Raw genomic sequence first — 142,297 nt, 5'->3', positions numbered from 1 at the left:
GGGCATAACTACAGAGGAACAAACTGAGTTTAGGGAGGGCTTTTTGAATGGAAGAAACTTGAGTAGTTTAAATGCGAATGGAAGGAACTGAGAAAGAGGCATGGATTAAAGATACAGGAAAGTGGGAAAACATTTGACGTAAGGTTCCAGAAGGTGAGACGGGGTCCACCACAGGGGGTATTAAGGCTTGATTTATAGCCTAAGTGAAAAAGATGAAATAATGGATAGTAGGTAGATTTAGGGACGAAAAGTTGAGGAAATTTCTGTCTGATGGTTTCCAAATTTTTGTGAAATAGAAGATGGAGTCATTGTCTGCAAGTGAGGGGCAGACTCCTGGGGCTAGGGACATGAAGAACACAGAGAAGCATCCGGAGGAACAGGGGAGATGAAAAATTGGCTAAAGGAGTGCCTGACTGACTCAACCATTAAGTGTCTGACTTCAGCTCAGGTCATGATCCCGGGTCCTAGGATGGAGCCCCACATTGGGCTCCTTGCTCTGCAGGAAGCCTGCTTCTCCCTCTCCCACTCCCCCTGCTTGGGGTGCCTCTCTCACTGTGTCTCTCTGTTGAATAAATAAATAAGATTTTTTTTAAATTTTATTTATTTGACAGACAGAGATCACAAATAGATAGGCAGGCAGAGAGAGAGAGAGGAGGAAGCAGGTTCCCCGCTGAGCAGAGAGCCCGATGTGGGACTCGATCCCAGAACCCTGAGATCATGACCTGAGCTGAAGGCAGAGGCTTAACCCACTGAGCCACCCAGGCGCCCAAGATCTTTTTAAAAAAAAAAAAAGAAAGAAAAGCTGGTTCAAGACATGCAGACCCCTTCTTGGAAGCATCAAGGGTCCAGCGGAGGGTGGCAGTCTTGAAGTTATGGTGGCTCCAACCTGTGTGGTGATGATGGTCTTTCTCCCGTCCCCCTCAGACTGAGACTGCAAGCCTGGAGGACCCAACTTCCACTCTCTTCCTTCTACTCTGCTTTTCTTCCTTCTTTCCTTGGCAGGTGGAGATGATGTATCATGTACTGGTTACCAACTGATTGCCTCTAAGTTCCAAATGCACCCTTCGAGGCCTGCTCTGTGAACATGGAGGTGCATCCTTCCTTTGCCAGCTAACGCAATATGAAACACTGTCAGTAGAGGATGCTAGAGAAACAGTGCAAGAGCAAGGGACTTTTTCTTTCTTTCTTTCTTTCTTTCTTTTTTTTTGGTCTGGTTCTGGTGTACTAATGTCCACAGGTAGAGAGCTTCCCAGCACCCGGTCCCAGCAGGGCACAGTGGTTAGCAGCACCTAACGGTCAGCACGTTTCCCCAGTACTCCAGTACCCCAGTACTTGAGTGGTTTTCTAGTGGAGCACCTCCAGTAAGATATCTCTTAATTAACAGTTTAACGTAGGACCCTGAAGGATAGGGACACATGTGTGGCTCAGTCAGGAGTCCGCCTTCTGTTCAGGTCATGATCCCAGGGTCCTGAGATCAAGCCCCACATCAGGCTCCTTGCTCAGTGGGAGCCTGCTTCTCCCTCTGCTTGTGCTCTCTCTCTCCAACAAATACACAAATAAAATCTTAAAAAAAAAAAAAAAAGACCCTGAAAGATAGATTTCCAGCAAATTCCAAAGGGCAAATTTCTAGCAACTCCACTACAATGACTTCTCTGCCTTCAATAATGCACAACTGTGCCTCCTCCAAAAGGTCTGGATCTCAGCCCTGGGGGGCAGAGGATCCCTCCCTTGAGCACTGTATATCAACACAGGGACAGAAGCTACTCCTGATATCTGCTACACTTACATTCTTTAAAGTTCTTTTTACTTTTTGCTAGCGAGTCTCTCATTACTCTGTTCCTGTTACAATACTTTTTTATATTAAACTTTACCTCTTCAACTTCTGTGTGGTTTATGTCTCCTGATTAGACCCTGACAGACACAGAACTGGTGTCAGGAGTCGGACGGGGTGATAGACCCACAAAGATTTGATGACGGGTTTGGTCATGCTTTCACTCTTGGGCAGTGCTGTTCTTTGTCAGTGGAAATTGGGATACAGGTAATTTATGACATGAAGTGACATGACAATTAATCAAGCTATCACTTGTTGTTTATTGTGGCGAAATGCCAACTGAAGCAAACGCCTTGGAGGCTAAGCGACTGTGGCACTTGACCTTTACGACAGTAATGACGACTAGGGAGACCATGGTGTGGAATGGATGCACTTGAGCACTTCCAGAGTGAAAAACAACAATCTCAAGTCTTTAACACTCAGCTTAAGTCATGGTCTTCGAACCCAAGAGTTGCCATGACAGCCTTGAAAGAATTCCTTATTTCTTGTATCTCTGGGGCTATTTTTGAAAATTGAATACAAATTTAAGTATGTGGGTTGCTGAATTACAACAAGAATTTACAGTCTCACCAAATGAAAGCAAAAAATTCCATGGGAATAAAAGTTGGGGCATCACTTGGTTCAAAATGGGATCCTAAAACTTGGAATAGGAACATATATTTGGACCCAGATGAAACTGCAAATCTTTCAAGGAACCTGAGAAGCCAAAGGTGAATTATACATTATTACTAATTTATTGTCTCTCAACTCAAAGTCATTCCTCATTGCCTGGTCTGTAGAAATAAAGATGGGCCCTTTAAATAGGTTTTCTTGGCCAGCTGTTATGATGTTCAGCTTTGTCAGTAGAGGGTGAAAGAAAAGACATTGCAAGAAGTTTTCCTTCTAGCTTCTGATCTGTTCCCATGGGCAGACTTCTATGACATGGGCAGTTTCTCTAGTATCCAGCTCCTGCCTCATGACTTCCATACCCTGGATGCTGATTCCACTCGGTCACAGAGGCTAGAAACCTGAGAGTCATGTGAAACTTCTCTCTTTCCCTTGCTGTCCTATATATTGATCATCAGGTCAGGCTGATTCTGTCTGCTGAATATTTCTCATCCTCTAATCCCTTTGTCCCGGTCCTCAGCCCCTCTCAATTCCCATTTCCACTGCTTCAGTTGGAACCTCACTTGGAGGATCTGGATATCTCCTAACCTAGAGCCTCTGCCTGTATTTTCTCCTCAGTTAATTCACTCTCCACAATTCGGACAGGGTGATTTTACTACAATAAAATCTGATCTCATCATCCCTTGGCTTAAATTCTTCAAATAGGGGCACCTGGGTGGCTCAGTGGGTTAAGCCGCTGCCTTCGGCTCAGGTCATGATCTCAGGGTCCCCGGATCGAGTCCCGCATCGGGCTCTCTGCTCAGCAGGGAGCCTGCTTCCCTCTCTATCTCTGCCTGCCTCTCTGTCTACTGTGATCTCTCTCTGTCAAATAAATAAATGAAATCTTAAAAAAAAATTCTTCAAATAGTTTCCCATTTTTCATAGCTGTGGTCTCTGTACTTCATTCCCGCACCTGCATCAGGAAAATGCTTTTGGCCATGCAACCACAATACACAAAATAAAAATTATTATAAATTCTTATATTTTCTTTTTATGCCCAATAGTTATTTTTGGAATCTTTCGGGGAGTGTTTGCCTACTTCAAATACAACTAATTAATAAAACAAAAGAACTGCTTAGCTTAACATACAAAGCCCTCATGATGACTCTTCTTTGACTAGGCTAAAGACTTAAGCCATCTTATTTACTTTTCTGTTGAAGTTGGAGACTTCTGTTTATGGTCCCATAGTCCTTTTTTCATATTTTTCCATAGTGGTTTTCATTTCTGGCAGCTTCAGAGTCTCCACCTCAGAAGATTTAGAGGCAGAAATTTGGTGGAGGTGGTTGGATTTGGAGGGAGTTGTGACTATCTGACTTGTCCCAAGTCCTGACTTAAATTATAGTGATTTATCCAGCATGACTTTAGTGAAGGAATATTGAAGACAATGAGGGTATTGAAGTTTCCTGACACCCACCCCTTGGCAAATCCCAAAGACTGGTTGCAGGGCTGTCAGGGTCTGTTAAAAGAAGACTCACCAGAAAGGAAGAAAACCACAGCACACATGTGTGGTTCAAGAGTAATGGGCCAAGATCAAGGGAAAAGTAATTCTAAGAGGCCTGCTCAGTCTGTTCCTCTCATCACCATCATCCTCCAGCCCACATTCATGTTAGACTTGTTGGAGAGTCAGACAGGACCAGGCCCTGCCACGAGAGCCATTTAGGATGTGTGGTGGGATGCCTCTCTAGGGTTTGGAACCAGGGAATTACCTGGTCTGCTTCACATTTCATAGGCCCCACTCTGGCTATCTTCTGGTAACTAGATTTAGAGGGACAGGTGGTTAGCTTTGTGTGAATATTGTGGCAGCAGTGCAGCCTCAGGTGGGCCATAACCCTGGCAGTCATTGCTACGGGGGCCCCAACAATGCCACAAGATATAATTAAATTTGTGCCACATTGAAGGAAGATCCATTGGATTAGCCAAGAACACATGTGACACATGCCCTGAGCAGATCAGGATTTTAGAGCGGATGGAGTTCCCACAAAACGAGTGGGCAGGACAAAACCAGTGACATTCTCCTAGGACCATGGCTGTGGTCTCATTTTTCATCTCCAGGCTAGCATTAACATGGCCTGGGAAGCATGGGTTACACCTTTATTGCTATTTGCCTTAGGAATTCACTTTTTGATTTGTATATATGTGAATGAATACACAATGAATATGTGAGTATATTATATGTATATATCATCACACAAATGTTCAATGTGAAAGAGATATTTGAATACCAAGAAATTGATAAACTTCCTTGGACTTTTGAAACCATTCTTAGAAAAAACACTAAAGAAGAAGAAAATATCATCAGTAATGAAAATGGACAGAGAGGACCATGAGTCAATAGTACTTTGCACTTCAACCATCTGCCAACAGAGCATCTCAAAGGGCTGGATATATCAGCATATCACACACTTCCACATAGATCAGAAGGCTGTGTCATTACTCCTTCTCTTAAGACTTAAGAATGACCCTTGTCAGGGTGAATTCAGCAGCAGCTCTTTCCCAAATCACGGAGATATTGAGTAACAGCATTGGTCAGGAAATGGGTATTGCATTTGACGTCTCTTGATAAGTTCCTGGTCTGGGCAGATGGAATACTGCAGAAATATGCGTGTGTGTGAACACTCGTGTGCACACAAGAGGGGGTGGGGGTAGGAAGTTGAGCTTGATAAAACCTGCAGAAGGCAGGCCAAGTAGGAAGACATTGGCTTTGGCATCAGGCAAGGTTCTGACTCTGTCTTTACTAACAGTGCTACTCTAGAAAATTCACAAATACTCATAGACCTCAGTTTCCTCTTCTGGGTAATGAATTTATAATTCCTACTTGATGAATTATATGTGGATTATATTAACCAATATGTGTAAAATATCTAGTATATAATAGGAGATGAGCAAATATTATTGTCTGTAACTTTCTTAATGATTCCTTAATTTAAAAAATTTTAGAATGACTATTATTTTTGTAAAAATAATTGGTATCTATATAATATTCAAGCCACATTCAAAGGTACAAAGAAGAAAGTAAGAAATCATGAAATTTCCTACCACCATTAAAAAAAAAACACCTGTTTTAGCATTATGTGATAATCATTTCATACCTTTTTCTGTGCAAATATGTAACTTAACAGGGAGATAGACAAAGAGATTAAAAATAACTTTATAGAGACTGAGCCTGGGTGGTTCAGTCATTTGAGCCTCAAGCCTTGCTTTCAGCTCAGTCATGATCTCAGGGTCATGAGATTAAGCCCAGAATCAGGCTCTAAGCTGATGCCTCTGATCCCTACCCCCAGCTCTCTCTCTCAAATAAATAAATAAAATCTTAAAAAAAAAACTTTACATATTTTACTTGTATTTTATTTTATTTTATTAAGATTTTATTTATTTATTTATTTGACAGACAGAGATCACAAGCAGGCAGAGAAGCAGGCAGAGAGAGGTTCGAAGCAGGCTCCTCGCTGAGCAGAGAGCCCGATGCGGGGCTCGATCCCAGGACCCTGAGATCATGACCTGAACTCAAGGCAGAGACTTTAACCCACTGAGCCACCCAGGTGCCCCCACATATTTTACATGTGTTTTAAATATATATGTTAACTTTAACTTTGCTTTACAGAAGCAAATGAAACTAATGATGGGGGATTTTCTGAATTTCAGATAAATGCTTATGCACAAATGAGATTTGTTTCTTCAAGATTCATTATATAAAAAAGATAATGAAGGTATGATGATTCTTTTTAATGTGCAGTTTCCATTTTAGCTCATATGTGCTTTATTTCCTGAGTTGGTGCATGTTTGAGAGCTTCTGTTTAACGATTTTATACTTGGATGACATCTTTATGAGTGGAATATTCTAGATTCCCTTCCTTTGAGCTATGACTCTAGTCTTCCTTCCAGCTATAACTTTAGTATCACCTGGAACTGGCTGTAGCTATGCATAGTTCTGGGGCTGGCTGAAGATTTTTCTCATGTGAAGGTCATGCTTTTCTGTCCAAAAGCCTGTGGAATGCTTTCTTTATCCTTGAAGTTCAATAGATTAGCCAGGATTGGCTCTGGGCCAGTCATTCTATATTAATTTTTCCAGGTATATGGTGTGCCCTTTGACTGCTGATTACATTCTTTTGTATCTCTGCAAACTTTTCCTGTTTCATTTTTTCATGTTCTCTACCTCAGGGCCACCAGTTAACAACCTGGATTCATTCATTCTTTCTTTCTTTCTCTCAAGATTGATTTTATTTATTTATTTGTTTGTTTATGTGAAACAGAGAGAGAGTGAGCACAAGCAGGGTGAGCAGCAGGCAGAGGGGAGGGGGAAGCAGCCTCCTGGCTGAGCAGGAAGCTGAGCCTGATAAGGGACTCAGATTCCAGGATCTTGGGATCATGACCTGAGCCAAAGGCAGATGCTTAACTGACTGAGCCACTCAGGCACCCTGGATTGTCTCTTTCTAATTTCCATAAATAAAAATCAATTTTTATTTTTATTTTTATTATTTTTAAGGATTTTATTTATTTATTTGACAGAGAGAGACAGCGAGAGAGGAAAACAAGCAAGGGGAGTGGGAGAGGGAGAAGCAGGCTCCTTACAGAGCAGGAGCCCGATGCGGGGCTCTATCCTGGGACCCTGGCATCACGACCTGAGCCAAAGGCAGACGTTTAATGACTGAGCCACCCAGGTACCCCTGATTTTTATTTTTATTAAAGATTTTACTTATCTGTTTGCCAGAAAGAGAAATCACAAGTAGGCAGAGAGGCAGGCAGAGAGAGAGAGGAGGAAGCAAGCTCCCTGTTGAACAGAGAGCCCGATGCGGGGCTCAATCCAGGACCCTGAGATCATGACCTGAGCCAAAGGCAGAGGCTTAACCCACTGAGCCACCCAGGTGCCCGCCCTGATTTTTATTTTTGACCATTTTGATTCTCTTCCTTGTCACTAATTGATTAGATTTTTAATGGTGGTACTTTGTCCTCTCTTTGTTTCCTTGGTTCTATAATCTTCCTTTCATCTCATTCTGTGTTGCTGTTTTCTTGTTCTTGTGCTCTTATTTTCTGATTCACCTGTAGCACAAAGCACTTGTAGGGACGTTTTCTTCTAATTTTGGACTGTGTTTTCTTTCCAAAGAAAACTGTGTTTTCTTTCTAACATTGTCCTAATTGTTGTAGCATCTCTAAGATTAGTCCTCTTGTCTGTCTACATCCTTTGGCTAGATGATTTCTTCTAACCTTTGACTTTGGATGCTGTGTATATGTTAACAACTGGCATATTTGTACCTTAAGAGTACACCTACCTCTTGAACTCAAATTAAATTTAAATAGAGTCCTTGCTATTGCCTCTTGTATATTGAGAATGCATCTTAAAGCCAAATGTCCTATAGAGAACTCTTGGTTTTCATCTCCTGCCTCCCATTCACTTGTTCTTCCCTCAGTGTTCTCCACCACAGTAAATGGCACCACCAATACTCATCCTGTTGTTCGAACCAAAGTCCATCCTTCTCATGACCCACATCCAACCCACTACCCGATCCTGATATTTCTACCTTTCAAATGTGACCTAGCATTCTGCATGTCTTTCATCTCCACCCCATTGTCATTTTTCCCCGGACACTGCACTGACAGTGCCTGGCCTCCCTTCCTCCACCGTTGCTCCCATACAATTTATTTTTCCACTCAGGAACCAGGATGTACTGGTTTTAAGCATGTCTGCAAATTCTTTGACACTCTGTCATCAAAAGGTGAAACCTAGTTCTTTTTCCCTTGAATGTGGACTTAGTCACATACCACTTCCAAGCTCAGGTCATAAAAGATGATATAGCTTCCGCCTGGCTCTCCTGGGACTGTTTGTCCTGCAACTCACTTGCCACTCCTTAAGAGAGCCCAGACCACATGGACAGGTTGCATAGACATGTTCTATCAGACAGCCCCACCTAAGGTCCCAGCCAAAAGCCCACCAGATACTTGAGCCAGGAAACCTTGAGATGACTCCGTCCACAGTCAATATTTACAGACAACTATATAAGAGACCTTGAGCAAGAGCCACCTAGTTGAGTCCAGTCAGCCCCCAGAATTGTGAGAATAATAATGAGTATTGCTGTTATTTTACACTACTAAGCTTAAAGTTGTTTGTTATAAAGCAATAGATAACCGATACACAGAGTGATTTTCAAATATAAATGATATTATGTCAGTCCTCCACTTGACAGCATTTAGTGGTTTAGAATCGAGTTTAAAATAAATAAAATAAATATAAAATAAAATAGCAAATCCTCGATCTGGTTCTGCTTGCCATCTCCTAACCCTTCCCTCTCGCTCTTTGTGCTCTGGCCACATGGGTTTCTTTTCTGCTCCTGTAAATACCAAGTGCTTTCTCTCCACAGGACCTTTGCACATGCTCTTCTTTGCATGAAATTAACATCCCATGCCATGGTTAGATCTTTCTCCTCTCTCATGCCTCAGCTCAAGCACAAGCTCTATGGAGTCTTTCTCATCCTGTCTAAAGAAGGAACTTATCCTCTTTCCCATCAATCACTCTCTTATTTCCCTCAGAACAGAGGGAACTAATCTCATTAAATCACATTAAAAAATTAGTTTGTTATTTATTTTCTAAACTTCATGTTCCTCTCCCCAGATTAGAACATAAGCACCATATGACAAGAGTTTCATCTTATTCCTTCTCAGAACCTAGCATAGTGGTTGGCATATAGTAAACATACAATAAATGTCTTTAGAATGAGTGAGTACTAGGGGAAGGAGATTTGGGGATCTGCCACCTTTATATGAGAATCTTACCTACCATTGAAACATTTCATCTGGTGTCATTTCCTACTATTGAATTTAAACTAATTAAAAGGGAATAATAACCTTTTTCCTTTTTGATAATTGGTAACTTTTCCTGGTTGTTATCAATTTCTTTCTTTCTTTATCAAGTGCAAGATTCCTTCTCCCAGAAGGTAGGGTAAATAAACAATAAGCACTAAAGATATAATGTGGGGTTAGGATACGATAAGTCTATGAAGAAAAATAAAGCAGGGCAAGGGAATAGAGAGTGAGGGGCCCTGTATAAACGGAAGGATTAGGAAAGATCTCTCAGGAGGTGAACTGAGCAAAGACTTGAATGAAGCGAGAAATGGAGTCACGTGAAGATCTGGGTCTTCCAGCACGGAGAACCGCAAGAGCCCAGTCCCTGAGAAAGGAGCCTGCCTGGCGTGTTTGAGGAATAGCAGGAAGACTAATGTGACCATATATTTGGCAGGATATGAGGACTGAGGGATAATGGGGGCCTGTCAGGAAGAGTTTCTGGACCCCTAATAAGGTCTTTGGTTTTTATTCTAAGAATATTGGAGATTGTTGGAGGGTTGAGTAACTAGTCATTGTTTTAAGAACATTCTACCTGCTTGTTGAGAAATTGGACATGGCGGGACGATAGAGGGAGAAGAACAATGGTGAAGAGCCACCCCATCAATTTCCTTTGATCATTCCAGGCCAAGTTTTGAGCAGGGCCTAAGAAAATATGACCCATCCCAAATCCTCTCATCTTCACATTCAGTGCCTGTGAAGGCCCAGTGGGGTCAGGCTCTGGAGGCTTCTTGGGAAATCATTGGCTTCTCAAATGAATGTATATATATTTTTTCCATTCAGATGATTTTTATTTAGTCTTTTTAAAAAAATTTTATTTCATTTTCTCAGTGTTCCAAGGTTCATCGTTTATGCACGACACCCAGTGCTCCATGCAATACGTGCCGTCCTTAATACCCACCACCAGGCTCACCCATCCCTTCACTCCCCTCCCTTTCAAAACCCCCAGTTTGTTTCTCAGAGTCCACAGTCTGTCACGCTTCATCTCCCCCTCTAATTTCCTCCAATTTCATTTTTCTTTTCCTTCTCCCAATATCCTCCATGTTATTCCTGATGCTCCACAAGTCAGTGGAACCATACGGTAATTGACTATCTCTGCTTGACTTATTTCATTCAGCATAATCTCCTCCAGTCCTGTCCATGTTGATGCAAAAGTTGGGTATTCATCCTTTCTGATGGAGGCGTAATACTCCATAGGTATAAGGACCATATCTTCCTTATCCATTCGTCCGTGGAAGGGCATCTTGGTTCTTTCTACAGTCTGGTGACTGTGGACATTGCTCCTATGAACATTGGGGTACAGATGGCCCTTCTTTTCACTGCATTTGAATCTTTGGGGTAAATACCCAGTAGCACAATCACAGGGTCATAGGGAAGCTCTATTTTCAATTTCTTCAGGAATCTCCACACTGTTTTCCAAAGCCGCTGCACCAACTTGCATTCCCACCAACAGTGTAAGAGGGTTCCCCTTTCTCCACATCCTCTCCAACACATGCTGTTTACTGTGTTGTTGATTTTGGCCATTCTAACTGGTGTAAGGTGGTATCTCAATGTGGTTTTGATTTGAATCTCCCTGATGGCTAGTGATGATGGACATTTTTTCATGTGTCTATTAGCCATTTGTATGTCTTCTTTGGAAAAGTGTCTCTTCATGTCTTTTGCCCATTTTTTGACATGATTATCTGTTTTTTGGTTGTTGAGTTTGAGGAGTTCTTTATAGATTTTGAATACCAGCCCTTTCTCTGTAGTGTCATTTGCTAATATCTTCTCCCATTCTGTGGGTTGCCTCTTTGTTTCGTGGACTGTTTCCTTTGCTGTGCAGAAGTTTTGATCTTGATGAAGTCCCAAAAGTTCATTTTTGCTTTTGTTTCCTTTGCCTTTGGAGACATGTCTTGAAAGAAGTTGCGTGGCTGATGTCGAAGAGATTACTGCCTATGTTCTCCTCTAGGATTTTGATAGATTCCTGCCTCACGTGGAGGTCTTTTATCCATTTCGAGTTTATCTTTGTGTATAGTGTAAGAGAATGGTTGAGTTTCATTCTCCCACATATAGCTGTCCAATTTTCCCAGCACTGTTTATAGACGAGATTGTCTTTTTTCCACAGGATATTTTTTCCTGCTTTGTCAAAGATTATTTGACGATAGAATTGCAGGTCCATATCTGGGCTCTACTCTGTTCTACTGCTCTATGTGTCTGTTTTTGTGCCAGTACCATGCTGTCTTGGTGACATACAGCTTTGTAGTAAAGCTTGAAATCAGGCAACATGATGTCCCCAGGTCTGTTTTTCTTTTTCAGCATTTCCTTAGCAATTCTTTTCTGGTTGCATACGAATTTTAGGACTGTTTGTTCCAGCACTTTGAAAAATGTCAGTGGAATTTTGATTGGGATGGCATTGAAAGTGTAGATTGCTCTGGGCAGTATAGACATTTTAACAATGTTTATCCTTCCGATCCATGAGCATGGAGTGGTCTTCCATCTTTTTGTGTCTTCTTTAGTTTCTTTCATGAGTGTTCTGTAGTTCCTCGAGTACAGATCCTTTACCTCTTTGGTTAGGGTTATTCCAAGGTATCTGATGGTTCTTGGTGTTATAGTAAATGGGATCAATTCTCTAATTTGCCTTTCTATATTTTCACTGTTCGTGTATAAGAAAGCAACTGGGGGCGCCTGGGTGGCTCAGTGGGTTAAAGCCTCTGCCTTCAGCTCAGGTTATGATCTCAGGGTCCTGGGATCGAGCTCCGCATCAGGCTCTCTGCTCAGAGAGGAGCCTGCTTTCCCCTTTCTCTCTGCCTGCCTCTCTGCCTACTTGTGATCTCTGTCTGTCAAACAAGTAAAATTTATTAAAAATTTTAAAAAAGAAAGAGAGCAACTGATTTCTGTACATTGATTTTGTATCCTGCCACATTGCTGAATTGCTGTATGAGTTCTAGTAGTTTGGGGGTGGAGTCTTTCAAACAAGACTATCTTCATTCATTCCTTTGATGCTGGAAACAATGGCCTGTCCTCAACACACATCCAACTGCAAACTGAGTGGAATGTGTTTTAGCTCAGGAGTGTATGTTGCTCAAGAGTTCACACAAAGAGAAATCATTGTTACAGGCTCCCAGGTGAAGTACATCAATTATGACTCAGAACTCCCCTTGGGCAGCTGTGGGTTTCTAAATAATGAGTGTTCCCCCAACACCTCTTTTCCCAAGTTTGTCAATGAAACCCACACTTTGAGAGGGAGAAAGAAATTGGAAAGAAAGAAGGACAAGAAACCGATCAGACTGATTTGTATGAACACTGAGTTCCTTAAAATTGTTTTCTTACTTTCTCTAACAACTTTTGATTGGACTTTTTCTCAGTTTCTTGGTTATGTGTTTTTTAGAAGTTTCCAAATGAAAAAAGTTTCCAATTAAAGTTTCCACTTTAATTGCCATTACTCTCAGTAGATTTGAACATTGAGTGTCTATTCTGTCACTGAATGAAGCGAATATTGTACACGTGGGAAACCATTTTTAAATTACTGGATTATAGAAAGGGAGGTACAAAGACTGGAGACAACGCAGAGGAGGGTGTCACTCTGGCTGCATCCCTCTGTTCCTGTCACCTCCTTAGGCTCCTATCCTCCGTGTCATCCCCCCCACCCCACCAAGGACCGCTCTCCCAGCATGCTTGTTATGTGGCCTAGTATGTACGGTAAGGAATTACCAAATGGGTACCCAAAAGGCATAATTCTTGGTTTCACAGAGTTCATTTTATGGAACTGGTCTACTCATAAAATCCACTAAGTGTGTGCATCATCTGAGGGCTTCTGAATATCGACACTAACTGCTAAACACAATGATGTTATGAGAATATTAAAACAAGCGTCATTTTGTAACTGTGAAGATAGGCAGCCAGGGTGAGTGAGTTGTCCGTAATCTGGCAGGAGTCTGTCACCCATCTGGAGAACACACAGCCCTCTGCAGGTGCGTGGTTAGAGCACCTAACCAGGGTGTCAGTCCACCTAACCGACTAGGTGCACGGTGGACCAGCTGCGCGGTGGCATGAATTCCTCCTCTGTCGCCTGCAAGCTCAGCGACTGATGCCGCGTGTCACACTGGCCATCTAACCTGGGGACCTGGGCCTGCTTTGGCTCTCCTTTCATGCTCCCCACGAGGTCTGCTTGCTCTCCAAGTCCTATTTGATGTACCCCAAGATCACCTCTCCCGTCTGCCTCCCCTGTCCTTCAGCCCATGGCCACTGTCTCAATCTCGCTATCATTTCTGGGCTAGAGCTCTCCTACTTAGTGTCTTTTAAACTCCTTCTAATCAAAGAGAGCTCTTTACAAAATAGCTACATTTAGACACTTAGTATTACCATGCTCTGCCTCGAAAGTGATCCACATAGCATTTCTGTATGTTTAGAATGTTTAAGCTTTCTAATTACCACATGATCCCAAAAGGACATGATCTGACTCCTAAACTCATTGAGTGGTATGCATTAAATATGCACAGCTTTTTATATGTCATTCACACCTCAACAAAGTGGGGCTAAAAAAAGACACACTTTAAAGAAAACAAACTATGTAGGCACCTTTTTCATTAACTTTAATCATCATTAATGTACTTCAACGGTGATCTCATCAGGCCATCATGAAACTGATCACTTGTAACTCATTGGGTTTTCTTAGACCCCAAAGCTATTGCTAACGTTTTTCACTATATCTAGAAGTGGAAAACCATTTTCTCTTTCCACTTCGCTTAAGTTGCTCCCCAGCTTATTTGGTTAAGCTTCATTCTGGTTCACCAGAACAGAGGCATCCCTGGAGTGAATGCTTGCATTGTCGGACTTTATTGTGTCCTATTTCTGTGGGGAAAATTCCAGAGGTGGTGGGGGACCAGGTTTTACTAGCTCACAGCTCTCCTTCCTAACTAAATACTTGAGGAACAGGCATGGATTTAAAGATATAAGAGATAAGCCAAAGTGGGCCTTGGAATCCTTTCCTGTGCTAATTATAGAATTGGAAGGGAGAGCAGAGAACCAAAAGCACGGGCTTTCCCCCCAGCTTTCTTGGGGATTTCTCCAGTTCTCACCCAAGACCATTTTCCTCTCCTTCATCTCCTTTCTTCCTTTCCCCTCCTTTTTGGTGTTCTGTGAACCAAAGAGACAAAATGTTGATCTTACTTCCATAGACAGTATTTTAATGGATGGGAGTCCAATAAACACTATTTATGATTAAAAAAAAAAAAAAAACCTGCTCAGCTTTCAGCATGTTGCTTTCTTCACACTCCGTGTTTTCCTTTCTTTATCTCTTAGCATCCAACTTCATGGAACACCTCTGGATACACCTTTCCTCCTTTGACTCTTGGGTCTTTTTAATGTGCTGTCTTGCATTTCTATGCTGTTTATTTTGCATTTGGAATGAAAAGCTAAGTTTCAGGGACACCCGGGTAACTCTGCTAGATGAACATCCAAGTGTTGGTTTTAGCTTAGGTCATGATCTTGAGGGTCCTGGGACCAAGGCTCGAGTCAGGCTCCACACCCAGTGCAGAGTCTGCTTGAGATTTTCTCTTTCCCTTTTCCTCTGCCCTTCCCCTGTGCTCTCTCTCTCTAAAACAGACAAATAAATCTTTTTTAAAAGAGAGTGAAGCATCTTGGGAAAATGCAGGATGCTTACTCTGAAATTAATAAATAAATAAATAAATAAATAAATAAATAAAAGGTAAATTTAATTTGGGTTGAGAGAAAGCAGATAGAAAAGCAGATGTTGCAACTGATGAATCACTAAACACTACCTCTGAAACTTAAAAAAAGAAAGGAAGAAAAGAAAGAAAAGCAGTTGAATTACTTCCATCTCCGCTAGCATAGACATGAAATACGTTTCCAGGTTTCTCCTTTGTCCCACCTGCTCCCTGACAGTCTGCCAGTTGTAAAGTCTCACCCACACGGAACCGTGCATGCTCTCCTCCAGTGTGAGTGCTTTCTTTACTTCATAAAGTAACTTTCACTCTTACTTGATGAGCCTGGTCTTTATTCACCTAACTGGGAAAAATACATGTGTTTTTCTGTCCCCTCAGGCCTCTGTGGAAGGAGTTTGGAGCCGCGCCAAGCCTTCCCAGCCTTTGCCTTCAATTGCACACGGAGTGGAGAGTCTCTTAGTCCAGGAGTCTGTGCTGCTCAAGAGTTTGCATAAGCACAACGTTGAGAAATAACTCTTGCTGGAGTGACTGCACAAGGCAAAGGACGAACTGTTCCTCCGGGATGGAGACATTACCAAGTTGGCTGTAGCTGTTCCACTGGAGCCCTAGTGGGAATAGCTTGTCTAAGTGTCAGTCTTCTCCCACTAGTTGGTGTGTTACTCAGCCTCTTTGGGACCCAACTTCCTCATCTTCAAAATTAGGGGTGAGACCACATGTTCCCTAAAATCTTTTCATCTTGGCTGTTTTATGAGTTAATTAGTGAGATTTGTTTTGCAATAAACACTCACCCAAAATAGTTCTGTGGTCCTCAATGTAGGCCTTATGTATGTTCCCATAATCTTGTAATCACCCAGAATAAGAGGGGTTATTCGAAGGAAAGTTCTTCCTTCTTTCCTCCCTCCCACCTCCTTTCCAACCTGACTTTATTGCTTTCTGAGAACCTTAATTGTCTTTTGAGACTAGAGTTGACATTTACAAATAGCCATTTGAGGTAGGTCTTGTAGATACGTGAGTGGTCAAGCCTGATGTCCCCACCTTGGCTACGGTAGTTTCCCAGACCGCACGCCGTGAACTCTCAAGCTCTCCCTGCCGGTCATGGGGCCACAGTTCACACTTCTTGCCAAATTCAGAATTCCATATGAAAAAATATTCCTAATGTCAAAGGATTAAAGCACTAGGGCCTTCTCTTTTGTTTGATCTGTTTATTTTCTTGGTTCTGGAATTTTTAACTGCTGACTTTGGTTTTGGTAATACTAGATACTCCTACTACTTTTTTCTTTAAAACATGCTGATTCATTCAGTTTCTTAGAGAGATCTTTTGTGTTTCATATGTCAAATTATGTAAACTAATGGTTGCAGAAATATTCTACGTTCCAGGTTACTTTAAAAATTAGACCCAAAAAAATTTTTTTTCAAAGTAAGGATCCATGCCCTGTATAGAGCCCAATGCAGGGCTTGAACTCACAATCCTCAGATCAAGACCTGAGCTGGACCAAGAGTGGACACCTCACTGTGGCCATCCAGGCACCCTGAGAACCAATCTTTACTTACAATTCACTTTTTAGCTTTCATCAAAGCAGTTGGCCATCACTGAAAGAGAATAAACACTTCTGAGCTTTCTACCATTCTCACCGGTTATAGGATGCCTTCATGGGCATGAATGAATGTTACAGGCAGGTGGTTCCTAGCCAGGTATAACAAGGATACCACTTCTAACCACATAACAAGGATACCACTTCTAACCACATCATTGTACAGATGTAGGATAAAAAGCTACTTGGCATGGAGCTGTATTAGGAATTCAGGCAGCACATGGATGGCTAGATCTAAGGGGCCTTTTCATTTCAGTCAGAAAATTCTACATTTCTATGATGCTGATCCCTTTCTTACCTTCTAGATATGTCTGTTGCAGGCAGCTGCCAATAAGGCTCCCAATAATCTTGCCTCTGGGTATTCACTCCTTCATATAATGCCTTCCTCTTGAGTGTGGGTTGGACCGGGTGACCTGCTTCTAAGAAAAGGAATACACGAAGCGATGGGATATCATTTCCATGACTCGGTTACAAAAGATTGGGACTTCCGTCTCACCAGCATGCTGTCACTCTTTCTGCTTCTCACTCTGATAAAACGAGTTGCCACATGGATGGCAAGGAACAGAGGGTAGCCTCTGGGCCGTCAGAGAATGGAGGCCCTTAGTCCAACAACCAGTGAGGAAGTGAACCTGCCAAAACCACGTAAGGGAGCTTTGAGGCAGATCCTTCCGCAGTCAAGCCTTCGGATAAGACTGCAGCCTTGGCTGACAACTAGATGCAGTCTTGTAAGAACCCGGAGAAAGAGGACTTAGCCAGGCTGTGGATTCCTGGAAGCATGACTCCTGGCTGAGAGAAAGTGTGAGATGATAAGTATTGTCATTTTAAGACACTGAAGAGTCTAAGGATGGGGGGTAATTTGTGCCGCAGTAAATAATCAACACATCACCCAAGATGGTCAAGAATCCTCACTCTCTTAACACTGTTTCCTCTTCCAGAACTCCTTCACATGTGTCAAGTGTTTCATTTACAGATTTAATTTTACTGAATTTGCTATTAAATGGGTTGGACTCAGTCCTTTCAAAGTCCCCCTCAACTGTAAATCTCAGAGTCAAATTCTTTGTTCCTCCCACCAAAAAATCACTCACCTTTTCACCCTCATGAAATAAGAAGGGTGAACTGGCCACAGTTGCAGGTATGAGACCATCTGGCTGTGCAGGGGCTGCTGCTGCGAGCTGATTCAAGAGCAGGGTGTGCCACCTGATCCCTGCAAGCTCCTTTCCCCTCTCCACTCTGGAGAAGCTCGGGGTCCGCACTGCCAGCCTCCCATCTGGGAGGGCTCTGACTCAAACACTTACTATTTGTTCCTATTGTGGCTCCTGTCTTGTAGCATTAGTTTATATATATATCTGTGATGCCTTTATTGCTTCTTTTGAAAGAGCATTTGAACTTATAGTAAAAGAGTGCCTGAATTCTCCCTTCTGTTCTTCTTTTGAGGGCATTGAGACAAAGACACGTTAAGTGGTGGCCAAACCCTGGACTTCCTTCCTTCAAATGGTAGGGCGTCCTTAACCCTGAACTAGCTTCATTGGCAAAAGAACTTTAGGCCTCCTAAGCTTAGGAAGGTGGTGCTCAGACAGACCCCATGCTAAGCATGGAGCCTGACTTGGGGCTTGAGGCTGGACCCCAAGACCCTGAGATCATGACCTGAGCTGAAATCAAGAGTTGGCCACTTAACTGACTGTGCCACCCAGGCACTCCAACTTGGGCTAATTTAAAAAGGAAAGGAACTTCTTATTAAAATGATATTAGATATTGGATAGTTTTCAACATTCCGGAATGGCCAGGGAAAACATAATGGGAAGCTCTGTAGATAGCAACAAATGTCCAGGCCCTATCTGGGAGCTATTATAATGAAGACACTGCTCTCCAGGATGGCCCGGCAGAACACCTGGCCTGTCCCCACTGACGCTAGAACCCTGTCACTGTCACCTCCAGGAGAAACTAGATGGAGATGCTGCCACGCATCTACCCTCCCTGACACGAGGCCTGTGGGTCTCCCTATACCTCACCCCCAGCAACGCTGGGGAAAGCAAGTGTCTGATGTTTTCCGCTCTTTCAGTGGGAGGTGAGCTCTGCCTCCTTAGGTGGGAGATTGCCCACTGTAGGAGCAGTTTAGATCCTGGGTACCTGCGAGAGAACCAGCCGTCCACGCAGTGAGACCAGACCCCCTGCCCCACTGGACACCCCAGCCTTCTCTGAGCCATGCGATACTTGGGCACCCAAGTGCATGGTGTGGACCCCAGGGCCCATAGGATCATGGGTGAGAACTGCCCCTTCAGCCTGAGCTGTGGCCCCTCATTCGCCAGGACAAAGTCGGACTCCTGTTGCTGTCTTCATGCCTCCTTACCTCCTCCAAAACACTTGCTGAAAATCTGCTCCTGGAGCAGCCATCTCAGCCACCCAGGCAACAACTCCTCCACCATCCTGGAAGTCAAGGAAAGCATGAAAACTTTTTCCTACATGGAGCATTTCCCCTGTTTTCTGAACAAGCAAGTGGACGAGGGGGTCCTCGCAGGTGTGACAGAGGGTAGAGGGAGGCAGAGCTTGTACTGAAATGTGTTCTGGGTCTGGGTCGAAATGGCTCTCTTCCTCCCAAGTTTCCATCTGCATCTACTGACGTACACAGGGGGACTCCGGGGAAAAATCAACTTCAGTTTTGCTCACAACTTAGACTATATAAATCTGTAGGAAGGGCTTGTTGGGACCAGTAGAAGCAGACTATGGAAACTATCAAATTCTTAATGGCACCGGTATGATAACCAGATGTTTAAATGGGTTCACGCTAAAGAGGAAAGAGCAGGTGGCCATGGGAAACAGACTTGCCTCTGATGTAAGAAACCATCATAGGACTGTTTCTGCTCCAGGGGAACAATCATGTCTGTCAGTTAAGAAGACAGTTTACTACTACCCATCAGTTTGGGGCCCAAATAATAGTGTCCCAGCCTCCACAAGTGAGCATGGTATCAAGGGAGAGTTGTTTGCTTATTTGATTCTGTGACTTGCTTTTCCTGGGCATTTGTGGCTGGGGGAATCAGCAGGTACCCTCAGGGATGGGGTGACAGCAGGAGACAGGCAGCAGGTCAACTCAGAGGTGACTCCTCTGTTGGGCTGCCTGCTAGAATTTGGGATTGGTGGCAATAATTATGCTGAGGCAGCAGCAAGCTGTGGGGTCTGCGCACGGGCATCTCTGCGAAGGTGTGGGGACCAGTGGCTGCAGGGTCTTAGCTCAGCCAGCATGCCACTAGCAATGGTGGAAGAGTTACAGACAGCGAAGGTGACTCAGGGAAAGAGGGGCCAGAGGCAGCTGTGTACTTGGCCTCAGAGAGGCACTTCTGAGGACCCATGGGGATCACGACCGCATGGTTCCTTGTTCAGTGCGTGATGACAGTAACGGTGATGATAACAACACACCAGAGTCTACTCTAAGCGCCTTCCACGGGTTTATTCACGTTGTTCTCACAACCCTATTTTTAAAAAAGATTTTATTTATTTATTTGAGAGAGAGAGAACATGTACAAGAGTGAGGAGGAGGGGGAGGGGGAGAGGGAGAAGCAAGCGGAGAGTCTGGCTGGGACTCCACCCCAGGACTCAGATCAGGACTGGAGCTGAAATCAAGAGTTGGTGGCTTAGCTGACTGAGCCACCCAGGGGCCCCCTCACAACCCTACTAAGTAGGTATTATTATCATCTTCCTTCTATGGCTCGGCCTCGGACAGGACATGTGGCAGATTGTGTTTTCCAAAGAATGGCCACAACCACACGTCCTAACGCACATGTTATTCTGCAGTGTGACTGAAAGATGGGGTCTGGGCCCCTCCACTGGCATTGGAGCAGACTTCTCAATCTCTTGTAGTCTAGAGAATGCCGCAGAAATGAGGCAATGTGACTTCCAAGGCTAGGTCAGAAAGGGGATGAACTTTCCACCTTGCTAAAGAAATACTTGTCCTGCAGCCTTGAGCTACCATGAGGCCACCATGCTGTGAGGAAGCTCAAACTAATCCACATGCAGTGACCACATGGAGAGGTCCCCAAACCACAGGAAGAAGGAGGAAGAGGTACCCAGCGAACCCAGCTGCTCCATTCCAAGCCCTGTCTGACTGCAGCCACATGAAGGACACTGAGCCAACCAAGCCCTTCTGAAAGTCGCAACCACAGAAACCATGAGAAATAATACACTGATCATTGTTGCTTTAAACCACCAAGTTTGGGGATAATTTATAATGCAGCAACAGATAAGTAACGACTTGCCCAAGGCTTATAGGTGGTAAGGCTGAAATTTGAACCATCAGTCTGGCGAACAAAAAGGTAACACATACATACACGAAAGCACTTTTTTTTTTTGAGATCTCCAGATACACCTGGGGAGGGAAACTGATTCTTGCATAACCATCTGGTGTTCAAAATTCACAAGACCCAGTTATAATTTTATTGTGACCGTATTTGTACCTACAAGTTGATGAGGCCTGAGATATTCAAATTACATGGGAAAGTCAGACCTTTTTCAGAAAAAAAAAGTATGCCTGGCTTCTCTCTAGCATGTGAACAGCAAGAGTCAAAACTGCTTCTCTGGGGCACCTGAGTGGCTCAGTTCGCTGGACACTGACTCTTAAGCTCAGGTCCTGTCTTGGGGTCATGGGATCTGTGCTCAGCAAACGAGTCTGGGGATTTTCTCTTTTCCTCTCCCTCCGCCCCTCCACTCACCCCTTCCTCTGCGTACTCGCTCACACCCGTGCTCATGACCTCTGTCTCTCAAATAAATAAATACACCTTTAAAAAAGTGCTTCTCAATGACTCACCCTAGAGGGGAAGGGCTGGTTGAAAATTGCAGATTCCCAAGTGTCACTTGAATCTCTGAATCTGCATCTCTTAGAGGTCCCTGGAATCTGGATTTTTAGCAACTCTCTTAAGCACCATTAGAATTTGAAAACAACTGCTCTGTGACCATTATTATTTAACCTAGAGAATATTCAAGGTAGGGCTTGTAAAACTGAGCTCCCCAGGGAAATCGTGCACTCACCAGCCCTTCCATCCATGTTGCTGTCTGAATTTGCCTGATCAGAAGGATCACCTGGAGGCTTGACAAAAGTTTACCTTCCTAATAAAAATGCGCCTTCCTGGGCTCCTGCTCTGCTGGGAATCAGGTATGAAGCAAAGCCCAGGAATCTGCATTTTACATTAGGTTGTTAAATGTTCTTTAAGGAACTACACAATCTGATGTGTTTCATGTAGTTACTGGAATACAGATCAGTTCAATTTGGGATAGCATTTACTCAATATGATAATCTTCGCCTTCAAATAGCAGCTTATTTTAGGCCATTGCTTTTGGAAAAACTTAAGTTCACGGAATGCTGCATTTTTCTTTTCTCTGTAGAGGCCAAGATTAAGGTAACAGTAGTCCACATTTGCTGAGCACATACTATATGCCTGGCATGGTGTATTTAACCCTCCTCCAACCTTCCGAGGCAGGTACTATCCCCATTTGACAGATGCAGATTCTGAGGCGGAGGGAGGCCCACCACCTTCCCGGGTGAACGCAAGTAGTGAAGAGGTAGAGACGCAACCTGCGCTCTTCACCGCCACAACCGGCCCCTCCGCCCTGCTCCAGACCGACGCCTCTGATGCCAGCCTGTGCCTTCGTTCATCGTGCTTTCGTGCAGTGCGTTTCTAGTATCGAAGAGGTTTATCTCGTGCTGTGTGCAACTCACGACCAAAAGGTTACGAGGAGGGGCCTCATTCCTTCTAAAACATATGTTCTATACCAGCAAGGAAAGATCACCAACAAAATTGCTAAACACAACAAAGCCTTTTGTTAATGATTTTTGAATTATTTATTCTGGGGCTTCCTGTGAATTACGGAGAAGTTCATCGAGTAACAAATAAACAAATGATAAAATTGCACAGGAGTTGGGTTTGCAGACAACTGCTTTCAACACATGGCCCCACTAGGAAGTCAGCATTGTGCAGGGGGTGGTTTATTTCGTGTTTTGCTTTAAACAGAAAGTACACACATAGATTAGCTCGAAAGTGTCCTTGTCTTCACAGAGTGAGGAAAGTGCACGCAGGAAAAGAAAGTGACAAGCAGGGACAGCCGGTGCGGCCGGCATATGGCTTCCTGCTGGCTGGGATATATGGACTGTGGGCAAACTACCTCACCTCTTTGGGAGGCGTATGAGCCACCTCAGTCTCAGAAATCCTCAGGGAGAAAACCCTCTAAAAACAGGGCTTGTGCACCGACCACCGTGCAGCCACACAGATTGAATATTCTTGGTGGTAGAATGTGGGAGAAGGCACAGACATTTAGGTAGCCCAGCAGGATGAAAAATGGTCTGGAAATGGCCGGGAAGAGCAAAAAGATGCCCCAACCTACCTCCTGCTGGGACTGTGGGGGAAACATTGATTAGGTCACAGCAGGTCTCCAGCGAGAGACCGGTCTGGCGAGAGTGAGAACCGGGGAACTGGACGCAGGAGTGTGTCTCAGTTACTGTTGTGGCACAGTGTATAACCCCAAGCCTCAGAGGCTTAAAAAACAATTTTTTTTTCCCCATGGTTCTGGGAGTTGACTGGATTCAGCACAGTGGTTTTCACTTGGGTTCCTCAGGCTGTTGCTATGGCTGGGGCTGGAGTTACCGCAAAGCTTTCTTCAGTCCCTGTCTGGTGACTGATGTCGGCTCTCGGCGAGACCTGGGGCTGTTGGCTGAGGGATCTAAACACAGCCTCTCTGTGCTGGCTTCCTCACGGCCCGGTGGCTGGGTTCGGACAGCTAACGCCCAAGACCATGAGGAAGGAGTATCACCTTTTATGATCTAGCTTCAGAAGGTACAGAGGGTCACTTCTGCCACGGTCACATGGCAGAAGTAACCCTCTTGGACTCACGGACCCTCTTGGACTCAAAGGCACACAGACACCCCTCTTACCCCGACAGGAGCAGGGTCCGCACCGCAGTGTAGAAGAGCCCATGGCCTGGGGGATCTCGTCGCCCCCATCTTAGAAAATGCAATGTGCCATAGACGGTGAGTACAAAATGCAGAGTATTGGATCGTAAGAATTCAGAGATCTGGCCATTCAAGAGGATTACAAGGGCCGCCCCCATGGGCAACTCCAGTGGAATGAAAGTAAAGGTCATCAGACATGAGGAAGATATGGGGCAATGAGTCAGGAACATTGCACGGCCGTCACGTGGACGCTGACATCCTCAGGAAAGCTGAGGACTTGAGAGAGGTGTGGGGAAGGCAGAGAGGGCAAACACGATTGTAAAAGCTGCAAGTTTTGCCTTTGGTTCTGGGGTGGTAAAAAAAGGAATCCCTGTGGGGAGGGCTTCTCTTTTATTTAGGAAAAGATATTGCTGTAGGCTATTGCTTGTGCAAAGATACTAATATTTAACATTTTTTAGAGTGCTCATTCATTCGTTCAAAATGTATTTGCTAGGTGCCTGCTCTGGCCAGGTCTGTTCTATTTTTTAATTTAATCAATTAATTTATTATTATTATTATTTTTAAAGATTGTGTTTATTTATTTGACAGAGAGAGAGCGAACACAAGAGGGGGAGCAGCAGGCAGAGGGAGAGCGGGAGGGAGAAGCAGGCTGCTTGCTAAGCTGGGAGCCTGACGCCAGGCTCGATCCCAGGACCCAGGGTAATTTTACTTATTTATTATTTTTTTTAAAGATTTTATTTACTTATTTTGAGAAAGAGTGATAGAGCAGGAGCAGGGCCGAGGGGCCAAGGGTGAGGGAGAAGCAGACTCCCCACTGAGCAGGGAGCCTGATCTCACAACCCTGAGATCTTGACCTGAGCCAAAATCAAGTGTCGGAAGGTTAGCCGGGGCCTCCCAGGGGCCCCTGGGCAGGTCTGGCCTAGATGCTGATCTAGATGTTGATACAGTAGTGAACAAAGCAGACAAGTATCTCTATCCCTGGGAGGTGCATATTTTAATGGAAGAGACACACATAAAGAGGTGGTTTTTTTCAAGGATAATGCCTATTGTGTTATATGATGGTAAATACTAAGGGAAAAAATCCAGATTCTCTCTGCATTTTAGATCACAGCCCGGGAGCTGAGAGCATGGGAGCCAGACGGCTAGAGCTCGCGTCTCCGTTCTGCAGCTTCATAGCTGTGCGCTGTTTGGCGTCTCTGAGCCTCAGTTTGCTAATCTGTAAACCATAGAAAACAATAGTTCTTACATCACCAGTTGTTGTCTGGATTAAATGAGTTAATACAGGTAAAGAATTTACAACAGGATGACAGGGACATGAGGCCTGGTGGGGGACGTCACAGGCTTCGGAGTTCCTACTGCCCCTTTGGGATCAAGCTTAGGCTATCCGTTAGGATTCCTGTGCAGGGGTTCGTGGGTCTTGGGAGGAAAGGCTCTCTGTGAAGACATATCAAAGGGTCCTCAGGCTGCCCCAGGCTAGTATCTGGGATGGCAGTGTGCAGATGAATTCTCAGCAGACTTCGGGATTTAACCCTGGGTTCAGCCTACTGCAAACCACACGAAAAGTATCTGCTTTTACCTTGACACAGGAACAGGACCTTGATACTCACCTTATGCAGATCTTAGGAAGCTTAAGTACACCATATCAAGAGACTGACACCGTGCCTAGCATTTAGATGTGTGCTCAGTGGATGGCCTCTTCTCCTGGTGGGTCCGCGGGTTGTGAACGTAGGACGTATACTGGCCCACTCCTCATCAGTATTTATAAACGAGCATTTCCTCTGTACTGGTAGTTATGAAATGATATCAGACTCCACTATCCCTTGAATGAGAAAATGATATGTCATTTACCTTGAGTGGTATTTTACTGAAGGGCCCTGGGAGACCTGGGCTTTCACAGAGTCTGCTGTAGAGAGATCTGGCCAGCTGCTTCCCAGACTGTCCTGCTGTATCCTTGCTGTGACCTTTCCCCAATCAAAAAATGTAGAGGATAGCATTCTAACTCAGCAAAGGAAGTCTGGGGTCATGAACAAGCTTATGGAAACATTTTTGGATTTCTGGTTCCGGCATGGTAGATTAAGCCAACACAGAAAATAAAAAAAATACGAATATAGAAATCTGGGATAAAATGTTTTTGGGAAGAAAAAAAGAAACTTTGCCTTAGAGCCAAGCTTGGCAGAAGAAAGGCACCTCTCCAGGTGTTGATGAAAGATAGACCTTAAAGCCAGCACAGGGAACGGATAGAGTTGGAGCTGCAGGGGCCCAGGGGGACGTGGCCATGGCTGCCGGCCCCGGAAACCAAGGCGATGGGCTAGAGCAGAGATCCCTGCCAGAGTGAACCTGGCCCTCCAATGAATGGGAGTGGGGGGGGGGTCTTGGGGAGCACAGAGTGGGGGGTTTCCTGAAGGAGGTGGCATTCAAGCTGGTCTCATGCATCCATTCTCCCATTCACTCAGTGCTGTGCCAGGCACTGCACCAGCCACTGGGAATACAAAAGACCCAGCCGCTGGCCTCACGCAGACAGACATTAAGTGAGCAATTACAGTGCAGAAGCTCTGTGCACACTTTTTAAACAGCTTTATTGAGATACGATTCAAATATGGTAAAATACTTTTTAAAGTGGTTTCAGTATATTCATATAGTTGTGCTTCTACACCACTATTAAGTTCCAGAACATTAAATGACCTCCAAAAGAAAGTCCATACCCATTAGCAGTCACTCCACATTTCCCGTTACCCCAGCCCCTGGTTACCACTAACTTGTTTCTCTCTCTAGCGGTCTGCCTATTCCGGACATCTCATTTAGAGGGACTCATACAACAGGTAGCCTTTTATGTCTACTCTCACCATGTTTTCAAGGCTCTTCTATGTTGTGAAGCATGTCAGTATTTAGCTCCTCCCTACGGCTGACCAGTAACATTCCTCTGTATACATACACCACATCTTCTTTATCCATTTGTCAGTTAATGGACGTTTTTGGCCATTAGGAATAATGCTCCTGTGAACACTCATGTGTAAATTTTTGTGTGGACACATGTTTTCAATTCTTTTAGATGCAAACCTAGAAGTGGAATTGCTGGGTCATATGGTAATTCTGTGTTTAACATTTTGAGGAATTGCCAAATTGTTTTCCAAGTGACTGCACCATTTTACATTCCCCACCAGCAATGTATGAAGTTTCCATCTGTGCATAAATTTTGATGTTTACATTCTTGAATTGGAAATCAACCTCCCAGAGTTGTGACCACTAGCAGAAGACCTTGGTTCCCTATTGAGAGGAAGAAAGGCTGATGAGCGGCTCTGTCCGTCTGGGAGCAGAGTGGCTTCTCTACAACAGGGGTTCTCCTCTGTGAGCCCCCAGCAGGGACAGCCTCCCCTAGCTTCTCCCACAATGTGAGCTCTGTGAGGCAAGGGCTGTTGTTTGTCTTCTCCACTATGGCTCCAACTTTTAAAGTTGTTCCTGCACATAGTAGGTGCTCAATAAATATTTGTGGAATAAATAAATGGATGAGCCTCCTGCTTTGTCTGCACAACCACCTCTTCCTCCTTCTGGGAATAGCAATTTTTTTCTTTAGGAGGACTGCTCCTTTGTAGACTCTCCTATGCGTGTGTGAGGCTGCCATCCCTAGCACTCTTTCTAGCTACAGGGCCCATAAGTGACCTAAGGCTGGTCAACCTGGAATTCTTCATCAGGACTTTAAAAAAATTGGGTTGAAGGGACGATAGGCAGTTCCTTTCTGGTAGGAGAAAATGGAGATGCAAGATGGAGGAATTATAGCGGTTACTTTTGCTTCTGAATACACAAAGCTGTCCTGAGAGGACAAAATGAACACACAAAGGTGGGAGATGGGCAGAGAGAGTCCTAATGGGTTTGAGTCCCTGGCCTGGTGAATAGGGTGTGTGTTACCAGAGTCCTCAGTACCACAGATTTTATCTATTTATTTGACGGAGAGATAGAACCAGAGAGCACAAGGTGGGAGGGATGACAGAGGAAGAGAGAGAAGCAGGCTCCTCACTGACCAGGGAACCCCATGCAGGGCTCAGTTCCAGGCCCCTTGGATCATGACCTGAGCAGAAGGCAGATGCCCAACTGACTGAGCCACCCAGGCGACCCAGAATCCTCACTAGTACAACAGAGGTGGGAAAGCCTTCTAGAAGAATTGGACAGGTAAGCTGTGAATAAGGAGGAGGTTGAAGTCTCCAAGTTGAGAGGTAGTGGAATGAATGTGCAGAATTCAAAGTCTCTTCTGTTGTTCAGCAAAAAACATCAGCAAGAGAGGGAAAAGGCAAGACAGTGTGGGAGAAGATGTCTGCAATACATGTATTGACAAAGGGTTTGTATCCAGAATATATAAAGAACTTCTATAATCCAATAAGACAGACAATCTGTACCACAAAGCATTGTTGAGGATTTAGAGTATGAGGAAATCTCATACATTGCTAGTGGGAGTTTAAATCGGTATAAGCACTTTGGAAAGCTGCTTGGTAGTATGGTGGACCTGGTGGTACACCACTCAGATCTCCCTTCAAGACAGCCAGCTGCAAGGGGCTGCCAGTCAGCCAGTAGCCTCCAGCTGCCATACCTTTGGGCCCACTCCAGTGTTCATGCTGAGGCCATGCCATTTCCAGGCTGCTCCCAGTCAGAACTGTGCATGGCAGACCTACTAGTTCCAGGCTGTCGTGCAGACAGCTCCTGTGACAGACACCTGTAGCCTGGGCCCCCTGTCAGCCTGGCTGAAATCGCAGAGCTTTCACAGTGGTCAGACCTGCACTGTGGTCTGGAGGTTCCCCATGTCCCCATGCTCCCTCTCTCCTTTATCCTTCCCAGACGTCGCCCCCTGTAAAGCTCTTGCCCATCCAGTTCCATCTGCTTTGTGGAAGACCTGAACCCACAGAGGGAATATCTGTCTATTCCCACTCCTGAATATGTTTCCCAATAGAAATGAGTGCTTATGTCCACCAAAAGACATTTATAGGATGTTCATAGCAACGTCATTCATAATAGCTAAAACGGATCAATGTCTGCCAAAAGTGAAGAGAACGGAGAGATAAAATTGTGGTTATGGCCGGGAATGAGACAGGGATATCCACCATTGTTATTTAACATAGTACTGGCAGTCTTAGCCTAAGCAATCAGACAACAAAAAGAAACAAAAGGCATCTAAATCAGCAAAGGAGAAGTCACACTTTCACTATCTGCAGATGACATGATGCTCTATGTAGAAAACCTGAAAGACTCCACCCAAAAATTGCTAGAACTAATACCTGAATTCAGCAAATTCGCAGGATACAAAATCAACATACAGAAATCTGTTGCATTTCTGTACACTAATAATGAAGCAGCAAAAAAAGGAATCAAGGAATCAGGATCAGTTCCATTTACAGTTGCACCAAAATAATAACATACCTAGGAATAAACCTAACCAAAGATGGTAAAAGAACTGTACCCTGAAAAGTTAGGAATGAAATTGAAGAAAACACAAAGACATTGGTAAAATGTCTATACTACCCAAAGCAATCTATACATTTGATGCAATTCCTGTTAAAATACCACCAGCATTTTTCACAGAGCTTGAACAAACAATCTAAAAATTTGTATGGAACCAAAAAAGACCCCAAATAGAGCAATCCTGAAAATGAAAAGAAAAGTAAGAAGCATCGCAGTTTCAGGCTTCAAGCTTTACTACAAAGCTGTCGTCATCAAGACAGCATGGTATTGGCATAAAAACAGACACATAGGTCAATGGAACAAAATAGAGAACCAGAAATGGACCCACGGCTATGTGGTCAACTAATCTTTGACAAAGCAGGGAGGAATATCCTATAGAAAAAAGACAGTCTCTTCAACAAATGGTTCTGGGAAAACTGGACAGCAACATACAGAAGAGTAAAACTGGGCCACTTTCTTACACCACACACAAAAATAAATTCAAAATGGATTAAATACCTAGATGTAAGGCCCGAATCTATAAAAATCCTAGAGGAAAACACAGATGGCAACCTCTTTGACCTCAGCTATAGCAACTTTTTACTAGACACATCTCTAGAGGCGAAGGAAACAAAAGCAAAAATGAACTATGGGGGGCGCCTGGGTGGCTCAGTGGTTTAAAGCCTCTGCCTTCGGCTCAGGAGGGTCCTGGGATCGAGCCCCGCATCGGGCTCTCTGCTTGGCAGTGAGCCTCCTTCCTCCTCTCTCTGCCTGCTTGTCTGCCTACTTGTGATCTCTGTCAAATAAATAAATAAAACCTTTAAAAAAATGAATTATGGGCACTTCATCAAGAAAGAAAACTTCTGCACAATGAAAGAAACAAACAAGACTAAAAGGCAGCCTCTGGGATGGGAGAAGGTATTCGCAAATGACAGATCTGAAAAAGGGTTAATATCCAAAATGTATAAAGAGTTTCTTAAACTCAACACCCCCAAAACAAATAATCCAGTCAAGAAATGGGCAGAAGACATGAATAGTTATTTTTTCCAAAGAAGACATCCAGATGGCCAACAGACACATGAAAAAATGCTCCATATCACTCGGCATCGGGGAAATACAAATCAAAACCACAATGAGATATCACCTCACACCAGTCAGAATGGCTAAAATTAACAAGTCAGGAAATGACAGATGCTGGCGTGGATGCGGAGAAAGGGGAACCCTCCTACACTGTTGGTGGGAATGCAAGCTGGTGCAGCCACTCTGGAAAACAGCATGGAGGTTCCTCAAAAAGTTGAAAATAGAGCTACCCTATGACCCAGCAACCCTATTACTAGATACTTATTCAAAGGATACAAAAATACTGATTCAAAGGGACCCATGCACCATGATGTTTACAGCCGTATTATCCCAACAGCCAAATTATGGGAAAAGCCCAAATGTTCATCAACTGATGAATGGATGAAGAAGGTGTGGTACACACACACACACACACACACACACACACAGAATGGAATATTATTCAATGATTAAGAGGAATGAAATCTTGCCATTTGCAATGATGTGGATGGAATTAGAGTGTGTTATACTGAGTTAGTCAGAGAAAGACACCATGTGATTTCACTCATTATGTGGAATTCAAGAAACAAAACAGATAAACATATGCGAAGGGGTAAGAAAAAAAAGGAGAGAAGGAAGCAAACCATATAAAACTCTTAACTACAGAGAACAAACTGTGGGTTGATGGAGGGAGGTGGGTAGGGGGATGGGCTGGGTGGGTGATGAGTATTGAGGGGACACTTGTTATCATGGGCACTGGGTGTTATACAAGTGATGAATCACTACATTCTATTCTTGAAACTATATGTCAACTAACTCGAATTTAATAAAAATTGAAACAAAAAATAAGATAAAAGTATAATAGTGGTTATGCATATAATGGATTATAACACAGCAATGAAAAGTAACAATTGCTGTGTAAAATAGCATGGATCAACCTTACAGACATAGTGATAAGTGCAAGAAGCCAGATGATCAATGGCTCTGTCAATATGGAAGGAGGGGGGTTGCAGGAGAATGGCTTCACTCGGATTTATGGAAACCACTAGAGAATTAGAGTGGTGATCTTTCGAGGACTGTGATTGGCAACCTTTAAGATAACTCCGGGTGACCCCTCTCCTGGTTTCCATGCTTTTGTGTAATCCCTTCCCTTTCAGTACAAACTGGACCCAGAGACTAGCTTCTTTTTTCCCCTCTGGCTTTATTGAGAAATAATTCTTATGGAGAGGTCCCAGTGGCTGGAACTAATGAAGGACCTGAGGGCTTGCAGTGGTGTTTGAGTGAGCCTGGAAGAGGCCTCCTGCCTTGAGATGCCTGGCCTGGCTGAGTTGAATGCAGCTTTGTAAGAGACCCTGAGCCAGAGGACCCAGCAGAATGACACCCACATCCCTGACCCACGGAAACTGTGAGAAAATAAGGGATTTTTGTTTTAAGCTGCTGAAGTTGGGGTAATCTGTTACCCAACAATAGATAATGCAAGGACATTGCTTCTTACTCAGAATCACTATATAAAGCTCCTGAAATCTCTCTGAGAGCTGCAACCAGGGAAAAGCTGGCCATCTCCAAGAATGGTGTGTTTCTTTCTTCTCAGAGACGGTGACAATCACACGTTTTGTTGTTGTTGTTTTTAAATCGTGACCATCAGGAAACTCAGAGCCAAATTTATGGTTGAATTTTAATAATTATGACCTGCTTATCTGTATTCTTACTCCCGGTGTTTCCTTTTATTCTGACTTGTCTTTTTCTTTGTCCTGGTTTTTCAGTTCATTTTTACATTTTTCTGTATCACATTAATTATGTTAAGCCATCTCAAGTTCACCTTACAGAGAAGCAAGGCATTATAAATAATTTTGTCTTCTCATAAATAATTTTTAAGAATATTTAGGTTTGGGGGCGCCTGGGTGGTTCAGTGGGTTAAAGCCTCTGCCTTCGGCTCGGGTCATGATCCCAGGGTCGTAGGATCGAGCCCTGCATCGGGCTCTCTGCTCAGTGGGGAGCCTGCTTCCTCCCTCTCTCTGCCTGCCTCTCTGCCTACTTGTGATCTATCTGTCAAATAAATAAATAAAAATCTTAAAAAAAAAAAAAAGAATATTTAAGTTTGCACCTGTTGAACGCGGAGGTGTTGGAGGTCGTGGTGGGGCGTATCCGGTAATGAGCTCTGGCGTTGCCAGGGTTAATTTGGATTGGGTCAAAAATATCAAATGATAATGACAAAAAAGGAAAATACGGTGGCAATTGATCACCATCCCCAGGGGAAGGGGCCAAGGGCTCACTTAGTCACACAGGGTGGTATTTTGGAAATTTATTATTCATCGCACCCAGGCCCCTAAGGCCCTCAGGCGCCGCCCCGCCCCTCCGTTCCCTTCCCCGCCCCTTACTCCCAGAGCCCCGCCCCGCCCCCGGCCACGCCCCTCCTCTCGGCGCCGCCCGCTGCGTGCGCCGCGCCGCCTCCGTCTCCGCCTGCCGGCCCGGCCTCCCGGCCCCGCCTGCCGGCCCCGCCTCCCGACGGTTGCGCGCTCCGCCCCCTCCCTCCGCGCCCGCGCGCGCCTTCCCCGCCCCGCCGGGCGCTCTCCTTTCGGGGCGGTTGGGCCGCGCGCCTGTGGGGGCGGGGCCCGGAGCAGGCGGGGGAACCAATGGGGCGCGGCGGCGGCGGCGGCGGTGGCGGCGGCGGCGGAGGCGGCGGCGGCGGCGGCGGCGGCGGCTGGGTCGGGCCCCGACGGGCGGCGGCGGCTGAGGTGGAGGCGGCGGGCGGCGGCGGCGGCGGCGAAGGCGGCGGCGGCGGGGGGAAGATGGCGGCGCCCGTCCTGCTGAGAGTGTCGGTGCCGCGGTGGGAGCGGGTGGCCCGGTATGCAGTGTGCGCCGCCGGGATCCTGCTCTCCATCTACGCCTACCACGTGGAGCGGGAGAAGGAGCGGGACCCCGAGCACCGGGCCCTCTGCGACCTGGGGCCCTGGGTGAAGTGCTCCGCCGCCCTTGCCTCCAGGTAGCCCGGCGCGGGGGAGCGGGGCCGGGAGCGGCCGCGCTGGCCGAGGGCGGAGGCTGGGGGCGGGGAGCGCGCGGCGGGAGCTCGGGCCTGGGGGCCGGCGGGGACCGGGCCGCGGAGGGACCGACGGCGCCGCGAGCGCGGCCGGGCGGGGGGAGGCGGCCGGCGGCCCCGGCCCGAGGGGCGGCCCGAGCGCAGGCCGCCGGGGCGGGGGCGGCGGGGCCGCGAGGCCGGCGGGGAGGGATGAGGTGGCAGAGCGCCGCGGGGAGGCCGGCGCGGACCGGGAGCGGCGGGCGGGCTGCGGCCGGGCGGGCCGGGGCTCGCGGGCTCGCCGCGGGCGGGGGGCGGCGGGCGCGACCGGTTTCCCGGGGGGCGCCGGGGGCGGGGCGGGGTGCGGGACCCCGCGCGGGGCGCCGCGAGGGCACCGGGCTCGGCGGGCGCCGGGGGCGGTGCGGCCCGCGCGGACTCGGGGCGCGCAGCCCCGGGCTCCCCGGCCCGGACAGGTGCTCCGCGGCCGGGCGCCTTTGTGCCCCGGCGCCGCGCACACCCGGGCTCCCGGACCCGGCCCTCGGCGCCGGCGGACGCCGCGTCCCGTGGGAGCCCCGGGTGCCCGAGACGGGTGCGGGGACGGTGCGGGGCGCGGGGCCGCCTCGCGCAGGTCGCCGGTGGCCGGGGCGCCCCGAGGAGACCGAGAGCGCGCGGCTCCCGCAGCGGGGTGGTTCGGGGCTCGCGGGCCGGGGCGCGTCTGCTGGACTCCGCGGCCCCGGCCGTCCTGGGCGAGGTACTTTGGGGAAAGAGGAATTCGCGTCCTAAAGCGGCTCCTCTTAAAGATGCGGGGGGGGGGGGGCGTTGACCGGGGCCGGAGCGGGGACGCGGCTTCGGAGCCGGAGGGCGACGGTTCTCACGCGCTGCTCCCCGCTGTGCCGCGTTTCTCGGCCGGAGCTGCTTCGGCCGCTCGCCCCCGACCTGCGGCTCGCTGCGTAGACAGTTTGTTTGGACCCGCACGTTGGGGACTGCGGGAGCGGGCCGGGCCTGGGCAGGTCGGGTGACGCTCTCGACAGTCTGTCCCTCGGCCCCAAGGCCAGACCCTGTTGCTGCCGCGCGAGGGGAGGCGGCGATCCTGCTGCAGGCGGCCCGGGTTTCAGTGCGGTGATACCGAGCCGCGGTGCGCGCCGGTGTCAGCCGCGCCCTGGGCTGAGTGTCCGAGCCTCGCCGTAGACCTCCCAGCCCAGCCTCCCTGCGAGACGCGCGGAGCCTCTGCTGGGGACACCTGCGTGCTGTGCACGTCCGGCTGGACTTGGAAGCGCCGGTACCCGAAGTTAGTTGTGCGGATGCGCGGTGAGAAGTGTAAGGTGAAAAGACTGTCCAGCAGTTGGGTTCAAGTAATCCTTTAAAAAAGGAAATAGAAATAGCTTGGGTACTAGATGAGTAAGGAATGTAGGCAGAATCATCACCAGTGTTAGAGTTGCGAACTCTGTGGTCCATAATAGGCTTCACTGGACCTCTTACCTTGGAGGCATGGAGGAGTGCTTTCTGTTACCCAGACTGTCGGGCTCCGGTTTTAAAGTCGATTTGCCTTTAAAAAGGAGTGTTTTTGAACCGTGCAATAAGTATAGACTATAAATATTTTCAGTTGCATATCCTCTAAGATCCAGGTTTTTGTGCTCTTTTAAACATTTCTAATAAAGTACCAGAAAATAATATAAATAACATCACGTAGAATATTAAAAGTGTATATAAGTATGTAAGACTAAGAGTACCTGGATGTCTTTATAGTTTTAAATGTGAATTTAGTATGTTGTGACAGGAACTAATGTTTAATTCTGTAGCTGTGTACATAAAATATTTTAAAATCGATGCTCTCTAAAGGAGGATAGGTAAGAAGTAAGACATGGGTAACGAGGAGTAAATAGCTTATTTGCTATAAACACAATATCATTATTTTCAAGAAACTTACTCAGTTTGATCAGCCTGTTTATAAACTACTTGCCAAGCTCCATGTATGTATATACCATATACATGTTTATGTGTGTGTTTATATACGAATATATTTACTGGAGCTACAGAAATTTGGAAATTAACATGGCTTGAGTCTGATTTACAGACCATTTTTTTCCTCTAAGTTGGTAGGATAAACATCATTAAAAGTTTTTATTTTGTCCGACTGGCTTTAAATAAAATCAGATTAGTGGAGACCTCAAGTAATTCTTTTTATTTGACTTAAGTATTGATTGCTACTTAGCACAAGTATTAAAAAATGTGACTATCATAAGAAAAGAAAGCCTGAGCCCAGGTTAGAGTGAGTAGAATTGCAGAGGAAGGACCAGGAAAGTTACCCAATTAACAGAATCCTGAGGAAAGTCCACTACCAGAACCCGTTGTTAACTCATGTGACTTTGGGTTGCTAAAACGCACTTTATTCTCATTTCTCAATCCTTAAGTATCTTGATCCAAATAGAATAGAGATGAAAGAGAGAATTTTGAGGGTGGTGCGTGTGCGTGTGTGTGTGTGTGTGTGTGTGTGAAGTCCTCTAGTATTTTGGGAGGCATCATTGTCTAAGGGAGCAGTTCCCAGACTTTGGATTTCTTTTTTCTTTTTTTTAGATAATTTATTTAATCTCTGCACCCAGTGTGGCTCTTGAACTCACAACCCTGAGATCAGGAGTTGCATGCTTCACTGACTGAACCAGCCATGTGCGCCCCCCCTCCCCCAGACTTTGGATTTCAAAAGAAATGATTACCCCCACCCCATATTGGGAGGGTGCAATGGAGTTGCCAAATTTATTTATTTTTATTTATTTATTTTTGCCAGGTATAGCCAATGAAAACAGCAACAGTAACCCACATCACTAGCTGCTTTCATTTATAAAAAGGATATTTTAACTCAAATGATTTGAGAGGCCAGAATTTCAAAATAAAAGACTTTAAATCAAATCATTTAGCTTTATTAAAAGGTTTGCTTTCTTCTCGTTATTTTTCCTCCTTTTTATATAAATCAGTAAATAGTCTGTTGCAAACCTTCACCCGCCTCCCAGCCAACATTAACCCCTGTTCCGTGCAGCGCTCAGAACCATGGATTCTGGGTGGGTGCCTAATCTGCTACTTTTAGACTGTGGCCTCAAGCTAGTCACTTATCTTTGTGGATCTTCGGTTGTTTCTTGGGTTAAACTGGGCTCTTAAAACCTGCTTTGCCAGGTGAGTGGTGGGATTAATGATGATGTAAGGATGGACCTGGATGATACCTGGAATAAATTATATACTCAGAGCTGTTATCATTGATCGGAGGTGTTACCTTTTTTTGCGGTGTCTGATAATAAACATCCTTAAGTAGTATGTTTTTTTAGGTATAGTCATTTATGTATTTTAGATGTAAATTATTTTAGTGTACTTTATTGCTCCTCCAAGCTGTAGTATACAGACTTAAAGTGCATTTAAAACAATCTCAGAAGTGTGGCGAGAGAAACAATATAATATGCAGAATATTCTTTTTTTCCCCCTAGAATATTCTTTATAGGTATTTTCTGCAAGTTATGTTAGACCCCTTTCTACAAGGGTTCTTATGTTAAGAATAGTACAAGTGACCTTTAAAGATGAATGTAGGCTTGGGGGGCACCTGGGGTGGCTCAGTCATTAAGCATCCTCCTTCTGCTCAAGTCATGATCCCAGGGTCCTGGGATTGAGTGAACCATTGGGCTCCCAGCTCAGCGGGAAACCTGCTTCTCCCTCTCCCACTCCTCCTGCTTGTATTCCCTCTCTCGCTGTGTCTCTCTGTGTCAAATAAATAAATGAAATCTTTAAAAAAAAAGATGAATAGGCTTGACAGTTCTACAGTTTTAAAAACTGTAAAATGGTATTCGAAAACCATCAGTTCCTCAAAAAATTGCGTTCTTTTGCAAAATGTTGAACTAATACCTCTCTCACATCTTAAAAAAAGTAATAGTGCTGTCTACTTACTACTTTTGTTGAGGTGTTTTTTTTTTTTTTTTTTTTTAAGTAAGCTCTGCTGCTCAACATGGGGCTTGTACTCATGACCCTGAGATCAAGAGTCACATGCTGTATGGACTGAGCCGTCCAGGGACCCTGGAATCTTCCATTTTTAAAGTAGAACTAGAAATCTGTGCTACTCCTTTCTTTGTCCACCCAGACTCGGAGGTTAAACAGCTTGTCCAAGGTAACACAATTAGTAGCAGACTGGAAACCTGGTTTCTCGAGTACTTGTTTGGGGACCACCCCTGGACATTTCTTTCAGTTGAATTCTAGAGATAATGCATGGGTGTTTCACATTTGAAGATACTAAAGTGTACATGGTGAGTAGTCTCTTTCATACCCTTCACCCAGACACGCACTTCTCCCTCTCCATAGCAGCTGTGAAACTTTGCAGAGCCATTTTATGTACAAGCATAAATATGACCATATTATTCTTCCCATTTTTAAACATAAAATTATCATATTATGTATTCTGATCTATATCCTACTTTTTGCTAGCATTCGTTCCATCACATATTTTTAAGTGCTTATATTCGTATTTCATGCTATGTTAATACCTGTGAAAGAAAATTTGTTCTAGTAGTTAGTTTTGACTAATACGTAAAATAAAATATTGGTTCTTATGTTCTGTTGTTTCTTGGTATGGAAATTTCAGAAGCAGTAGGAACTTAGAGTATGAAAGAAGATATCACAATTGTAACTGGACTGCTGTGGTGTTAGAGAAAACTGTTAATACTTAAGATAATGCTTACTGTGTGCAAAGCAGTGTTTTATTTATTTATTTATTTTAAAAGATTTTATTTATTTATTAGACAGAGATCACAAGAAGGTAGAGAGGCAGGCAGAGAGAGCAGGGGGAAGCAGGCTCCCCACTGAGCAGAGAGTCCGACGCGGGGCTCGATTCCAGGACCCTGGGATCATGACCTGAGCCGAAGGCAAAGGCTTTAACCCACTGAGCCACCCAGGTACCCCCAAAGCAGTGTTTTAAATGCTTACTTACTTAATTCTCTTAACAGTCCTATGAGGTGCTTTTATCACCATTTTACAGATGAGAAAACTGAGGCACATGGAATGTAAGTGAAACTTGATATAGATAATACAGGGACAGAGGCTTGGTTCTAACCCAGGCTCTTTACTACTTTGAATTCCATTTAGATCTACTATTGATCGAGTGATGCCCATATCGGCCGAGTTTTTTAAAACTATGCAAACATTGGTGCCATTTTTTTAAGACCTCTGTTTGCCAAAAATTCTTAGAGTTTGCATTATAGCTTTTTCTTGTTTAGAGCAATTTGGCGGGGGAAGGCAAGGACACTACTATGAAGGCTTGGTATTCAAGAAATAAGTTTTTGGAGTGTTTGCCTTCTAAGCCTAAACTTGTGAAGATAAGGGATTTGTCACACCTAGTTAGTGAACAGGTATGCAGTGGGGTGAGCTATCAGGAATACGGAACAGAATTGCCAAGGGAAGGAAGATAAAGGGTATCTAGGCACCTGGGGTAGGGAGGAGAAAAAGTTAGTTTGAATTTGTACGAGGGTGGGGAAGCTCTTTCCGAGAGAGGTGTTGAGTCATGGATCTACTGTGCAAAGAATCTGGAGAATTGGGCCTGGGGTGTGGTGCCGGCTAAATCACCACCCGAAAGGAGGAATTTAAGAGGGATTCATTTCCTTGATGATTCCGAAGACTCCAGGGAACAGCATGAGGAAAGGCAGAAGTTGGTGGCCGTTTGGGGGGAATAACAAGTGATCATATTTGAATGTAACTCAGACCCACCTAGGTTGGAAAAGGACTGGAATCTAGAGCTTGTCCAGAAAAATGCAAAAGCAGGCATTCTTGTAAACCTCATGCTCTTGTAACTATGGACAAGACTTACAAGCACTGAGCTTTGGGTTTCTCTTCTATGTAGTATTTGTACTCAGTTGCACTGCACTGGTATTAGATTATCAGTTTTCAGAATTTGTTCCCCCAACTCCTAGTTGTGTGGCAGGGATTTCACAAGCATTTGACTCACATTTTAACGTGTTAAACTTTAAAACATTTATAAACATTTGTATATACTCAAATGCATACCATGATAAATTTTAACACAGTAGAGACCACTGATTTATACTGCCAGGTTGTCTCAAAGGAGTTATGCCAGGTGGAAAAAAGTGCCAGTCTTAAGTTGACATCCTGTATGATTGCATTTATATAGCATTTTTGAAATAACAAGATTATAGTAATTTATAGCCACCCAGGTACCTCCATAGGATATTACCTTTGAGGAGGTTTGGTGAAGTGTGCTAGGGGCCATCCTGTGCATTTTTTGCAAATTCCTGTGATTTATAGTTATTTTAAGATTAAAAAGTAAAAAGAGGGGTGCCGGGGTTGTTCAGTGGGTTAGGCCTCTGCTTTCGGCTCAGGGCATGACCCCAGGGTCCTGAGATTGAGCCCCCCCCCAATTGGGCTCTCTGCTCAGCGGGGAGCCTCCTTCCCAGGACACCCCCCCCCCCCCGCTGCTCTGCCTACTTGTGATCTCTTTCTGTCAAATAAATAAATAAAATCTTTTTTTTTTTTAAAGATTTTATTTATTTATTTGACAGAGAGAGATCACAAGCAGGCAGAGAGGCAGGCAGAGAGAGATGAAGGGAAGCAGGCCCCCTGCTGAGCAGAGAGCCCCATGCGGGACTTGATTCCAGGACCCCAAGATCATGACCTGAGCCGAAGGCAGTGGCTTAACCCACTGAGCCACCCAGGTGCCCCTAAATAAATAAAATCTTAAAAAAAAAAAATTAAAAAGTCAAAAAGGAAAAAAATCACTGTATTTAGAGTATTTGAGGGAAAATAGACAAAAGGAAAAAATTAAAATCACCCATAATGCCAATACTCAGGATAAAAATCCTTATAATAGAGTTTCTTTCTTTCTTTGTGTTTATACTTGAATTTTTAATTGATTAGGATTACAGCTTTATATTGGTATTTTAAAAATTCAGGTCAGTGCTTGTTTGTTTATCTAAAATGATATCAGCAAATTCACTACTGTAGAACTCTCATTGTATTACGCTATATGTGACTGCCTTGTGCATCATGTTCTAATGTCATGATTATTATATATTTTAAGATTTATTATTAGGGATTTAACTTAGAAATGTGCTTCTACATAGACTTGGGACAGGTATAATAAAGTCCTTAAATAGCATTAATGTGCTATTGAAAAAAACAACAAAACTCATCATTTGCAACTCTGTATCCGGTTGTGCTTGATGCTGCGCAATCAAAACAGAATAAGTCTGACTGCCCCAATCATCCGTAGTTTATAAAGTTTGTGTTGATCAGAAGACCTTTGTTGTAAATGTCATTGAGCTTTTAAAATACATTGATAGAGTGAAATATAGCTTAAATCTGTTTTTCATTATAGATCCACATACCGTTTCATTTGGAAAAAAATTTTTTGCTAAAAAATTTTTTTAAACCATTGGATTATAAGCTATACAGTTTCTTTGGCTACTAGCATCTGTAATTTAGGGGAATTTCAAGGATGCTATTATCCTGTTGTAGGACTATTGACCTTTTTAAAAACAATCATTGTTTTTGAGAAGTAAAGTGGTGGAAGATTCGTGACAAAATAAGAAAAGGGAGTATAATCAACTCCACTGTTCTTTAAAAGTTTGATTTATTTCCGCTTGCATGTTGTGCTGATAGTTAAGGTGACGTAGTATAGACCAAAGGGTACCTGCTTTGAAATTTTGGCTGCATAACTTGATCTATCCTTTATCTGTTTCCTCCTCATAAAGGGAGGGTAACAGTAGTGTCTAGCTCAGGGTTATCTGAAGATGAATACACCAGTGCACTCGTGTCTGTACACAGCTGGAGCACAGCACCTGGCACAACAGCAAGTGCTCATAAAATGTACCTATTATTTTAAAACATGGTTGGGATAATACTGTATGTATTTTATATCTTTTTTCCTCATTTAACATGTCACAGCTATTTTCTCTTGTTCTTAGAAATTCCACCAGTAATGTAAGAGAATGTTAGGAGTCCTGTACCCTTCTTGTTGAATGTTATGTCATTATTTAGACCTTTATGAATTTGTTTTATGAAAAATGTCACATCATTGTTTTGATGTGCATTTCCCCCAAGCGTAAACAAATTTTAGTGGGTTTTCACATTTTTATTAATTGTTTGCATTTCTTCTTTTTTTGAAAAAAAAAATTTAAAAGATTTTTATTTATTTATTTGAGAAAGAATGAGTGAGAGAAAGCATCAGAGAAGAGAAGGTCACAGGGAGAAGCAGGCTCCCCAAGGAGCTGGGAGCCTGATGCGGAACTCGAACCCGGAAGTCCGGGATCATGACCTGAGCCAAAGGCAGCCGCTCAACCCACTGAGCCACCCAGGCGCCCCTGCATTTCTTCTCTTGAGTCTTGCCTGTATACATCTTAGGTTTTGTTTTTTGTTTTTTTTTTTAGATTTTATTTATTTATTTGACAGAGATCACAAGTAGGCAGAGAGGCAGGCAGAGAGGGGGCGGGGAGCAGGCTCCCTGCTGAGCAGAGAGCCCGATGTGGGACTCGATCCCAGGACCCTGAGATCATGACCTGAGCTGAAGGCAAAGGCTTTAATCCACTGAGCCACCCAGGCACCCCTGTTTTTTTGTTTTTTTAAGATTTTATTTATTTGACAGAGACACAGCAAGAGAGAGAACAAGCAGGGGAAGTGGGAGAGGGAGAAGCAAGCTTCCTGCCAAACAGGGAGCCCGATGCAGGGGCTCAATCCCAGGACCCTGCGATCATGACCTGAGTTGGAGGCAGATGCTTAATGACAGCCATCCAAGTGTCCCTACGTCTTAGGATTTTTTATGTTGATTAGGTAAATGCCTTATATATTTAAAGGATATGGATGTTTTATCATTTGTTAATATTTTTGCCATTTTCTATTTCATTAGTTTTTATAGTACATTGCTTTTTTTGAAAGTGTATGAAAAATTAATTATTTTTCTTTGTATTTTTTTTCTATAGGTTTGAATTTAGAAGGGCATATCTCATTCTGATATCAGATGAATGGGTATTTATGGTTTCTTTCAGTTTTGAAAAAAAAATCATTTATCAAGTAGAATGTAGCTTATAGGTTGGATGAATCTGTAACCTAATTTTTATATAGACGTATGTCGAATGTTTGCTTAAATTTCTTCTGGAGATTACATTTTTATACGTTTGCCCATTTATTTCTCTTCTAGGTGTCTTTTTTTTTTTTCTTACTGGTTAGTGGGAGTTCTTCGGGTATCACAGAAATTTTTTGTTATATGTATTACAGGTCTTTTCTCTTTGTTTCTCTTTGTCTTTTAATCTTATTAATGGTATCTTTATTCAGTAGAAGTTCAAACTTTTTTTTTTAATATTTTATTTATTTATTTGACAGACAGTGATCACAAGCAGGCAGAGAAGCAGGCGGAGAGAGAGAGGAGGAAGCAGGCTCCCTGCTGAGCAGAGAGCCCGATGTGGGGCTTGATCCCAGGACCCTGAGATCATGACCTGAGCCAAAGGCAGAGGCTTTCACCCACTGAGCCACCCAGGCGCCCCGAACTTTTTTATGTGGTCCCATCTTTGACTTCTTGGTAGCTTTTGGGCTTGGGGTTTTTTTTCTTTCTTTAATCTTGTTTAACAAAATCTCTAGCATCCCAAGATTTTTTTTTTTAACTTCCATGTATTTTGTTTGAATTTTTTTCATATTTAGCTCCTTTAGTTTGAGTGGAATTTACTTTCATGTATGGTGTGAGGTAGGGATCAAACCTCCTTCTTAGTTGGTAGGTTTTGCCTAACCTCATGTATTGACTTGACTGTGTTTGAAATGCAACAAGAATTTTCTTGTATACCAAGGGCCTCTTTCTGGATTCTCCATTCTGTTCCAGTAGTATGTTGTTTGTTTCCATTCATTTCCATTACTACAGTTCTCTCTCCCCTGTGGCTTTAAATAGCACATTTGATATCTGATAGGGCAGATACGATCATTTTAAGACATTTCTTGGCTATTCTCATGCATTTACTGTTTCAGGTGAATTTTAGAATTTATTTTGAAACAATTGTTAAAAAAACAATCCCATTGAGATCTTGATTGGAATTGTACTCAATTTATAGGTGAATTTGGGAAAGAGTCAATCTTTACTCAAACTTTCCCATCAAGAAGCAAACATATCTATTGATCCTGGAGTTGCTGTTGTTATGAATTTAACCTAGATGCCCACTGTAGTTTTGTTTTATATGTGATTAATGTGGTCCTGGAAATTGAGAAATCTTGTGATAGTATCCTGGACAGGGATCCCAGTAACAGAATTCTCTCCAGTCTACAGCCACTATAGGGCCCCGAGGAGGAAATCTGTATTAAATATTTGGACTTGCAAATGAAAAACTAAGGTACTTTGCATTTTATTCATAACTAGGACTTGGGCATCAAACTCCCAAAGCAGAAGACTGGAATGAACCCAGCTGGGTTCACAAGGGAATGCTTCCCCCCACCATCCCAGTCCAGTTAAGCTTAAATTGTTTCAAACTAAAACAGGCTCTGAGTTGGACCCCTTTCATCTCCTCATTTCTCAAATGTGACTAGATTTTCCCCATATGATGTGAGCAAAGCCTGCCCTATCTAACTCCTTCCCATCAGTGCTTTGGGCCATGTAACCAGAGAGCACATTTGCTTTGGCTGACTGCTGATCTGGCCTTGGCCACATGCCTTAGGCCTTCTCTCCCCAGGTAGTAGGTTTGTCCCTGGCTCTCACTTAGAGAAGGCCCTTTTGAGGTCACATGGAAGAGGCGGGAGAGTGAACCTGTACTCGTGTACTGACCTTTTAATGGTGTAGACTCAATCAGTGCTTTGAAATCTGTCTTCTTCCTTCCTGAGAGGGAGAAAGAACAGTGAGGGGGCCTTAATTCCTCATTTCTAAAGATAATACAAAAGCTTTTTAGCCATTCTCAGAAGTTTTGGTTTTTCCTTTGGGTTTTTGCTTGTCTCAAGTCAGCCAGAAAGAGGTGGAGTGAAACTGGCTTGCTGGGTATTGCGCATAACCCGGAACCTTTCCTAACTGCATCAGCCTACAGCGGTGAAGTTTCTCAGGAGACATTCTCTTCCCCTGCTTAATGGCTCATGACACGTTCTTGATTTTCCTCCTCCCGCTGGGTTCCCTGCAGCTTTCTTGACTGCCTTCATCTTCCTGCACCTTCCCATTAAGTGTGGACATACCAGGCATCAGCCCTACACCCTCTTGTCAGTCTTCTTTCCCTAAACAGTCACATCCATGTCCATGGCTTCACTCACGGATAAACCTAACACTTCTATCTCTAACCAGGAAATGTGTGTCGCCAGCCTCAAAATTTCTCTCTCTCCTTCGATCCTCCAGATGTGCCTATCTAATCCCTGCTGGACATCTCTACTTGGATGTCTCCAAAGTACTATAAATATAATATGTCCAAGATTTAATTAATGTTCCTCCCCTGAAAATGCTCTCTCTGATCCCAGTGAAAGGCATCGCCACCCAAGCGGTTGTGCAAGTCAGAAACCTAGGAGTTGTCTGCTTTGGTGGTTTCCCCACCCGCCTCTCTCCCCACCAAATCCAGTCAGCCACCAGGCCCCGTTGCTTTTTTCAGCCTTTTTTGTTCTGATTTGTAACCTAGATATGGAAGAGTCATTGAGCTGTGCATCTTTTTTGATGTAATAATCACAAAGCATAACCCTTGTGACCAGCATTCAGGTCATTAAATAGACTGTTGCCAGCACTGCGGAAAGCCTTTCGTTAACTCCCTCCTTGTAAAATACACTCTTCTTCCTTCTCGAGATTAACTAAAGTCTGTCCTTCCTTTTTCCTGCTGCTTTCATTCAACATTATCTTGTGAGATTCATCCGTGTTTTATGGAGATGAAGTTTGTCATATTACTGAGTACTCTGTTACACAAGTATGTCACAGTTAACTCCCTCTTTTTTTGAATGGGCATTTAAATCGTTTTCATTTGGGGCGCCTGGGTGGCTCAGTGGGTTAAAGCCTCTGCCTTGGGCTCAGGTCATGATCTCAGGGTCCTGGGATCGAGCACCGCATCAGGCTCTCTGTTTGGTAGGGAGCCTGCTTCCTCCTCTCTGCCTACTTGTGATCTGTCTCTGCCAAAAAAATAAATAAAATCTTTAAAAAAAAGTTGTTTTCACTCTGTAGCAATTATGAATAATGCTGCTATGAACATTTTTGTGTATTTCAATTTTAATATATATATATTTTAAAGATTTTATTTATTTGAGAGAGACAGAGTGAGAGAGAGAGAGCATGAGCAGGAGGGAGAGGGAGAAGCAGGCTCTCCACTAGCCGGGAGCCGGACGTGGGGCTTGATCCCAGGACCCTGGGTTTATGACCTGAGCCCAAGGCAGACACTTAACTGACTGAGTCACGCAGGTGTCCCTGTGTCTTTTCAAAATTAGTTGGTAATGCCAGACTGTTTCCCAAAGTGATGGCAATAACTTCGATTCCTACCAACAACGTGTGAGATTTCCTGTTCTTCCACCTGTTTGCCTTGGAGTTGTCAGTCTGTTACGTGTTACTAACTGTTCGAGTATGTGCAGTGGATTTTTATGGGTAGTTGAGGTGTGTTTCATATATAATAAAATACATAAAATTTTTTAAATGTACAGCTTGGACATTTTTTCACATTTGCATGTGCCACTCCTCAGATGAACATTCCCATTACCCCAGAAAGCTCACCTGTACTCATTTTCAGTCAGAAGCTGTTACTCTGACAACCTGGTGTTGACTTCTAGCACTATAAATTTGCTTTGCTTGTTCTCGAACTTGGTGTGAGTGGACTGATGACAGTGTGCACTCCCTTGTGTCTGGCTTCTTTTGCCCAACATAATAATGTTTTTTGCAGTTCATCCAAGTTGTTGGTTTTATCAATTCTTTTTTTATTGCTTATTGCCGTTGTATGATTTTATACACACGCACACACATACAGTCATTTCTCTGGGGTGTATATTGAAGAGTGGATTTTGGGGTCCTCGGGTTGGTGTTTAATTTTATTAGAAACCATAGAACAGTTTCCCAAAGTGGTGGTTCTAGTTAGTATTCCTGTTTGGTTTTAATTTTTAATAGGCATTTTCCTGATTACTAATGGGATTAAGCAGCCTTTTACATGTTTATTGGCCATTTGGATTATCTTCTCTTTGAGAAGCTCATTAAACTCTCATTGAAATCTTTTGCCCATTTTTCTGCCTGGTGTTCATCTTTATCTTACTCGCTTTAAGATATTTTAAGATATATTTGTGTATGCGTATATATGTATGTGTGTATGTATGTATATATAAGATACGTATATACCTGTATATTTTCAGATAATCTGTATCACATATATCCCCTTCCACTCTGGCGTGCCTTGCCTTTTCATTCTTTTAAAGGTGTGTTTTGATTAACAAATTATTAATTAAAAAAAGAAATGATTAATTTTAACATAGTTAACCTTTATAATGAGAGCTTTTTGTATTTGGGTGTTGAAGAGCTGTTCTGCATGAAAATATTTTCTGTTTTGCTTTTCACATCTAGATGAACAGTCTTAAGTGGGATTTTTTTAATGCTCTGAGTTGGGGTCAATTTAATTTTTTCCTGTTGACTGTCCAATTATTATTGTGGCACCAATTTAAGATCATTTTCCCTTGCTCTGTAGAGTTATTTTTTTGTAAATCAGCTGATTGTGTACAAAAGGATTTTTCTGGGCTCTTCTATACCATTCTTTTATTTGTTTGTCCTTGTGCTAGGGCGCCGCTATCTTTACTGCCGTATTTCAGCAGTTCTCCAGGGACCAGGTGGGTCCAGACCTTTTCAGAGGGTTTTTGAGGTCAAAAATATTTTCATAGTAATAATAAGATGTTATTAGCCTTATTTACTCTTACTCCCTCACAGTGGTACAGTAGGTTTTCTAGAGGCTGCATGACATGTGGTACTGAAATAGATTGAATACAGATGCAGGTATGAGAATCCAGGTGTCTCCTGTTATGCCAGATATTAAGGAGATGTACAGAAACGTAAAACACTGCCTTTCTTGGGGCGCCTGGGTGACTCGGTCATTAAGTCTGCCTTTGGCTCAGGTCATGATCCCAGGGTCTTGGGATCAAGTCCCACATCGGGCTCCCTGCTCTGCAGGAACCCTGTTTCTCCTCCCACTTCCCCTGCTTGTGTTCCCTCTCTCGCTGTGTCTCTCTGTCAAATAAGTAAATAAAATCTTTAAAAACAAAAACACTGCCTTTCTTTTCACTAAATTTTTATGCTTTGAAGAACAGTTGTTTTTCATAAAGAATTTATTTCTGTTAATATATAATTGGTTTCTTGTTATTTTTATTACTTATTTTTTCAAATTTTTATTTAAACTCTAGCTAACATACAATGTTGTTATTTTTACGTGAACAAATATTTCACAGTTTTATTTTAATTTCAAATGCAATAAATAGACAAAATCACATAAGCCAGAGCTCTTTAGTCTCGTGTGAGAATTACTGAATAGTTTTATAAACCCTTATAACCAGTTGGTAATAAGTCTTGGTTACTTTTGTCCCCTTCCACTTAGTGTGTAAGGTTCTTAAGGAATACTCATTAGGGTTTTGATTGGAATTAGCACTGAATAAGTTTAGGGAGAGGTTTTGCACATCTTCCTAATAGAATTTTTAAGGGGGAAAAAAAGGGCACATAGAATTACATTAAAAAAAATTTAACAAAAAAACAAAGGGTATCTCTGAAAAACGTGAAACTTTAACAAAGGACAGAAAAGAATGAATGCTGAAACATAACTTGTTCTTGGATAGGGTAACTCACATTGGAAGGGTGTCAGTATCCCCGCTAAATTGTTGTATTGCATATTGTTAGATACACTTTTGCATTTTGTCATTTCTAAAATTGAGATACACCTTAAAATTGAGGATATCTTCCAGGGGTGCCTGGGTGGCTTAGTTAAACGTCTGACTCTTGATTTTGGCTCAGGTCATGATCTCATGGTCTTGGGAGGGAGTCCCAGAGTCCGGCTTCGTGCTCAGCAGGGAGTCCGCTGGGGATTCTCTCTGCCCCTTGCCCAGCTTGCACGAGTGCATGCTCTTTTGGTCTCTCTCTCTCTCAAATAAATAAATAAATCTTTAAAACAAAACAAATTTAAGATACCTTCCAGTCACTTCTAGCCTTGTAGTAGTGGTGAAGGAGTTTTATTTATGAACATCTTAGCAAATTTATTGTATTTCTTTTCCTTACTGTCATTATAAGCACAACTCACATGTGATATAAAGACAAAACAGTATGTAAGTCTGAAAGATCTATTTTAATAAGCCTAAAAGAATAACCCTCAATCTCCAGGCAGCATTCTGTCAGTGTGGCAATGTCCTTTTTTAAGTGCTACACAAAATTGTACATCTTACATTGGAGCCATTTTGGAGTTGATAAAATATAATTTGTAAATTCAGTGTGAGTCCCAGTTAATATTTCCATAGGCTTCTCAAACTGTGATTCTAAAGTTTATATGAAAGAATAAAAATGGAATTTTTCATAAAAAATGAGAAAATATTCATGAGGAGGGAATTACTGCTGTTAAAGTCAGTTTTAAAGCTAAAGTAACTAAGAGCATCAGAGCAAAAAGGTTATGCCTGGAACAGAGTTGAGAGTAGTGACATAACCTCATTTATAGAAATGTTATAGGTAATAAAAATGAAAGCAGTGAATTCTTCAGTAAGTAGTATTGGGTCAACTGAGTTAGCCATTTGAGAAGAAGAGAAAGCTGGCTTGTCGCCTCACACACAGAAGAAAGAAAAACTTCTATTGAGATACGATTCAGAGATAGGAAAGTACACATTTTAAGGAACCAGTAATACATATCACCTAGATGAAGATATAGACTATCTCCGGCACCCCCCCCCCAAATTTCCTTTATATGCCTCCCAGTCAGTACCAAGCCCCCTTATTGGTAGCCCCTTTTCTGACTTCTGTCCATAGTTTTGCCTGTTTTTTAACTTCAAATCAAATCAAATCATACAGTAAGTCTTTTGTGTTGAGCTTTGTTTGCTTAACATTGTGTCTATGAGATTTATCTATGCTACATGTAGCAGTTCTTTGTTTTATTGTTCTGTAGTATTGTGTTAATATGCCACGCTTTATTCTACTGTTAGAAATCTTGGTTGTTTACATTTTCTTTTTCTTTCTTTTTTTTTTTTTTGGCTAACATGAATAAAACTGCTTAGAACATTTTTGTATGTGTTTGATGGGTGTTACGTACTCATTTGTTATTGGAATTGGATTGAACTACTGGGTGCTAGGAGATAATATATGTATATGTATATACATATATATATTTAATTTTATTTTTTTAAATATTTTTATTTATTTATTTGAGAGATCACAAGTAGGCAGAGAGGCACAGAGAGGGGGAAAGCAGGCTCGCTGGTGAGCTGAGAGCCTGATGCGGGGCTCAATCCCAGGACCCTGAGGTCATGCATTACCTGAGCTGAAGGCAGAGGCTTAACCCACTGAGCCACCCAGGCACCCTATATATTTAATTTTAGTATATATTGCAAACAGTTTTTTAGAGTAAGTGTACCGGGTTACACTCCCACCAGCAACATATGAGAGTTCCATTTGCTCTAAGTTTTATAAAATCCCAGAAACCATAAAGAGATATGAATTTGCATAAAAACAGACAAAATCTATGCATGCAAAAACTAGCATAAACAGAGTTGGCACTCCAAAGATAAACTGGGAAAAAAATATTTGTCATGCATCATGTTCAAGGAGCTAATTTCCTTAAAAAACACAAAAAAACAGGAATCCTTTTAAGTAAATAGAGGAAAGATCAACAACTCAGTAGATAAGTGGGCACAGGACATTCAAAGACAGTTGAAAATAAACACAAATATCTGTAAACAGGACCTTCCAGTCATAATAAGAGAAGAGCAAATTGAAACTATAATGAAAGTGTTTTTAATATATTAGATTGGCAAAGATCAAAAATTTTGCATTGGTTGATTTGACCTTGGCTAAGATGTAGAGAAATGGTGACTTCCATAAAGTAACAGTCAGGTTCTCAACTCTGGAGAGCAGTTTGATGATATCCATTAAAACTAAGAATGTGTGTACCTCAGGAATAGTAAGGATAAATAATTTGTGTGTTTGCACAACAGTATATTATAGAGAAAAAGAATGAATGAGTTAGAATTTACACACAAAATAAATAAAATCTTTAAAAAGATGGGGAGGGTGGCTCAGTTGGTTAAGCATCCAACTCTTGGTTTCACCTCAGGTCATGATCTCAGGATCATGAGATCGAGCCACATGGGCTCGATAAATCAATAAAATCTTATAAAAAATTTTACGCAAAAGAATAGTGATTTCTTATAACCATAATGTGAGTGAAAGAGCTGGCACAAAAATACAAAGTTTGAAAACACACAAAATTGTTCTGTTCTGTTAGAAGTCGGGATAGTGTTACCTCACTGAAAAGGAACACAAGAAGAACTTTTGGGGAATTGTGATGTTCTGTATCTTAATGTGGGTCCTGGTTACACATTGTGTTTATATTGGGAAAATTCATTAAGCTATAAACTGAGGATCTGTGTACTTCTCTGAAAATATGCTATAATTCAATAACATTTTAAATAAAAATAGCAGTCATAAGGAATGCACATATGCTTTGTTTAGCAATTCTTTGCTGTGCTTGTAAACACACACATATACTTACTCACTCTTACATGTGGGGGTTACATTGTATGAAGACATTTCTGTGCTTGTCATAACAAAAGTTTGGACAAAACCTAGTTACCTGTCTGTGGGAAACTGATAAAATAATGGTATTGTTATATAGTGAATTATTAGTATCTCTTAAAAGGAGGGTGTTCTTTGTGAACTAATTAGAAACATCTCTTAAGATGTTTTAAATAAGAACGCCAAGCAAGGTGCATGAGTTGTGCATGCAGTGTGCTAATAGAGTTGACCCTGAACAACATGGGGGTTAGGGGCACTGACTACCTGTGTAGTCCCATCTCCGTACAGTTGACATGCAGAGTCGTACTTAAGTCGTCCGACGTTGTGGATCCGCGACCTGTCACCACGCATTTCTGCAGTATTACTGACTATATCCCTTTTGCTGTATTTTTCATCCCTGTCTTACTTTATAATTGAAAGTTTGTACCTCTTAATTCCCTTCACCTACTTCACCCATCCCCCCCACCAGCGACCACAAGTTTGTTCTCTGTATTTGTGGGAACTTTTCTGCTTTTGTTTGTTCATTTGTTTGCTTTTTTAGATTCTACATATAAATGAAATCATGTGGTGTTTGCTTTTCCTGACTTATTTCACTTGGCATGATAACCTCTAGGTATGTCCATGTTGTTGCAAATGGCGAGATTTCATTCGTTTCTGTGGCCAAGTCATGCTGCAGTGTGTCTGTGAACCACATCTTTTTGATCCACCCATCGCTGGGCACTTAATGGTGCTTCCATTTCTTGGCCCGCCGTGGTAAATTACTGCAGTAAACGGGGGTGCATACATCTTTTCAAATTACTGTTTTCATTTGGGTAGATAACTAGCAGTGGAAGGGAATTACTGGATCCCTTAATATTTATAGTCTTTTGAGGAACTCCACACTTTTCCACAGTGGCTGCGCTAGTGCATGTTGTTCCCCCCATCGGTGCACGGGGTTCCGTTTTCCCCACATCCTCGCCAGCACTTGTTACTCCTTGTCTTTTTGATACTAGCCATTCTGACTCGTATCAGGTCATTGTGGTTTTGATTTGCATTTCCCCATGTGTAACTTTGGTTCCCCAAAACTTAGCTGCTAATAGCCATGTTGACTGGAAGCCTTACCGATAACATAAAGCTGTTTAACACATATTTTGTGTGTTATATGTGTTCTATACTGTATTCTTAGAATAAAGTAAGCTAGAGAAAAGATGTTAAAAAGGAAGAGAAGACACATTTACAATACTGTACTATTTTTGTAAAAAAAAAATTGCATATAACTAGACCTATGAAGTTCAAGCCTTTGTTCAAGGATCAACTGTATTTCCATGTTTGTGTGTTTTTTAAGTCATTTATGTAAAAAAATATAAATAGAATATTTTGGGAAAGATGGAAAAATATATTAAGAGGTGCCTGGGTGGCTCAGTCCATTAAGCATCTGCCTTTGGTTCAGGTCATGATTCCAATATCCTGGGAAAGAGCCCCATTTAGACCTCTCTGCTCAGTGGGGAGTCTGCTTCGCCCTCTCCCTCTGCCCCTTCCCCTCCTTGCACTCACTATCTTGCTCTCATAAATAAATAAAATCTTTAAAAAATATATATAAATGCTGGCTCTCTCTGAGGAGAAGTTGGTGGCTGGGGGACAAAATGATGCCCATTAAACAATTCTTAAACTTTTTTTTTTTTTTTAAAGATTTATTTACTTGACAGAGGGAGAGAGAGCACAAGCAGACAGAGGAGCAGACAGAGGGAGAAGGAGAAGCAGACTCCCCACCAAGCAGAGAGTCCCGTGTGGGACTCGATCCCAGGACTCTGGGGTCATGACCTGAGCCAAAGGCAGACACCCAACTGACTGAGCCACCCAGGCACCCCACCGACTCTTAAACTTAAAAAAAAAATTTTTCAGAGTGACAAAAAGTACATAACAAAATTTACCATATTAAGCACTTTCAGTTTATAATTCAGTCCTGTTAAGTTTATTCACATCATTGTGTAAACCAGTGTCCAAAACTTTTTCATTCCCATGAAACAACTCCTTATTTCCTCCTCCCCTTTACCCCTGGAAGTCAGCATTCTACTTGTGTTTCTGTGAATCTGACTACTCTAGATGCCTCGTAAAAGTGGAGTCATACAGGGCGCCTGGGTGGATCAGTCCGTTACGAGTTTGCCTTCGGCTCAGGTCATGATCTCAGGGTCCTGGGATTGAACTCTGAATTGAGCCCTCTGCTCAGAAGCGAGACTGTTTCTCCCTCTGTGATCTCTCTCACTCTTTTTCAAATAAATAAAATCTTTTTTAAAAAAGTAGAGTCATACAATATTCATACGTATCCTATGTATTTTTGTGACTGACTTAATTTAATTTAGCATAATGTCCTCAAGGCTCATGCATAGTATTTTGTGATCTTTGACTCCTGTTCCTTGTTCATTTATTACTTATTTTTAAAAGAGCATTAAAATGAAACCTTTATGACCTTATTCAGAGCTGGTTAATTATACAGTAAAAAGTTAGTAGTGTGTATTAGTCACGTCAGCCACCGTTTTGCCAGTTTTAGCAACAAAACATCTTTATGCCAAAGAGCAATTTGAGGCTTTATTTTATTATGTGTTTCTCCTTGTTTTCTTGTAAAGGTGCCAGTCAGAATGGAGGGTCATTAAGTCCCCAGCTGCTTTTTTTTTTTTTTTTAAGATTTTATTTATTTATTTGACAGACAGAGATCACAGGTAGGCAGAGAGGCAGGCAGAGAGAGAGGAGGAAGCAGGCTCCCCACTGAGCAGAGAGCCCGATGCGGGACTCGATCCCAGGACTCTGAGATCATGACCTGAGCTGAGGGCAGAGGCTTTAGCCCACTGAGCCACCCAGGCGCCACAAGTCCCCAGCTTCTTGACCCTCAGTCTGCTCACTAGTTTTTTCCCTGCGCTTACTGTCTGACTTTGGCCCTCCTCAAAGTCCGCCTCTGGTTCTAAGCCAAGGCCATTGCTTCCTCTTTGCAGATTTCTCCTGTATCTCTGACCTGGGGGAAGGAAAAAAAGGTTTTTCATTCTCTAGCTATTCACTGCTGCTTGAGATCATTATTCTGTAGCTTTCTGCATTAATATTGTTTCCCACAAATGGAAACTCATTGTTTCCACTAGGATTGTTGATTGGACGTGGGGACAGAGGAGTAAGCTGCAATGACTTGGAAATTTAGGAGTGGACTTTGTGCCATTAAATAGAATGGAACAGAGAGGGACAGGCAGACTCTAGGCTGAAGATATGTGACTGGTCTTTGAATATATTGGCTTGAGATGCTGGCCTATGAAATAGCTGAAACAATGAGCTGGAAGTGGGGATTTAGAAAATAATTTCTTATTGTAAATTTAATGTATGACTGTGTTTGTGTAGAACATACAGAAAAGTATATAGAAGAAAAAAATTCTAAAACAATAATTCTTTTTTTTTTTACGATTTTATTTATTTATTTGACAGAGATCACAAGTACGCAGAGAGGAAAGCAGAGTGGGGCGGGGAGGAGCAGGCTCCCTGCTGAGCAGAGAGCCCAATGCGGGCTCGATCCCAGGACCTTGAGATCATGACCTGAGCCAAAGGCAGAGGCTTTAACCCACTGAGCCACCCAGACGCCCCTAAAACAATAATTCTTAACATTTTATTTGAATTAACTTGTGGGTTTGTCCATTTTGGTTACATGCTATGAAAGTACATATATAAACTATTTATTTATTTATTTTGAAGATTTAGAGTGTGCAAGTGAGGGGAAGGTTTGGGGGAAGGAAGCAGACTGCTGAGCACGGACCCTGATGTGCGCTTGATCTCATGACCCTGAGATCATGACCTGAGCCGAAATAAAGAGTTGGCCACTTAACCAACTGAACCACCCAAGTTCCCCTAAACTCTCACATTTTAAAATGGAGTTGAGATTTCACATTTTGTATTCTTTTCTTCTTTGTATTCTATTCATGAATGAAAAAGTCCAAGAACCAGTTACGTATGATGCTTCTGTTGTGTTCAGAGTCAGTAGCAAAAGGGTCATAAATGACATTGTAGGGCTTATTGAAATCACACATGGTGAGACCCTGCACAGATGGAGAAGAAAATGTGGCAAGAACAGTCCTTTGGAAACGTGCCTATATTTGAGGATTCAAGAATAAGGATTCGTAGAGAATTTAGAGAGGAGAATTTAGAGTTTAGTGTCGGGGCTGGCTGGCCCCTGGATGGCTCATTGGGTTAAGCCTCTGCCTTTGGTTCAGGTCAAGAACTCAGGGTCCTGGGATTGAGCCCCGCATCAGGCTCTCTGCTCAGTGGGGATCCTGCCCCCCGCCCTGCTGCTGGCCTCTCTGCCTACATGTGATCTCTCTGTCAAATAAATAAATACAATTTTTAAAAAAGAGTTTAGTGTCAAACTAAGAGTGTAGCAAATTCCAAGAGAGAAAGAAGTAGTTAGTATTGTTAGATAGAGTGAGATGAGTACTTTGGATAGGAAATTGTGAAGTCGCTGGTTGACTTACAAAATATATTCTGTGGAACAATGACGGAATAACAGGGACTGAATTTTCCTTGCTACCTTAAACTAGAAAATTAGTATATGAGATAACAATTGAGAGACATTGGGTAATGGGCAACACAGGACTGTGACAATGAAAGAAGAGAAATGAACCTACAGGACTCAATGGTTACCCCCAATTTCTTGTCTGGAGGTATTTTTTAGGCTGCAGAGAAAAGCAGGGAACCCAAATAGAGCCCAGTGGTTCCATTAAGAAGACAGAGATGGGGGCTTGAGGGGGCAAAGGCAGCTATAATTTGTGGGGTACAACATAAGAGAGAAGTTGCACAGAGAACTCAGAGATATGCAGGTGTGTACTCTTGAGGCTGAGAGGAGGAAACCACCTGAAGCCAGAGAAAGAGCTCCACGAGAAAATAGGCTGGAGCTTACACAATGTTAGAAATAATCTGTGTTCTCCCTTGCCATGGTAGAGACAGGACATCAAAAAAATATTGCCTTGATAATAGGGCTAACTTAGCTCTAATGTAAACGCTGTTCTGGACCTGCCCTAAGAAAACATAAAAGTAAGCCTTGGAGGATCCAGGTGATTCCAAGAAACTTGATTGTATGCCAGAACAAAATGATACATTATTTAAGGGAATATAGCAAAATCCAGCACCCCAAACATAAAATTCACAACGTCTCTGGCATCCAGTTAAAAAATCACTGGGCATGCAAAGAACCAGGAAAGTATGACCTGTAATTAGAAAGTAATCTGAAAAATAAAAAATGGAAATAGACCCAGAGATGATGGAATTAACCAATAAGTTCATTAAAGCAGGTCTTTTAAATATGCTTTATACGTTCAGGCAGGTAGAGGAAATGGTTAACATAATGGAAAGAGAAACGGAAGATACAAAAAGGACCCCAGGGTTCTTTTAAGCATCTGTCTGCCTTTGGCGAGGTCATGATCTCTGGGTCTTGGGATTGAGCCCTGCATCTGGCTCCCTGCCCAGTGGGGAGTCTGCTTCTCCTTCTCTCTCTGCCTCTCTGCTCATGCTCACTCTCTCTCAAATAAATAAATAAAATCTTAAAAAAAAAAAAAAAAAGATCTCAATATAACTTCCAGAGATGGAAATGAAGTGGAAAAATATACTCAAGGTATTAGCAGGTGAGGCATAGCAGATCAGTGAATTTGAAGATATGACAATAGAAACTGTTCAAAATGTGGGAGATGTGAGGAAAATAAATCATCAATGTCTAGAACAGGGACCATAGTCAGGAACAAGAACAGTCTAACATATGTGTATTGGAGCCCAGAAAAGAGGAGAACAAAAGACATTTTTAAGAATAATGACCAGAAAATTTCCAAATCCGATGAAAATTGCAAACCCAGAGATTCAAGAAGCGCAACAGATCCAAGGAGAATATATATATATAACTACATCAAGATACATCATAATCAGAGTGCTGACCACCAGTGATAGAGCAAAATCTCAAAAGCAGGCAGAGAAAAAAGACAAATGATGTAGAGTAACAAGAATGTCAGCAGATTTATCAGAAATACAACAAATCAAAAGACAATGGAGAGACATCTTTAAAGTGCTTAAAAAAAATAAAACTGTCAGCCTAGTATTATCTTGGAAAATGCTTTCCAGAAATGAGAGTGAGATAGACCTTTTTTTTTTTTTTTTAAGATTTTTATTTATTTATTTGACAGAGAGATCACAAGCAGGCAGAGAGGCAGGCAGAGAGAGAGAGAGAGAGGAGGAAGCAACCTCCCTGCTGAGCAGAGAGCCCGATGCGGGACTCGATCCCAGGACCCGAGATCATGACCTGAGCCGAAGGCAGCGGCTTTAACCCACTGAGCCACCCAGGTGCCCCTGAAATAGAGTTTTTGTACAAACTCATGCTGAGAGGATGAGTTGCCAGCAGACGTATACAAGAATTGGTAAAGGAAGTTATTTCGGCAAAAGGAAGATTGTTTAAGATGGCTATCTGGATCTTTATAAAGGATTGAAAAGTGCTGAAAGTGGTAAATGTGGGGGTAAATATTCAGGACATTCTTATTTCTTAATTCCTTTACAAGAGAGTTGAATTTGATGACTATTAACAGGTATGGTGTTTCTTTTTGGAGTGATGGAAATGTTCTGGAATTAGTAGCTTAAGAAGATACTTGATTTTTAAAACAAATAATAATGTATTGTGGGTCTTATTTATTTATTAAAGATTTTATTTATTTATTTGACAGACAGAGATCACAAGCAGGCAGAGAGGCAGGCAGAGAGAGAGGAAGGGAAGCAGGCTCCCCGCTGAGCAGAGAGCCCTCCCAGGACCCTGGGATTGTGACCTGAGCCGAAGGCAGAGGCTTTAACCCACTGAGCCACCCAGGTGCCCCATAAGATTTATTTATTTGAGGGTGGGGAAAGGGAGAATCTCAAGCAGACGCTGCACTGAGCATGGTGCCTGTCACAGGCTCAATCTCATAACCCTGAGATTATAGCCTGAATGGAAACCCAAGAGTTGGCTGCTTAAGTAACTGTGCTCCCCCAATCTGTATAATTTAACATTTTTTTCATCTTATTAATATGTTTTGTCCTTTTTATCATAATTGTGGTATCACTTATCCATTTATTGTTTTACATCACTTTTTGTTTGGTAATATTTCATCTGCTACACACTATTTTTTAAGATTTATTTAGAGAGTGTGTGAGTGGGGGGAGGGGCAGAGGGAGAGGGAGAGCATCTCGGGCAGACTCCGTGCTGAGTAGGGAGTACCGATCTGATTACGGAGCCCACTGCAGGGCTCTCTCTCATGACCCTGAGATCAGGACTTGAAATCAAGAGTCGGTCGCTTAACCAACTGAGCCATCCAGGCACCCCTCTTTTCAAATATTTTATTACATGTCAAAATGCTTCCATTGTTGTTTTAAATTTGGCAAATCAGGGGTGCCTGGATAGCTTGGTCATTAAGTGTCTGCCTTTGACTCAGGTCATGATCCCAGGGTCCTGGGATCCAGCCCTGTGTCAGGCTCCCTGCTCATGGGAAGCCAGCTTCTCCCTCTTCCACTCCTCTTGCTTATGTTCCCTTTCTCTCTCTCCCTCTCTCTGTCAAATAAGTAAATAAAATCTTAAAAAAATTTTTTTTGGTAAATCATATTTTCTTTTTTTTTTTTTTTTTTAAAGATTTTATTTATTTGACAGACAGAGATCACAAGGAGGCAGAGAGGCAGACAGAGAGAGAGAGGAGGAAGCAGGCTCCCCGCTGAGCAGAGAGCCCGATGCGGGGCTCGATCCCAGAACCCTGGGATCATGACCCGGGCCGAAGGCAGAGGCTTTAACCCACTGAGCCACCCAGGCGCCCCGGTAAATCATATTTTCATCTCTGAAAATCTTTTCATCTCTGTTACTCCTTTCCTTATATGCAGAATTCTCTGAGATTCTTTTAAAACATTAAATACGGGCGCCTGGGTGGCTCAGTGGGTTAAGCCGCTGCCTTCGGCTCAGGTCATGATCTCAGGGTCCTGGAATCAAGCCCCGCATTGGGCTCTCTGCTCATCGGGGAACCTGCTTCCTGCTCTCTCCCTGCCTGCCTCTCTGCCAACTTGTGATCTCTGTCAAATAAATGAATAAAATCTTTTTTTTTTTATTTTATTTGTCAGAGAGAGAGCGAGCACAGGCAGACAGAGAGGCAGGCAGAGACAGAGGGAGAAGCAGGCCCCCTGCCAAGCAAGGAGCCCGATGTGGGACTCCATCCCAGGGCCCTGGGATCATGACCTGTGCCAAAGGCAGCTGCTTAACCAACTGAGCCACCCAGGCATCCCAATGAATAAAATCTTAAAAAAAAAAAAAAAAATTAACAAGTAATCAAAGAAAGTTTGAATAGAAAATACCTATTCTTTTTTTTTTAATTCAATTAGCCAATATATAGTACTTCATTAGTTTTTACCATAATCCAATATATAGTACTTCATTAGTTTTTAACATAATGTTTAATGATCCTTTAGGTGCATATAGCACCCAGTGCTCATCTCATCCTTAAGTTAAAGTGGAGATTTAAAATTTTTTGAGAACCCTTTATGGCAGCAGTAATTGTGATGGCCTCAGGCATCATCTTCCCGTCACTGACCACTGTCGTGAAAGAGTGCTTAGGTTTGCTTTCACGAGTGACCCACAGTACACCTCCCAGGGTTCCGTCTTGATTATTGGCAATATATGCCACTATTAATGCTACCGTTATTTTACTTTTAATTTTTTATTTAAATTCAATTTAGTTAACATTTAAATTTTAATTTCAATTCAATTTAGTTAACATAGAGTGTACTATTAGTTTCAGGGGTAGAATTTAGTGATTCATCAATTGCTTATAACACCCAGTGTTCACTACCTCACATGCCCTCCTTAGTACCTATTACCCAGTTACCCCATCTCCCCACCCCAGGAACCTCAGTTTGTTTCCTAGAATTAAGAGTTTCTCATGGTTTGTCTCCCTCTCTTATTTCATCTCATTTTATTTTTCCTTCCCTAATTTTTTTTTTTAAAGACTTTATTTATTTATTTATTTGACAGACAGAGATCACAAGTAGGCAGAGAGGCAGGCAGAGAGAGAGGGGGAAGGACGCTTCCCTGCCGAGCAGAAAGCCCGATGCGGGACTCAATCCCAGGACCCTGGGATCATGACCTGAGCCGAAGGCAAAGGCTTAACCACTGAGCCACCCAGGTGCCCCTCCTTCCCTAATTTTTTTTTATTTTATTTTTTTATTTTTTTTTTTTAAAGATTTTATTTATTTATTTGACAGAGAGAAATCACAAGTGGGCAGAGAGGCAGAGAGAGAGAGAGGAGGAAGCAGGCTCCCTGCTGAGCAGAGAGAGCCCGATGCGGGACTCGATCCCAGGACCCCGAGATCATGACCTGAGCCGAAGGCAGCGGCTTAACCCACTGAGCCACCCAGGCGCCCCGAAAAAAAGATTTTATTTACCCTTTTTGATAGAGACACAGTGAGAGAGGGAACACAAGCAGGGGTAGTGGGAGAGGGAGAACAGGCTCCTGTGGAGCAGGGAGCCCCATGCGGGGCTCCATCCCAGGACCCTGGAATCAGGACCTGAGCCAAAGGCAGATGCCTAACAACTGAGCCACCCAGGCACCCCTTTCCTTCCCTTGTTTCAAAATCATGGGGGGATGGTCTAACATTTTCATTGATATTAGCTAGTATAATGATGTACAGATCTCTGAGCCAGGTGCTTAATTTTTTTTCAAGTTCAAATTTACTTGAGCTTCAGGGAGTCTGAGATTACAATCAGAACATTTTGATATTTCCAAAGACAATTTTCAGTTTACTACTCTCAGCTGGATAGGTTTGTTGTTAAGAGGATCTTCATCAGTTTCTTTTTTCCATCAAAGACAATAGTTTGAATGGCTAAAATGCTGGGTTAAATATGAAAATATGTTCTAGTTCAGCTTCTCTTTATTTACTGTGAAAACAAGCAGTGGACCAGACCTGTGAACTCCTTTGATAAACGGAGTTCTGCTTTGCATATGAATACCAGCAACTGGTTAAGACCTTTTTCTCCACCCTTCAAATTTGCAAATACTTAAAAATTTAAGTTTACTCCAAGTGTTCACAATATCTCAATTAATAGAGATTTATTCAGGATTCATGTGGATTTACTCTTCCCAAATTCTCAAGATACAAGTAGCTACTTAAGGCTACCCAGTGTTTTTCAAATTGTAGTGAAAGATGAATTTTTAAAATTTCCAATCCATTATGGACTGATGGGTTTACAAAATGAATTATTAAAAAATAAAAACACAAGCTAAATACAAGCTCAAGTAGTTTACTCAAATGACAAAAATCACATTTTAATATAATCAGTAAAATAATACGAAGAATTGTAAAAACTATGCATGTATAGTCGATTATTATGGTAAATTTCTCTATTACACTCTTTTTATATGTTTTGTAATCGTAATCTTAAGCTATGAAATAGTGGGGCACCTCAGTCAGTGGAGCATGTGACTCTTGATCTTGGGGTTTGTGAATTCAAGCCTCACGTTGGATGTAGAGATTACTTTTTAAATAATAAAGTTATGGGGCACCTGGGAGGCTTAGTGGGTAAAGCCTCTGCCTTTGGCTCAGGTCATGATCTCAGGGTCCTGGGATGGAGCCCCGCATCGGGCGCTCTGCTCAGGGGAGCCTTCTTCCCTCTCTCTCTCTCTGACTCTCTGCCTACTGGTGATCTCTCTGTCAAATAAAATCTTTAAAAAAAAAAAAGTTATGAAATAGCAATTGAGTATTTTAAATACCTAACTTATACCTTGAAAAAACATTGTCTTAATATTTAAAGTTTTAATGTGACAGATGAGCTTACATCTTGGTTATTAATTTATCTAGGTTGGGTTGAAGACAGCACTACTTTCAGATGATGACATTATAGTTAAACTCGTTATGCTTTGATTCGGTAATACTGTAGAGAAAATGTTGAGTTATATTGGTGGGACTCTAGAAGAAGAAATCTTAAAGGCAGTTTCATCAAGCTCAGGATATTTGTTTAGAATTTAACCAAAAACAAGTGGTGCTGGAGTCCCAAACGTGTCCTTTATCTTTCCCCAGTGGCCACTTCCAACAGTTTAAGCTGTAAATGGTTAAATTATCTTCAATGAAAGAAATGGATTCAGTTCTTTTACATTTCCTATCTGTGGTTCTCATTTGGATGGAAAATTAAATTTGAAGGAGTTCTATTATATTTATGAATTGTATGGTGATAACTGTAGAAACTGTTCTTCCAAGCAAAGTTTTGTTTTTCCCTTTAATCTTATTCGCCTTTGAAAAACATGTTGCATTTCTTCCTTGTAAGGAAACCTTAAGAACATTAAGGTACTGAAGATATTACAGAACCTGGTTATCCAGTAAACATCTTTGAAAAGTTGGACCAAACTTGTTTTTTATCTCACAGAAGCGCTAAGAGTTTGTAATTTCAACTTCCCCTCAGGAGCCATTGTTTTAACATTAACCCACTAATAATCATTTATAAGATACGGCTTTATTATTACATAATAAAGAGAACAAACTTTACTTTTTAAACGTTTATATTTTCATGATTTTATTGGGATACTAAACATGCTCTTGAGTTCAGCTGACTCTTCTAACAAGAGTTTGTTAACAGCAGGAGCTGCGTGTTGATTTACTTTCGGACGCTCCTTCATCTGGGAAATTTGGTCCAGAGTATTTTCTTTCTTGTCCTGTCAGTTGTGCTGTCGGAATAGTTTTCTCCGTAAAACTCCAGACCACTGTTGTTGACAGTGCAGTTCTTCATAGTTTTATCCAGTTCAAAGCTGCTTGCTTGTTAGCTCTAAAACTGAGAACAAGAATTCTTTCTTTATATCACTATCATATTCAAATAACACATTGGCAGTATCTGTGCATTTGTCCAGGTGCAATGAAAAATATTTTGCAAGTACGGTTAACTTTGAAAAGTACAGGTTTACCCACTATTTCTAAGCAAGTATTTTTGATGTAGTTATTCTCTTGTTTCTTAACAGTTGTATTTACCATTTTAGTATTAGCAGTACAAGATGTAAGATAGGAAGATGGATAGCTTAGCTTAGGAGGCTAAAATAGGAAGCCTGTAAAACAAATATTTAAGGGTAAAATACTGCATAGCTGTTTCTTTTAGCCTTTTAAATTCAGTGTTCTTTTTTTTTTTTCTAAGTAATTCTTTTGGTTTTGAACTTATTTTTGTATATATTTTGTGTATAAATACTCCTGAAATTTAGATGGTTTTGTTGCTCCATTAACCAGTATATTCTGCAGCTGATATACTGTGACGTTAGCACTTGACCATCAGTTAATGGCTGCGAAATGAACTCATTATACAGGGATCATACTGCCAAGTGAACACAGGCCTCTGTGTCCTCACGGGTTCCAAATCAGTCACACCCGCCATCCTAATCTGGTTTCCTGCTATTGTTGATTCAGAAAAGGTGTGTCTTCTCCAACAAAAAGATGCTGAAAAACCCACTGAAGCTTGTTTGTCCGCGTGTAAATTAGTTTAAGTAGCATAAATTTCACTTCTCTAATTTAGTGAATTATGTTAATTTATAAAATAATAAGTAGGCTTAAGAGGAAAATGTTCATAAAATTAACTAGTTATAAAAATGAATAAGCCTGCGCGTTTTCTCAGATTCCTGTACACTTTTACGTAGCTGACAAGATAACCGTGAAATATCACATGTAACTTGATTCTGTGCCGCATGCACGGTGCACTTTGATGTCATGTTAGTGCCAGCCTTCTGTGAAAGTTTCCGAGTGCTTCCTTTCGGTCTCTGAACTGACCGCAGCATGGATCCGTGAGAGTTCGTAGACCATCACTGCCTGAGATCCATGCTATGGATGTCGGACGATCGCGCCACCCCCATTAAAGGTGTAGGCTTTATACGCACATACTTAAGTCTGTAGGAAATAACCAGTTTCACTGCGTCTTTAAAAGATGAATTTAAAAGGATTTGATACCTATTATATGACACAACAGAGCATATTACACACTACTGAGCTATAGTTATATAAGTTAATACTGAGGTAAAAAAAATGCTTTGTTAGAAAAAAGAAATACCATAACCTATATTTAATTATAACTAATTTTACTTTTCAAATGTTTGACCATGCATTCATGAAATGATGTGCAGGCATTTAATTCTAACTAAATATCAGAATATTTGAAGTGTTCTTAAATGTTTATGAGGCGTGAATTTACTAATGTAACTTACGAGTGGTTGCGGGGCTGTAGAGCACTGTTTCTTCGTCAAGAAGCCATCAAGAACCACACACCATAAGGTATGACTTGTAACTTCTTTCCAAGATCACAGTGCTTAGAGCTGATACTTTCCAATGCACAAGTATCCCCAGGTTTCTGAACTGACTTCACTTGGGGCTTGATTCGTGTAATGGGTTGATGAGAATAACCCAACATTTTATTATGAAAATTTGCAAACATACAGAAAAGTTCAAAGAATCATATAGAGTTCCTCTATATCTGCTTACCTAGATTCTACCATTAACATTTTGCTATTCGGGCAGTATTGCATCACTATACAAATATATCCACCTCTCTATCCAACAGTCGCTAAAAAAGCCCTAAATACTTTAACATGCGTATCAGTAACTGGAGTTCATTATGTGTTTACAGTTTGTTTTCTTTTGAGCTAAAATGCACATACACTGGCACACACAGATAGTAAGTGTATGTTCTCTGATTTTGATATGAATGCATACACCTCTGTAAGCCACAACTCTGTGAAGATGTAGGGCAGTAGTACTCAATGAGGGGCGATTTTGCCTCCCAGGGGACATTTGACTGAGATTGTTTTTGGCTATGCCAACTGGGTTTGGTAAGGGTAGGGTTGTACTGACATCTAGTGGGTAGAGTCTGGTCACAATTTTTTGTTAGTAGTGTTGTTTCCAAGAAAGTCTAATGTGGAACATTACTATAACCTCAGGAAGCTTCATCCTGCTTCTTGCCAGTCTCCCAACCTTCCAGAGCTGTCCATTGGTGGGATTTTTTTTTCCTACTGTAGTTTTGCTTGTTCTAGTGTATCATATAAATGGGATCAGACATTATGTACTTCAAGGCAGTCTTACCTAAAAAAGAAACACTGCATATAACTCTCCAGGGAAGGCAAAATTTTTCTCATTAATTATCAAAGAAAAGTCTTGTAAGTTTACACGTGAAAGGACACAGATATATAGACAATGTTTTCAGCGACATTCCTGTAGCAGACAATGTAAAGGAGCTCATATGATTGTTTCCTTTAGAAATTATCAGGATGTGGGGCGCCTGGGTGGCTTGGTTGAGCAGCCGACTCTTTTTCTTTTCTTTTTTAAGATTTTATTTATTTATTTGACAGAGAGAAAGACAGCAAGAGAGGGAACACAAGCACGGGGAACACAAAGGCAGCCACTTAACGACTGAGCCACCCAGGTGCCCAGAGCAGCTGACTCTTGATTTCAGCTCAGGCTGTGATCTCAGGGCTGTGGTACTGAGCCCCGCATCCGGCTTCCGTGCTCAGTGTGGAGTCTGCTTGAGATTCTCTCTCTTCCTCTTCCTCCACCCTACCCCCCGGCTCACACATGCTCTCTCTCTCTTAAATGAATAAATAAATAAAATCTTTTTTAAAAATTACCAAGATGTAATGCCAACATGAAACTCAGTGCAAGCAATTCTACATAGGAGAGATAGTATCCAAAGGCATAGATTTCTGATGGTCCAGGTTGATTTCCAGTTAATACCCATCAGAATGAATGGTTGGGATGATCTTCAAATACTCAACAAAGGGTACGTTTTCCCCAGGATTTCATATGATGAGTACAGCATCCATTTCATGGTGTGTATATATATATATAGAGAGAGAGAGAGAGAGAGAGCAGGTAACATGGTGCCAGCTAGGAAATCTACCAATTTTGGAGAAAAATAAGAGGAAACTGAGGAAACTTGCCATCCCTTAATGTTGGCTAGCATTTTTTTTGCCCTTGGAGGTGCTCTTTGAGAAGATTCTTCTTTAAAAACTGAAACAAACATAGTTGTGGTTTCACTCCAACTAAAGTTCAGGTCCCCAGATCTCAACAACCCCTTTTCATCCATGACAGCTCGGATGGCTAGCAGTCCTATGTTTATTCGTCATTGATTAATGAATTGATGCATTTGTCAGCGGTTTCTTGGTGACACCATTCAACCTCATGATTTTAAATACCACCAATACGCTGACAACTCGCCAATTTCTAGCTCTAGCTTACACGGAAAACTCAATCCAGTTGCCTACCTGACACCTCCACTTGGATACATAAAGGGCAGATGAAATGATGGGTCCCAAACTGAATTCTCCGTGAATTCTCCGCCTCCCCAGAGCCTTCTCTTTCCCAGCTCAGAAAGTAACTTGTTTTTAGCTGCTCAAGTTGAAACCTTGGTATCATCTTAGACCATCTTCTTCTCACACAGCACATCCAGTTTGTGCACAAGTCCTGCATGGCTCTACCTTCAGAATTGATGCTGGGTCTAACCACTTCTCACCACCTCCACGTCTGTCATCTGGTCCAGGCCACCATTATCTTTTTCTGGGATTACCACAGTGGCCTCATAACTGGACTCCTGGTTCCCACCTTTTGCCCTCATAGACCGTTTTCAACACTACAGCCAGAGCGATCCTTCTAGAATAGAAACCGTGGCCACACCGACAAATGAGCTTCCTATTTCATTCCGAGTAAAAGCCAAAGTCCTAATAATGGCCTAAACACCCCATATGATCTGCTGAGACCCTAGCCCTGATGTTTTCTGACTTTGTCTTCTGTTTCTCTCCCCTTCCTCGATACCCTCACTTTGCTCCATCCCTGCTTTCTGATCGTTCTTCCAACCTACCAGGTGGGCATGGTTTACTTTCTTACCTCAGCAAAGCCTCCCCTGACCACCTGACTTTAAATTTTAAACATATAGTTTAAGTTGCAGTTTTTCGGTTCTACACTCACTTTCCTGCTTTGTCTGCTTGTCCCCATCCGACATAGTATGTATTTTGTTTGCTGGTCTCTCCTTCCATAAGAACGTAGGCTCCACGAGGCCAGAGGATTTTGTCTGTTTTGCTTATTGTATTCTGAGCACCTAGAACAGTACCAGATACATGGTGGGCGCTCAGTATTTGTTGAGTGAGTGCTTACTGAGTCCCTGCCCTCCCACATGCTGTACATTGTGCTAGACTGTGGGTAGTGACGGAGCGATTCCTCTCCTCACGGAACAGACTCCTACTGGGAGACACAGAAGCATGTACAGAATCAGAGAAAAGCTGGCTGACAGGAGGGGTGGGGAGGCTCTTCCTGGTCAAGGGTCAAAAGCTGGGATCTGAAAAATGAATGTTAGGGTAGCTTCTTCAGTGGAGCGCCTTTTATCATTGTTGTAGTTTCTCTCTTATTTAAATTAAAAATGGGTCTGAATAGGAATTGATTCTTTTTATTAATATCTGGTTTCTGCTGTTATGCTTGTTTCTATTTCATTATTTGTATTTGTTTATTTTACTCTGGGGAGGTTTAATTTGCTGTTATTTTTCTAACTTGAGATTGATACACAGATCACTAATGCATGTGATAATGGTTAGAAAGTACCTCCCCATAGAGTGTTAGCTAAATCCCACAAGTATTGATGGTAGAATTTTAACAGATATTTTAGTAGACTTTTCACATGGTTAGTCTAATTACTGATATATTTGGATTTAAAAATAACACCTCACAGTTTCTGTTTCTCCCACAAGTTCAGTATTCATTTTTCTTTCTCTTCTTGCATTAATCAAACAATTACAGTTTTTGTTTTTTTAGGGTTTTTTGGCCTGGCCTATGGAATGAAACCTCCATTAAAAACCTGGGACTGGGTTAGGAGAGCTTTTGGGGCTTGCAGCTGGCCTCTGAGGCAGTCTTGTAGGACTGAGCCCTTAACCTGTGGAATCTGATGCTATCTCCAGGTAGATAGTGATGGAATTGAGTTGAATTCTCAGCTTGATGGTGTCCAAGAATTGCTTGGTTTTGTGGGAGATGGGAACCCTCTGCCCCATATTGGAATTAGGAAGACCAACATCAAAACGACCTGCCCATTCTTTTAAGTCATGTTTCATTGCTAGCCTAACTGCCAAATCTAGAAGGTACTTTCTACTTGGCACTTTACTAATCTTTTCCTCAGGATTCGATATTGCACACTGTTCTTTCCTTGAATCTTTCTCATCCACTCCTCTTCTGCTCCCTCCTTGTTCTACTGCTCTAGCCAGTTATCAGTCACCTCCGTGGATTCCTTCTCTATAATCTTTTTTCTTAAAACTCTTCTGGAGCTGGGGCGCCTGGGTGGCTCAGTGGGTTAAGCAACTGCCTTCGGCTCAGGTCATGATCTGGAGTCCTGGGATTGAGTCCCACCTCGGGCTCCCTGCTCAGTCTGCTTCTCCCTCTGACCTCTCCCCTCTCATGCTCTCTCTCTCAAATAAATAAGTAAAATCTTAAAAACTTCCGGAGCCATCATATTCGTGGCTGTAGTTTTTAGAATCACACTGCTAAATCCACGTTTTAGACCCATTTGTAAATTTTTAGATTTTTATTTTGGGCTGCTTATTAAACATAACTATCGTTGTGGCTCAGAGATCTGTGTAAACTCCATATGTCAGAGCAACTTGGTCATCCACTCTTCTTCCTCTCAGGGGGTCGCATGAACGGTCTCACCATTTATCCCGTCCCTGTCCCTTCATAATTCAGTTACCAAATCTGTTGATTTTTCTTCCTAAATATCTTTTGAGTCTGTGTTTTGTGCTCTTAGCCCTAGTTCGGACCTTCACAGTTCAGCCGAACTATTACTGAGCAGTCTCCTAACTCCTATTCCTCCGATTCTGAGCGCCTCGCGCAGTCTCGGCTGTGTGCTAATACCACTGTCACTTGCTGACCCTCTGAGAAAGAAGGAAGTTCTCCACTCAGACTCCTAGGTACTTCACACCGTTTATTACTTAGTGTTTCTGAATGTGGCTTTTCCCTGTTCTTTAAAGAGAAAGTGTCTTGGGGTCGACACTCTGACCGGTGCATTCTTAGGGCCGACTTCACAATTCCTATCTCCTGCTTCAGACACCATCAGTTTGGCACATGGGTACTTGATAAAATTTGAGAAAGTAAATTTTAGATCTCCAGATAAACATCATAGCTTTTATGCATTTGTCTATCTCTACATCCTCAGGGAACCCTAAGGAAATGAAAATAAAGGAACAAAAGAGTTGTATAGAACCACAAGGACAGATAGAATAGAAAAGTAGACACAGGGACGCCTGGGTGGCTCAGTTGGTTAAGCAGCTGCCTTCGGCTCAGGTCATAATCCCAGCGTCCTGGGATCGAGTCCCGCATCGGGCTCCTTGCTCAGCAGGGAGGCTGCTTCTCCCTCTGCCTCTGCCTGCCATTCTGTCTGCCTGTGCTCGCTCTCTCCCTCTCTCTCTCTCTCTCTCTCTCTCTCTCTCTGATAAATAAATAAAATCTTTAAAAAAAAAAAAAAGAAAGAAAAGTAGACACAGCTGTAAGAACACTAGCTGGTGGCCTCTTCATGCCTATTCCTACCTCTAGCAGTGGGGGACTGGTGGCTTCTTTTTTTCTACCGAAATTTTATTTTCTAGATCAAATATGTACGGATACTGACATTCAGGGACCCTTACTGATATGATTAGCTCTCTGCCTAATTATCTACCTCTGATAACATTTAGTGTTGACAAAACTACATCCAGTAATAGAACATCCATTCTGCTTTTTGAATTTAATTGATTTAAACTTGCCTATAATGAAATTCACTATTTGGTTTACAGATTGTTGAGTTTAAACAGAGGTGCCCAGTCAGGTGTCGGCGTGAGGAGAGTTCCCCTTTTTGATCAGCCTCCATCCTCAATGCCTGGCAGGCACTTATCTATTCTGTCTTTATACTCTTGCCTTTTTCAGAATGTCATTTAGGTGGGATTTCTAGTATCCAGTCTTTGAGTCTGGCTTTGTTAACTTTTTCTAATGTGTGTGCAGTCTTGCCCGCGCTGCTCTGTGCTTTGGTGGTCTTTCCATTTTATTATTGAGTGAGGGTGCTTGGCATGTACAAGTTCATTCATCCTTTGATCTGTTGAAGGACAATTGAGTTGTTTCCTATTTCCAGCAATAACAGATAAAGTTACTGTAAACACTTGCAAACAGATTTTTGAATGAGTGTAAGTGTTTATTTCTCATGGGTAAACAGGGGGGATTGCTGGGTCACATAACCCATGTATTTAGTGTCATAGGAAACTGGCACTTCGTTTTCCAAACTAACAACTGCACCATTTTGCAGGAGCATCAACGATGTGTGAGTTCCAGTTGCTCCGCATCCTCACCAGCACTTAGATGTGCAGGTTTGGTCTTGTTCTGTTCTGCTTATTTGCCATTCTGGTAGGTATGCAGTTGTAGGTCATGGATTTTTAATTTGCATTTCTCTAATTACTGAGCATCTTTCCATGTACTTAATGTACCATCTCTGTATGTGTTTATATAAATCATTGGCTTTGTCTTTTTTAATTGAGTTTTGTTTCTTATGCTTGAGTTTTTAGTGATCTTATATATTCTGGATAAAAGTTCTTCACCTGATATGTTTTCATTTTCTTAAAAATGTCTTCACAGAGCAAATATTTTAAGTTTGAAGTCCACTTTGCTAATCTTCTCTGTTGTGAATCATGTTTGAGGTATGAGGTATGGGTCAAGTTCTTTCTTCCTTTCTTTCTTGCATATCCATGTTTAATTATTCCAAAACCATTTTGTTGAAGATGTTTTTCTTCAGTAAGTTGTTTTTGTACTTTTGTTAAAAACATCGTTTGTGTCTGAGCTCTGTATTCTACTCAGGTGATCTATGGTCTTTCCTTTTGCCAATACTGTCTTGTGTACTGTAGCTCTAGAATAACTTTTTTCCCCTTATTTTATTGATTTTTTAGGATTTTTTTATTTATCTGAGAGAGAGAGAGATCAAGTAGGGAGAAGGGGCAGAGTGAGAGAGAAACTCAGGCAGACTCTGAGCTGATTGGGGAGCCCGATGCAGGGCTCCATCTCATGGTCCTGAGGTCACGACCTGAGCCAAAACCAAGAGTCAGACGCTTAACTGACTGTACCACCCCAGTACCCCATAGAATATCTTAAAATTAGTGTGTATTTTCCTACTGTATGCTTTTTCAAAACTGCTTTGGCGTTTCTAGTTCCTTTACTTTTCTATGTAAATTTTGTCATTATCTACAAAAAAATCCCACTGGTATTTTGATTAGAATTGCACTGAATGAGGGATGCCCAAATGGCTCCATTGGTTAAGCGCTGCCCTTGCCTCAGGTCATGATCCCAGGGTCCCGGGATTGAGTCCTGCATCAGGCTCCCTGTTCAGAGAGGAGCCTGCTTCTCCCTTTGCCTCCACTCCCACTGCTTGTGCTCATGCTTCCTCCCTCTCTCTCTCTCTTTCTCATCTCTCTGACAAATAAACAAAATCTTAAAAAAAAAAAAAAAAAAGAGTTGAAGGAATCTGTAGATCAGTCTGAGGAGAGTTAATATTATATCCATACTGAATCTTCCAGTCTATGAACACAGTATCTTTCTCCAAGTAGGTCTTCTTTGACTAATTTTGTCAATGTTTCATAATTTTCAGCATATAGATACTACATTATTTTGTTAGATTTATATCTGTGTATTTTCTTTTTGTCTGATACATTATTATAAATGATGCTCCAAAAATTTTATTGCCAGTAATTCATTGCATGTATATGGGAATATAGGTGATTTTTATATATTGACCTTGTGTTGTGTGACCTCACTTACCTATTAATTCTAGCTTATTTTGTAGATTTCTTGTATGGAAATTAATGAAGATCACCTAAATGAGAATAAGTAAGGCATCAGCCACCATTACTTGAATTTGGCAAGGACTCAGAAGGGAATCTAAAAGGAGAATATAAAAGCTTTTTAATGAAAAAAGGGAAAGCTTCAGGTTGTCCTAATTGGAAGTTGTTGGCTTGGGGAAACTGGAAGCTGGCCTGACTAGAAGTAGAGCATCCTATGTGATTGGTTAAGGGAGCTTATTTAACTTCCTCCTGTTGGTCCTGAATTGGGAGTGGGGGCAAAAATTAAGGAAGCTGGCAGTCACTGATCAAGTCCTAGCTGTTTGGAACCAATGATCACTACAGAGGTTGTGGTTTGGCTTCCTGAGCTAGTTGCTACAGAGGTGGTAGGTTTTTGTGTATGAATTGGTTCTTGTCTCTTTGTGTATCTGTCCTCTCACTTAGGATTCTAGGTAGACAGTCATGTGGCCTACAGATAGAATTTTATGTCTTCCTTTCTAATCTGCATGACTTTGGTTTATTTTCTTCTTGTATTGTACTGGCTAAGACTTCTGTACTGTGTCAAATAGGGGTGAGAGCAGACATCTTTGTTAAGAACTAAGGTCTTTTGTTGAATGTGATGTTAGCTGTAGGGTTTTTGTAAATAACTTTTATCAGATCAGAGAAAATCCCTTCTCTAACTAGTCTGATGAGCATTTTCAAAATCACGAGTGAGCGGTCTGTGTTAGTACATGTGCTATCTGCGTCTGTTGAGATCATCACTGAGTTGTTCTTCTTTAGTCTGTTAAAATGGTGAATCACACTGACAGACTTTTGAATGTTGAACTAGCCTTGCATTTTCAGAATTACTCCCACTTGGTCATGATACATTATCCCTTATGTCTATTGCTGGATTTTATTTATAATATTTCATTGAGGATTTCTGTGTCTCCTTTCCTGAGTGATTCTGGCCCATAGTGTTTTTCTTGTTCCTTTTTGTTTTTGTTTGTCTTGTAATGTTTTTATCTGGTTTTGATGTCCAGGTAATGCTTGCCTTAAAAATTAATTGAGTTGAGAAGTGTTCTATGTTCTTCTGTTTTCTGGAAGTGAATTGTGTAAAATGGGTATTATTCTTTCCTTCTGTATTTGGTAGAATTTGCCAGTGAAATCATGTGGACCTGGAGTTTTTGTTTTGGGGAAAGATTTTAAACTACTAGTAGGACCATTCAGATTCTCTATTTCTTCTTGAGTAAATTTTAGTATTTGTGAATTTCTGAGTATTTAACTATTTGTAGATTGTCCAAATTTATGGGCATAGAGTTGTTTGTAGTATTCTCATCCTTTTAATGTCTATGCCTGTCTGTAATAACATCCTCTCTTCCACGTCTGATATTGATACTTTGTGTCTTCTCTCTCTCTGTGTGTCTCTCTCCCCCTGTCAACTGTAGCTAGTGGTTTATCAGTTTTTTTGATCAGAGAATCAGCTTTTGATTTCATTTAGTTTTTCTGTTTTAAATTTCATTGATTTTGCTCTAATCTTAGTTTTTCCCTTTCTTCTTTTAACCCTATAAATTTCCCTGTAAGCATGAGTTTAGCAGGATACCATTACATATATTTACATATGATCTCTTTCCTTTGGTCTAAAGTATTTTCTAATTTCCTTGAGACTTCTTCAATCTGCGGATTTTATGTTTTTTAGAAGTGTGTTGATTTCCAAATAATTGGTATTTTTCAGGTGTTTTTCTGTACTGATTTCTACTCTTAACTCCTGCTATGTTCAGAGGATATACTTTGTATGGATTCAGTTGTTTTAAATTTGTTAAGGTTTGTTTTAACATATTTGTTTATGTTTTGTTTACGATTTGGTGTATCTTGGTGGATGTTCTATGTGTATTTGAGAAGAATGTGTATTCTGTTATAGCTGGGTGGAGTGTTCTATAAATGTCAGATTAAGTTGGTTGGTTGTTCTGTTCAGATCTTCTATATCCTTTCTCATTCTCTGTTCAATGAGTTACTGAGAGATTTGTGGAAGTCTCTATTTATGGGTTATATATCTCTCATTACAGTTCTCTGCCTCATTTGTTTTGGAGTTCTCTCTCTTTAGATGCTTACACATTGAGGGTTGATTTGTCATCTTGGCTGATTGACCCTTATATCATTATATAATGTCTCTTTTTATATCCAGATAAATTCCCTTGTTCTGAAGACTACTTTTTATCAGGTTAATACAGCCACTCTAGTTTTTCTTATTTTTCTCCCTCATAGTAAAATATACATAACACAAACTTCAACATTTTAACCATTTTCTATCTTTGTTTTGATTAGTGTTTTTCTGATATATCTTTTTTCATCTCTTTAGTTTTAACCTATGTTATATTTAAATGGTTTTCTTGTAGGCAGCATATACTGCATCCTTTTCTGTTCTTCAGTTCACTTTGACACTGTCTGTCTTTTAATTTGGGAGGGATTTTTTTATTGAGGTATAACTGACACATACAATATTATATTAGTTCCAGATGTACAGCATAGTGACCTGTCTTTTAATTGATGTGTTCAGGCTGTTTACTTTTAATGGAATTACTGATATGTTTAAATTTAGGTTTATCTTTTCATTTTTCTTTTGTTTTTGTTTTCTTTTGTACTCTCTCCATTTTGCTCATCCATTCCCTGTTTCATATCTTATTTTGGATATACGGATTTAAAAAAAAATTTTTTTTAAGACTTTTATTTATTTATTTGACAGGCAGAGAGAGAGATCACAAGTAGGCAGAGAGGCAGGGGACGGGCAAGTGGGGGGGGGGTAGTAGACTCCCTGCTGAGCAGAGAGCCTGATGCAGGGCTTGATCCCAGGACCCTGAGATCATGACCTGAGCTGAAGGCAGAGTCTTTTTTTTTTTTTTTTTTTAAGATTTTATTTATTTATTTGACAGAGAGAAATCACAAGTAGACGGAGAGGCAGGTAGAGAGAGAGGAAGGGAAGCAGGCTCCTTGCTGAGCAGAGAGCCCGATGCGGGACTCGATCCCAGGACCCTGAGATCATGACCTGAGCTGAAGGCAGAGTCTTAATCCACTGAGCCACCCAGGCACCCTGGATTTTTTTTTTTTTTTTTTTGACAGACACAGCAAGAGAAGGAACGCAAGCAGGGGGAGTGGGAGAGGAAGAAACAAGCTCCCTGCTCCCTGCTTGGGACACAATCCCAGGACCTTGGGATCATGACCTGAGCTGAAGGCAGCCGCTTAACAGAATGAACCACCCAGGCGCCCCTGATATCTGGATGTTTTTGTATTTCATTTTAACTTATCTATATAGACTGTTTATATCTCTGAGTTTTAAAAGATTTTTATTTATTTATTTAACAGAGATCAGGAGCAGGCAGAGAGGCAGAGAGAGAGGGGGAAGCAGGCTCCTGCTGAGCAGAGAGCCCGATGTGGGGCTCGATCCCAGGACCCTGAGATCATGACCTGAGCCGAAGGCAGAGGCTTAACCCACTGAGCCACCCAGGCGCCCCAGTCTATATCTCTGAATTTTTAAATTTGAACTATTTTAGTGGTTCTTCTAAAGATTATGATATTCATACATAACTTTCGTTTTCTATTTAGACTTAGTATTTAATAACTTAAAGGAGAATGTGGAAATTTTACAACTACAAAGGTCCCATGTTTTAACTACGTATGTTGAAAATGTATAATATATAGTATATCTGATATATAATGCATACTTCACCGAGTCTTCCTTTGCCTGTCTGCTCTGCCGTTTGACTTCATCTGGACTTTTACCGTCAGGTGTTGTAATGTCTGGTTCTGTAATTTCCCTTTTGTTCCTTTTTCATAGTTCTTCTTTCTTGCCTGAGAACTTTCATCTGGTTACCCTCACCTTCTGGAGCGTAGATGTAAGCGTTTTCCACGTAGACTGGTAATATCGATGTCATTTTAGGATTGACATGTGTTAATTATTTTCCCCTCGAGAGTCCCTTTTTTTGGTTCTATGTATTTTGTAATTTTGGAACGTATCTTCGATGGATTTTGAATATCAGGTTGTCAGACTCTGGGTCCAGTTAAGCGTCTCCCGGCGAATGTTCCTTTTCGTCGCGCACTCTCCAGTATGAGACACAAACACATGCAGACACACACCGGGGAACCCGAGGAACAAAATGAACTAACCCTAAAATAAACATCCATAGCTGCGTCTCCTTAGGTCCAAGAAGAGAGCGGCTCTCCGTAAATGAAAGTAAGATGTATTTATGTAGAAAGAACAATGTGATGTAGGAGAGAATGCTTAGAAATTAAATACATGGTAGCCGTAAGCTTAATAAATGGATTTAATAGAAGCCTTGGAAGAGTACATCATGTTAATCTCCCAAGAAAATGGAACAAAAGGAAAACGAGAAGAAAAGGGTAAAAAAAAAGTTCAGTTTAAGAGTTTGAGAACTCTAACATTTGGCTAAGTTCTAGAACATGATAAATTTCTAATATTGGAAAACGTGAATTTCTACATTGAAAGGACCCACCACAGACCCTTCACAATAAATAACTTAAGACCTATACCAAGGCACATCCTTTGTGAAATTTTAGACCACCAGGATTAAAAAGAATGGGTTAAAATTAACAGCTCAGGAAATGAGGTGTTGGCAAAGATGCGGAGAAAAGGGAACACTCCTACACCTTTGGTGGGAATGCCAGCTGGTGCAGCCACTCTGGAAAACAGTATGGAGGTTCCTCAAAAAGTTGAAAATTGAGCTATCCCCTGACCCAGAAATTACACTCCTGGGTATTTATCCTAAGGATACACACAGTGATTGGAAGGGATACATGCATCCTAATGTTTATAGTAGCAGCATCCAAAACAGCCAAATTTCGGAAGGAGCCCCGATATCTGTTGATAAATGAATGGATAAAGAAGATGTGGTGAGTGTGTGTGTGTGTGTGTGCATGTGTGTAAATACACACACATACACATACAATGGAATATTAACTCACCCATCAAAAAGAATGAACGCTTGCTGTTTGCAGCCACATGGATGGAACTGGAGGGAGTTACGCTGAGTGAAGTAAGTCAGTCAGAGAAAGACAAATACCATGTGATCTCACTCATATGTAGAATGTAAGAAACAAAGCTCATGAACATAACGGAAGGAAGAAAATAAGATAAAAACAGAAAGGCAAACCATAAAAGACTCTTAACTATAGGGGACAAACTGAAGGTTGCTGGAAAGGTGGTGAGTGGGGGATGGGGTAACTGGGTGACGGGCATCAAGGAGGGCACGGGACGGAATGAGCACTGGGTGTTCTCTCCAGCTAGTAAATCATCGAATTCTACCTCTGAAATAGTAACACACTCTATGTTAACTAACTTCAGTATAAATGAAATCTGAAAATAGTATTAAAGTTTCTTAAAGCTTCATAATGGAACGAAAACAGGTCATATTCAAGGGTCAGAGTTGTATTAGATTTTCAAGGACACTGACTTTAAAAATTCTGAGGGGAAGCTATTTTTAATTTATAATTATATACCCCCAAAACTGCCAATCCAGTGAGGGTAGAAGAAAGATATGTTTAGACTCTCAGTATCTCAGAAGTGTTACCTCCAGTCTGTATTTTCTCAAGGAACCTGTTAGAAGATTGTTTTACAAAACCAAGTGGGTCAGCAAGGGGGAAAAGAAGATACTAAATCTAGGAAACAGAATGTTTGGTGTAGAGAAGAGACTGGAAATCAGAAGGACGGCTGTGCAGCAGGCCCCGTCAGCAGCCCGAGGCCAGCCATGGTACGGACTGTATTTCTCCGTGACCTGCTGCATCCAATGATCCAATCTGAAAATGATGAAGAATTTTTGTAAAATAAATACCAAAAAAACCCACAAAAATGAGTTGAAAGTGCTCACCTCTGAGGAGGGTGACTCCCAAGATCAGAGAACTTCGAGGTGTTGTGCTAAGTCTTATAGTAATATCTGGCTTTGAAAAATAAGTATGTATAACTTTAACAAAATTTAGTATCATGAAAAGAAAAAATATTATCAAGTTGAGTATACAGGTCTTAACACGAAGTTCCTCAGAAATTTTTATAGTCACAAGTATTTTTTGAACATAGAGCATTACCAGCTACCGTGCTAGGCCCAACACAAGTGTTACTCCACTTCTGTGCACTTTCCAGGATCCATTTTTCCTTTTAAGTGGTTATGACCCTTTTGGGTTCTTGAGCTGATGTGAAAAAATAGAACTTTCATCTTGAAAACATTTTAAGTTTTATTTAACATCTACTGTCCACAGTGGCCTGAGAATGAGGCACTTTCCTGGTACGAGCTGGTCATTTCCACAAAAGAAACTTTGAGAAAGATTTTATAGAACCAAATATTAACTTCTTTATTTCTGTGATTTTTGTGTCCGTTGTTACTTAACTTTACCATCTGGATCAATGTACATATTTATATAGTAATTTTTTTCTCCAAAAAGTTCTTACTAAATTGATGCTGTATCATAACCCTTGAGTTTAGAACGAGAGAAATATATATTACTTCTTCACCTTCGCCCAGGGCATCACCACCTGTGAACCGGGCTGTTTGATCTCACGACAAAGTGGTAGGAGAGGACCTTCTAGCACCTCGTCTTTGACTTGTCTTGATGTTGGGTTTTATCTGAAATTTTACTGTCGAGGGTGCTTGCTCCTGTCACAGGATTGGGTAAAAAATTACCAGAACATGGCAGTTGTTTGGGGCAACAGAAAAAATATATACAGCAGACAAGCTTTATGTGCCAAAAGGTGCAAGCAACCAGTGCCAGTGAGTAGATGAACAAAACATAGTATGTGCATAAAATGGCATATTAGCCAACTTTTTATTAAAAAGGGAGGAAATCCTGTCACGTGCCCCGACGTATATGAACCTTTCAAGGTGCTAAGTGAAAGAAGCCAGTACATAAAGAGAGATATACTGTGTGGTTCTCCTAAAGTAGAGTGGTCAGACGCTTAGAAACAGAAGGAAAGTGTGGTTGCCAGGGTAGGGGCAGAGAGAAAAGCAGAGTTGTTTGATAGTGTTTCGGTTTGCAAGGTGAAGAGGTTCCGGAGATCTGTTTCCCAACAATGCAAACATATTCAACATTCCTGACCTGTACACTAAAAATGGTTAGATTGGTAAATTTTATGTTTTGTGGGTTTTTTTAGACCACATTTTTTAAAAAAAAAGTTTAGTCTTGAATGCATCTTTGTTCAGGTGGATAAATCCCAAGGAAGGAATCCAGAAGGTCTTATCCACAGATGCTCAGTCCCTTGTTGGAAACTGATCAGTCGAGTAAGTTTGCTACTGGCCCAGCAAGGGATGAGTAAAGGAATGGGTCAGGAGGCAGGAGGTATTGCTAAAAGGGACGTCTCTCCATGCGTAAATTTGAGGAATGTAATTCAAATATCTGTGTGTGGGTATATAAAGAAAAATTTTAAATTACTGTTATTAAATTGTATAATGATAAAAACAGGATAATGGCACACTTACTATAAAATTTAAATACCAAAGAAAAAAGCAAATGATTTCCAATATATAAATAAGCAATTAAAAAAGGTAATCAGAAATTTAAACTTGGGAATATATTTTTCTATTTAACTTTGTAAAAGCATGTTTACCATTTGTTCTGTTGTAGCTGTTATTAAAAAAGACATTTCAGCGCTGATGCTGGAGGTATAAGTCGGCATAAAATTGAATACAACCTCTTGCACCATAGTACAGTAATTTTTTTTATAAACATATAATGTATTTTTATCCCCAGGGGTACAGGTCTGTGAATCGCCAGGTTTATACACTTCACAGCACTCACCATAGCACATACCCTCCCCAATGTCCATAATCCCACCCCCTTCTCCCTAACCCCCCTCCCCCCAGCAACCCTCAGTTTGTTTTGTGAGATTAAGAGTCACTTATGGTTTGTCTCCCTCCCAATCCCATCTTGTTTCATTGATTCTTCTCCTACCCCCTTAATCCCCCCCATGTTGCATCTCCACTTCCTCATATCAGGGAGATCATATGATAGTTGTCTTTCTCTGATTGACTTATTTCACTAAGCATAATACCCTCTAGTTCCAGCCACGTCGTCGCAAATGGCAAGATTTCATTTCTTTTGATGGCTGCATAGTATTCCATTGTGTATATAGGCCACATCTTCTTTATCCATTCATCTGTTGATGGACATCTAGGTTCTTTCCATAGTTTGGCTATTGTGGACGTTGCTGCTATCAACATTCGGGTGCACGTGCCCCTTTGGATCACTACGTTTGTATCTTTAGGGTAAATACCCAGTAATGCAATTGCTGGGTCATAGGGTAGTTCTATTTTCAACATTTTGAGGAACCTCCGTGCTGTTTTCCAGAATGGTTGCACCAGCTTGCATTCCCACCAACAGTATAGGAGGGTTCCCCTTTCTCTAGATCCTGGCCAGCATCTGTCATTTCTTGACTTATTAATTTTAGCCATTCTGACTGCTGTGAGGTGGTATCTCATTGTGGTTTTGATTTGTATTTCCCTGATGCCAAGTGATGTGGAGCACTTTTTCATGTGTCTGTTGGCCATCTGGATGTCTTCTTTGCACAAATGTCTGTTCATGTCCTCTGCCCATTTCTTGATTGGATTATTTGTTCTTTGGGTGTTGAGTTGGGTAAGTTCTTTATAGATTTTGGATACTAGCCCTTTATCTGATATGTCATTTGCAAATATCTTCTCCCATTCTGTCATTTGTCTTTTGGTTTTGTTAACTGTTTCCTTTGCTGTGCAAAAGCTTTTGATCTTGATGAAATCCCAATAGTTCATTTTTGTCCTTGCTTCCCTTGCCTTTTGTGATGTTCCTAGGAAGATGTTGCTGCAGCTGAGGTCGAAGAGGTTGCTTCCTATAATACAGTAATTTTTAAGAGGGAAATCTGGGTGGCTCAGTAAGCTGAGTGCCTGCCTTTGGCTTGGGTCATGATCGAAGGGTCCTGGGATCGAGTGCCATGTCTGGCTCTCTTCTCAGCAGAGCCTGCTTTTCCCACTCCCCCCATTTAGGTCCCTCTCTCGCTGTGTCTCTCTCTGTCAGATGAATAAAATCGTAAAAAAAACCCAGTAATTTTTAAGATGCTTATGCTACTTAAGTCACTTCTTTCTTTTTAGTTTATGTTCTGGAAATAATGTAACGTACAGACCTATGCTTTGCATGATGTATCTGTTTAATGTTGTATAATCGTGAGGAGTAAAAATAGCCTGATGTTCACCAGCAGTGATCTGCACCATTAATTACAGTATATCTATAAACTATCAAACTAAATGTTTAAGATCAAAAGTAAAATGTTTTAATAAATCATGCCAGTGTTTGTGGAAGAAAAAAAAAGCTTTATATAAAGGCATGCTATATCAAAACCATTGGGCCTAGAAGATACAATGCTGGAGAGCAGAATGTTTTGTGTACACATATCTACTTATATTTTTTGACATTAAGCCACCATGTAATTTTTCCATTTTCTTTCTTTTTAATTTAAATTCAGTTAACCAACATATGGTACGTCATTAGTTTCAGAGGTAGAGTTCATTTAATCATCAGTTGCATAGAACACCCAGTGTTCATCACATCACATGCCCTCCTTAATGACCGTCACCCAATTACCCCATCCCCCACCTCCTCCCCTCCAATAACCCTCAGTTTCCTAGAGTTGAGTCTCTCATGGTTTGTCACCCTAATTCCTTCCCATTTAGTTTTCCTCCCTTCCCTTATGATCCTCTGCACTGTGTCTTACAGTCCACATATGAGTGAAACCATATGGTAATTATCTTTCTTTAATTGACTGACTTCACTCAGCGCAATATCAGCCATTTCCATCCACATTGATGTAAATGGTAGGACTTCATCCTTTTTTTTTTTTTTTAAAGATTTTATTTATTTATTTTACAGACAGAGATCACAAGTAGGGAGAGAGGCAGGCAGAGAGAGAGGGAAGCAGGCTCCCCGCTGAGCAGAGAGCCCGATGTGGGGCTTGATCCGAAGACCCTGAGATCATGACCTGAGCCGAAGGCAGCGGCTTAACCCACTGAGCCACCCAGGCGCCCCGACTTCATCCTTTTAATGGCTGAGTAGTATTCTGCTGTGTGTGTGTGTGCGTGTGTGCACGTGCGCACACACGCACACATTCTGTCTTCTTTATCCATTCATCTGTTGAGGGACATCTGAAGCCACTATAGAATTATTCTTAACACACTTATTTCCCACAGCAGTACCATGAATTGAGTACCTAATCATCTCCATTTTACAAAGGAGGGGCTTCAGAGTCCAAGGTTAAGTGACTTACCCAAAGTAACACAGCCTGTTAATGACAGAATCAAGTTTGTCTGACTCCAGAGCCCACACTCCCAGCACTGGGGCTTTGGGTTATCTGACAGGAAGCTGGTCCACAGTGGGTAGACCTTTCCTTTGTAGAAATTACATCCTTAGTATTTTTCTTGAATGTATCAAACTTTTTGTCATATCTGGTGCCTAACGCATCCAAACTCTTTTGGAAACCAACTGAATTTTTATTTCTATTTGTTGCCACTTATTTAGATTGGTTTGTTTGTTTTCAATAAAATGGACTTCTCAGGGTTTTAGAACCATCAAGCACAATGCAATTTTAAAGATTTTTATTTATTTATTTGACAGAGATCACAAGTAAGCAGAGAGGCAGGCAGAGAGAGAGGGGGGAAACAGGCTCCCTGCTGAGCAGGGGAGTCCAACTCGGGGCTCGATCCCAGGACCTTGGGGTCATGACCCGATCCGAAGGCAGAGGCTCACAATGCAATTTTAAATGTTTGAATAGAGTTTTTATGTCAGTAGGCCATTACAGAAATGCTCATACAAGCTAAAATGAGAAAATTATTGAGGCGCCAGCGTGGCTCAGTTGATTAAGTGTCTGACTCTTGATTTTGGCTCAGGTCATGATCTCAGGGTCCTGAGATTGTGCACCCCTGTTGGCCTCCTTGCTCAACAGGGAGTCTAATCATCTCCCACTCCCTTTCTCCTCGCCCCCAGCTTGCATGAGTGCTCTCTCCCCCACTTCAAGTCAGTCAATCTTTAAAAAAAATTTTTAATAGAATTAGAGAATTACAGGCAAAATATATGTTATAGATATTCCTTTCACTTACACATGAATTTAAATTTTAAAAAGAAAGAAAAGGAAAAAATTGTACATAAGCAAGTAGTCAGAGATCATAAATTTTTTTTTAAGATTTTATTTATTTATTTGACAGATAGAGATCACAAGTAGGCAGAGAGTCAGGCAGAGGGAGAGAGGGGGAAGCAGGCTCCCTCCTGAGCAGAGCCTGATGCGGGACTCCATCCCAGGACCCTGGGATCATGACCTGAGCTGAAGGCAGAGGCTTTAACCCGCTGAGCCACCCAGGCACCCCCGTAAATATTTTTAAGTGAGAGGAATATGTATAAGTGGTATGTACAAGCCAGCATCTCAACAGATTCTCCCCCAGAGTAAGGAAGATATCAGGGAGACTCATACTGTTAATTTAGTTCCTTTCTTATTAATTTTGTATTCCTGAATGTTTTAGTCATTATATTAGGGTCTTGTATTTATTCCATGAGGAAAGAAATTGCAGTAAAATTTAAATCTGGTTGAGTGGGAGTGAAGTTGGAATGACATTAAAGTTTGTCATCAATTTAAATGTGATTAATGAACTTGATATAGCATCTTTTTTGGCTGCTGTCGTAAAAGTAGTATTTGCTCATTAAGGAAAATTTAGAAAATACAACAAAGTAGATGGGGGAATAAAGTACCCTTATTAAACTCGAAAGAAACTGTTGATATTTGTGGTATTTATTTTCTTCCTGAAAATAATTTGTTCTTTTTCTTTTCTTTTTTTTTTTTTTTTAAGATTTTATTTATTTGTCAGACAGACACAGAGAGAGCACAGGCAGGGGGAGCAGCAGAGAGAGGGAGAAGCAGGCTCCCCACTGAGCAAGGAGCCCAATACGGGACTCGATCCTAGGACCCTGGGATCATGACCTGAGCCGAAGGCGGACACCTAACCAACTGGACCACCCAGGTGCCCCCACAAAGCTTCTTTTTAACTGAGGTGAAATCTGTTTGAAATTAACCATTTTAAAGTGTACGTTCAGCCCATTTAGTACACTTGCAGTGCTGTGCAGCTGTCACCTCTATCCGGTTCCAAAGCATTTTCTTTTCTTTTCTTTTTTTTAAGAGAGCATGAATTGGGGGAAGGGTAGAGGAAGAGGAGGAGAAGCCGACTCCCCACTGGGTGTAGAGCCAGACACAGGGCTCAATGCCAGAACCCTGAGATCATGACCTGAGCCTAAATCAAGAGTCAGACACTTAACTGACTCAGCCACCCAGGTACCCCTCGAAGCATTTTCATCACCCGCGAGGGAGATACTGGATGCATTAAGCTGTCACACCTCACTGCTCCCTCCCTAACCCCTGGCAACCACTAGCCTATTTTCTGTCTCTGTGGCTTTGCCTGTTCTAGATTGATACAATATGTGACCTTTTGTGTTTGGCTTATTCCACTGAGCACAATGCTTTTGAGGTTCAGCCACATTATAGCATGTGTCGTGCTTCATTCCTTTTTACGAATGAGTAATGTTCCACTGTAGGCACATGCCATGTTTTGTTTGCCGTCAGTTGGTGGACTTTGAATTGTCTCCACCTTTCGGCCGTTGGGACTAATGCTGCTTTGAACAAGTACTTGTACTTGCTTGAATACCTGTTTTCAGATCTTTGGAATCTGTACCTAGGAGTGGAATTGCTAGCTTGTATAGTGATTTTGTGTTTAACTTTTTGAGGAACCACCAAATTGCTTTCCACAGGGGCTGCATCATTTTACCCACCAGTAGTGTACAAGGGTTCCAAAGTCTCCATATCCTTACCATCATTTATTATTTGACTTTTTTCTAATGTTATGGCCATGAAATCTTTTAAAAATATAATTTACTAAAATGCACGTTATTTAATTATTTTTTTTAAGTTCCTCCTACTTTACCACACCCCAATTTTTAAAAATTTTGTCTGAACTGTGATCTATTTTACTGGGAAATTGGTTGAAAGCAGTGATTTTCAAACAATTTGATCTCAGGACTCCCTTATACTTTAATAGTTATTGAGAACCCCAAGTATGTATTTATGTGTGTTATATCTTTGGTATTTACTGTACTAGAAATTAAAAATTGCAAAATTACTTATGTTATTTAAATCATTCACTTAAAAGTTATAGTAAACTCCGTTATATGTTCACAAAATAGTTTTATAAAAAATAGCTTTCCCCAAACAAGCACACGTGCACACACATACAGTAGTGAATTGAACGGCATTGTTTCTCTTGCCACAGATCTCTTTAATGTCTGTTGAAATTGAAGACGGTTGGGTTCTCATATCAGCCCTTGCATTTCAGTCTGTTGCATTATTACATGTCACACCTGTAGCCTTTGGAAAACTTCCTTGGACACTTAGGAGGGAATGGGTGAAAGAGGCAAATAATGTCTTAGATTTATCCTCAGCGACCTACGAGAGTTGGAAAACTATTGACTCGTATTTGTTGTTTCTGGCAAAAATAGAAGTGTTTAGAAACTTTTGAGTGATTTCTCATTCATACCATAGGAAAGTGGTGCTTGTTGCTTATGCCCCCCAAATACAAAATATTCAAGGACGTCATTATTTGGGTCATAAATGAACCTTTCTTAGAATCAAAGATGAAAGAAATTCTCTTCTGCGTAATCATCTCATTAATGTCTGAAGCAAAATGAACATCTATATAAATATTACTTTAAGAAAATATTTCCTTACATCATCCATTCATGAAATAAACCCTCAACAAAGTAGGTCTAGAGGGAACATACCTCAGTGAAGTCGAAGCCACCTCTGAAAAGCCCACAGCTATTATCAGCCTCAGTGGGGAAAAACTTGAGGCTTTACAATCAGGAACACGACAGGGATGTCCACTCTCACCACCTTTTCAGCATAGTGCTGGAAGTCCCAGCCACAGCAATCAGACAAGAAAAAGGGGGAAAAAAAGGCATCCGTATCAGAAAGGAAGAGGTAAAACTTCCACTATTTGCAGATGACACGATACTATATAGAGAAAACCTGAAAAATTTCAACAAAATCTGCTAGAAATGATACACAAATTCAGTAAAGGTGCAGGATACAAAATCAATGTACACAAATCTGTCACATTTCTATACACCAATAATGAAGCAGCAGAAAGAGCAATGAAAGAATCAGTCCCATTTACAGTTGTACCAAAAGTCAGATACATAGGAATAAACCTAACCAAAGAGATGAATGACCTGTACTTTGAAAACTGCAAAACACTGATGAAAGAAATGAAAGAGAACACAAAGAGATGGAAATACATTCACTGCTTACGGACTGGAAGACTAAATATTGTTACAATGTCTATACTACCCAAAGCATTCTATAGATTTAATGCAGTCCCTGCCAAGATACCCAGAAATAGAACAGACAATCCTAGGGGCACCTGGGTGGCTCAGTCAGTTTAGCGTCCCAACGCTTGGTTTCAGCTCAGGTCATGATCTCAAGGTCGTGAAATTGAGCTCCACATTGGGCTCCACGCTCAGCAGGGAATCTGGGAGTGTTTGTCCCTTTCCCCCACTTCCCTACTCGTGCTCTCTCTCTCTCAAGTAAAAAATCTTTTTTTAAAAAATCCTAAAATCTGTATGGAACCACAGAAGACCCCAAATAGCTAAAGCAATCTTGAAAAAGAAAAAAACAGGAGCTATCACAATTCCAGACTTGGAGTTACAATATGAAGCTGTAGTAACCAAAACAGTATGGTACTAGATTAGACACACAGATCAACAGAACAGAATAGAAAACCCAGAAATAAACCCACAATTACATGGTCAGTCTTTGACAAAGGAAGAAAGAACATAAAATGGGGAAAAGTCTCCTCGACAAATGGTGTTGGGAAAACTGGACAGCCACCTGCAAAAGAATGGAACTGGACCGCTTTGTTTTTCATTTTTCCCCCCAAGATTTTATTTATTTATTTGCAGAAAGAGACACAGCGAGAGAGGGAACACAAGCAGGGGGAGTGGGAGAGGGAGAAGCAGGCTTCCCCCTGAAGCAGAGAGCCTGATGTGGGACTCGATCCCAGGACCCTGGGATCATGACCTGAGCCGAAGGCAGACGCTTAACAACTGAGCCACCCAGGCGCCCCAAAACTGGACCACTTTCTAACACCTACATTAATAAAAATCAGTTCAAAATGGTTAAAGACCCAAATGTAAGACCTGAAACCATAACCTTAGAAGAGACCACAGGTAGTAATTTCTCTGACATTAGCTGTAGCAACATTTTTCTAGATTATGTCTCCTGGGGCAAGGGAAATAAAAGCAAAAAATGAACTATTTGGCCTTCATCCAAATATAAAGCAAAGCAGTCAACAAAACTAAAAGGCAACCTACAGAAGGAGAGAAGATATTGCCAATTATGTATCCAAAGAATGGTTGGTGTCCAAAATAGATAATGAACTTGTAAAATTCAACAGTCACGGAACAAATAATCCAAGTAAAAACTGGGCGGAAGACATGAAAAGACATTTCTCCAAAGAAGGCATTCAGATGGCCAACAGTCACAGAGAGGGTGCTCAACATCATGGCTCATCAGGGAGATGCAGATCAGAACTACAATGAGACCTGTCAGAACGGCTAAAACAAACAACACGAGAAACAACTTTTGGTGAGGATGCGGGGAAAAGGGAACCCTCTTGCACTGCTGCTGGGAATGCAAACTGGTGTAGCCTCTGTGGAAAACAGTATGGAGGTTCCTCGAAAAGTTAAAAATAGAGCTACCCTGGGGCCCCTCGGTGGCTCGCTAGGTTGAGCATCCGACTCTTGGTTCAGCTCAGGTTATGATCCTGGGGTTGTGGGATCAAGCCCTGCACCTGGCTCCGCACTCAGCACATAGTCTGCTTCCTCTGCTCCTTCCCCCACTCACGGGAGTACACACTCTTTAAAAACAAATCTTAAAAATCTTTATGTTTAAAAAGATTTTATTTATTTTGAGCAGAGGGAAGGACAGAGGGAGAAACAGTCTCCTGGCTGAGCATGGACCTTGACATGGGGCTCAATCCCAGGACCCCAGGATCATGACCTGAGCTGAAGGCAGATACTTAACTGACTGAGCCACCTAGCACCCCTAAAAATCTTTAAAAAAAAAAAAACAAAAAAACTATTCTGTGATCCAGCAATCACACTACTGGGTATTTAGCCAAAGACTATGAAAACACAGGGTCCGGGTGGCTCAGTCAGTTAAGCGTCTGTCTTCGGCTCAGGTCATGATCTCAGAGGCCTGGGATTGGGCCCCACATCAGGCTCCCTGCTCACCAGGGAGCCTGCTTCTCCCTCTCTCCCAGTCAAATAAATAAAATATTTTTAAAAAAAGAACACAAAACACTAATTTAAAGGGATACATGCACCTCAATGTTTATAAGAGCATTATTTACAATAACCAAATTATTGAAATAGCCCAAACCATACATGACTAGATAAAGAAGATGTGGTATATATATACAATGGACTATTGCTCAGCCATAAAAAAGAATGAAATTTTGCCATTTATAACAACATGGATGGAACTAGAGAGCACAGTCTCAGCAGAATAAGTCAGAGAAAGACAAATACCATATGATTTCACTCATACATGGAATTTAAGAAGCAAAACATATGGGCAAAACGGAGAAAGAGGGAGAAAAACAAACCAAGACACAGACTCTTAATTATAAGGAGCAAACTGATGGTTACCGGAGGGGGTGGGTGAGTGAAGTGTGGGAGTAAAGAGTATGCTTACAATGAGCACTGCGCGACGTACAGAATTGTCGGTCCCTGTGTTGTCCACCAGAAGCCGGTGTCCCATTGTGTGTTAGCTATACTGGAATTTAAAAAAAACAAAAACAAAACAAAAAAAAAACTTTAAAAAATGACCAACAAAAATCATTAAAAATTTTTTTCTTTTGGCTCAATTGGTTAATATCCCATTCCTTCCATAAATTACTTGGGGCAGCTCTGGGATAAGTAATATAATAGAATTGTGAGTATAGACAGAACAAGGAAAAAATGGTTAGAAGCTAAGATAGAGCCAGGAATAAAGTTAGTGTATAAAATATGTTTCATAGAGTATAGCTTTTAGAAGTAGGGGAAACTACAGTATTTTCAAATGTCCCGTCTTGAAAAACAATTCACTAAGGTTTTTAAATTACAGCACCCTTAGGAGTTTTAAAGTATAGTGTCGTTTATGAAAATCTGTTTTTCGTCCCCTTTCCAAGGAAGATAATCTTACGTAAATCCAGTCTACCTCACTTGTGACTTGGCTTGCTGACAGTTTTAACATCAAGTTTATCAAAGTTTATTAAGTGTTATTACTTGTATTCATTAAGGAATTAAGTGATTGTTCTGGGTGGTTGTAAACGTTAGGATGGTAATTGTATTTTATAACTTTGAATGTGACCTAAGGGAAATAGTGTTGTGATCCAGGACACCCAAGATGTAACTTGGGTTTTGAAGTTGGGTTCCTGTAAGCCTCGCTAGCCCAGTATTTGATGCTAAAGGTGAAGAAGAGTGTGGGTTGATGAGGATCTACCAATGTACTTGGGGAGATGGAAGCACTCTCATGGTTTGGAGTGTTCATTCGTTCGATGTTTAGGAAAGGTACTTAAATTGTCCTTTCACATCAGTGGGTAAGTATTCCAGATTTAGTCCACCAGGACAATTCAGGTGTTCCACTCATCAGAATTACAGAAGAGTTAAGATTTGTGCATTAAATGTATGTAAATTTTGCCTTAAAGAGTAACAAATTGATCTTCGAGTGGTAAGTTGGGTAGAGGCGGAAATAAAACAGGGAAGGTGCGGTTTCGGTTTCGCAGCTGGGCGGCAGCTGCATGAGGTTATTACACTGTTCTGTTAACTTTGTGTATATACATTTAAAGCTCTCCACAGTGGTGGTGTTTGTTTGTTTATTTTGGGGCAGCAAAGCAAGGTTTATTGAGCAGTAGCAAAGTGATCATACAAAGCTCCCAAGGAGGGAGGGGACCCAAAGGGTTACCCCACAATGTTTTGTTTTGTTTAAGATTTTATTTATGTGACAGAGTGAGAGAGATCACAAGTAGGCAGAGAGGCAGGCAGAGGGGGAAGCAGGCCCCCACACAGCGGACAGCCCGACTTGGGGCCGATCCCAGAACCCCAAGATCATGACCCGAGCTGAAGGCAGAGAGGTTCAACCCACTGAGCCACCCAGGTGCCCCCACAGTTTTTTTAAAGTGACATTCTAGTCTACCATATTAGAAAAGCATAAGATACTAGAATTTAGAAATCACCCCTGGAACTAATAATGCACTATATGTTAACTAAATCGAATTAAAATTTTTAAAAAATTCAAAAATCAAGTAATAGCCATGTAAGCATATTATTTAAAAATGTGGAATTAATGGGCACCTGGGTGACTCAGGTTAAGTGTCTGTCTTCGCCTCAGATCATGATCCCAGGGTCCTGGGATTGAGCCCCGCATCAGGCTCTCTGCTGAGCGAGGAGTCTGCTTCTCCCGCTCCATCTACCCCTCTCCTCCTGGTTGTGCTCTCTTTCTCTTGCTCTCTCTCTCAAATAACAAATAAAATCTTCTAAAAATGTGGAATTAAATAGGGAAAAAGGTTTAAAGAGCATAGTGGTTGTCTCTGGGGAGTCAGAACTGTGTGTAGAGAGGGCGGAAGCATGGGAAGTCTATTTTGTAAGACTTTCGGTATTATTTGATTTTTAAACCGTATGCATGTATTACTTTGATAAAATGATACATTCTGTGGGTTTCTGCATTTTTTCAAGGAAAATACCAACATGATCCTGTGTAAATAATTAGACCCAGACCAGTGCTTGGAATATATAAGAATTCTGTTTGCCCGTGATGATTTGGGCAGCGTGCTCAGTTATTTCCATTGCCAAAGGTGGTGATTTACATTTGAATTCCTACTTCAGATGAGCAGAGCTGAGAAGTCTGATTGCATAGTTTCTTCCTGTTGCTCGGGCCCTCCTGTAGTTTGTTTCTTACACAATAGTTAAGAGTGATCATAAATAAGCCTGTATTCGTCTCCTATTTAAAAGCCACCGAATGTCTTCCCATTGCAATTAGAATAAAATTCGGACTCTTTATCATGGCCTGCAAAAGGCCATAAGTGCTGTCAGTGATTGGGTGCCTCATGCCCTTGCCGCTCTTCCCGCATCACTGTCAGCCTTGAGGCCTTCTCGCACACTTCTTGGACACGAGCAGCTCTTCCCTGCCACAAGGCCTCTGCACTTCCCATTCCTCAAGAGACTGGCTGCCTTTCATCATACAGGATTTAATTCAAAACGTGGTTCCTGAAAAAGGCCGTCTCGGATCGTCTGCTAGAGTAGCTCCCTCCACCCCTTCCCTTCCAGAGTGTGGGCCTCCGCCAGAAGCACGAGCTGGGAGCGTTGGGTTGGGTTTGGAAATGCAGTCTTGGTCCTACCACAGACCTGCTAAAGGAAAACCTGGATTTTAATGAGACCCCAAGATGATTGTGTGCGTTTCTAAATTTTTAGAATTACCACTTCTGGTCTGGAATGACTCTGCCCTCACTTTTCCTGCAGGTCTGTTAGTAGTTTCATCCGTTTCTGAAGGAGACTTTGTCATTTGTTTCTGTGCGTCTCCTCCCCCAATGGAATCAAAGCCCCACAAGGGAATCACCTTCTCCGACTTGTTCACTCCGGTGTCCCAGCACCTGGCCCGGGACCTGCACCTAGAATGCGCACAAGAATGTGCAGGTGTATGACTCTGGATGATAAAAATCCTCAGGGCTCTCACTTGCTTGTAAAATCAGGGTCGCTTTTCCCTCCCAATATCATTATGAAGCAGTTTCACCCTTTCTTGGACACTATTAAGCTCGTGTGACAAATAAAGAATTACTTACTTTTCCTTGTTTTCAGGTAGTTTGTATTCCAAAGCAAAGTTCAGGTTTCATTCAGTGCTTTGCTACGGACTTGAAACTATGACTGCTGTTTTCTTTCTTATTTTCGAAAAGCATTCTCGTTCAGAGTTAAAGTTATCTTCAAAGGTTTTCATCAAAAGTAAATGTTAGTTTGATATTTGAGTCAAATTTTATTAAATCAGAAATAATCTTTCTTAAAAACAGGAAAATATGATTCTGAAAACATTAAGTGCAAAATTTGAAGTTAAACTGCAGATAAAAAGTGACAGAGCAAATTGTGTATCAGGTTTTTTAGTCTTGAGGTATGATTCTAGAAAGGACCCGTAGTTTCTGATACTGTTCTGTGTTTACAAATATGTTCCCAAAATATGTTTCCTGTTGCATATCCTGGTGAAATTTGTCAGGAAGCAACATTCAGTCCTCATACTTTGTGATTTTATTTATTCATTTATTTATTTACTTATTTGTGGGCAGAGAATTCCAAGCAGACTCTGTGCTGAGTGTGGAGCCCGATGCAGGGCTTGATCCCACGACCCAGGAGATCATGACCTGAGCCAAAACCAAGAGTTGTGTGCTTAACCGACTGAGCCACCCAGGTGCCCCTGCGCTCCACATACTTTGAATGAAGAAATAAGGAAACTTAAATCAGCAGCTTTCATTTCAGGGAGATTTTGCCCCCCTGCCCCTGGGGACATCTGGCAATGGCTGGAGACATTTCGCTTGTCCAGCTGGTGGCAGAATACTACTGGCACCTCGTGGGGAGAGCCCCGAGATGCTGCTGCTAACACCCAGTAATACACTGAACAGCCCCCAAGTGCAAAGAGTTCTTCAGCCCAAAATGTCAGTAGTGGTGCTGCTGCGAAGGGACTGGCTTAAATTGATGGAGCCCTTCCTCTGCAAATACTAATGCCATCAGAAAAAACACACTTCCATCCTACCTTTTGGATAAGAGAATATGTAGAAATAGGCAACTTAGAGATTCAGATGGGTGTATTGGCATGGCATTCTCAGACAATTTTACATTTTTTAAAATAGGAAGACTCAAAATGGGGTTACTGGTTTTCCTTATTTTACAGATGGGGTCGAGGATTTGGTCTTTTGGGTTCCATTTTTGGAAAGGATGGTGTATTAAACCAGCCAAACAGTGTCTTTGGACTTATATTTTATATACTACAGTTATTACTTGGTAAGTATTTATACAGCGATACAAAAATAAGTTTGTTTGTTATATTCCCTTTAGTACTTTGTGTCTTTGCCCTGAAATGTCTTTATATTAAATAAAAGCATGTTAATGATAGAACCGCTAGTTTGCAGCACACTTTTCTGCTGTGAAAATTTGGTTCCCCGAGACTTTGATGATGCTAACGCTGAATTTGGTATCTGTTGGTCTTTAATCAAGGACAGCAGCGTCCCATAATATCCGGAAAAACCATCCTCATTCAGGGAACTTACTCTTCCAGTCTCCCGCAGAAACTTGTTTATTAGTTTATATACTGTGCAGATTCCTGAAACATGTCACACCCCGAGAGAGCATCACTGCAAGCACTAGACGTAACTCCTCACCTTCACACACCTGCTCTATCCGTTGTCTTCTGCTCTTTCCACTTCACTGTACGTGAACGCTTCCATGCTGTTTCCTCGCTGGTGTTTGTTATTGTTGACATCAAGCTTTCAAGTTTCTTGTGTTCTAAGTAACCCTGTGCTGATCAACTTTGTTTAAAGTGCCCCTCACACACACCTCCCTGTTTGAATTAGTTCTGCAAAATAGATTTCCAAACCTTGGGCGAATGAGCCAAAACACACAAAGTATTTAATGGACTTTAATACGTATTACCAAACTACTTTTCCCTCAATTGTCTGTCTTCATCCATCTTCATTTTTTACAAGTGCTTTCTATAAAATTTCTAATTTAATAGTTACAAATCCCCATCATTTTATTTTAATTTTTCTGGCATTGTCACTCTTGTTGTTGGGGTTCTGATAATAGTCCATTTTCATATTTGTTACATTTTATCCATTCTTTGTCCTTTTTGTGTTAGTTTGGTGAATTTTGATTGTACAGTGTTTTATACTTTCAGAGTTAAATCCAGCCAATTTGACCTTTGGTTTCCATCGTTAATATTTTACCCCATTACCTGCCACCTCTGCGGTGCTCTCCTGCCTAGTTGAGGTTGATTTCTTATGAGGGAAATTGTGAATCTAAATTTTTCTGAATACTTCTATCAGGTTTACCCAGTTCCATATCCTATAGAAATATAAAAATATGCACAAGGATATTCATAGCAGTATAAAATAGCAAAAGACTGGAAGTAGCTTAGCAAAATGTAATGGTTGAATAAATTAGGTTACACCTGTACTAGAAAATACTATGTAGCCATAGCCATTAAAGGAAAAAGTAGGTCTTACATGAATATTCTGGGAAGATCAAGACATAGTTTGGTGAAAAAAGCAAATTGTAGTATAACAGATATGAGAGAAGTTCTATGTTTATATATATGCACAGGAATGCATATAAAAAGGGTCAGTGGTTGGGGGCCCGGGTGAGACTTTTATTTTTTATTCCATTTATTTGTTCATTTGGATTTCTAAAGAAGAATATAACATATAGGCCAAAATTAAAATAGCATAAGAAACACTTTTGACTTTGTTAATTTTTGGAGATAGAGATAGAACAAATTTCCATTTGTCATATTTAATTTCTGAAGTTCCTTATATATATGATTTTTAGATCGTGTGTATCCTATGTGTTTTTTTCTGTTCACATTCTGTGTGTTCACACGAAGCATTTATAAAGTCAGGCACACGGAAGGCACACGCGGACTCCTCTGACACAATTTTCCAGAGCACGTCATCTTCACTCCCTTCTTCTAAGTTGTTTGAGATACAGCATTTCCAATCTAATTTTCCATAGGGAATACTTCCACGAGTCCGAAAGTACAAACATGTAAAATGCCGTCCAGTGAGAAGCCTGCCCGTGACCGGTGCCCCCCTGCCCACTCCGTAGCCTTTCAACCCCAGCTGGTAGCTGCGTGTTGTTGCTGTACTTCCTTGAGGCCTGTGCAAGAAGACAAACCTATCATCTTCATTTTCTCCTCTCTCAGATGTAAAAGACAGATGCTGTACATAATGTTCTACATACTCCTTTTTCTTTTTTGCTCAACTAATTCATCGTGGTGGTATTTCCACACCAATCCATGAGTGTCTTTACTCTTCTTCCCAGCTGCAGAATGTTCCGCTGCTCGATGGGACCTTCATTATTTAGAGGCACAGCACGTTGTAAATTCCACTGGGAATTGTATCCCAAGCCACCAGCTTCATCACATCAGGACAGGTTGGGTACAAAATGGTATTTAACTAATAGCCAGTGTTTATGGAGCATTCGAAGTGCTTTATACCCTTTAGCTCATTCATTTGGTCATTGGTTCATTCATTCATCAAGTAAGCTCTAGGCCCAACGTAGGGCTTGAGCTCACCACCTTGAGATCAAGAGTCCCACGCTTTACTGGCTGAGCCAGCTGGGCGCCCGCCCAACAGCTCTTTTAATTCACACATCGGTATTAGGAGGTGAGAAAGTAAGTAACTTGTCCCTCATGTTGAAACCAACTCTCTTGGTAAAATTAAGGTGAGAGCATTAATTTTGGAGCTTTAAATATCTAGTAAAGGGCCAGACAGGAAAAACGGTGTAGGCTTTGCTGTCTGTTGAGCTATTCAGTCTGTCCTAAATGTTACATACGAGTGAGCGCGGCTCGGTTGGTCAGTCTGTAGGTGCAAGAGCGGGGGCCGGTCAGATTGGCCAGTCCCCGGCATCAGGAATCCGGCAGTACATTAGCCGTGAAGAGCCTTATGAAGGGTCACACTCTAGCACGACCGGGCCTGGGGGCACGGCCGGTCTTTGTGGTCTGAGCCCACAGGCAGCTTCTGGTTAGCAGGCAGTGGGGATTTCAGCCCCTTCATTAGCCTCTTCCAGCCTCCTACCACTGATCATTTCTTCCTGTTTCTGTTCTCCTTGTCCATTAGTTGTTGGGAGGGATGGTAGCTTAATACACCGCTGTCTCCTCTGTCCCTGGGAATAAATGCTCACGTTCCCATGACCGTTGGCTGCAGGAAATTACAGAACAGAACACATGAAGATGTCAGACAGCATCAGAGAGCCCCAGTTCAGTGCACAGAACCGCCTTTTTTCTTGCTGGTTTGACCCACGACCAACTGGCCAAACATGGCTTGTTACCTCCTAGCCCAAGCCCTTCTGAAATGTTTATTACAAGTTTTTCCTTCTTTAGCAGCATATTGGTACAATCATCTTTGTATGGTTTTTGAAAAATCTGACCTAAACATTAACAGATTTTTTAAAAACTTTGACCTAAACATGGGAAGCTAGGTTTTAAGCGCCCACAGATGGAAAGCCTGCAGTGCCAAGGCCAGGGGCAGCGTGTTCTGCTTGGGAGAGAAGTTGTGGTCCTCACGTTCCTTTCTCCGTTAGGAGTCGCAGCAACGGGGCTGCCAATTTCACAGGTGAGCTTCAGGCAGACTGTGGACTCGGAGCCTGCATGTGCTCTTGGCAGGGCTTAACTAAGGCCCGTTCACGGTCCAAGTAATGATACTTCGCCTAGAATGCTGACAAGTGAGGAACACTACGGCTGTTAAGACTGGTGCTGTGTGCAGAGTCAGCCTGCAGAATGTCACCACACCAGTCATTTTCGCTCCCCAATTCCATCACATGTTTCAGGAAAATCAGCATTCCGGCACTGCAGGAGGTCGCAGAAGCCTTGCTTTTGACCCCGAGACTTTCTCCGTCGTCAAGGCCTGACTGAGCCGTGTCTCTCCCCTTGCAGGCATGACCGCAAGCGCAGTGGCAGCTTTAGTCCTAATGACATCCTCCATCGTGTCCGTGGTGGGCTCCCTGTACCTGGCCTACATCCTGTACTTTGTGCTGAAGGAGTTCTGCCTCATCTGTGTCGTCACGTACGTGCTGAACTTCGTTCTTCTCATCATCAACTACAAGCGACTGGTCTACTTGAATGAGGCCTGGAAGCGGCAGCTGCAGCCTAAGCAGGACTGACCGCAGACAGACAAACTCCGAACTGGCCGCCGAGCCCCCTTTCCCATTAGGGTTCTTTTGCAGCAGTTTTGTTTTGTTTTGTTTTTTTAATTCTTCACAACAGACACTCTCCCTAAGAATCTCAAACTGATTTTTTAAAATCCTGTAAATTAGAAGGGGCCCTAGCTATTTTCTGTGTCAATCTTCATTTTGAATATGGATACAAAAAAAAAAAAAGAAAAGAAAAAAGGATATGCCGAGCCAATCAAAGACAAGCTTTAACTTTACTTTGAAGATATTTCCGAAATAATAAAATATAGCCCTAGCCCCCTGCCCTTGATTGTAAAGTGAGCGACCATTGCTAGTAATTCTCTAACGTGTATAAATTCAATTTCAGGTATAACAAATGTGATCATGACATGAAAATATTTTAGAATAGATACTGTATTAAATATTGCCATGTTTACAATATGTAATATGTTTTTAGCCGATGGATTTAAACATGTAGATTCAACTAGAATCCATTTATGTGATATTTGTAAATAAAGGTAGAAATATTGGATCCATCCCTGCAGAACTTACTGTACAGTTTAGTTGAAGTGTAGCGATGAAGAATTGTCAGCCCAATGTTGACTGAAGAAACAGTGAAAATAGTAAGTCTGAACAGAGCATCTTGTGAGGAGTACTGACAGCAAAACCGTAGGGTGGTTGGTTCCCTTTCATCTCCTTCCCTTGGGAAGGAAGAAGCTAAATTTGGACATTCAAGTCAAGCTTGTGTCTAGTCATAAAACTGGATCAATTATAACCTTACAAAATGAGCCCTGTGACCAGACCTTCACATCCAAAGTCTTCAGGACACTAAAGATGGGGAAGTGGGTAGAATTCTTTGGAGAAAAGCTGGGAACATTGATATGGCATTTCTAGGTAAAGCCTCTTACGGTAGCTGAATTGTCATGCAGAAGTTTTCCCTTCACATTGGTGCCAGCCAACCAAACAGTATTAGGACCTTGAAATAGAAGTCCCGTTGCTCCAGAGCAGGATCGCTCTTGGGTCACCCTGTGGTATTTCCCATTTCATCCTGCACTAATTGGATGTCTGACTTAATTGTTTTAGAGTCAGCATTAGATTGGTAAATCTTAGGGCTGACATGCTTCTCAGTTTGCTCCATTGGGAGTAGTGCAGGTAGAAACATCTGAAGGTGAAGTACACTAATGGTGTCACTGCTCTTTCTAGCAACTACGCAAATGCCTAGATTTTAAAGGTGATGCGAATAAACGCAAATGAAATTGGGACAGTATGCTTCTATGATTAACACCTTCTATCAGAATGTTAAAAGTGCCTTCTGTCTTAAACCTCAAACCAAATATTTTGTGTGTTGAACTTGGGCAGAAGTGTCCTTCCTTCCTCTTACCATGAAGTAGAAAACCTGCATTATTCTCTAGAAAGGTTCTGTATGATCATTTTATTCCTTAGATGGAGAAGTAGTAGCAGTGTTTTTGCTTCCAGTTAGTCTCACCGTTATGTTAAAAACAGACCGGTAACTTTTGAGTGCTTTCATGAATGAGCCTTCTTTTTGAAGGGAGGGGACAGGTTCTGCTCTGTAACCCATATGTGGAGTCAGCAGCTGTTCAGCAGTTTCCGCCTAACTGTCCTAATTGATGCAGTGTATCTTTCTGGCCCAAGGCAGGTGTAACATCTGAATTGTAATGAACTTTCAACCAGTTTTACCCAGTTTTGTAAAAGCCGAACTCGGATTTCCAGGCTTGTGTTTTCCCATAAATGTGAATATTCCAATGCCTGTTTTATTATGTATGTATTGTTCTTGTTTCTGTAGTGAATGAACTCCAGAAAGCATTGAATTGGATGTCTGGTGTCTATGGAGAAACAAGTCCTAGCGCTGAAGACCTTGTCCAGTCATGATGTCCAGAGGTCATCTTTGTAGAGTGCTTCCAGTCCTGCCACGCAGCTCACAGTCTGTCTTCTAAGCTAGAGTGGAAATGGTTAACAGTGAAGACTTCTGTGGTATATATAACACTGGTTGTCCTAAATAAGTTCCTCGTGTCCCAATTTAAAATGGTTTTTCATCATATTTTGTATCAATCAGCAGAGTATAGTTAAAGCTTGTCTTGATGCAGCATTCTTGCAAATGTCTTGAACTCTCATATGATAAAATGTAAAAATCTTCAGCCAGACCCTTCCAGGTTTTCTTTTGCTTTCCTAATAAGCCTTGGGGAAAACACCACTGTTTTAGTCGTACAAAAATTTCTGCGACGTTCCTGTGACCCCAGTAGAATTCATACCCTTTTTCTCACTGAGCGATGACGGTGTGCTGCCTCAAATAACAGCATCGTAATGCCAGCATCTCTGTAAGCAACAGGACCCCGATGGAAGCATTTAGGCTCCTTTCTCCATCCTCTCTTCCACCCAAAGGAGAAAACACCATGCTATAAACTACGAGGCCTATTAGAACTATTTTAGACTCAATATTTAAAACACTGCAACATTACTAGCCACCAACACTGAAGAACAAATTTGGGCGGGTGGAGGGTGGGGATTGGATTTCTGGGCTTTGCAGTAATTCCACGCTTCTTGATTTAGGGAATCTGTCATAACAAATGAAGCCCCTTACTTACTTGGTAATCATATCATTTGAAGAAATAAGAGAAACTGGGGTTAGATGACAAATTCTAGGCAATCTGGGTGGTTTGGAGGATTTCATTGTTTTTCACTGCAGCTAGGTGCTTTCCACGAAGGTAAACTGGTGAAATAACTCAGGTTTAACCAGCTGTGTGCCAGGAATTACTTCTACTTGATGTATGTCACCTCACTCTAAATCTGTTACTTTTAAAGATGTTGAAAGCATTGACTATTTTCATACAGAGATGAAGATCTGTCATTTGGTACAAGAGATCTTTGGACCCTACTCAGTAGGATATAGGACCGAGACTCCAGTGAAATTAAAACCATTTCTTGGGTTTACTTTGCTTGTATTTCATTTATAAGATTATCAGAAGTGCAGTTATCTTCAGTGACTACTTGTGAACTGCAATTGGAACCAACACTTGACATGAGTGAAAGGTGACAAATCTTGTCTTGAAAATTCGTGTTAGACAAACGCCAACAAGAAATCCACTATCATTTTTGGTGACCTATTTGGGAAGGAATACCTAACATGCGACCTTTGTCCTCCTGTATTTTCCCCCAACGTGCAAGCATTGGTGGAACATTTCTATTCAGACATTTTAGGCAGCACTTATGATTCCTAATCTGTGAGAACTCTCCCCTTCAATAAAATAGGAGGGGCAGGGGTGGGAATCCAGGCTATTTGGTTAATTTTTTTCCCCCACAAATGAGCCCAGAAAAGGTAAAATGTTTTGTTATAAAACTGTATTAAGCATGGCCTAAGTATTAGGTGTCTGATCTGTATAGTACGTTCCATCAAAAATATTTATTATTCATGCTTTAAGCTCCAGAACAAACACTCATTTAAAGTGGAGTTTACTGGGCAGACGTCCCCCTTTACTATAGATAGAAATATTCTTTATCAGAGATTTAGGACAGTTTTGCTAACTGGTTAAAAAAAAAAAAACCATGTAAATATGTAAGAATGTTTATTTGTTGCACATAACTTTTTTGGTATAAAATAAATGTAGCCGTTACCCATGTTAGCTGTGCTGCCGTCCTTCTTATACTCGTGTTCTAGTCCAGACAAGGCGCTGGAACCCAGCTGGTCTTCCCATCAACACATCCTGAGGCTGACACTCTAACTTCCTTTCCGCAGGTGTACTGACCTCTTTTTCTCTTAAATTATTTGTTATTTATGGAAGACACATGCAGAATTCTTAGTGATTCTGGTTACTGGAATCTGCGTGGCCTTGTGATGGATGCGGCTGTCAGGAATGAATGAAAAAGGAGGTACTGCCCGGAGGCGAGGAAGCCCGCAGGCGGCGCCCATGAGCTCTGGCCACGGCTGTACATTGGCTCCCCCGAAGGCGCCCCTCCGTGTCCTCGAAAGGCAACATCTGCAAGGGTGAATCTGTTCAAAATGCGGTTCGGCTGGATTTTACTGAATACGACAAAGGACCTGAGGACTTAGGATATGGAACTTACCCGTAACCTGGAAAACATTTAAGTGTGTCTGTTACGTTTCGTTTTTTTAATGTTTCAAGAAGAGAATTATGTCATTCCCAGACGTTACATGTAACCTGGACCTTGCGAGCTTCAAGGAACTGAATGAAGTTCCGTGGTCCCAGGAAACGCGGGACCCCGAGAATCCCTAACTTCCGGTCTGAACCTACCACGCTCACGTTCCTTGAAAGTGGTCTGAAGAGGGCCACGAGAAGGAGGGGACATTACTGCCCGTCGTGGGGCTCGGAAAGGGCCACGAGAAGGAGGGGACGTTGCTGCCCGTCGTGGGGCTCGGAAAGGGAGGGTAAAAACGGGGACGTGCTGAGAAGCGCAGTACCACCCACGAGTGAGTGACGAGTTCCGCACCGAGAACCACACCGGGTCACGGCCCCCATCTGACGGGACACCCACCGGAATCCTGTCGCAGAGCGCGGCGCTTTCGGCCGGGGTTGATCCGAAACCCCGGGAGCGCTGCGCGGGACCCGGCGCGATGGGGCCGGTGGACGAGGCGGGGCGGGATTCCAGAAGGAAGACCCAAGGCCGTCCCGCAGGCGCAGGGCAGGTGGCCTCACGCCGAGGCCCAGAGACCCGCCGGCCCAGCGGGTTGGAAAAGGTCCCGTCACGCTCGCTGGAGCCAGAGGGCGCGGGGCCGTGGGCCTTGGATCCCCGCGCGTCCTCTTCCGTCCCGAGCGGACGGCGGCGGAGGCCGGAGCCCTGTCCTGAGCAACGGGGAACCTCTCCGCTCCCTCCGGCCCGGGCTTCCTTCCGCTTGTCTGTCAGCTTCACGGGCGACGCGGGCCGCGGCCCTGCTGCTCCCCCGGAGGAGCCTCCCCGCAGACTCACTGGACGGAGCCGGTCTGCGAACTCGGGCGCCGCCTCTCCCGCAGGCTCCCGGCCGCTCCCCGAGCGCGGGCGGCCCGAGGGCGGCGGGCCTGGTCTGCGGCTCCCGCGACGCGGGTGCGGGTGCGACGCGGGTGCGGGTGTGGAGGCGCCGCAGCCCGGCCTGGACGGAACAAGCCCGACCCGGGACAGAGTCGCCAGCGCTCTCCGGCGCGAGCGAGCGCTCGGGCGCTTCCTCAGGCTCGCGCGGGGATTCCGCTCAGGGCCCAACGGCCGCCTCCACAGAGACAACTCGACTCACGTACAACAAAGGCCTTTATTTTCGCCGCCGGCGGACCGTCACCGGCGAGGTCGGCCGCGCACGGCCCGCGAGGCGCTCGGTCTCTGACTGGCGGGGCGCGAGCTTCAGGCGTGGAACAGGCCGCTCTCCAGGCACTGCGAGCCGCCGGCGGCCGGGGGGCGCCGCGTGTCGTTGGCGAGCTGCCAGTACCGCTCCCGCAGCAGGAACGCCGCCGCCTTGGGCTGCCGCTGGCGGGTGAAGATCCCCTTTTTGTTCCCCATCACTCGCTGCGGGGCTGAAAACAAGGCGAAGGCGTCTCAGGCGACTCGTGCGGGGCCACGCGGGAGCCCGCCCGGAGCCACGCGGGGCGCCAGCGGAAGCGGGAAGCGCCCTGTCGCGGTTCAGGCCGCTCGGGAGGCGGCCTCGGAGGCGGCGGCGGCACCACCGCTGCCGCGACCCCGTCGGCTCCCCGCGGCGCTGCGGCTGCGGCTGCGGCTGGGTCTGCGGGGGCCCAACAGCCCGAGCGACGGCTCTTCTCTGGGAAACGGGCGTCCCCGCGGCTCACTGGCGGGGGGCGGGGCGGCTCGGCAGCGGCCGTGGGGACGCGCCGTCGGGGGCTCCCGCTGCTCGGGCCCAGCCGGGGAGGAGCCGAGCGGCGACAGGCTCCGGGCACGTCCCCTCGGGCCCCGCTGCGCGCAGCCTCTGCCGAACAAGGTCCGTCCGCGACAAGCCTGGTCTCAGATGGGTTCCCGGGTCGCCCGCGCCGCCGTGCGCAGAGCCAGGCAAGGAGCCATCAGAGCCACTGATCTCCTCTGCCGAACACGGAGAGGCTCACGTTCTCCTTCCTTTAACTCTTGACCCCCTTCTCCATTCCAGTTTTTAATGAAACTGTCCCCTTCCGCAGACTTGTCTTCCCCTATTGGGTGACACGTTCTAACTCCCACCAGAGCCAAACCCTTCCTCACCTCCCCAGATGGCTGGGCTGCAGGCTGTGACACCCGGAGGCACAGGAGGAAACGGGGTCCCTTCGTTTGCGACTTAGCTGAAGGGGCCCGCCTGTCGCCCCACTTCGGAGCATGCGGACTTAGAGCCTCCCACGTGCACAACACTGCGACGCCTGCTTGTGCTCGGTGAAGCTGCCTCTTCCCGGGGAACGACGGAAAACACATGAAATACCCTGTTTCCCAGGCTCTGCACCCGACTCTGGAATAAGGGGTGCGTTCCACAGGGAAATCCAATACAAGGTCTGATACTTCCTCACCCTGTTGTGAACAGACTAAGGTTCAGCTGGTCATTTTTGCCTCAAGACAACAGGCTCTTCTGTTGGCTTCTTTTTTTTCTTACCATAAAATGATCTGCGAAGTAGGCAAGTGACTGCTGCTTGCTAAACACAACTTGCTTCTCCCAGGAAACTCTCATGTCGCCAGACCTAATGAGCGCTTCTTACAACCAACTGCCCCGAACTAACAGGCCAACCCGATTGAATGAGAAACGGTCCATTCCTTAACCCCAACTGCCACTCACCCTGGTCAGTCATAAAGTCGGCAAAATTCCAGATGAGCTCTCCAACCACGTAGTTTTTGCGTTTCTCATCCAGAACCATGTGGTACTGCTGCAGCAGAGCCTTCTGGTACTCCTCACTGAACATCACAGGTGGATCCTGGAATTCAAGGCACAGGGAAAACGGAAGAGACGAACTGATGCAACTGTAAATGTTAGAAAAAATGAAGAACCGCGTGACGGTAACCAAAACACCCAACTTCCCAGCGGCTGTAGTGACTGCAGGACGTGCTGGTGCAGACACAGCCAGGGCGGAGGTAGCCCGGAGTAAAGACCAGGGATTTTTAGTAAAGAACCTGAGTTAGTAAGTGCTTCACTTATCAACAGAATTTGGTATTTTCTTGCGCTTACTCTAACATCTCTATTCACCGGTGTAGTCTGAAAGTTGAGCTACATGGAAAGTAAAAATAAGTCTTTACATGATAAATTTATTTATATTATTATTATTATTATTATTTTTAAAGATTTTATTTGCCAGAGGGTAAGCACAAGTAGGGGGACGGGCAGGCAGAGGGAGAAGCAGGCTCCCTGCTGACCAACGAGCCCAATGTGGGACTTGATCCCAGGACCCTGGGACCATGACCTGAGCCGAAGGCAGAGACTTAATGACTGACTCCCCCAAATAATAAATTTAAGCCTCAAGTTTTAACTAGCTGCCAGTGTATAACTGGAGAACCAGGGTGACTCACTGCCCTCACGTCACATTCAGCTGGTCTGGTCCAGGTGAGTGGCTGCTACTCAGCACCCACCCATTCCACAAGTCACCACTTAGTGTCTGCTTCCCTGGCAGTTTTGGCCTCGAGGCGGGAAAGGTGGGAGCATCCCCGCCCCTGCAGCTCGGCCCTCTGGCTCTAAGTGTAACGAGGGTCAACGGGAGAGAGTGGAGCCGAGGCTGGGGCCTGGGGGGACGGTTATCAGGGGGGCTGCGAGGCGCCCCACAAGGCTCCCCAGGAGACACTGGAGCTCCCACTACTCAATGACAAGGGTCCAACCAAGGCAGAGGGGGTGGGGGCTCATTCAGTGTTCTGTGGAGAGCGCCTCCGTGTGGTGTACTGAGACATAACAATGTTCAGATGCCTTCCTCCCATGGGAACCTGGGGGCACTGCAAGTTCAAGGTTCAAGGAGGCAGTGTCTCCCTCCTTTCGCAAGAGAACAAAACACTGTAGGCTCTGGCTTTCAGTTCCAATGAGAAGGATTAAAACGCTACATAGGACGCACTGATGTAGCGTCACGTTACTACAGAACCATGTTTTGTTCTGGTTCGAGCGAATGTGAGGGCAGGGCCACACGCAGGTTTTCTTACCAACACTGCCTGGCCTAACACTCGCCACGCGTAGCTAAATAAACCTAAGAATGAATTATAAATCGACTCGGCCAAACTGGTTGCACTGCAAAAACATTCCATCCCGCAAACAGTCCCATCAGCGCTATATGCAGACTGAGCTGCTTAAACATTCCGAGTTCGTGACCTTTTCAGGACGACGGGCTGGTACGAATATATATTGTTCTCGTAAGCTACTTCCCCTCGCCCACCTGTCTTCACAACGGCCTCCCGTGTAAGCAAGATGAATTTAAGGGTCTGAGTGGAGAAATACAGTTGGGGGGGGCCTGCCCGACCCAGCAAGGATAAGCATATTGTGCGTCAACACGGAATCTGACATCTGTGACAGGTGAGTGTGAGGGGGCTGAGGGGGCTGGGGGCTGGCTGTGGCTCCAGAAATCACAGGAGAAAATCCCCGCAGGAGCATCTCATCTTTGGTGAGGAAATTTAATAAAAAAGCAGAGAAAGAGGGAGGGAAAACGCTAGTGATTAAACCTCGCTCCGAGATTTCATTCATTTCCCTACTGAGTATTATTTAGCATCCTCCGAGCGCTGGAGGCTGCCGAGGGCTTGGGAAGCAACGGTAACTAGGAATCCGCCACTCTCTTGGAGCCTGCACTCTGGCCAAGGAGAGAGTCAAAGCAATAATAACGGTACGCAGTGACAAAGGCTGAGACAGAGCCCAAGCAGAGGGGACAGCTTGGACATCTCACCAAAGAGGGGACATCGGACCTGAGACCTGAACACAGAGTGGGAACCCAGGAGTCGGCGAATGTGGTGCTAACACGGGCGTCCCTGGAGAAGGGACAGCCCACACCAGAGCAGGAGCCGACCAGCACAGTGAGAACAGTCCAGTGGCCAAGAGCGAAGGCCGAGGAAGACGACGACCTGGGGGAGGGCAGAGAGTGAAGGGCGCGACCGCTCTGGCCCGGGACTGGGACTTTAACGTGGGGGCCATGGGATGCCAAGGACGGGACCCCCAAGGTTTGGATTTGCTCAGGAGATGACTCGGGCAGTCACTGGGCAGCTCTCTGGGAACCCGGCCAGAAGGACCAAGCGAGGGAGGCAGAGGCCCGAGCCCTGGAGGACGGCGGGGAGGTCATCAGCACCAGTGAGGGCTGGGAGAGGCACAGCGTGCTGGCCTGGGGGAACGGCAGACACCTCTGTCCCGGAGAGGGAGGAGATAACGAAACACCCCTCACTGCTTACCTGGTGAAACCCTGGGATGGCCCCGGCTCCGTACTCGCTCTGGATTATGGGTTTCTGGTAAGTCCTGTACCAGTTCTCAAACTGCGTGGCCAGCTGCAGCGGAATCACCTCCAAGTGCCCGTAGTCATGATACCAAGAGTAGTAGCTATTCACACAGATGACGTCCACATACGGCGCCTAGGAGGAGAGCACGGCACCTGCTCAGAGACCAGAAGGCTGTAAAGAGCTCTAAGGCTCACAGCCTGGGGGGCGCTTCCGGCAGGGAGGTGGGAGGAGGAGCTCCCGTGTGTGGCAAATGTAGGCAGGAGTGACAATCAGGCAAGGCACTGATTCTGGACGGGCGCTCCTGAGTCCCGCAGCTGGACTCTGGCGAGGCACAGAGGTGCCCCACCAGCCAGCCCCACTGCAGCCCAGGGCCCGTCTGTAGCACTCCTGTTCCACCGGCCTTCCCTTACTTGGCCCTAGAGAAAAGTTCCCAACCAAAGGACAGACGCACTTTTTCCCCTCACAAAGACCTTGGTTAACCGTGCTGTTTGTGAGACGGTGGTATGGGCCGTGGGCTGGCCGGAAAACTCTCTCCTGGCAGGGAGCAGAGAGGACGGGCAGGACCGCCTCGCGTCCACACGGGGCGGTGCCCAGGACCGTGCGGCGAACACTAGGCAGCCAGTGTCCAGGCCCTCCTGTCACTTGAACCAACGCCCATCTCCAGAGCCTGCCCTGGGACTGATGCAGTCTGACTTTCCCAGGTGACAGAGCCCCTTCCCAAGAGTGGTGGCAGACAGTGCCTGGTGGGGGAGGGAGGAGCTACTGGCATTTAGGGAACAGGATCGGTCCTGCCCAACAGTGTCACTTGAGAGCAGTTACAGTATGTATGTCACTGAAAGCAGCAGGCGGCACAAGGAAGCCTGTGGGAGACACATGCGCCCAGATGGCATATCCCCCCAGGAGTCTGGCGACCCTGGGAGGCTCAGGCACTGGCTGCCCTGTCCGCGTGGCAGACCTGAACAAGAAGAGATGCCACTTGGGCTCTGAGAACGTCCACACCTGCCTGTGCCACGCTGGGGTCTGCCAGTCTCTTGAAGGGGTGTTCCCGAGAGATGGCGAGGGAAGCACCAGGGATACAAACCTCTCCCATCCGTGTTAAATGAGAGTTCCCAATTTATATTCGTATGTTGCATTTTCTCCTCCGTTCTTTCCATGAGATGTTTGCTCCCTCTGCACTTCCCTCCTAAGTACTGGCCTTCAGTGCTCTCGTGAAGAAGCGTTTTCTTGCTCCCACGTCTTCCAGCTTCATGCAACGGCGCACGTCGTTTCCAAGGAGCTGCTGCTCACCAGTCATGTGGGAGCCCGGCTGTCCCTTCCATCCCAGCCTGCGGTTCCCAGACCAAGGTGACGACTGCAGTCGCTGAGGAACTTTCTAAAACTCAGAGCCGCCCCGGACGCAACAACCCGGAATCTCAGAATCCAGGCATCCCCCGTGGGAGTTCTGACAATGGGCCAGGTCTGAGAAACCCTGGTCGGCGACAACTGTGGTGCTCACCAACTGAGCAGCATCAGATGCGGAGTCTGCACTGACAACAACCGAAAGCTGCCTGTGCCCTGCCTGCCTGGATTCGGAATCACTGCCCGGCAGGTCAGCAGCTGGCTCTCCCTCACCCGGACACCGTGAGGAAAGCGCGTGGACCGGGTGCTCAGGGCTCTTCCCAGCAGCCCATGTTAGCAAGCACCAGAGATGGCGAGAGGACAGGCGGGGGGGCCCCCAGGCTCACCCCCAGGTCTGCTTCATAGTTGGAGTTGGTCACAAAGGTCACGGGCCGGGAGGGGTCCAAGGCTTTGGTGTGAGCAATCAGCGTCCTGTCCACGGAGGGCAGAAGACACAGGCTCGTCAGTCCGGCAAGGACCCTGGACAGCCATCTCTCTCTCTCTCCATCCCATCTCCCAGCCAAAACCCTGCTCTCCTCCTGACCCTGAAGAGGACCTGAGGGCAGCAGACACGTCCTTCCAGCCTTAGATCACATTCCCCAGCATCTTTCTCCACCCCCAAGTCACCCCTCCCCAGAGAGAGGGCTGCCATCACAGGGGTGTGCAGGCACCCGAAGCTGGGACTTGGTGTGGCTAAAAGCTGCATTCCCAATCTCTGGAAAAGCTCTTGAAAACAAGAATGCGCGGGGTGAGGGACGCCTGGGGCCTCAGTCAGTGAAACGTCTGCCTTCGGCTCAGGTCGTGATCCCAGGGTCCTGGAATCGAGTCCCACATCAGCCTCCTTGCTCAGCGGGGAGCCTGCTCTGCCCGCTCTGCCTGCTGCTCCCCTGCTTGAGCTCGAGCTCTCTCTGACAAATAAATAAATAAAATCCTTAAAAAAAAAAAGAAGAAGAAGAAGAGGAGGAGGAGGAGGAGGAGGAGGAAGAATGCGTGGGTGTAGACTGGGAGGGACACAAAGTCCACAAGGCAGGGGTCTGTGCCAGGAGGCAGGCTGTGCTCAGGGCCCTGGCTGGAGAAGAGCCCCGGCTGTCCGCAGCTTGGTGGAGCACTATGAATGGTGACAAGGGGCGGGAGGACCATGGCGGGGAGGCGCAGAGTTCTGGGAGGCAGTGACAGGGCAGTTAACGGGCACGGGTGAGTCAGCCCAGACTCAGAAGAAACAACATTGATGCTGAGACGCGTTCATCAGGGAGGGACCCTAAGAAAAGGCTTCCCGACAGAGGACCCAGCCTGTGGTCAAGGCTCAGCCCGGGGACCTGGCAGAGGCCACCCCAGTGCAGGTCACCCCATTCACAGCGTAAGCCTGCTTCTCTCTTCTCGTGGCTAGTGTCCTTCTCCTCGAAGCCCTCCCCACACTGCTCTTCTCTTTCAAGGGCTGTGGTTTCCCCAAGCCAGAACGCTATCCCTCACCTCGAGTCCCAGAGCCACACTCTGAAACAGCCTGTGTGTCACTGGGAAGCCTCGAAGCCTCGCTGAGCTCCTCAGGCCCAGGCAGCCTTAGCCACAGCCCGGCTGCCTGCCCCCTGCCCTGGCCATGATGCACCTCCCCGAACAGCTGGTAGGAACCTCAGGCACCTATTCCCAGGCACCTGCACTCCTTCCCGCTCCACAACAAACGTCTGTCCCCCAACCCTGGCTCAGCACGGCCTGAGGCCCCAAGGCTCCGGGCTGTGTGTGCCGGGCAGTCCTTTGCCCAGGTGAACCTGCAGCTCAGAGCTGCGCATCTTCTACCCACAGCTCAGCTCACAGCGCTCCGTGACACTGGGACGGTCTCTGCTGCCCCCAGAAGCAAGTGACCCCCCCTTGCAGGCTTAGTTACAGCTGTGACCCTGACCCTAAGACAGACAAGGAACCAAGGAAGCCTCCCCGCAGGGCAGCAAACCGGGCGGTTGTTGCCAGCACTGCCCTCCGGGGGCTCTGTCCCGGCCAAGCCTGGTGGGGGACGGAGGAGCTACTGGCACTTAGGGCAACCGTGTCACTTGAGAGCAGTCGGAGCGCGCACGTCACGGACAGGCCTGCGCTGGGTCATCTGCCGGGAAAACGCGGTCTTACAGAGCCGAACCGCACGGACAAGTGAACCCGAAGCAACACCCGGCGGTTTTCTGCACCTTCAACGTACACGAGCCTTCCCAGGAGTGGGGACAACGGAGAGACCGAGACTGGAGACGGGGGTGGCTTGGAACTTCGCCTCGCGCGGCTCACGCCTCAGGCCGAGGGCGGACGCGGCACCTGCCCGGCGCCCCTCCCCCACCCCACCCCATCCCCCCCCCCGCACCCCCGTTCCCCATCCCCCCATCCCGCTGCCCGCATCCCCCCACCGCACTCGCACCCCCCACCCCCACCGCACTCGCACCCCCCACCCCCACCGCACTCGCACCCCTCCCATCCCCCCATCCGCGCTCTCAGCCCCGACCCGGCCCAGGGCGGCCGCACTCACTTGAAGTAGTAACCGGCGGGCGGCAGGAAGGAGGCGGGCTCGTTGGCCACCGACCACATGACCACCGCGGGGTGGTTCTTGTCCCTGCGCACCAGCTCCCCCATCACCTCCAGGTGGTGCTGCAGAGACCGGTTCCCGTAGCTCTGGCTGCGGCACACGGAGCGGCGCGGTCGGGAGGGGGCGGGGCGGGGCCTGGTGGGCCGGGGCGGGGCCTGATGGGGCGGGGCGGGGCCTGGTGGGCCGGGGCGGGGCCGGGGCGGGCACTCACGCCAGCACGATGCCCACGCCCGGGCTCTCGTCGATGACCACGATCCCGTAGCGGTCGCAGAGCTGCAGCACCTCCTCCGCGTAGGGGTAGTGGCTGGTGCGGAAGGCGTTGGCCCCGAGCCAGCGCAGCAGGTTGAAGTCCTTCACCAGCAGGGCCCAGTCAAAGCCCCTTCCCCGGATCTGGGGCAGAGCACGGCGGGGTGAGCCCGAACCCCGGCCCCGCGCACTGCTTTCTGAAGCCAGGCCGCCCAGGGGTCACCGCCTTAGCCCTCTGTGCGGCCCCCGCACAGCCCGTCGGGCCGCGGTTTCCAGCACTATGCTCAACTGCTCCGAGCCACCTCGACTGCTTCAGGGGCCGTGGGGGCGGTGAGACGGGAAATGGCCCTCCGAGGGGTCCAGAGGCCACAACTCACATCTGCATCCTCGTGTTTGTTGACGCCATGGAAATAGAAAGGTTTCCCGTTGATGAGGAACTGGCGCTCTGTGACCTCGACAGTGCGAATCCCCACGGGGAGAGTGTAGAAGTCAGACACAGGCCCAGCTGCCGTCTGCGTGGTCACCCTCACCTGCCAGCGCGGAGAACCGGGTGTGGGGCTTCCTGGCAGGCCTGAGCCCCACACAGCCCTCCCTTCAGCAGGAAGGCCCCGCACATGCACCGCGGGGCCCACAAGCTGAGAGATGCGGAAATTCCCGACTTCTGCCACCAGCAAGGAGCAAACTTTCCTCACCCTGCCCCATGCCTGCTCTTCAAAGCCGGGCTCCTCACCAAGCGCTGAGACGGCCAGGCAGAGTACACTGCGATCCAACTGACTGGGACGCTCAGGAGACCTGGTGTGCCTGACCCACTACCTGTCCTGTACCCCCCACCCCACCACCGGGAGCCGCAGCTGCTGGGTGGGGGCAAAAGGCCTTCTGCAGCCCCAGGTCATTACCTCCAAAGAGTACAGGTAGGCGGGGTGCTCATGCATCAGGTAGGGCCACCAGAGGTGGGCATTGGGAACCTGCAGCTGACCGCGGCACCCTGTCCCCTGGGCCACGACTTTGCCTTCCTGGTCCAGAAGACGCACTTCCAACTGGAAGTGTTCACTGCCCTGCACGAAAATCTGGTAATCCACCAGCCCTGCAAGGGACAAGACAGATCGGACAAAAGAGGGGAAGGAAACAGCCTGGGTCATACAGAGGACAATTCCCTGGGGCCACCACCCTGAGTCTCAGTCTGCAGGGAGGGCAGCACAGGGGGAAGAGACATGATTCTCCTGAACCCTGAGCTATCCACCCGGAGCTATGGTTTTAGGCAAGCCCTGCATCTCTTTGAGCTTCCTTTCCTCACAAAATGAGGTCAGACCAGCTGGGTGATTTCTGCTGCCCGTGCCTATTCTGACAGGCTGGGCCGCAGCTCCGCTTAGGTGGATGGGAAGCCTGCGGGTGAAGAGATGCTGGGAGAGCGTCTCCCCTAGAGGATCTTTCTATACAGGGAGCAGAGCCACTTGGGGCCTGGCCGAGGGAAGTTCCTGCCAGGAGCCCTTACCGGTGCCCTGGTCCACGCTGGTGGTGACGGTGATGTCATCGATGTAGGTGGTAGGTGTAGTGTAGAGAAGCACGGGCCGATGCAGTCCCGCGTAGTTGAAGAAGTCAAAGTTTGTGTTCTGCACAAAGTAACCCTTAGGGTACCTAGGATGGGAGAGAATGCCTAACTGCAGACTTGCTCTGGTCCTTCGACCTCAGCTGGAACATCTGCCTGGCCTCCCAGAGCCAAGGCCTCACCTCTGCCAAGACCACCCAGCCCCTAGTGGGAAGACCAATGGGTGGGGTGGGGAGTGGGGTGGAGCGGGGAGCAGGGTGCTGCTCACTTGGAGGTATCCGTCCTGTGGAGGATGGTCCCTGGCGGCAGCGTGTGGGGGGTGAGTGTGTTGTTGATGGCAATGGTAATGCGGCAGGAGGACAGGGGCCCACTCTGGACCAGCTTGCTGATGTCAGCTTCGAAGGGGAGATGCCCCCCCTCATGCTCCACCACATGCACCCCATTCACCCACTGCAGACACAGGGAGATATGGGAGGGAGGAACAAGTCGGTCCTGCCATCTCCTGCACCCCCCAGCACGATAGGCAGTATGTGGGGCCTGAGGGCCCTGCTGACTGCCGCCTGACTCACAGAGGGAGGGACCAAGCTCCAGAACAGATCGGGCAACCCTCCCCTGACCCCCGCCACGAACCCCTGAGTAGGGCCTGAGCATGCCCCCCATCCACCCCAGGGGGCAGGCTGTCAGGTGACCCCTGTGAATCAGGCAGCCCCAAGCTGCTCAGCAACTGCGTCTGACCGCTCGCCCTGCCTGATGCTGGTGGTACTGACCACAATGGCATAGTAGTGGGCACTGCCAATCCTCAGCACCACCCTCGTGCCCAGGTCCTGGGTCCATCGCTGGGGCAGGGTCACCTCCCGCTCATACCACACCCAGCCGACAAAGCTGCGCAGCTGCCTATCCTGGCCCACATCGTTGAAGCTGGAGGGAACCGGCATGTCCAGTGTGGGGCCCGACTGAGGAGAGAAGGGCTGGGGTTAGGTCCAGAGCACCTTGGACTCTAAGACCAGGACCCAGGCAGCCCCCTTCCCTAGAGGCCAGGTCCTCCCACAGGAAGGGAGGAAGAAAGCTGGACAAGATGACTTCTCCCAGGCCGTCCCGTCATTGTCATTCTTCCTCTTTTTTTTTTTTTAAGATTTTATTTATTTGAGAGAAAGAGTGAGAGAGATCACGAGCAGGGGGGAGGGGTAGAGGAAGAAGCAGACTCCCTGCTGAGCAGGGAGCCTGATGTGGGACTCCATCCCGGGATGCTGGGATCATGACCTGAGCCAAAGGCAGGCGCTTAACGGACGCAGCCACCCAGGCGCCCCACCACTGTCCTCCTCTGCCAGCACCTGACTGATGCCTTTCCTGGAGTTCATTTAAGCGGATGCTGGTCGCTCAGACACCTAATGGACAGTGTGCCCCGAACCTACAAGGCCGCTGTAGGTGCCAGGAATAAAACGAGGCCTCCGCAGGCAGGTGGTCAGCTCTGTGAAGAGTCTGGAGGGTGGCGGGAACTATCGTGGGGTCAGGGAAGGCCTTCTGGGGCCCACGGGATACTGCCTGAGGGCAAGTTGGCCCAACTGGGTGAACCTGAACCTGGCAGGGAACCCCCTGATCCCCTCGGGTACAAGGCCAGGCACGAAGGGGACAGACAGCTCAGTGGGCCTGGAAGCAGCCTGGGGAAGAGCGTCCGCGACTTCCAGAGACTCAATGAGCAGTGGCTGGACGGGTGTGGGACTTGGGGAGAAACGTCTGCGGGGCTGGTGGGCCAGGCTGGGGGAGGGGCAGGCTGTGCACCGGGTGAGCCGGCCGCAAGCCTGCGGGGGACAAGCGGACCCTAAGAGGAAGACGGTCAACTGACCGCCCGCGGAGGAAGGCGGGGGGCAGGGACCGCTCCGCAGGGGAAGCTCGCAGCGCGCGCGCCGGCCCCGGCCCCCGGTCTTCCTCCCCGTGAACGCCGAGCGGACGGCGGAAGGGGGTCTCGGAGAGACGCGCGCCCGGGAGCGCGAAGGCCGACTGCGCCCCCAAAGTCGGACGGGAGGCCTGGGGGGGTCGCCGGCTGGGCGGGGGTCGAGCCCCGTCCTCTCTCCGAACCCCGCGACGGCTCCTCCGCGCCGCGGCGGGGCTGGGGACCCGGGAGGGCTCCAGCTCGGGGCCCGGCCGCGGCGCCTGTCCCAGCCGGCCGGGTCGCGCAGGGGCCGCCCCCGCCCGGCAGGCCGCCGCCCGCCCGCGGCCCCCCAGCCCGCCCTTCGCGCAGCCCCGCCGGCCGCCCCCGCCCGCGGGCCCGCACCTCGCGCAGCGGCGACCGGTACCACCGCTGCTCGAAGCCGCGCTGCCGGTTCTCGGAGAAGTCGGCGCGGAAGCTCCAGAGGCCGTGCAGCTCCTTGCGCTCCCGCGACGGGCTCTCCCGCGGGTACAGCATCCCGCCCCGCAGCGCCAGCCCGCAGGCCCAGAGCAGCGGGCCGAGCGCCGCCCAGGCCGCCGGGTGCATGCCCGCCTCCGGCCGCTCGCTCGCAGGCGACTGCGGCCGCGCCGCGCTCCGAGCCGCGCGGGAGGGGCCGGGAGGGGCGGGAGGGGCGGGGGGCGGGGGGCGGGAGGGGCGGGGCGCGGCCACGTGACCCGCCGCCCGCGCCATCTTGGTGGAAGGCGGCTGCGGGGGGCGGAGGAGCGCGAGGCCGGACGGTCCCCCGGGGAATGCGCTCCCCGCTGCCCCGCGGCGACGGCGGGGAGGGCCCGCGCGGGGCCCGAACCATCTCCGGTCCCCCCCCCGCCCGCGTCCCGCCCCAGCTCCGGAAGGCAGCGACGTCCCTCCCCGGCTGGGGCGTCTGGGGCCGCGGGCCAGCGGGAGGCCCAGGGCCGGACGCCTCGTGAGCCCAGGCAAAGCCTCGGCCGTGCCTGGCGGTGCCCCCGCCGCGGCCGTAGCTTGGCCCTGGGCCTCCCCCTACGGCCGCCTTAATGTGGTTCTGGAGTAGAGGTGGGGTGAGGGGCCGAGCCCATGGTCATCCGAGGTGGCTTTGGTGCAAAAAGGTGGTTTTACTAGAGCTTGGGGACAGGACCCGGGGGCAGCAAGGGAGCCGCGCCGGGGTCCCCAGGGGTGACGCATGCTGCGCTTGGCAGTCGGGGGAGCAAAGGGACAGGGAGATTTTCAGAACTTCCCTGCGCTGAAGAGGCCGGGGACACGCCCGAGGCCTTGCCGTGGTCACGCTCCCGTGGTTTTCCCTCCACCGAGGATCAGCGTGAACTTGCACCGTATCCCCCCCAGCGAACGGGAGGGGCCGGGGCAGCGGGGCAGGGAGGGGCAGGGTGCCGGCGGGGCATGGCTGCGGCCCAGGCCTCCAAGCGGGGCCCCACGCTCCCCTTTGACAGGCGGGGGCCGCAAAGAGAGAAGCAAGTGGTGGGGGAACAGAAGGCTCCCTGAGGATGGGCGGGGGCTGACACCCCTCAACACCCCGCCCTGGGACACAGTGGTGTTCCTGACGCGCCCCTGGCTGCCCTAAAGGAAAAGCAGTTCACTTACAGAGGTTCCAATCCTGCACGTCCCGAGTCTCCCTCAGTTTACAGCAGCTCGAGCACTGCGCAAGAACAGCATCTCTGCGGCCAGCCGGCCTTCCAGGAGGCAGTGTAGACACGAGTAAATGTCCTTAGAACCCGCGGCCGGTTGACAGACACTTGAAGCTGAGGGGCTTTAAATTTAGGTGAGGTTCAGAGGGGCGGACGGGGACAGGACCCATGGGCAGAAGGAGCAGCCGCACGGGGGTTCTGAGGGGAGGCCGATTCACTGCGGGGTTGGGGGAGATAAGGAAAGGGAAGTTTCAAAAGGATTTTCACGTGTTAAAGACGCGTAGGATACCAGAGGCCTTGCCACTGTCCTGTTAGGGTGGTTTTCCCTCCAGCAAGGCAGTAACAGTAGGACAGCTGGGAGTTTCCGGAGGAGCACTACACCCTGCCGCGTCCAGTGTCGGTCAGTGGGCCGTCGGCCGCAGGTCATAAGGACATTTTCTTGGATCTACATTTCCCTCCGGTAGCTGCGGTATTGCTAGACATGCCTTGTTCCTGTAGATTGCTAACACACCTGTTAACGGGGGCAGGCACGTGTCTTGCAGGATTGTGATGTATACAAGTTTACTCCTTGCTTTTCCTGTCCTTAGCTTTAGGGCAGCCAGGAGTGTGCAAGGAACGTCACACATATCCCATCTGGGTTGGGGGGGAAGGTTGGGGGGTGTCAGCTTCTGCTATGTCCTCAGTTTGCCTTTTGTTTCCTCATCAAAACAGGCCAAGTGTAATGTTCCTCCCAGATATCGTACTGTTAATGCCTTTCCTCCAGAAAAAATCAACTCTGCTAATACCTTGATTTCAGACTTCTGGCCTCCAGATCCGTGAGATAATAAATTTCTGTTGTTTTAAGTCAAGGAAAGAAGGAAGGAAGAAATGAAGGGAGGGAGGGTAGGGAAAGGAAGAAATAAAATAATAAAATAAAACCTTTCTAAGAGAATCCCTCACCTTCCACCACCAAATCTACCCACCCCCTTGCAACTACCCCCACATTCTCTGCCTGCGTCCCTATTACCCTAGATGAATTGTCCCTGTTCCCCTCAAAGTCCAGTCCCTCCGTGTGGGCTCAGAATCCCGTCTCTTCGTGCCTGCTCAAGGACCTCCTCTCAGTGACCCCTCCCAGGCGTCTTGACATTGACAGTGTCTGTCCTGCTTCTGGACAGCAGTCAAACATGTTCTAGATCTCCTATCATGAAAAATGTTCTTCCTTGATCCTGAGGTCCTCTCCATAGCAAAATTCATCAGAAGGATTTTCTGTGCTCAATGTTGCCAGATTTTTCCATTCTCTTTACCCTCAACCTATTCCAATCAGGGTAACACTCCTTGGAAACTGCTCTTGGCATAATCACCAATTATTTTTGTGTTGTTTGATCCAAACTGCTTTGCAGTCTGCTTACTCTCCATGACAGAGATCTAAAAATAGTCTCTCAAGTCCAACTTCTTAAAAAGTTCTTCCCCCACATTTTGGAAATACTTTTGAGGACTTTTTTTTTTTTTTTTAAATTTAAGACAAATTCTGGAGTCATAGTTCCCATGTAATAAAATGCATGCGCATTCCAAGTGCACAGTTTGATGCGACTTGGCAAATGTACACCTGAGTGCCCAGCACCACTGTCAAAATGTAGAACTTTCCCACTACTCCAGGCAGGACCCTCTGATTCTTCCCGGTCAGCCCTGTCCTCACCCCTGGCCCCAAGCAATGACCAATCTGCGTTTTGTTGCTATAGGTTAGATCTGGCTTCTCTAGAGTTTCACACAAACAGAATTACACAGGATGAGTTTCGTGTCTAGCTTCTCTCACTCAGCACAGTGCTTTTGGGATTCCCCATGTTGCTGTGTAAAGCAGCGTCTCCTTTCCAAGGACAGTGTTTAGTAACAGAAAATGAAACAAGCGTCAGTTCTGGATGGAACTTTCATGAGTATTCTCAGTTCCACACTTCATTCAGGCAAGATTCTTTGAACCAACTTATGACACGGAATGACGTCTCGCATCTGCGGTTGCCGGAAAGAGGAGACATGCCCTTCCTGAAACTCTTTTTCTCCTGCAGCATTCTTCAAACCCAGTGTTTGGAGCTTTCCAAACACTTTCCACCCCCACCTTCAGAAAAGAGCTCAAAATCCACCATATGGGAAGGAGAAAAGCAGAGGATTTTAAACGAAGGGAATAAGGGGCACGTGATGTTCTTCTCTGACACGACTGATACAGATTAGCCCCCTGTCCGGTCACCTCCCATCTCCCTGACTTATCCCTGACACTGGCTGCCGTCGAGTGACCTTGCTCCTTTGAGTACCTGTGGCACATGAAGAGCCGGTCACCGGCAGCGGCATCCCTCCCCGGGAGACCATGCGCTCTCCCACCCCAGGAAGCCCCACGTGGCCACGAGTCGCGCTTTGGCCGGATCTGAAGTCCTGGCTAGAGGCAGCTCCAGCTCATACACTGAATTGCTGGGGACGATTCCCCTGCGTGAACACGCCGCCACCGACTGTGCCCTCAGCCTACTCAGCATTTAGGCTGTTTCCATTTTTCACGTGCACCGTCGACACCTCAGCACGCAGTCCCCAGGCGGCCCCTGAGCCCGTGCTCTCGTGGGAGACGGTGCCCGGGTGTGTGCTGGGCCGGGGGTGGCAGGCTGGAGGGTCTGTTCTTCTTCCCCTTTCCGGGGCATCTTGAGGGCTCTCCGGGGATCGTGCCAGGGGCTCTTTTACTTCCTGCCACCCCAGGGGAGGGAAAACGGAGCCCTTCAGACAGGACCTCTGCCCGTGGGCCAGAGGCAGGCCCTGTGGCTCCCCAATCCCACTTTCTGCTTGTGTCTGGTTCACAAAGAGGTCTCCCTCACTCGGATCTTGACGAGATCTTTTGGGGCCTTTCTCCTTTTGTGTTTCATTCACGGCTATTGTACATCTGAAGCTTGTTGTCACTTTGCCGTCGGACTGTACGTCTGTCTGTCTTAAGCTACTTTTCCGGGCTTCCCTTCCATCCTCCCGCTGTGTACTTCTGCTTGTACACCTGCCTCTTGGGCCCAGAAATACTTTCCCAGGCTTGTCTTGGAGGCTGTAGCGTTCTTTGTTCTGTTCTCCGGGTCATCTTTCCGAGCTCAGTTCAGACGCCAGCTCTTTTGTTTCTTCGGTCGGAAGGAACCTCTCCCTTTTCCTTCTTCCTGGGACAGTCGCTGTAACTACGTTTGTACTCAGGGGTCTGCACTGTCTGGTGTTAGCCGGACTGTGACTTTCTGGCAGCTGATCCCCCTCCTTGTTCCATGACCATCCCATGGGCCCTGCCCCCCCCAAATGAGAGCATACAGAGCATCACTGAGGCAAAGGTGACCTGGGCTGTGTGGGTGCCCTCTGGATTCCTATTGGCCGGATGGCCATAGTGCTAGCAATCTCCATGAGTGGGCATTCTGCGAAGAGAACCTTACAGCTCTGAAAGACTATGAAATGGTTCTGCTGTCTCTGTCACAGATGAGGAAATTAAGGCTCAGAGAGGTAAAATGACTTATTCAAGGTAATACAGCCCAAACTGCATTTACCATTGTCAATGGCCCCTTCATTCCTTTTCCCAAATTACCCTACAACCACAGGACTTTCTGATGTCCAGGACAGGAAGTGCTCGTAGAGCACGCTTCCCCTTGTGGTGGGCAGCAGCAACGCCCAGTGTCCCTGCAAAGTTGTCTGGTCACAGCCTTGAGCTTAACAAGCAAGTCACAGGATACTCGGTTGATCAGAGAAAAGTTTGAGACTTCCTATTTTTTAAAAAGATGTTATTTATTTATCTGAGAGAGTGAATGTACAAGAGAGAATGATCAGGGGAAGGAGCAGAGGGAGAGGGAGAAGCAGACTCCCCGCTGAGCAGGGAGCCCAACACGGGGCTTGATCCCAGGACTCTGGGATCATGACCCACGCCAAAGGCAGATCTCAACTGAGTGAGCCACCCAGGAGCGCAAGACTTCCTATTTTTTTTTCCCCTGACAGATAAACTTCATTGCATTTAAACAATATCTCAAATAGGTCTTGGAACTCATTTGGCATCTTGTTACTCTAGTGGGAAAGCTCAGATCTTCTTGAGTTCCTTTTTCAGAGACAGACAGCATCTAAAATTTTCTCATGTCCTTGTGATTAACTGTTGTAGCTTGCTGAATCAAAGAAGGTGAATTTGTACAAGTTCAATGCCAGTTGCTTTCTGGGTTTGGGACAGGCACCGAGCAACAGCTGGCCTCATTTGAACCAGCAAATGGATTTTTTTTCATCCAAGAATTTTCAGATTTTAACAAAAGATCTGCTCTCCATAATAAAGGCATAAATGGGGAAATAAGCACACACTGACCTCACCCGAACGGAAACCCAGTGGAACACTCTTGCTCATGTGCTGTATTTGACTACCGACCACATGAACGGTCGCCAGTTCCTCTCTGTTTGTCAATCCAAAGCCTCTCACTTTCCTTCCAAGGAGGCTGATTTCCACACTGATGACATCCCTCCGCAGGAGTCTTCTGGGCTTTTCGCAATAACTGTCCCATCAGAGGGATACATTTTCTAAAAGGTGGACAGTCTGGTTACTGAAAATGTCTTCATTCTCACAGTGGATTCAGCAAAGAGAGCACCCTAATGTTTATTTTTTTAAAAAATGCTTTCATTGAGCTATAATTAAAATACCTCATAATTCATCCACTTACAGTGTACAATGCAAAAGTTTTTAGTATATTCCCAGGTGTGTGTGACCATTATTGCGATTAAGTTTGGAACATTTTTTTTAAAGTTTGGAACATTTTCATCACCTCAAAAGGAAACTCTGTGCTCTTTGCTTTCTACCCTTCTGTCCCACCAATCTAGTCCTAAGCAACTACTAATCTAGTTTTTGTCTCCATAATTCAGGGGTTTTATGTAAATGGAATCATGTATGTGGTCTTTTGCTTCTTAATGTTTTAAAATATGTGTGTTTATACTGTAATTCTGCTTTGAGAAAATCAAAATTTTAAATCAAAGTTTAAATTAAAAGCTCTGTGACATTATACATTTTTTTTTCAAGATTAGCAGAACATTACAGCAAATACAGAATTAAATTTTCTCTTCCCATCCTTGAAAAAGTGCCCAGAGGCTTTTTTTTTTTTTTTTTCTTTGAGTTCACTCCAGCTGAGGGGAGTTGGGCGCCTGGGTGGCTGAGTCAGTTAAGCCTCTGCCTTTGGTTCAGGTCGTGATCTCAGGGTCCTGAGATCAGGTCCTCTGTTGGTCTCCACACTCACTGTGAAGTCTGCTTCTTCCTCTCCCTCTGCCCCTCCCTCTGCTTGTGTTCTCATGCTTGCTCTCTCTCATATAAACAAAATCTCTTAAAAATATGTTACTATTGGGGGGCGCCTAGGTGGCTCAGTGGGTTAAAGCCTCTGCCTTCAGCTCGGGTCATGATCTCATAGTCCTGGGATCGAGCCCCACATCAGGCTCTCTGCTCAGCACGGAGCCTGCTTCCTCCTCTCTCCCTGCCTACTTGTGTGCTCTCTCTGTCAAATAAATAAATAAAATCTTTTAAAAAATGTGTTACTATTACTTTTAAAACTGTGGGATGTTGTATTTAATTTTTATTATTTATTTATTTTTAAAGATTTTTTTTTATTTATTTATGTGACAGACAGAGATCACAAGCAGGCAGAGAGGCAGGCAGAGAGAGAGGAGGAAGCAGGCTCCCCGCTGAGCAGAGAGCCCGATGCGGGGCTCGATCCCAGGACCCTGAGATCATGACCTGAGCTGAAGACAAAGGCTTTAACCCACTGAGCCACCCAGGCGCCCCTGTATTTAAGTTTTTAAAAAGGATTCCTGGGGCACCTGAGTGGCTCCGTCATTAAGTGTCTGCCTTCAGCTCAGGTCATGATCCTGGGGTCCTGGGATGGAGCCCCACAAGGGGCTCCCAGAGCTTGTTTCTCTCTGTGTCCCTCCACCCTGCTTGTGCTCTCTCTCTCTCACTCTCTCTTTCAAAGAAATAAATAAAATCTTAAAAAACAAAACAACAAGAGCAGAGCTCTGGAGTTTTGTTGACTTTGAGTCTACCAGTTCTGCGGTAGGTGTCCGTGCAGTTTGGGTTCTTCAATAGGACCGTAATCAAATATTCGGGACATAATTGGCTGCTAAACTCACAACCGCCCACCCCCCAGTTTACAGACCTTGATCTTGCTCAGAAGACCGCAGGCCTAGCGAGGCGAGGCCCGCCCCAAGCCCAAGGGGTGACGCGCGGTTAGTACAAAAGCCGGCAAGACCAGCCCGTTCCTCTCGCCGGGAGCCCGCTTTCTCCTCATCCCTTGAAGCTGAGCGTATGGAACAGCGGCCGACTGCGGTAACGACTGGGAAGCAAGAGGAAACCAGGCCTTGGTGATTTGGGAAATTCTCCGCCTGTGCCCATTTCAAAGGACGGTAGAATGAGGAGCAGCAGGGTCAGAAAGCGCGGGCTGGAGAGGCAGGCGGCGCCCGGGCAACCTGCTGCCTGAGGAGATCAAAGCTGCGGCCGCTCCGCTGCTGGGGGCGCTCGGTGCGGGCCGCGGGCTCCCCTCAGCCCCCGCAGCAGAAGCAGGAAGGGGCGCGGCACGATCTCGAAGGCTCCGTGGAGGAGCCTCTGGTCACCGACGCGACCCGCGACAGGCCCAGGAGACCGGCCACGCCCTCGAGGCCGTGACGGCAGCAGAAACGCCGGCGCGGACACGCGGAGCGCGACGAGGACCCCGAGGAAGGCTCTCCGGGCCTCCGCAGAGCTGGACGAGCAGGAAACGGGCCGACAGGACCCCGTGTCCCTCGGCGGGCGGTGAAGACGAGCCGCCCTGGGGGTGGGGGAGGGGCCCATGGCTCGGCGGGGGCGGGGCAGGGCCGGAGGGCGGAGGGCGGGAACCCCTTATTTCCCGGAAGTTCGCCTTACGCCACTTCCCCTGTCTGAGAGCTCGACCCAAGCACCCGTCCTCACTCACCAGAAGAAACCCGAAGATTTTTGCTAAGCGAACCGGGCGTCGTTCAGCCGCGAGCCTTCCTGGCGGCGAGGGCGGCGCCCCCTAGCGTCCCGCCCGGGAACCACACCGGCCCCGGCGTCCCGCCGCCGACAGCTGCAGCTTGAGGTATTTGTGCGTCTGAGCCAGGCGCGTCCGGAGGCCCCAGGAAAGCCCGAGAGAGGTCGTGGGAAGCCTCAGATGTTCCCATATTAAAATAACGGTAATTCGCGGTAGTGATTTTTACTTGATACCATTTTGGCTGATGAAAACTCTCGAAGGAACACTACTTTCAGACACCAGGGAAACCTGTATTCCCAGGCCTTGAAAACTAGTGGAATTTTCGGGGTTGGATTTCAAAATTGCTTGGAACCAGGGATTCCTTTCCCCTTCCGTTTTCTTCCTTTTAAAACGGAAATGCCTTGGCGCACCTGCGTGGCTCAATCTGTTAAATGTCCTACTCTTGATTTTGGCTCAGGTCACGACCTCGAGATTCTGGGATGGAGGCCCGTATGGGACTCTATGGTCAGGGCAGAGTCCGCTTGTCCCTCTCCCTTTGCTCCTCGCCGCCCCCACCCCACTTGTCCTGTCTAAAATAAATACATAAAATCTTTAAAAAGACATAAATTGAAATGCCTCTAAGTGTCAAATGATCGTTCCTTTGGGCAAACCCTAATCCCCACCACAGTCACATGAGATTCTCAGGTTCATGGATAAGGAGGAACTTCGCCCCTGGAGGATCATGTCCGTCTCTCAGACCTAATTCAGATGACTTAGATAACGAGATGTGGGACTTCCAAGCTGAGGAGATTTAGAACTTGTGCTGATGTTTAAGGGGCTAAAACTTTGGGCGGGGCGGGGGGCGGCGCATGGGATGGAGTGAATGTGTGGCCCGTGGATAGACACTGGCCTTTGAGAGCCAGACAACAACATACAGTAAACTGAACAATGATCCCCCAATATGATCCCCCAAACTTGTGAATATGTTTCCTAACATGGTAAAAGGAACTTTGCAGATGTGATTAAGTCAAGGATCTTGAGATGAAACGATTTTCTTGCTTTATCCAGGTGAATCCAGTGTAACCACAAGGGTCTTTATAAGAGGGGGGCAGAAAGGTCAGTCAGAGGATGTGACAAAGGAAGCAGAAGGATTTGAAGATTTGTACCACTGGCCTCAGAGATGAAGGAAAGAGCCACAAGCCAAGGAATGCAGATCGCTTCTAGAAACTGGGAGAGGCAAAGACATAGATTCTCCCAAATGCTTCCTGTCACTTGATTCTGTCTCAGTATAAACGCATTTCAGACTCTGACCTCAACAATTATTAGATAATGTCTATGCTGTTTTATTCCACTATGAGGGGTAATTTGTTACAGCAGCAATGGGAAACCAGTCCGAAGTCCTACGGAACTTTGGTGTAAATTGTTGGCAGAATGGAAAGAGGCAGACAAGGGGAGTAACTCAATCACGTATGGGCAGTCTGGAGAAAAGCCACACAAACTCTTGCTCTCCCTGACCTAGGAGAGGCCCATTCCTCTGGTCAGGTCAGAGGGCATGTCGCTGGGCTCACGGGTGGGAAGCCCTGGGGGGCTGATTCCAGTTAAGGAGAAACTTTTGATAGGACTGTCTGAGAACAGAGTTCCCACTCAGGTGGTGGTGTGTCCTGCTGATGGAGGTGTAGGGCAGGAACTGCTCCCTGTGTCGTCTGTGTTACGTATGAATTCCAGTCATTATTTTAATCCTGTCTGTTGTTTGATGTACATTAGTCCCTCCTTCATTTCTGAGACTAGATATTAAACCTTCTCAGGTCTAATTAGATCAGCACTTTGACTCTAATGTGTACAACCAGTACCTGGGGAGTTTGTTAAAATGCAGATTCTAGATCAGGTCAAGCTGGGACCTGGGAGAGGTGGTGACCTGTGGTTACTTTAGGTAACAAGATTCTAGAGATCAGTGATTCTCAAACCAGAACGTGCATCAGAATCACCTGAAGGCCTAGCTGCACCCCCACCTAGAATCTGATTTTGTAGGTCTCAGGCCTGAGAGTTTGCATTTTTTTTTTCATCCTTGCGCAGGGGCCATGCTAATCTTCTCTGTATCGTTCCAATTTTAGTATATGTGCTGCCGAAGCGAGCACGAGAGTTTGCATTTTTTAACAAACTCCCAAATGAGGAGGAGGAAGTGAAAGAGGAACCACACTTGGGGAGCCAACATTCTGTGAGCCATGGCTTTGGCCCCTTTCGGAATGTGGTGAGGTGTCCGCACTGCTGAAGTTTTAACTGCTCAGTTTACAAAGTGTTTCCATTGCTCCCAAGAAACACTTGGGAGGGGTTATTCATTCTTCCTTGGGTTTAGCTCTGTTGTTAATGAAACATAAATGTCAGACATTTCTTATGAGGATTTTGGTGACAGCCGTGTAGAAGAGGTCTCTGCTGGCCTCTTCGGGGACTCACTGCTATTGAACATTTACTGTGTGCCAGACCTGGCCTCGGGCCCTTGACGGCAACGGGGGAGCAGCCCCCCACCCCTTGCACTGCCTGTCTGTGGACCTCGTGATCTGCACCGGGACCATCATTACCCTCCAGGGTGAAGGAGACGCCTCGCACGTATATGAAGCTCACCCAGCGCCTGGCATCGTACGCCAGCTGACCGAGTGACTCTACCTCAAAATGTGCCATCCCCCCCCACCCCGGAGCCCCACGACAGGTGCTGCTGACTGTTAGGGAAGGGTGGGTCAAGCAGGAGAAGGTGAGCAGGGGAGCCAGGAGGACACTGGAGGGAAGGATAATGAACGGGCTGGCTGAGTTCCCGAAGCCCATCAGGCACCATCAAGGCTCCAAGGAGGCCAGTGCCTCCCGGGAGCTCGGCAGTTACTGTGGCCGCCCGCCGCGCAGGGGGGAGGCTCCAATGAAGGCTGCCCCTTCTGCTCCTTCCCCATCTGTGCCTCCTGCCATCCTCGTCCATTTTCCCCGCTGCCTTGATGGCCCCACTGTCCACCCAAGAGACCCCCAAGAGCCCGTGGCTGAGGGAGTCAGGCAGGGCAGGGAATAAGCAGTGGCCTCCCCTCAGGCTGGCTTTATTGGGGGGCACAGCGGGGGCCTCTAGGCCTGCTGGAAGGGCTTGGCGGTGGGGGGGTGGGGGTGGCTAGGCCTGCTTGGGGGGGGGCGCGGCAGGGGGCTAGGCCAGCTGGGGGGGTACGGTGGGGGGCTAGGCCTGCTGGGCCCGCAGCAGCGCCCGCACCTGGCCGATCTGCCAGTCGACGCTGGAGCGCGCTGTGCCCCCCAGGGCCGCGTACTGCTCCACGCTGTGGCCGTAGTCCCACACGCGGCTCACGTCGCCCGAGAACAGGGGGCTGTGGGACAGAGGACCAGGTGGGCCAGGGCCCAGCGGGGGTCCCCGGGGACCCCACTGGCCCAGGCACACCCCCCGGGGGGCCGCAGCGGGGAGGCAGGGGCCGCACCTGATGGCCTGCAGATCCTTGAGCGACAGCTGGTTGAGGGCGACCCCCTTGGTCTCGGCCATGAACACGGCTTTCCCGGAGGCCTCGTGCGCCTGGCGGAACGGCATCTGGGGCGGCCGGCGCGGGGGGCTCCGACTCAGCCTTCCTCGGCCCCCTGTTCTGCCCGCACCGTCCCTCACGCCCCCCACCCTCGGCCCGGGACGTCCCCATCTCCTCCCGCTGCACCCCAGCCACCCCACACTCACCCCTTTGCGGACCAGGTAGTAGGCGAGGTCAGTGGCCAGCATGTCAGGACTAAGAGCCCGTGCCATGTTGTCGCGGTGAATCTGGGGGACACCAGGAGGGGAGCGGTGAATGCTGGGGACCGTGGTGGTGAAGCCACCAGCCTTCCACCCTCAGCCCCAGGCAGATCTACTCTGACCCAGCCTGGTCCGCCCTCTCCGCCGTTTGCCATCATCCCCGATAGTGTTTAGGGGTGCTATCGGGGCTGCCGGCACTTTCTCTCGGGGTCCCCAGCTTTGGCTGCATCAGAACCGCGGGGGCAGGGCGGGTGGTGGGTAAAGAACCGAAGCGAGAAATGCCAAGAGTTGCTCGTTGTTGAAGTTGGGCGCTAGTCCACAGGGGTTCATTGTGCGGTCTCAGCTGTGTGTGCTGAGATCTCCGGTCATCAGTGACCAAAAGGAGATCCGGTCAGGCCAGTTGATGGGACCCGCAGCGTCTAACCTGCTTCCATTCTACTGTGGCTTTCGTCTCCCCACTGTTCCTAGGGCCAGGAGCAAACACCCACCCTCCTCCCCCTGTCCCCGATCTTTTGGATGCACCCACCCTCCCCTCCTGGCATGTAGGGGCCTGGGGGAGAGGACGGGGGCTTGCCTGCAGCGTGGAGATGACGCCCGTGGCCACCTGCAGGACGGCACTCATGGTGTCTGACACTTCAAAGACGGCTTCCTTGTCCTCCTGGGGGCCGCGTGGCAGGAGGTGAGAGCCCAGCAGCCCCGCCCCCCATGGAGGCATCCCACTGCCCTCCGCGAGGAACGCTCAGCACCTCGTACAACCCACATGGACAGAGAGGAGAGAGTTCTCAAGTACTGTCAAGGGCTGGGTGCATAGGATGGGAGGCGGCACTTCGCGGGGCCCCTGCCTGGACGTCCAGGGCCCCGAGGAATGGGATACGGTGTACGTGCAGGTGGGGCCCTCCCCCACGGCCCCAGCCTCGCACCTGTAAGTCCTTGTTGTAGGTGCTTGGGAGCCCCTTGAGCGTCATCAGGAGCCCAGAACACTGAGAAAAGAGTGAGAATGAGGAGGCTGGACCTCAGAGCCCATCCTGCACGTTCCCTCGGGACCCTCAGGGTCAGCCCAGAGCCTTGCCCCCACTCCCTGCCCCGCTCACCCGCCCAAACACGCGCCCCGCCTTGCTCCGGATTAGCTCCAGGCTGTCTGGGTTTTTCTTCTGGGGCATCAGGCTGCTTCCGGTGCTAGGGACAGAGAGGCTAGGGCTGAAAGGGCTCCCCTGCCCCTTGGCTGGTCTGCTGGCTGGGTCAGGGGAGGTCTAGCGGCATGCAGTTCCGGTCTGGCCCGGGGCCAGGGCCAGGGGGGCGGGTGTCGGGGCAGGGAGGGTATGGGGAGGAAGGATGCCACGCTGGCAGGTGCAGAGCCAGGTAGGGCAGCGCCCAGCCTTACCTGTAGGCATCTGAGAGCTGCACAAAGCTGAATTCCTTGGTGCCATAGAGGATGAGATCCTCGGCCATCCTGCTGAGGTGGGTCATGCACAGCGAAGCCCAGAACAGGAACTCAGCTAGCGGGAGAAGGGAGAGCAGGCCTTCCGGTCCCCAGGCTTCTCCTGCTCCCCACTCGTTCTGGAGAAGCCCCGGGGGACCAGACTTGGGAGGTGGGAGGGGTGGGAGGCGGCGGGAGGGGGGCCAGGGCTAGATGAGAGCCAGACAGAGCTAAATTAGGGCACAGGGGAGTGGCCCTAGAGGACAAGTGGGCAGGCTCCGAGGACTCACCCACGAAGTCTCGCTCACTGGTGGCGTCCATGCTGTTGAGAGTGATGGCCCCAAAGTTCAGTTCTGGAGAAGGACGTGGGGAAGGCAACAGAGCTGGGCTGGAGGGCAAGGACGGCCTTCCTGTACCCCTAATCAGGTTGCCCAGCCACCTCCTCCTTGAGGCCCTTTTAGGGAGGAGAGTAGGGAGCGGCACGAATGGGGGAGGGTCTCCTGTACAGGTCCCGGGCACGAAGCAGGAGCCCTGAGTGTCCCCAGCGCCATGCACCGCTGCTACAAGCCTTCTCGTGCCGCTCTAGCCTCACTGTCCGCAGGTAATAAATGAGGGTCTCAGCCAGCCCCCTGCCCGCTCCAAGTGTGTGTCTGTGGCACCTGGCAGGTGCTGCGGGGGATCGCCGGGGGAGGGGCAGGGCGCCTCACCTGCTCGGAGCAGCTCCCGGTCCACACCCAGAGGGTTGCCTGCAATGGCCCCGCTGCAGGAACAGGGGATCCCAGGTGAGCAGGGCTCCTGGCGCGTGCACACACACACACACACACACACCCAGAGCCAAGCCCCGATGGTCAGGGCGGCCACCCAGGCAGCGTGGCTGACGGAACGCTCGTCCCCACGGAGCCGAAACGGCAGGCTGAGGGCGACCGCCGGCTCTCTAACCTCTCTGCAGAGCTCTGGCCCTGCTCCGGCATCCTTGCTAGCCCGGTCAGCCCCATCTCCGAGACCGCCGTGGGTCCGCGCAGAAGAACCCCGGACGGAGAGGCCCGTCACCTGGCCGGCTGCCTCCTCTGTCCTTCCTAGCGCCTCCTCTTCCGTTGATCCCCAAGGACCAGCTAACCAAGTGGGACACCCCCCCACCCCGCCCCGCCACGAGGTCCTCGGGACACTGGGGGCTGACTCACCTCCCCAGGGGCAGGACGTTGACCCGCTTCTGGACCTCCAACAGCCTCTCCGAGTCTCTGGTCAGCGCCACGGCATGGCTGTAGGAAGCCAGAGGGCAGAGGTCAGGGCCCCCGGGGCCCTCCCCTCCGTCACAGCCCCTCCACAACACCCCTGCACGATGCCCTGCCCCACTCGCCTCAGTATCCAGTGGCTCCAGCGGATGGGCTGAGCCCTTTGCAGGTGTGTGTACCCCGGGAAGAGGACGTCGCGTTCCCTGTGGGGGGAGAAGAGCCGCAGGGTCTGACGGGCTGCGCAGCTGCTGCAAGGCCGGCCTGTGTCGCCCGCGCCCCGCAGGCCCCAACGGGGAAGAGCGAGGCCAGCCTTGCAAGGACCCGCCTGCACAAGAAACCAAGTGACCTCCTGGGGACAAACACATCCTAAAGGAAGAGACCAGAAGCGGGGCAGCGTGACCCAGGGTCGGGGCCAGGGCCCGGGCCTCCCCAGAGCAGGATAGGAGCCGGGACGCGAGGCGGTGCCGTCCTCAGCTCTAAGCAGAGGTGACAGGGAAGGAGGGGACGCCGAGGGGTACTACTTGGCGGGGGAGTTGCCATCTGTGAGCCCGTGAGACACACCCAAGGACCTCAGAAGAGCAGGGGGCACTTTCAAAGAGACAAGGCGCTGCAGGTGATGGTTTTGGTTTGTTTGTTTTAATAAACAGCTTTACTGAGACATCATTCGCCCACTTAAACTGTACACTTTTGTATGCCTGTCACCCCGTTAATTTTAGAATGTTTTCATCCCCCCAAAGAAGCAACTCGTACTCATTAGCTCGCTCCCCATTTCTCCCAGCACCCCCGGGGCGACGGGTCTTAGGCTGTTGCTCTCCCCCACGTGGTAAGGTCTGTGAACAAGAGGTCACAGGGAGCTGGGGTCACCCTATCTCTGACACCAGACAGGAACTTCTCAGCAGCAAATTGGCCAGGTCTGGAAGGAGCCAAGTCACCTCCAAAGATGTGAGGTCAAAAGAGCCAGAACTTGGGATGAGGCCGGTGGGAGGCAGCTTTGGCCGTCCTGTGCCAGCCATGCTGGGTGGGGACCGGGGCGTGGAGTGGCTGGGCAGTGACCTGGGCTGTCCCTGGCACAGGCAGCCCCTTTCCTCAGGCTTCAGGCGTCTGCCTAGTGCCTTAGTCTCCTACATACGAAGCCTCAGAGGGTGAGCTCGCCCTACCTGCTGAGTTCAGCTGGCACGGGAGTGGGAAACATGGCAAGAAATGCCCCCATTCCTGGCTGCTTTACCTCATTAGTCCAGGAGTTCCAGGACATCCCTGAGCCCCAGGGCCTGGCTCCCCAACCCCCTTCCCCTTTGCCACGTAGATCTGGCATTCAGGCTGCCTGTCCTACAGCAGAGGAGACCCTGGCTGCCCTCGTGCTCCTCTCTGCCACCTGGGTGTCCACGGGAAACTCACGCCTCGGCCCGGTCCACCATCGTTCTGATGAGCTCCCACAGGAGGGCGGAGAGTTTAGAGCAGTTCTGCCGCATCCACAACCTGAGGTCTGTGACTACCTGTGGGAGGAGAGGGTGGCACTCAGGGGCACAGATATGTTGCTTCGCTGGGGAGCCAGGACCACTGCAGCACCCATCTGCCACCTGGGCTCCCCAGGATCGGGAATGCACAAGGCCCAAGGTCGGGTGGGACGGAGTGTGGGAGCAGCACCTGGTCATTCCGACTTCGGCCCGTGTGCAGCTTCCCCGCAGTTTCGCCAATGAGCTCCTGGGGCGGAGGGAGGCAGGGGGTCATGGTCAGCCTAGGCAGGGCCTGGTTCCTCCCAGCCCTGTCACCTTCCCTCCCTACCCCTGGGCCCTGCCATCTCTGCAGAGGCCACCTGCTCTGAGACCCAGCCAGCAGGGAACAGAAGGATGGTGCTTATGCTCCAAGGGGCCATGGTGAGGGAGAAGGGGGAGGCCAGGTGGACAGCAGGGGGTCACACCTTCAGACGTCGCTCGTTGGCTGTGTGAATGTCTTCATCGTTGGGGTTTAGTTTGAAGGTGCCCTGGGCCCACTCCTCAGCCACCTGCAGCAGATGCCAACAACCCAGGGGTCAGGGGTCAGCCATCCACAGCCTTGGTCCCACCCAGCTCTGATCACTGACTGTCTCTGCGTAAGAGCTGCGTCCTCGGGGTGCTCCCCAGGAAGCGTGAGTGCTCCCCAGGGGGTTGTAGCCCCCACACCCGGGGAGCACCTCGGGCCCAGGTCTCCTTCCCCTATGAGCCACAGAGGCATTGAGGGAGAAGAGAGACACAGCACAGCACATGGTTTACACGGCACCTCGACGGGGGCACCCGGGGGGCTCAGTAGGTTAAGCAGCCGACTCCTGATTTCGGCTCAGGTCATAATCTCAGGGTTGTGGGAACAAACCCTGCGTTGGCTCCCCGCTCAGTGAGGAGTCCACTGGAGTTTCTCTTTCTTCCTCGCCCTCTGCCCCATCCCCCGCTTTCTCTCAAGATACATAAATAAAGCTTTTAAAAATTAAAAAAAAAAAAATGAAGAGCACCTTGACAGACATTTAGTCCCAAGAGAACATGTGCCTGGAGAGCACATCCTCCACACCCCGTTTGGGACTTGGTGGAAGCTGGGACCACAGGGTGGGGCTCTAGAGGGGGCTGTCAGGTGTACAGAATACCTTGTCCAGTCCATGAAGTATCTGGTCCATCTCGGCCTTGGTGAGGAGCCCTGCCTTCTCCAGGCCCCGGCTGTAGGCCTTGCTGCCCTGCACGTCCACCTCCCACAGGTGCCGGTCGTAGGCAATGGATGAGTTGAACTTCTCCATGATGGGGTCCACTGCGCCCACAAAGCGGCCACCCCATAGCTTCCCACTCTGGTCAGGAGAGCAGGAACAGTTAATCTCCTTCCCACCCTGAGAACAGCGCCTCTCACCAAGGGCCCGCGGGAGAGCTAGCAAGTCTGATGGCAGTGAGAACCAGCAGGCAGGGCCATTCTCACTGGACAGATGAGGAAACGGAGGCTCAGAGAGGATCAGGAACTTGCTCGAAGCCACCTGGGGAGTCAGTGTGGGAACGTGGCTGGACACTGAAGTTAGGTTCTCTCCCACCTGTGACATTTCTCTAAGGAAATGATGGCGGGGACGAGGCACCCCTGAGAGTAGAGCAGAACTTCTGGGACCTTTTGTGCCACTGACCAAGGGGAGAAGTCACTCGGAATGCAGTCTGAGTCCAGCTCTGCCACTCTGACGGTAATGACAACCGTCCTCGCTAGCGTACTCCGCACTCCCACCGTGTGCCAGGCACGACTGCCATCGCTTGGCCCGCGCCAACAGAGACTCTGATGTGGCTACCAATTCTATCCCGCTGCAGAGAGGGGGAAACCAAGGCACAGAGCCCTTGCTGGGTGACAGAGCCCGGACCACAGCCCAGCTAACTGAAGCAGAGCCCGCACGCCTCCCTCCATGTTCCCCTCTGCTGGCTCTGATATCCTGAACTTTTGCAGCAGGGACAGGTGAGGAAGCACCTGAGGGGCCCCGTCAGGCTCAAATGGCCTGCATTTCTCTCCCACAGCTTGGGGCAGGGCCTGACATCCCAACCTCCACCATTCCTTTGGAGAGTGCCTCTGGCACATCTCTTATCTTTGGCCTTCCAGAAGGTCACCAACTGACCCTATGCCCCCCAGGAGCTAAGGACAGAGGGGTGGGCAGAGACACCTCTGTTTTGAAAGAGTACAGAGGCCACAGCATGTGACAGATGGGGGAGGGGTACAGAACACAAGGGAGCCATCCTAGCTCCCAGAAAGCCAAGGATTGGGAGAGTGTTCCCTGGGTGGATGGAGGCATTTTACTTCACTGCCGACTTTCCTGCGGAGGGGGAGTTTATAACGGCTGCTGGGGACATATGTCCTCCTCTGCCACCCTGCAATGTCCCAGACCCCTCCTAGCCACCTGACTGTGGGCATATTCCATAACCTTTCCAAGCTGCAGGGTTACCCCCGATAAACGAGGACAATGGTAGTACCTATCTGCTCGAGCTGTTGTGACATTCAGTTAGGTGAAATTTCTAAGTGCGTACATAGCACAGTGCCTGACACTCAGCAAATTCTCAGTAAGGGAGGGGCCGAGGGCTGCCAGAGGCTGGCGGCATCTTAACGGCGCTCCCAGCTGCTGTGTGCACCATGGGGGCCTCCACTGCGCTCGCGCCCCAGGCTGTGACCTGACCCCTCGTTGCCCAGCAGCCTTGGCTGTCTGAGGACTCTGCCCCGCAGAAGCGGCCTCCGCCCCCCTCAACCTTTTGAGCTAGATCCTCCTCTTACCCGCCAAGCCTTGATCTCCCGCAAAGCACCACGTGGGCCCCTCTCCTGACCGCTGGGGCCAGAGGACCAGGGCAGGCCAATGCCAGCCAGGACTGAGAGCCAGTGGGCCCCCTCCGCCTGGAACCTGGCGCTGTCTCCTCCAGCAGGCCCTGGACTCCCAGCCTGGGTTGTTAGTAATAACAACTACTTAACAAGTGGGGAGGCAGCCAAACCAATTAGCACCAACCCACAAGACGGCCTGGGGCAAGCAGAAGTCACCTGATGCGCTGGTCTCCTGAAGGCAGCCCACTTTGCACTGGGACCAAGCTCCCGCCGCACTGGCAGGCTTAAAAAGACCCCAGAAAGAGGGGGCATAGTGGCTCAGTCCACTGAGTGTCCGACTGTTGCTTTTGGCTCAGTTCTAAGCCCTGAGATAGAGAGAGCTGCGCAGCTGGGCTCCCTGCTCCGTGGGGAGTCTGCTTGAGATTCTCTCTCCCTGTCCCTGCCCCCTGTCTCTTCTCCCCCGACCCAAACTCTCAATCTCTCTCTCTCTCTCTCTCAAATAAATAAATAAAATATATTATTTTTAAATTTTTAAAAAAGATTTTATTTATTTGACAGACAGAGATCACAAGCAGGCAGAGAGGCAGACAGAGAGAGAGGAGGAAGCAGGCTCCCCGCTGAGCAGAGAGCCCGATGTGGGGCTCAATCCCAGGACTCTGAGATCATGACCTGAGCGGAAGGCAGAGGCTTAACCCACTGAGCCACCCAGGCGCCCCATAAAATCTTTTTTTAAAAAAAGATCCCAGATGGATGTCAGAATGAGGTGCTACCATTTGGGCTCTGAAGAGAGGGGGAGTCCCAACAAGGCAGAAACGGCCCTCCTCTAGCCTTGAGCACATCTGGGCCAGAATGACACCTTTGGGGCAAGGGTGCAGGAGTACTGGTTTGGGTGGGGGTGAATAAGCAATAACCAACTTAGAAGGCACAGGGAAATACCGTGTTGTTACTGTCGGTATCCTTAGCCAGCATTTACCGAGCACCTACTGTATGGATGACAGCTCAGCCCTGGGCTAGGCATTCTACATATGCTATTACACCCTCTTGGGAGGTGGGCACTGTTACCCTGGGGGGTCAAGGAATTGCTTCAGAAACCGACTCTGTTTGCCTCCAAAGTCCAAGCCCTACTGTCGCTGCTGACACCATGACCCAGAAACCAGCAGAACAGACATTCTCATCCCATTTATGCAGATGAACAAACTGAGGGCCAGAGAGAGGAAGTGCTTTGCTAGCTAATGAGGACCAGATAGGACTGGAACCCCGACCTCGTGCTTCCCGGCCACAGGCTCCCTTCGCTGGCACCAAGCAAACAGCCCCCTTTACCTGAAAGGTTCAAAGCAATGACCTCAGGACCCAGTACCTTCCAGAAGGAGGCAGAGAATTATCCAACTGAGGCCCCAGAAAAGGAACCTGTGCCTAGGACTCCTGCCAGGAGTGGTCAGGAGAAGAACCCAGGCTCCCTGTGGCTCTAAGAAAGAGTGGCCAGTGAGAGAGCAAGCCACCAGGCCCTGGGGCCACTAGGGCCTCAGGGCATGGTCCCTGAACCTCCTGGTTTTGTCCACCAGCCAGAGTCACGTGGCCTCTGTTTGCTACAGCGGGAGCAGGGGCGCAGGGTGGGGACCGACAAGAAGGGCATCGGGAGGTGACGGAGCTGAATGAGGGGGCAGCTCGCTCCCTGCGCCCTGGCTGGGAGCACTGTCCGGTCGGGTCGGTCAGGGCCACCCCCCTCGCCTCGCGGGTTGGGAGCGCCACAAGGCTCCTGGGGCGCGGAGCCGGCCGAGAGCCGACGGTGATGCGCGCTGGGAAGTCCAAGCACAGGCCTCCCAGGCTCCGGCAGGTGCAGCGGAGGTTCCGTCGCCCGCAGCCGGCGAAGACCCGGAGGGTGGCCGGCGGCGGGTGCGGCACGCGGGATCCCGCGCGCGGGTCAGGGCCCCCGCGGCTCCCAGAGCGCCCCTCCCCCCCGTGCGGCGTCCCCGAGGTCCACTCACCTCCGAAGCCATGCCGGCGGGTCCTCGCCTCCAGGGGCTCGGCGGTCCGGGTCTGGAAGACAAGCCGGGACTCAATGTCCTGCGTCCCCCGGGAGGGGCGGGCCCCGGGCTCCGGGCTCCGGGCTCCGGGCTCCGGCGCTGCGCTTGGCCCCGCGCGGCCTGCGGGGAGGCGGACGTGGGCAGCGCCCAGCGCGCGCCACGGTCGTCGGCGTCCTCCGCTCCGCCCGCCGCGCGTCCCGCCCGTCCCGCCCGTCCCGCCCGTCGGACACTCACCGCTCCGGGCCGCGCCGTCAGTCCCTCGCCCGCCCCCTGGCCGGGCTTTTCTGGCCGCGAGCGCGTCACAGCTGCCCCGCCCCGGGCCCGCCCCCTGGCGGCGGCCGCACCAATCCCAGGCGGCCTGCAGGGGGGGCGTTGCCTCCTCCCTCCAACCCGGCTGTGGGCGGAGCCTCAGGGGGCGGGGCTTCGGATCCGGGGACCCAGGGCGGGCGAGGGGGCGGTGAGGGCGGGGCCAGAGCGACAGCGCCGAAGGCGGCGACAGCGCGGGACCCTGAAAACAGCGGCCAGGCCTGGCGGGGGAGCAGATACAGAAGGTGATGATGGCGAAGGCCCCATCATCCGTCCGTCCGTCCATCCGTCCGTCCGTCCATCCATCCGTCCGTCCACCCATCCAACCGTCCATCCATCCGTCCACCCACCCATCCAACCCATCCAACCGTCCATCCGTCTGTCCATCCATCCGTCCGTCCACCCATCCAACCATCCATCCATCCGTCCATCCATCCGTCCGTCCACCCATCCAACCCATCCAACCGTCCATCCGTCTGTCCATCCATCCATCCATCCACCCATCCAACCATCCATCCATCCACCCATCCAACCGTCCATCCATCCAACCGTCCATCCACCCGTCCGCCCGTCCATCCATCCGTCCTCCATCCATCCATCCGTCCGTCTGTCCATCCGTCCACCCACCCATCCGTCCGTCCATCCATCCAACAGAAGGCACCGGCCCCTCCCGGCTGGACTTGATGTGAAGAAGAGAAATGAAATGGCACCTGCCCCAGGAAGCCCTGACAGCGCAGACGGTGTCTGGAAGCCGGAGGGCAGTGCGCAGGGCCAGCGTGGACCGGGTACTCAGGGCAGATTTCCCTCCCGAGATTCACTCTTCAACAAAAGTGACAAGCATCTGACTCAGGCCCCAAAGGGGCTTCTGGTGGGCACGTCCCCACGATGAGAGGGAGTTGGCTCTGCGAAGACTAGGATTAAGATTTTCCCTGCAAAGGGAGCAGCCTGGGCAAGGCCCGGAGGCCAGAATGCAAACGGCCTGCTTGGAGAGCAGGAGCGGGTTACAGCGGCGGTAACACACCGACCGGAGAGGGCGGGGCGGGACTGCTGGACGGAGGTGGGGGCAAGATTAGGAAGGGCTTTGAGTGTCGAGGGACAGGGTCCGGGCTCGGTCCCGTAGACCACAGGGACCAACAGACCGGGCTTACTCGCAGTTCCTGGAATGCATCAGGCTGTTTCGAGTCTCCTTAAACGCTCTTCCCGCACTGGGAATGCCCTTCCTTCGCGTCTGTCTCGCTGCTCCCACCGCGGGTCAGTGTTCCAGCTAAGCATCATCAGTGTGGGGAGACTACAGGTGTCCGTCCCTGGGCTCCCACCGGATCTACAGGAGCATCCAGTAGTCTTTCCCTGAATTGAGAGTGCTGTCGTTTTCTTTTGTTTCGTTTTTTATTTGCATGAGAGAGAATGTGCAGGGAGAGAGGCCTAGGGAGAGGGAGCAGAGTCCCCGCGGAGCAGGGAGCCTGACCACAATGCTGGGATGATGACCCGAGTGGAAGGCAGATGCTTAGCCACTGAGCCACCCGTGTGCCCCAAGAGCCCCGTAGTTGTAGCTTCCAGGTCCTCTCCCCTACCCAGGCCTCCTCCACATTATCTTCAGGACTCCCAGCCCTTTCTTGTCTTCTCCCACGGAAGCCCCAGAACTGGGCTGCATCAGGCCACAGGCAGACAGAGTTCGGGAAGCCCATGAACCCAGCTGTGAGTCATGTGCTCCTCTAACCTGAGAGAATATTGTGGCAAGGGATCTACCTGTTAGGGTCTGAAGCCCGACATCCCTTGGGGGGGGGGGCAAGAAGGGAGAACCAGCGCTGCTCCGCAAACAAGAGTTCACAGCCCTGAACATACCGCAACCTTCAGGCTCCAACCCTCGGGAGGGTTACTTGAGGCTGGAAAAAGTCCGGAAAGATGTTTGAGAGCAGAGCTCTAACCACGATGCAGAACACAGGCAGGGCTCTAGATAACAACACCTAACGCAGTGGCTCATCGGGTACCTCCTGCGCTAAAGCCTTTACACAATTGATCTTTCAACTACACAACAGTCTTCTCTACAGATGGAGAGATTGAAGCCACAAAGAGTTAGAGGTTATGGACATGCCCGTGGGCAGCCAGTTCCAAGGAGACAGTCAGGCTGACCGCAGTGTGCCACATGATAGAAGAGAGACGGTCACCGCAGACTGGCTTGCAGCAAACAGCAAGCCTCTTCTGTGCGGAGGCCCCTGCAGGGCTGGGGAAAGGAGCTCAGGAGCATGAGGAAGACAAGGAGGCAGAATGAAGGCTTGTGAAAAAACAAAACAAAACAAAGCAAAAACAGACAAATCAACAGAACCTGCAGTTAAGGCCCTGACAGTAGACACTAAAGTGGGCATGACCTTAATCTTCAGGAAATGTCCTTGGCATTAAAGACTCATGGAAGCACAGTAACCAAGTTCTCTCTGGAAAAGCTGACGTCTCTGAGCAAAACCTCAGGGAGGCTGAGAGAGCTTTGGAGAAGGGTGCCTGCCAGTGGCCAGTCTGTTACCAGCACAGGCAAGATGGAAAGGAAGGACAGGTCCTCTGTAACCATCAGAGGCCACCCTCTGCTACCTGTAGTCTAAACAGAGGTCAGACAAGGGATCTGAAGATATGTGCAAGTCTTTCTATGCACATATGCTTTCATTTCCCTTGCTTAAATACCTATGAATTGAATGGCCAGACCACATGGTAGATGTATATTTAATTTTTCAGGAAATTACCAAATAATCTTACAAATTGTTATACAAATTTGCTTTTCCCACCACAAGTATAGGAGAGTCTCAGTTCTGCACATCCTTGTCAACACTTAAAATGGTCAGTCTTAACTCTAGTCACTCCTATAGGTGCAGAGTGTTTTTCATTTATTGGTTTAATTTGCATTTCCCTAATGACTAATGCTGAGCATTTTGAGCAATATGATTATTTGCCATCTTCTTTATCTTCTTTGGGGAGGGGTCCATTCGAATTTTTGTCCTTTTTAAATAAGATTCTTTGCTTATTATTGTATTTTGAGGGTTCTTTATATGTTCTGGATACAAGTCATTCACCCAGATATACTTAGCAAAGATTTTCGTCCAGTCTGGATACAAGTCATTCACCCAGATATACTTAGCAAAGATTTTCGTCCAGTCTGTGGTTTGTCTTTTCTTTGTCTGAATAGCATTTTTCTTAGAGGAAAAGGGTTTTAAAAAAAGAGAGAGATATTTTATTTATTTATTTGAGAGTAGAGTGAGAGAGAGATATGAGAGGGGAGAAGGTCAGAGGGAGAAGCAGATTCCCCACGGAGCAGGGACCCCAATGCGGGACTCAGTCCTCGGACTCCAGGATCATGACCTGAGCCAAAGGCAGTTGCTTAACCAACTGAGCCACCCAGGTGCCCCTTAGAGGAAAAGTTTTTAATTTTGATGATACAAGCCCTTTATCAGGTACATGATGTATGATCTGCAAATATTTTTTTCCTATCCTGTGGATTGTCTTTTCACTTTCTTGTTTGTATTGTTTGTAGCACAAATGTTTTTAATCTTGGTGAAGTACAGTTTATCCATTTTTTGTTGTTGCTTGTTTTGGTCATTCTGCCATTCTGGGTCCCTTGTATCCTCACATGAATTTACAACTAACGTGTCAATTTCTGCAAAAAAGACAGTTGGAATTTTGACAAGGATGTATTGAGATCAGTTTGGAGAGTACTGACATTTTAACAATATTAAGTCTTCCAGTCACGAACATGGAATGTTTCTAATTTAATAAGATCTTACTTAATTTCCTTCAATAATATGTTATCACTTTCAGGACACAAGTTTCAGATTACTTTTGATAAATTTATTCCTGAGTATTTTATTCTTCTTGATGCTATTATAAATGGAATTGTTTTTCTAGATTTCGTTTTCTAACTGTTCACTGTTAATGTATAGAAATGAGATTGATTTCTATATATTGACCTTTTGTCTTGCAATCTAGTTGAATCTATTTACTCAGCAGTTTTTTTAGCAGGCTCTTTGTGTGTGATTTTCTACATACATGTCATCTGCTAATATAATATTGCTTCTTCCTTTCCCATCTCAATGCCTTTTTTCCCCCTTGCCTAATTGCTCTGGCCAGTACTTCCAGTACAATTTTGCATAGCAGTGGTGAGAGTGGACATCTTTGTGTTGTTCCTTATCTTAGGGGGAAAACATCCATTCTTTTACCATTAAGTATGGTGTTAGATGTAGGTATATTATTTTCCCGGACTGCCCAATAGAAACTACCACAAGGTGTGGTGGCTTAAAACATGGAGGTTTATTCTCTCACAGTTCTGAAGGCTGTTTGGCTAATTTTGTCAAGTGCTTTGGGATTATTGATATATCTGGAAAGCTTTGTATTCACTCTTTATAAAAATTTTTATGTGTTTTTTTATTTTATTTATTTATTTGACACACACAGAGAGAGAACACAGCGGGGTGGGGGGCAGCAGGCAGGAGAGGGAGAAGGCGGCTTCCGCTGAACACAATTCAATCCACTACAGTCAGATTGTCATAGATGCCCTTTATCAGATCGAGAAAGTTCCCTTCTATCCTTACTTTGTTATTTTTGTTTAAACCATCAATATGTTTATAGAAATTTAAATAGTAGGAAAAAAAACCTTCCCTATGTGCCTACGTAGTTAGCATTTCCTGTGCTTCTTATTCCTTTGTGCGGATCCAGATTTCCCTCCGCTATTATCTGCCTTTCATCTGAGGCATTCCCTTATTTTTCTATGGCACCAATGATGGATCTTCTCAGCTTTCGTAGACCTGAAAACGTCTTCCTGTCATCTGGTTGTTGTCTTGAGAGACATTTCTTCCACATACTGAATTCTAAGTTGACTCTTTTCCCCATTAGTTCCCCCACATCGTCTCATTTGCATTATTTCCAACGACACATCTTTGTACCTCTATACATAACACGTCTTTTTTTTCCCCCGCTAGCTGCTTTTAAGATTTTTTTCTGATTTTGAGAAATTGATGCAGTTTTCTTCATTTTCCTTGTTGAGTATCTTAGGTCTTTGGATTTATAATTTTTAATATTAAACTATCTTTCTATTTTCTTCTTGCTCCCCTTTTTAGAGACCCCAGTTATTTTTTCATGGGCTTGAAGGGTCCCACGGCTCCTTGATGTGCTTTTATTCTTGTTGATTCTTTTTCTTTCTGTGTTTCATTTTGGACGATGCCTATTTTTATGCCTTTAATTCACCAATCTTTTTCTCTATAATGTCTAATCTGCTATCCATCCAATCCAGTGTCTCGAATCTTGTCGTTTTCTTGCCTTTTCTTTTTTAACATACAGCTGTTAGTGCCTCTCTAAAATATCGCAAAGAAGTCTGAAAAATCATCTGGTATCTTGCTGTTTCTGTAGGTGAACAGTTTAGATCCTACTCATTAGCCTGCTGGACTTTTCCTTTTTCAGCAACGGATGCCCTCCAAAAATTTTCCAATATCCTTATTTTTAACTCTTGTGGCTTCCTGAATCAAAGCAGCTGAATTTGGTACAAGTTCAATGTCATTTCCTTCAAGAATTAACTCATCTCTCTGGGCCTGTGATACTGAACAGGCAACCCTTGGCCTCAGCTGAACCCAGCAGATGTATTTGTTTGCCCAAGAAATTTCAGATTTCAGCAAGAGAACCGTTCTTCTGAGTCACAACATTGATGGGAAATGAACGCACAGAGTCTTCATCTTCTACTGGAAGCCCAGCATCACACTCTCGCCCACGTTCGGTCCATGACTACAGATAGTGTGGATGGTAGTCCACTCCTTTAAACGGCTCCACCACCTGTGGACGTGGAGCCTCTTCCTCTGCCTTTCAAGGAAACGGAGTTCTACACCGATGTGGCTGGGATCCTCCTCAGGTTTCTCCTGGGGGACATCACAGTAACGGTGTAACCCTCCACAGCGATGTCAGCATTTTCTGGAATGCCGACAGTCTGATCGCAGAGAATGATCTTTATTCCCATGGTAGGTGGGGCAAAAAAAAAGAAAAAAAAGCTCAAATCTTTTAGTTTTCAACTCTAGAACTTTGGGCCTTTTTTGTATTTTTCGTGTCTCCTTAACTTTTTTTTTTTTTTTGGCACGGGGTGATAATTTTATTATCAGTTTCATAATATTTTAAATTATTTTGACATCATACAGAAATGCTATTGTATATTAACTTTTTGTTGTGGTAGAAAACATGTATCATAGGGATGCCTGCGTGGCTCAGTTGTTAAGCGTCTGCCTTCAGCTCAGGTCTTGATCTCAGGGTCCTGGGTTCGAGTCCAGCATCAGGCTCCCTGCTTGTTGGGAAACCTGCTTCTGCCTCCCCATTCTTCCTGCTTGTGTTCCTTCTTTCACTGTCCCTCTCTCTGTCAAAGAAATAAATAAATCTTAAAAAAAAAAAAAAAGAAAACATGTATCATAAAATTTATCTTCTTGCGATTTTTATGTTTTTTATTTTTTTAAAGATTTTATTTATCTGTTTGACAGAGAGATCACAAGCAGATAGAGAGGCGGGCGGGGGAAGTGGGAGGGAAGCTGGCTCTCCACCGAGCAGAGAGCCCCATGCGGGGCTTGATCCCAGAACCCAGAGACCATGACCCGAGCCAAAGGCAGAGGCCCACTGAGCCACCCAGGCGCCCCTTCTTGCCATTTCTAAGTGTACAGTTCAGTAGGGTTAAGTATATTAACACTGTTGTGAGACAGGTCTCCACAACTTTTTCATCTTGCAGAAGTGAAATTATATCCACTGAACAACAACTCCCCTTTGCCCAGTTCCCCTAACCCCAATAACTACCATTTTACTTTCTCTATATATGAATTTGACTGCTTTCTGTATCTCATATAAGTGGAATCATACATTATTTTAACTTTTTAAAAAAGATTTTATTTATTTGACAGAGAGAGACACAACGAGAGAGGGAATGCAAGCAGGGGGGAGGAGAGAGGGAGAAGCAGGCTTCTCACCCAGCAGGGAGCCCGATGTGGGGCTTGAACCCAGGACCCTGGGATCAAGACCTGAGCCGAAGGCAGACACTTAACGACTGAGACATCCAGGCCCCCATTATTTTAACTTTTGTGACTGGCTTATTTCACTTAGCATGATGTCCTCAAAGTTCACGTCATATCATGTGGCAGGATTTCCTTCCCTTTTAAGGCTGCATATTATTCCACTATGCTGGTTAATTTTCTGTGTCACCTTGA

The 142,297-nt window shown here is 46.3% G+C and overlaps 3 protein-coding genes and 1 long non-coding RNA gene across 9 annotated transcripts; 2 read left to right on the top strand and 2 right to left on the bottom strand.

Annotated features, from left to right (window-relative positions):
* Nucleotides 1-32,669: 32,669 nt before the first annotated feature.
* On the top strand, nt 32,670-100,140 carry VKORC1L1 (vitamin K epoxide reductase complex subunit 1 like 1). 2 transcript variants are annotated; one of them, XM_082714464.1, is made up of 4 exons: nt 32,670-32,959; nt 92,511-92,620; nt 96,267-96,396; nt 98,307-100,140. In XM_082714464.1, the coding sequence occupies exons 1-4, from the start codon at nt 32,766-32,768 to the stop codon at nt 98,311-98,313; spliced, it is 441 nt and encodes a 146-aa protein (XP_082570590.1). In that variant the 5' UTR covers nt 32,670-32,765; the 3' UTR covers nt 98,314-100,140. The 2 variants fall into 2 exon arrangements, with proteins under 2 accessions (XP_082570590.1, XP_082570589.1); XM_082714463.1 differs by having other exon boundaries at nt 32,672-32,959; nt 96,267-100,140.
* A 1,597-nt stretch (nt 100,141-101,737) lies between these two features.
* On the bottom strand, nt 101,738-114,816 carry GUSB (glucuronidase beta). 4 transcript variants are annotated; one of them, XR_014306436.1, is made up of 13 exons: nt 113,852-114,814; nt 112,347-112,532; nt 111,848-112,029; nt 111,526-111,668; nt 110,930-111,117; nt 110,411-110,563; nt 109,999-110,177; nt 109,731-109,877; nt 107,581-107,665; nt 105,812-105,988; nt 103,245-103,380; nt 102,686-103,075; nt 101,738-102,015 (listed from the first exon to the last, which is right to left on the bottom strand). XR_014306436.1 is itself a non-coding variant. In XM_082714320.1 (12 exons), the coding sequence occupies exons 1-12, from the start codon at nt 114,194-114,196 to the stop codon at nt 101,846-101,848; spliced, it is 2,091 nt and encodes a 696-aa protein (XP_082570446.1). In that variant the 5' UTR covers nt 114,197-114,813; the 3' UTR covers nt 101,738-101,845. The 4 variants fall into 4 exon arrangements, 2 of the variants coding, with proteins under 2 accessions (XP_082570446.1, XP_082570447.1); XM_082714320.1 differs by lacking the exon at nt 102,686-103,075 and having other exon boundaries at nt 113,852-114,813; XR_014306435.1 differs by lacking the exons at nt 102,686-103,075; nt 107,581-107,665 and having other exon boundaries at nt 113,852-114,816.
* On the top strand, nt 102,242-102,983 carry LOC309854863. Its single transcript, XR_014306456.1, has 2 exons — nt 102,242-102,488; nt 102,670-102,983. It is a non-coding gene; the product is annotated as an uncharacterized lncRNA (long non-coding RNA).
* Nucleotides 114,817-123,396: 8,580 nt separating the features above from the next.
* On the bottom strand, nt 123,397-135,071 carry ASL (argininosuccinate lyase). 2 transcript variants are annotated; one of them, XM_082714372.1, is made up of 17 exons: nt 135,024-135,071; nt 134,751-134,802; nt 131,087-131,281; nt 130,394-130,477; nt 130,120-130,176; nt 129,871-129,968; nt 128,601-128,678; nt 128,425-128,502; nt 127,951-128,003; nt 127,534-127,596; nt 127,208-127,322; nt 126,918-127,002; nt 126,747-126,806; nt 126,401-126,484; nt 125,773-125,853; nt 125,528-125,619; nt 123,397-125,419 (listed from the first exon to the last, which is right to left on the bottom strand). In XM_082714372.1, exons 2-17 carry the CDS (start codon nt 134,760-134,762, stop codon nt 125,275-125,277), a joined length of 1,380 nt encoding a protein of 459 aa, XP_082570498.1. In that variant the 5' UTR covers nt 134,763-134,802; nt 135,024-135,071; the 3' UTR covers nt 123,397-125,274. The 2 variants fall into 2 exon arrangements, with proteins under 2 accessions (XP_082570498.1, XP_082570497.1); XM_082714371.1 differs by having other exon boundaries at nt 125,528-125,634; nt 135,024-135,070.
* Nucleotides 135,072-142,297: the final 7,226 nt, after the last annotated feature.

This window comes from Mustela nivalis, assembly GCF_964662115.1.
Source record: "Mustela nivalis genome assembly, chromosome: 19".
In the NCBI taxonomy this organism is placed as follows: domain Eukaryota; kingdom Metazoa; phylum Chordata; class Mammalia; order Carnivora; family Mustelidae; genus Mustela; species Mustela nivalis.
Note: the sequence above shows the minus strand (reverse complement) of the source record. Positions and strands in the feature narration are given on the sequence as shown.

What these genes read in the sequence shown, in the direction of transcription:
- VKORC1L1 (XM_082714463.1), top strand. Translation starts at nt 32,766, where the DNA reads ATGGCGGCGCCCGTCCTGCTGAGAGTGTCGGTGCCGCGGTGGGAGCGG. An exon ending in TCCGCCGCCCTTGCCTCCAG is followed by an intron (nt 32,960 to 92,510) that starts GTAGCCCGGCGC and finishes CTTATTTTACAG; the next exon opens with ATGGGGTCGAGGATTTGGTC. An exon ending in TATACTACAGTTATTACTTG is followed by an intron (nt 92,621 to 96,266) that starts GTAAGTATTTAT and finishes CTCCCCTTGCAG; the next exon opens with GCATGACCGCAAGCGCAGTG.
- GUSB (XM_082714320.1), bottom strand. Translation starts at nt 114,196, where the DNA reads ATGGCGCGGGCGGCGGGTCACGTGGCCGCGCCCCGCCCCTCCCGCCCC. An exon ending in CCTACCTGTACTCTTTGGAG is followed by an intron (nt 110,564 to 110,929) that starts GTAATGACCTGG and finishes CCGCGCTGGCAG; the next exon opens with GTGAGGGTGACCACGCAGAC. An exon ending in CCCGCCGGTTACTACTTCAA is followed by an intron (nt 107,666 to 109,730) that starts GTGAGTGCGGCC and finishes CTCCGTGGACAG; the next exon opens with GACGCTGATTGCTCACACCA.
- ASL (XM_082714371.1), bottom strand. An exon ending in ATGGTGGACCGGGCCGAGGC is followed by an intron (nt 128,679 to 129,870) that starts GTGAGTTTCCCG and finishes CTCCCCCCACAG; the next exon opens with GGAACGCGACGTCCTCTTCC. An exon ending in CGGGGCGCGTGTTTGGGCGG is followed by an intron (nt 126,807 to 126,917) that starts GTGAGCGGGGCA and finishes CTCTTTTCTCAG; the next exon opens with TGTTCTGGGCTCCTGATGAC.